We start from the raw sequence: 144,179 nt of genomic DNA, 5'->3' as shown, positions 1-144,179 counted from the left end.
TTTCTATCACAATCCTGAAGTTTTCCTGTATTAATCATTCATGACATAAGCATGTCTGTTAGGGTATTTCCAGGAACTTTAATTAAAAAAGATATCAGGAGAATTGAGTGAATCTAGGAGGGTCCAATGTTGAAAAAAGTAAGCAAGAAAAATAAACAAAAAAAGCTAGGGTCATATCACTACAAGCTGTAAAAAGGAAAAAGGGAACATAGTATACCTAATAAAAGTTTAGGATTAATAGAATAAAGCCAAAATTGTACCCAATTGTTTATTCATATTATCCATGGATAAAAATAGATTGTTATAAGATACAAGGTCTTGTAAATAATGCTATGATCATATCTCTGGTCACATAGTGGAGGATCAAGAAGTAGGGACCCGTGTGTTCAGCTGAAAAAAAGAAAAATCCCAGCTTGGAGTACAGTGCAAAGGTGCAAGCTGAAAATGGATGACTGCTGCATTGCTGCTGCATTCAAAGGTGATCTTGAAAGACACTGAAGAGATCATAAACTGGATATCATGTTAGTTTCCTATTGCCAAAATTATTGCTCTGTTATGGCATGTTCAAGTGTTGTCCCAGGAATCCTTACTATGCTGCCAGAATCTGTTTTGGAGGCAAGGTGGCAGAATTGAGTTGAAGAACCAAAGACAACAGTTGCTGCTAAATATAAACCCGAGGCTTATATAACCATCATACAGAGTGGAGGCAACTGCTTAATTCCTTTCTGGGAAGCATGTGAAAGAATGTTTCTAACACAATGAGTCGAATTTGAATGTGTACTAGTCCACCTCAGAGTTGATAACTTTGAGAAAATGAGCTAATTTGTTTAGCTCTTACTTTCTCCTTTATGAAAGGAGAAAAGCATTCAACACTCAAGGGCTGCTATGAAGACAAGAATCAGAAAGCACCCCATGCAGAGAAAGTTTTTAACACGTGTTGGCCCCTCCTCTGCTTTCTGACTTTTTATATTGTCTATTTGTAACATACCTATTGTCTTAAAGCTGCCCTTCATATTCCATTTTAGCCTGATTTTTATCTGTGTAATTTTTTGGCCTAAGAAGGAGAATATACCCCATACTCTGTCCAATAACAAATGAACAGCTCTGTTTATAATCAAATTCTATAGTCCAGAAGACTTGCCAAATATTTAATCTATGATAATTTCAGAACAATGTGACAGGGTACATAAACCACAATTCAAAAATCAAAATAATTGTCTCAGACCTTTAATATTTTATCCAATATCCTCACGATGGTAAAGTTTTTAAAGTAACACTATTTTTGGAGTGTGGACACTAGTTTGTTCTCTCTAACATTTGTAACAAAAGCTTCATAATCAAACACTATATTATTTTCAACAATGAAATTTTTGTTATTTTTTATGAAATATGTGGTCATTTTCAACCAAAATTAGGAAAGCTACATTCTATCCCCAAAGCAAATCATCTGTGCAGACTGAAAACTCATACAAGAGAGGCCATTTAGTTTCTTGCTTCTTATAACAGACATAGACAACTGCAGAACAGCCAGGAAACAAATTTAAATTCTGTTCAGAATAGCAGGAGGTATTTTGGTTCTCAGCAGTATGTTACCACTTGTGGTTTCGTTAAGCACACAAGACAAGCCAGCTCAAGCCTGTGGATTTTTTGGGTGAATGGAAACAACTCCCCTTCTATCTTTGTTCTTGACTGGAATATGACACGTGAAAAGCTAGAAAATTCAGATAATTTTATCAGAATCAGGGAGAGTTTACCCTGGCACTTGAAGAGAAGAATCTATTTAAACAGTACTGCAGTGTCCATTTTCATATCAGCAGAAGACATATAATGATATTCAGATATGTAAGATTTGCTGGTTATGTTGCTTTCAGAGTGACATAAATACAGTATACTAGGTGAAGAGAAAAGAAATCATGGCTGTTATATTTTTTAAACTTGGCCGAAGAAATCGATGTGCGAGATCAAGAACTAGTGCCAATGGTATTAAAATTCTAGAGTGCAGGGAATTTGTGAATCTTGGATGAAAATTTATAGTTCTTCATAAATCTGAACTTTTCCAAGTCTATGACTGTGGAAAGGGTTTGCTCATCCAAATGCTATGGTCTATTTGCATTGGCCAACATGGCCACAAATGCTATTAAGTGGAGACTCAAGTGGAAAATGGAGGTATAATTGGTATGGAGATAAGAATAAAAATTTATTGAGCACCTAAGAGATGCCAAAACAATTTACATTCAATTGCATTAGAGTTAATGTTAATGATAGTCTCAAATAACTAGTAGAACTTGGAGAATCCAGAATCCTGTTAGGGAAAGGAATTATTTGCATTTTGGAGTCGGGGGTGTTGGCAGTCACAAAGTCCATTGAGTTCCTGATTATACTCAGTTTTGCATGACTTGCTGGTATGTAGTTTTTATTGTCATAGCTGTTATGTTTTGTGGTTGTTGTTGTTGTCATTTAATTCAAATCCTAAAGATTTTACCTTCTATCTCTCAGGCTGGATTTCTAGTGAGAAGATAAATATATTTAATATCTTCAGAAAATGCATTCCTTCTGACCTCACAGGAAGAATTTACTCTATCGGCCTCTGTAGAAGGAATGTTGCCCAATGTTTACCACTACAACTTTAAATAAAAATACTGAAGCATTTTTGTTGTAAGTGATTTCTTATATCAGAGTGGAAAAGACAATCCTAACTCTGGAAGGCGCATTTTTATGGGAAATTAAGATAATGTGTTCCAAGTGTGTTACATTTTTCTGTTGAGGTAAAATTCACATAACTTAAAATTTACAATTTTAACCATTTTAAAGTGTGTAATTCAATGGCTTTTAGTACATTCACAATGTTGTGCACCTATCACCACTATCTAATTTCATAAAATTTTCATCAACCCAAGAAGAAACTCCTCACCTAGAAACAGTTATTCCTCTTCATCCCTACCTCCAGCCACTGGCAACCACCAATTTGCTTTCTGTCTCTACTGATATGCTTTTCTTGAACATTTTCTGTAAATGGAATCATACAGTATGTGGTTTTTATGTCTGACTTCTTTCCTTAGCATAATGTTTCCAAGGTTCATCCATGTTGTAGCATGTATCAGTACTCCATTCCTTTTGATGGCAAGATAATATTCTAGCCATATGTGGTAAGTAAAGTCCATATGTTATTTATCCTTTCATCAGTTGACATTTGAGTTGTTTCTGCTTTTTGACTATTGTGAATAATGTTGCTATGAATATTTGTGCTAAAGTTTTTGTTTGAACACCTGTTTTCAATTTTCTTGGTTATATACCAAGGAAAGGGATTTCTGGGTCCTATGACAATTCTATGTTTTAATTTTTGAAGAACCACCAACCATTTTCCCACTGTGGCTGCATCTTTTTATATTCCCCACAACAATGCACAATTTGTAATGTTTGGATTATAGTTATCCTAGTGTGTATAACGTGGTATCTCATTGAGGTATTGGTATGCATTTTCTTAATGACTAAACATGTTTATGTCTTTTCAAGTCCTGATTAGCCATTTGTAAACTTTCTTTAAAGAAGTGCCTATATAAGTAAGCCTTCCTCATTTTTGTTGAATTTGTCTTTTGCTGTTGAGTTGTAAGAGTCCTTTATATATTCTGGATTTTAGACCCTTAACAGATATATGATTTGTAAATATTTTCTCCCATTCTCTATATTTTCTATGTATTTTCTCTCTAATGTCCTTTGATGCACAAAAGTTTTTAATTTTGATGAAGCCCAATTTATGTTTTTCTTGGTTGAATATGCTTTTTGATATTTAAGAAACCATTGCCTAATCCAAAGTAATGAATGTTTACACCTAGGTTTCTTTCTAAGTGTTTTATAGTTTTAACTCTGTATATCAGTTGTTGATCCATTTTGAATTAATTTTTACACATGGTGTGAGGTAGGGGTCCAATCCCATTCTTTTGCATGTTTTTATCCAGTTGTTCCAGCACAGTGGGTTGAGGAGATTATTCTTTCCCCCATTGAATGGTCTTGGCATCCTTGTTGAAAATTAATTGGCCATAGATGCTTAGTTTTATTTTTGGACTCTAATTCTATTCCACTGACCTATATGTCTATTTTTATGCCACTACCATGCTGTACTGATTCCTGTACCTCCATAGTAAGTTTCGAAATAAAAAATTATGAACCCTCCAAGAATTTTCTTCTCTTTCAAGATCTATTGCAATCCCATATAAATTTTAGGATTGGCTTGTCCATCTCTGCAAAAAAAAAAAAAAAAAAAAAACTGTTTGAATTTTGGTATGGATTGCATTGACTCTTTAGTCATTTTGCAGAGTATTTCCATTTTAACAATTCTAAGTATTCCTATCTATAAATGTAGGTTATTTTTTCATTTACCAAGGTCTTCTTTAATATTTTTCAACAATGTTTTTTAGTTTTTAATGTACAACTCTCCCACCTCCTTTGTTAAATTTATTCCTAATTATTTTATTCTTTCAATGCTGTTGTAAATGGAATTGTTTCCTTAATTTAATTTTTGGACTGTTCATTGTCAGTGTATAGAAATACAGTTGATTTCATGTGTTGATTTTGTATTCTACATTTTGCTGAATTCATTTGTAAGCTCTAATATTTGGGTGATTCTTTAGGATTTTCATGTCATCTGTGAACAAATATAATTTTGCTTCTTGCTTTTCAAAAGGATGGCTTTAATTTCATTTCTTGCCAACAGTAAAACAGACAACAAAAACAAGAAATATACCCAATTGTGTATAAAAATTTAAATATGATAATGGTGGCAACTCAAATGAGTAAAGTAAAGATGGATATTTATAATAAGTGGTTTTGGGATATATGGATAGCCAGTTGAAAGAAGATATAATTTAATGTTATATCATGATGAATTCCAAATGTACCAGAGATGTACATGTAAGACACGAAATCACAAGAAAACCAAATAAAAGCATCAGTGACTTCCGCTGTAATAGGGGATGGGGAAAACTCTCTTATGATTCAAAATCCAGAAGTAATAGCTATAAAGATTGATACATTTGAATTCATAAAAGAAATGTATTTTTTTGGCAAAAACACCAAAAGAAAATTCAAAACAAAAATGGTATATTGGGAATAATATTCACAACTTTCATTGCAAACAAAATATTAAAATATATACATAAATAGATCTTCAAAAGAAGTTATAATACTTTAGAAAATAAGAATGATATCTAGACAATTCACAACAGAATGAACACAAATGGCACACAACCATTTAATTAAACACTAATTAAAACCGTACTATGACACCATTTCTCCTCTGAAAGATAGGCAAAACATTCAAAAATTTGATGGAATACTCTATAGATGATTTGTATACAAATAGGCATTCTTGTACATTGCTGGTGGAAATCCACTTTTATTCAGGAAAATTTGGCAGGATCTAGCAACATTACATATACATTTACCTAACTCAGACCCAGAGATCTTATTTATAGAAACAGAAAGCATTGAAAAGCAGAATAATTAACAAAGTCTTCTGGAATCTTGGTAAAAGAACCATGAAAGAATAAGAACTGCAATGAATTTAAATGCATCAAATAATTTAACATCCATGTGTTCATAATGCATTTTTTAAAAAGGATAAAGAAAATCTTATTGATCACTTTTTGATTGGAGAGCAACTGACATGGTTTGTTTGGGAGAGTTTAAACCTGATATGTTTAATAACACCCCCTTTCACTCTTAAATGTATACTGGTTTAGATGATAAATGGCATGGTCACCCTAACTTTGGAGGATTTTAGAAACCAACTCTATTTTGTAAACTGCCAAATAGAGGAAAATTAGCATTATCTTTTCTATACAAAATGCATCCCAAGATAACCAACAGTTGATGAGAATTTTCTTTATATAGAAATATACCAGAAAAAAATGAGAAAAGATAATGTTATATATTACATTACCACCATTATATTGCCATGATTTTTATTATATTACTACCATTTTTGAACCACCAATGAAATAATATATCTAGGTAATAAACATAATTAACTAGAATGTTACTGAAAAAGAACCATACAAATACATTGCAAGGAAAGAAAACTGAGAGACAGTGAGAGAGGAAACCGTTAAAAAAAAAAAAATGAAGGACAAGTAAAGACTTTATCAGAAAAACAAAAACTAAGGGAATGTATTGCCAGCAGATTTGATCCACAAGAAACACTTTGAAAAGTTCTTCAGAAACAAGGAAATTGTAGAAGTCAGAATCTCAGATCTACATAAAGAGAGAACATTGGGAAAGAATAATAAAAATAAGGTTAAATAAAATCCTTCATTTTCTTACTCTTAATTGTTCTGATAGATAACTATTTGTTCAAAGTAATAATAGTAACAATGTGTTGGATGATTATAGCACATGGGTAAGTGAAATGAATGATAGCAATGCTATAAGGGATAGGAGAGAGGAAGTGAAGTGGTACAGTGGTATAGGGTTATGTCTAAGTAGATTTAGATGAGCTGTAAATTGCAAACTTTACAGCAAGCACTAAAAAATTTTAAAAAGAAGAATAAATATCATAAAAGATCAATAAAATAGACAGGCTGACCAAGAAAGAAAGTGAGATGACATAATTACTAATATCAGAAATGAAAGAGAAGCCATCACTACTGATCCCATGGACATGAAAAGGTTAATAAAACACATTATGAGCAACTCTATGCTCATAAATTTGGTAATTTAGATGAATGGACAAATTCCTTGAAAGACACAAACTACCAAAAGTCACACAGGAATAAGTAAATAATCTGAATATATATATGAAATTGAATCAATAATTAATAACCTTTATTTTAATTTTCATGAAGAATATGAGTTTATTTGGAAATAAAGTTATTATAGATGGAATTCAACAAGTTAAAATGAGGTCATACTGGAATAAGGTAGGCTCCTAATCCAATGACTCATTTCCATATAAAAAGGGGAAAGGAGATAGAGATAGACACAGAGAGAAAAGATGGTCAGTGTAACAATGGAGGCAGGGACGGAGATATGCCAAAGGTCAAGGAAGGCCCAGAAATGCTGGTCACCACCGGAAGGCTGGAGAAAGGCATGGGCTATATTCTTCCCTACAGACTTCTGAAGGAGCATGCTCTTTCCAACACTTCGATTTTGGACCTTAAGCCTGCAGAACTGTGAGACAATACATTTCTGTTGTTTTGAGCCATCCAATTTGTGACACTCGGTTACGGTAGCTCTAGAAGTTTTTGATACTAAGAGTGAGAAGGTGTTGTAACAAAAACCTGAAAAATTTGGTGTGGCTTTGGAGTTAGGTAATAGAAAGAGGCTGGAAGAATTTTGAGGTGTCTGACAGAAAAACCTAGATTTCCTTGAAGATAATATAGATGCTATTCTGATGAGGCCTTAGAGAAAAAAGAATGTGTTATTGGAAACTGTAGGAAGGGAGACTCTTGTTGTATAGATGTAAAATTGTATTCTGATGTCAGGTGAAAGAAAGAATTTGTCAGTAATGGTTAGCTGAAGAGATTTCCAAGCAAAGTGTGTAAAGGGGTAGCCTGGTTTCTCCTTCCTGCTTGTAGCAAAAAGTGAGCTGAAAGAGGTAAATTAAGGACTGAACCGTTAATCAAATAGAAACCTGCACATGATGATTTGAAAAATTCTCAACCTATCCAGATACTGTGCTCTGGAGACAAGGCCAGGGGTATGGCTGGACAGTCATTTATGAAAGAGTTTAGGTATGTGACTTGTGAATTTGATCAATCATCTCAGCAGATGTGGTAACAATGAAAGATCTGTGGCTGACTCTTGTTTCCTGGTTTGGACTACTGTGAATTGCACAGGAGACTGACAAGATTTTGAGGATTTTATACTAACGGAAACACTGCCAGACAGACTAGACTGAAAGGGACTGAGATGGGATGAAATGAAGGAAGAATGATTGTAAGGATACAGAGTCCTAGGCCACAGGGACTTCTGGCTGTGAGTGCAAGGCTACTGCCTTAGTATTCAGAGATGCCAGGGCCGCTACATGGGAGGCACAGAAAACAGAGCACTGAGCTACAGAAAATTACTCTTAGGCCTTGAAATCTAGTGGTGTTTGCTCTGTTGAGTTTCTTACTTGCCTGGGACCTGGGATCTTTTTATTTTTCTTCCAATTTCTCCCTTATGGAATGGGAATATCTATTCTACATCTGACCCACAATATATGTTGAAATCAGGTAATTCATTTTCTAGGTTTTATGCGTTCACAGATAGAGAGAAATTTTGTTCTAAGGTGGACCATACCTCTACATGATTTAGATGAGATTTTAGACTTAGAGTTGGTTTATGGCTTTTGGGATGTTGGGATGGGGTGAATGTGTTGTTGGGATGGGGTGAATGTGAATTAGTTGTCAGATTGCAAACTATTATGAATTGAACTGTGTACCCCCAAAAGATATGTTGAAGTCCTAATCCTCAGTACCTCTGACTGTGTCCTTGTTTGGAAATAAGGTCATTATGGATGGAATTAGGCAAGTTAAAATGAAGTAATACTGGAGTAGAATGGGCTCTTAATCTGGTGTCCTTATAAGAAGAGAAGATGGTCATGTGATGATGGAGACTGAGATTGAGCTATGAAACATCAAAGGAATGCCAAGGATTGCTGACCACCACCAGACATCAGAGAAAGGAATGGAACATATTCTTACCTACAGATTATCAGAGGGAACAAGGCCCTTCCAACACTTTACTTTTGGGGTTCTATTGTTTTAAGCCATTTAGTTTGTGCTACTTTGTTATGGCAACCCTGGGAAACAGAGGCAACTTCCAAAAAAGAAAGCATGAGGCCCAGATGGTTTCACTGCTGAATTCCACCAAACATTTAGGGATAAAATGAGATCAATTATCTACAACCACTACAGAAAAAGAAGCAGAGGAAAATTCCCTAACTCATCCTAAAAGGTCAGCATTACCTCCACATCAAAACCAGATAAAGACATTACAAGAAGGAGAAACTACAGACCAATATCGCTCATGGACAAAGATGCAAAAATCCTTAACAAAATATTAACAAATTGAATCCAACAGTGTATAAACAGAATTATATATAATGAATAAGCAGGGGTGTATTAGTCAAGACTCTTTCAACATTTAAATATCAATTAATGTAATCCATTACAACAATAGGCCAAAGGAGAAAAATCATATAATCATATCAATAGAGGCAAAAAAGAATTTAACAAAATCCAACATCCATTCATCATAAAACTTGCAGCAAACTCAGAATGGAGAGGAATTTCACAACCTGATAAAGAGTGTCTTCAAAAAAAAATCCTATAGCTAATATCTACTTAATGGTGAGAAAGTGGTTGTGCCCTTCATAAATTCAGGAACTAGGTAAGGATAGCCCCTCTTACCACTCCTATTCAACATTGTATGGAAAGTACTACCTAGTGCAATAAGACCAGAAAAGGAAATAAAAGAAATTCAGATTGGGAAGGAAGAAATAAAGTTCTCTTTGTAAATTATCCGATTGTCTGTACAGAAAGTTGTCAGGGGTACTGAAACAGTACCCTGGATATGATGTGATGAGGATGACATTTTACCTCGGTCTTCTACTCTAAGACCCATAATTCCAGTCTAGTCATGAAAAAAAAAGTTAGACAAATTCTAGTGGAGGACCATCCCAAAAAACACCTGACCAGTACTCCTCAAAACTGCTAAGGTAGGAAAGAAAAGAAAAGAGAAAAAAGAAAAGGAAAAAGAAAAGAGAAAAGATGCAAAGAGTGAAGCCTTGTGGTTGCCACGGGTCCTGAGAGGAGGGGGAAGGAGGAATAAAATAAATGAAACAGGTGGTATTTTGAGAGTAATGAAGTGTTCTACCTGATCTTGCAATGATGGATACAGGCCATGTCACGTTTCATCGAAATTTATAAAGGTGTATGGTCCAAAATGTAAACCATAATGTAAACCATTGACCATGGTTGGTAGCTATGTTTCAATATTCGTACATTAGTTGTAACAAATGTACCATTCACATATAAAATGTTATTAATATGGGAAGGGGGAAAAAGGGGAGGATGTTGGGTATATGGGAGTCTCCTGTATTCTGTACATGACTTTGCTGTGACCTAAAACTTCTTTGAAGACAAAATGAAAAAAATAAGACACTGGGGGAATGGAAGAAAATGTCACTGTACATATAGGACAACAACCCTTATAGTGATGAAAGGCAAAATGTCAAAAAAAATTTTTTTAATATTTTTCATTATTTTTTATGATCCCAATTTAAAAAATTGTATTTATTTTAATAATTTTGTATTTTATTTCTTTTTTAAAAACTATTATTATTATTTCATTTTCTTATTAATTGTATTAATATTTGGCTATTTTATTGGCTTCATTTTTTAAGAAGTTTTGAATCATAGAGGGGTTACAACTGTAGCAAAGGGGGATCATTTGCATTGGGGGTCAGTGATGGGGAATACAAGGGAGGAGGTTCACCTGGGTATACATATAAGGCATATAAATGTGTTCAAAAGCTCATGGGACATTGTCACTGTGGGTGGAGATTCACGCAATAACAAAAGAATCTTGAATTCCCATCTAGGGAACTCTGCCACATTCTCCAATGGAATAGCAAGACTCCCCCAAGTATAGAGGCAATGGCACATGAAGGAGGATGGTACATTGATGGGCCCTTGATATTGATGTCTGTGCTTATGAACTTTTACTCTTGAAATTGAAACTTAGCCTAGTATTACATGGTGCCTAAGAGCTACCTTCTGAGTGCCTCCTTGTTGCACAAACATGGCCTCTAAGCCAAACTCAGCATATAAATGCAATAACTCTCCCCCACCACCACCACCCTATGTGGAATATGACCACCAGGAATGAGCCTCCCTGGAACCAAAGGATTACTCTCAAGCACTAACTAGCAATGCAACTGGAAAAAGACCTTGACCAAAAAGGGGAAAAGGTAAAGACAAATGAGTTTATATGGCTAAGAGACTTCAAAGTGAGTTGGGAGTTCATTCAAAGGTTACACTTATGCACGTTTGAGCAGGATCTCATTGACTGCCAAATTAGGCATTACCCCACATAGTGGGGTTCCTGAGGGCTCTGGAGACACCCAGGCACTATGGTCAGGACAGATAGCTCAGGAGTTTGGTGCCTGGCCAGTGGGCCCTACTTTGAAGTTTGTGCTCATGGGTGTGGCAAAGTTGGACTCAGTTGTGATTTCCCTACACGTGTTCCTTCTATTTGAACCAATAGTTGGTGCCAGAGTTGGTATGTCCAAGAGACTTGAATCTTTGGGCTGTCCATGTGCCAGCTGGGCCCTGAGCCTCAGCAGAGTTGCAACACCTACTCTCCAGTTCATTGAACTCACTAAGGACAATTGATAAGGAAGTGATGATGGACAACCACCATGTCAAGGAACTGAGAGAGTCTACAACTGCAAGAAAGAGAGTCCCATCCATCGCTCATACGGGACTGGAGACCCCTGTCAATTAGAGGTGGAGTGGGCATCACCATCCAAGAATCCTCAGGATTGGGGAATGAACTATGGACTAGAGTGGACTTACTGGTATTCTAATATAGACTTATTGTGATTCTAGCAATAGAAGAAATTATATTGTTGATGTGGAGGCAGTGGTCACTGGAGGTTCTGAGGTCAGGGAAAAGGAAAACAGGTATAATACGGGGCATTTTCAGGACTTGGGAATTGTCTCGAATGAAATTGCAATGACAGATACAGGCCATTGTATGTCTAGCCATAACCTACAGAATTGTGTGGGAGAGTGTAAAATACAATGTAAACTCTAATCCATGCTTAGTAGCAATGCCCCAAAATTTGTTCATCAACTGCAATGAATGCACCACACTAATGAAGAATGTTGTTAATGTGGGAAATGTGGGTGGTGTGGGGAGTAGGGCATATGGGAATCCCCTATATTTTTTATGTAACATTTATGTAATCTAAATATGTTTTTGAAAATATGTTAAAAAGAAAAGAATAAAGAAAAAAAGTTGAGAAACTCACATCCAAGAGGCACCTAAGGTGATGTGACAAGTAAATGTAATGTGGTATCCTGGTTGGGATCCTGGAAAAGAAAAAGTTACTAGGTAAATACCAAGGAAATCTCAATGGAGTATGGACTTTAATAATAAAATAATTTACTAATGTACTAGTGTAAAATATTTACAATATAGGAATTCTCTGGACTATCAACTCATTTTTTTTTATTGTAAATCTAAAACTTGTAAAAATTAAAGACTATTAGTTAAAAATAAGTAAAAGATGTTCAAGAAACATGTCAATAATTACAGTGTATGTACTTGTTATGGCCCCAGATTCAAATAAACCAACTGTAAATAGGCATTTGTGGGAATATTGGAAATGGGAACACTGACTAAATATGTCTATAATCAGGCATCACTCTTTTTCCTTGGCTGTGATAATGTTATTATGATTATGGGTAAAGATCAATCTATATCTTTCAGGAATGCACACTGATATATTTTAAGTTAAAATGATAGGATGCTTGGAGCTTGCCTCAAAATAATCTAGGAGATGAGACAAGTTTCCCTAGGACTTGATAATGTTGAAACTGAGTGATGACTGCATGGAAGTTCATTATACTATTTCTTACTTGTTATATACTTAAATTTTTCTATTAATAGTTTCAAAAATTAAGGTTTGTATTAGAGAGCTATCCTGAGTAAATGAATGATTCTCACTGACAGTAAAATATATTATTTCTTCTACTGAATTCATTGTTTCTACAATTGTTTAAGAGGGCTTTAAGGGAAGCAGACTTGGCCCAATGGATAGTGCGTCTACCTACCACATGGGAGGTCCGCGGTTCAAATCCCGGGCCTCCTTGACCCGTGTGGAGCTGGCCCATGCGCAGTGCTGATGCGTGCAAGGAGTGCCCTGCCACGCAGGGGTGTCCCCCGCGTAGGGATTCCCACGCACAAGGAGTGCACCCGATAAGGAGAGCCGCCCAGTGCAAAAGAAAGTTCAGCCTGCCCAGGAGTGGCATCACACACACGGAGAGCTGACACAAGATGATGCAACGAAAAGAAACACAGATTCCCGATGCCACTGATAAGGATAGAAGTGATCACAGAAGAACACGCAGCAAAATGGACACAGAGAGCAGACAACTGGTGGGGGAGGAGAGAGAAATAAATTAAAAAATAAATCTTTAAAAAAAAGAAGGCTTTAAATTATGATAATGAAACTCTGTTGTGTTCAGAAAACCATAATGAAGAAAAAAACTGAAACCATTTTTTTTAGTTTAACAAAAATTTTTGCACTCCATATCATTTGGTGATTTGGGTTCAGTTAGCTCGTTGGTTACTTATGGTAAAATAATTTCCATTCAATTTTCTCCCCTTAGCAGATCAACACTAATCAAAGTATATTTGGAGATATTTGGAATAAAATATAAATATTTTTTGTATCACTTGCTCAACTAACTCTTCATATTTCAAGCAAAAAATGATTTATATGCTTAGTCTTAAATTAATGGATCTAAAAATTTCAAAAGTACGGATTTCAGAAATTAATCTTAGCTGCTTTTATTGTCAATTTAATGTTTATGTTTCTTCAACTCAAAAATTATTCTGTATCATAAAGCTTATAATCATTTAATTAAATATTCATCAGTGAAATGGCATGCAACATATTTTATTATTATTTCTACTGAAGGAATACCTCAAAAATTAGCTCAGATTTTGATTACTCAAAGTTTTAAAACTCACCTCAGGAAATTATAATTTTGACTGAGCATCCTGCATTCCCAATACATAATTTCAGTAACCAAAGCTCTATTCCTGTCAAGGCCTATCTGATACTGCCCAAGAGGTTTTATTTTTATTGCCAAATAAAGGCACTTAACCACACAAAGAAACATGCATTTCTTTAGCTATGTCTGATTAACAAGCAAAGCTTTAGATCAGGAGAGCCTTAATATAAAAAATATTCCAGTTGAGTGTAGACCTCTGGCTAAATGTAATGAAAGCAAGTGGTACTAGCATTTGGACTTTGGGAATTATGGGAAGATATTTATAATGAAACTTATTAGAATTGCCACACACACATTTCAGTTCATTCAGAACTGGTTTTCCTGAGGACTCTGGGAGCCTATGTGCTTATATTTATGGCTTATAAAGCCAACCAAATTAACAGCAGCCTATTGAGTTTCCTAATGTCCCTGGAAGGCAGTGATGTTGGCTGTCACTATTGACTTCCTTCCTGCACTAAACCAACCTCCCATTTCCTTTCAGAGTGAACAGTTTTCTAAAATAAAATCACTTTGCCTTTGTTTTAAAAGCTACTAGCTATTTTTTTTGCTTAGAACTGCTTATGACCACCAGGAGGCAGACAATTACTGATTATTTATAAATATTTATAGAGACAGATTACATATATTTATATTTTTCATTTGAGATATATTAAAGGCTGGTTTAATTATTGTTAAATAACTTGGTTTTCCCATCTGATTGAGAAATGTATCTTGTTTAACATGGATATATTCATTCAAGGAAAATTATAGTAAATATTTCATTAGTCAGAATTCTTGGAATATCGAATTTGCTGTAGGTTAACAGGAAAATGCTTTTTACTTTATTACTGCTGTGAAAAACTTTTAATGTTAGCTTTCCTGATTGACTATAGAGATTGTTAAGTATCATTATCCTGTATATGCTAGTTGAGATTATAAGGGTTTCAGGACTTTTTTTTCAATCAGCAAGAAATACATCTTGAGTATGAATTAATAATATGTGTGGGTTATATTAACCATATGATTACTACCCTATGCATGGAGTACATTCTTATTTAAATACAGCTTTCATGATATATCTAACTAGTAGAAAAGGAGCTTCTCAGGGTGGAAGCTAGAGCTGAGACAGAGTCTATACATGAAAATGGAGAATTTTCTGGATAATGTCTCATCTCCTTTTAGAGAATCTCATGAGTAATGGGAGGGCCTGGATATCACGTGGTGAAGTTAATCAGATTAAAATAAGAAATTTTCCCTTGGTTAGCCAATGGTTCTGTACTCTCTCTGTCTCCCTTCAGCCTCCTGGGTTTTCAGTAGATTATTCTGCTTAGTTTTACTAAGGGGAACCAAAAGAATGGGCTTTTATCTCACTAGAATCTGAAGACTAAAAAGAAGCAATGCCCAGAGGTGTCAGTTAGGAGACAGCAGAGGAAATCAATTTCATCAAATCACCAAGTCTCTCTAAAACCCCTCTCTGTCCTTTTAGTGCCAATCCCTGAAGGCTTTGTCTTTCATTTCATTAAGAAAACCTATGTTCCCTTATTGCACTGTCCTCTTTACTGGCTTGTGGAAATAGTTGTATTGACTCTATGATAGTTCTGAAGTAGTTTCTCTCTCCTCCTCTCTTCTCCTCCCCTCCCCTCTCCTCCCCTCCCCTCCCCTCTCCTCTCCTTCTCTCAATTAAAAGAGTGAATATAATTTTTCTCCTCCTTAAAATTTCTTCCCCTAAAATAGACTAGAAGAAAGTCTCAGATGAATTTAAATATTTGGTTTACTGTGCTCCCAACTAAGCCAAGTTTCACTTGTCTGTTACACAGGTCGAGAATCACATCTGCAGCTAAATCGTTGTATATTCAGCAACCCAAAAGTGCCTGGCAAATAGAAGGAACTTACTCATATTTGTTCAGTAAATGAATAAGACCTTTGTGCTGTTGGGTGCTACTACTTATTGAAAGATGAAAGCCATTTGAGGAGAGGGGGCAAGATGGCGGCTGAGTGAACATCCCTGTTAGGGTCTTCTGCAGGGAATCGGCTGGGCGGCGTTGGAGACTCTTTGGGACCGGATTGTTTCGGGATTTTTGCTGGTCCGGAGGTGTCTGGACATCGATTTGGAGGGAAGGTAACAGAGAGGATCCGTCTGTGAAATATACACGGAGATCCCAGCTACCTGTAGAGGATTCCCTCCTTGGGTAGGTGGAGACGAGGCACCTAGCCCCGCTCGGTGGGGCTGAGCCAGGCCGGGCCGCAGCGGCGGACGCCGGAGCCGGGCCGGGCTGCGCCGGCGGCGAGCGGGGCCGGGCAGGGCCGAGCCGGGCTGAGCCGGGCCGCAGCAGCGTGCGGAGCCGGGCGGGGCCGGTCCAGGCCGCGGCGGCGGGCGGCGGACGCTGGAGCCGGGCCTGGGCCACTGTAGCGAGCGGAGCCGGGCGTAGCCGGGCCGGGCCGCGGCGGCGTACGGAACCGGGCGGGGCCGGTCCAGGACGCGGCAGCGAGAGGCGGACGCCGGAGCCGGGCCCGGCCGCTGTAGCGAGTGGAGCCGGGCGTAGCCGGGCCGGGCCGCGGCGGCATACGGAGCCGGGCGGGGCCGGTGCAGGCCGCGGCGGCGAGAGGTGGACGCCGGAGCTGGGCCGGGCCGCTGTAGCGAGTGGAGCCAGGCGGAGCCGGGTCAGGCCGCGGCGGCGGGAGGTGGACGCGGGAGCCGGCTGGGCCGCTGTAGCGAGCGGAGCCAGGCCAGGCCGCGGCGGCGTAAGGAGCCGGGCAGAGCCGGTCCAGGCCTCCACGGCGGGCAGCGGCGGGCGGAGCTGGGCCTGCGGAGGGGTTTCTGTTCTTTGTTTTTTGGTTTTTTTTTTAATTTATTTTATTTAATTTTTTTTTTTTTTTTTTTTTTGAGCATCTGCAGTACTGGGGAGTTCGTGGGCCCTGGGTGGCCTATTGGGGGTTTGTGGGAAGGGAGGTGCTTGCAGACCCATTTGGGCAGACAGACGGGGGGTTTTAGGGCAAAGCGGGGGGAAGTTGTTGTTTTAGATAGTGTTGCAATTGTGACACGTGTATACCTGTATCTCTCTTCCCCCTATCCGTTCCCCACCGTTTGCCCATACTCTTTTTCTTTCTTCCTCTCTTCTTGTCTTTCTTTTTTTCTTTATTATAATTAGTTTTTTTTTTTTTCAGTTTTCTCTTTCCCTCTTGTCCCTCATCTTCCACTCATTTTATTTTAATTCAAGTATACAATAGGTGCTACAGGGAACACCTCACATTTGCTGGGTTTTCCCATCCTCCACTGCCTCATTTCTGTGTGAACTGATTTAGGCTACCTACACTATCCCCTTTCCCCTGCATCTTGATATCCACTATCATCTACTGTCTCTCCTATATTCCACCCCCCACCTCCCGTTCTTTGATCCACAAAGTGTCTAACTCTTAATTTCTAATACCTTTGTTCTGTTTTCTGTCTGTTATCCACTCTTGAAACTCCTACCTTTCTTTTCTTTTTCCCTCTCTCATGAAAACAATAGCTTTGTAGTTCATACCATATTCCTCCCATATTCAGTCATCTACTTCATAAAAGGTACTCTACCTACAGCTATAACTCTATACAATCTACATGAATCTAACCTCCATCCTCCCAAATCTCATATTCTTGCTTTGTTAACATACATCACCAATACTACTTTACACTTTTCCCTTGCTTACACAATTGCCTTTCCCCAACACTAATACTTTCCACTAAAGTGAACTTAACCAACAACAAGTAACTAGAATAAGAAGAAAAAAGTGACAAAGAGAAGAGATAACACCTATGCAAAAATAACAACTAATTAACCTCCAAGAGCAGACAAAGAAGCTAAGGAACTGATTAAATTCGTCAAAATAAAGAGATGACCAGAAAGCAACAAAAATCTACAAACCAAACCAATAATCAGGAAAACATGGCTGAATCCAATCAACAAACCAATAATCACGAAGGGGAGCAAAACTTGGCACAAGCAATGAAAGATCTCAGAACATTTATCACCGACAAATTTGATGCAGTAATGAAAGAGGTTAACAACATGAAGACATCACTTGGAGGGGAAATTGCAGACATATGCAAAAACATAACAGATATGATGGGAATGAACACCACAGTTCAAGAAATCAAAAATACACTTGCAGCAAATATCAGCAGACTAGAAGAGACAGAGCAGAGAATTAGTGATGTGGAAGACAGTACATCAGAAATCAAACAGATAGTAGAAGGGGTCAATAAGAAGATAGAAAAAATCCAATTCGGATTTAGGGACCTGAATGACAATGCAAAATGCTCAAACATACGTATTATAGGCATTCCAGAAGGTGAAGAGAAGGGAAAGGGGTCAGAAGGAGTGTTGCAGGAAATAATGGCTGAAAACTTCCCAAATCTACTGAAAGAGACAGATGTACATATCCAAGAAGCAAAGCGCACTCCACAAATCATAAACCCCAACAGGCCCACCCCAAGACATATACTTGTCAAATTATCCAATGCTCAAGACAAAGAGAAAATCCTAAAAGCAGCAAGAGAAAAGAAAACCATCACATACAAGGGAAGCTCAATTAGATTAATTGCTGATTTCTCTTCTGAAACCATGGAGGCAAGAAGACAGTGGTATGATATAGTCAAGGTACTAAAGGAAAAAAATTTCCAACCAAGAATACTCTATCCAGCTAAACTAGCATTCAAACATGATGGAGAGTTCAAAATATTCGCAGACAAACAGAAACTGTAAGAGTATACCAACAAGAAACCTCCCCTTCAAGAAATTCTAAAGGGAGTTCTGCAGGAAGAAAGGAAAAAACAGGAAAGGCAAAGTTGGAGGAGAGTATAAGACCAACAACAACAACAAAAAAGACAAAAAAAAATATACAAACAAAATATGACAAACACAAATCCAATCAAAATATGGCTAACACAAATAATTCCTTGATAGTAATAACACTGAATGTCAACGGATTAAACTCACCTATCAAAAGATTCAGACTGGGACATTGGATAAGGAAATATGACCCATCCATATGCTGCCTACAAGAGACACATCTTAGACCCAGAGACGCATGGAGATTGAAAGTGAATGGCTGGAAAACAATCATACAAGCTAACAATAACCAAAAAAAGGCAGGAGTAGCTATATTAATATCAGACAAAATAGACTTTAAATGTGAAACAATTGTGAGAGACAAAGAAGGATACTACATTTTAGTCCAAGGGAAAATCTGTCAAGAAGATCGAACAATCATAAATATCTATGCCCCTAACAAGGGTGCCTCTAAATACGTCAGGCAAACGCTGGAAAAACTAAGTGAAAGAATAGATACATCTACAATTATAGTGGGGGATTTTAATACACCACTATCAACTCTGGACAGAACATCTCAAAAGAGAATCACCAAAGAAACAAAACATCTGAATAGTATATTAGAGGAGCTCGATCTAATAGACATATATAGATCGCTACACCCAAACACAGCAGGATATACATTTTTCTCAAGCGCACATGGATCATTTTCCAAGATAGATCATATGCTAGGCCACAAAGAAAGGCTGAACGAATTCAGAAAGATTGAAATCATACAAAACATTATCTCTGACCACAGTGGAGTCAAGCTGGAGATTTGCAAGGGAAAGAAGCCCAGATTTCACACCACGATTTGGAAATTAAACAACACACTCTTAGAAAAACAGTGGGTCAAAGAGGAAATCTCAAAAGAAATCAATGACTACCTTGAAACAAATGATAATGATAACACAACATACCAAAATTTATGGGATGCAGCAAAAGCAGTACTGAGAGGGAAGTTTATAGCCATAAATTCATATATCAAAAAAGAAGAAAGAGCAAAAATTGAAGAACTAACTGCACATTTGAAGGAATTAGAAAAACAACAACAAAGTAACCCAACAGGAAGAAGAAGGAAGGAAATAACAAAGATAAGAGCAGAACTAAACGAAATAGAAAATAAGAAAGCACTTGAACAGATAAACAAGACCAAGAGCTGGTTTTTTGAGAAGATTAACAAAATTGACAAACCTTTAGCAACACTAACAAAGAAAAAAAGAGAGAAGATGCAAATACACAAAATAAGAAATGAGAAAGGCGATATCACCACTGACCCCACAGAAATAAAGACTATCATAAGAGGATATTTTGAAAAACTATATTCCAACAAAAATGACAATCTGGAGGAAATGGACAAATTCCTAGAAACACATAAGCAGCCCATATTGACAAAAGAAGAAATTGATGATCTTAACAAACCAATCACAAGCAGAGAGATAGAATCAGTTATTAAAAATCTCCCAACTAAGAAGAGCCCAGGGCCAGATGGCTTCACAGGTGAATTCTACAAAACATTCCGGAAAGAACTGACACCAATCCTGCTGAAACTATTCCAAAACATCAAAACAGAAAGAACATTACCCAACTCCTTCTATGATGCCAACATTACCCTAGTACCAAAGCCAAACAAAGACATCACAAGAAAGGAAAATTACAGACCAATTTCTCTAATGAACCTAGACGCAAAAATACTTAACAAAATACTCGCTAATCGTATTCAACAACACATTAAACGTATTATACACCACGACCAAGTGGGATTCATCCCAGGTATGCAAGGATGGTTCAACATAAGAAAATCAATCAACGTAATACACCATATAAACAGATTGAAGGAAAAAAATCACATGATTATATCTATTGATGCAGAAAAAGCATTTGACAAAATACAGCACCCTTTCTTGATAAAAACACTCCAAAAGATTGGAATACAAGGGAATTTTTTGAACATGATAAAGAGTATATATGAAAAACCTAAAGCCAATATTGTTTACAATGGAGAAATCCTAGACTCCTTCCCTCTAAACTCAGGAACAAGACAAGGATGCCCACTGTCTCCGCTCCTATTTAACATTGTCTTAGAAGTACTTGCTCGAGCACTGAGGCAAGAACCAGAAATAAAAGTCATTCAAATTGGAAAGGAAGAAGTCAAAATTTCATTATTTGCAGATGACATGATCCTATACATAGAAAACCCTGAGAGACCTACAACAAAGCTTCTAGAACTCATAAATGAGTTTAGTAAAGTCGCAGGTTATAAGATCGATGCGCAAAAATCAGTAGCATTTCTGTACACCAATAATGAGCAAGATCAGGAGGAAATCAAGAAACAAATACCATTCACAATAGTAAATAAAAAAATCAAATACTTAGGAATAAATTTAACTAAAGAGGTAAAGAACTTATACACCGAGAACTATACAAGATTGTTCAAGGAAATCAAAGAAGACCTAAATAAATGGAAGACTATTCCTTGTTCATGGATAGGAAGACTGAACATTATTAAGATGTCTATCCTACCAAAACTGATCTACACATTCAATGCAATCCCAATAAAAATCAACGCAGCCTTCTTTAAGGAACTAGAAAAACTAACTATGAAATTTATTTGGAAAGGAAAGAGACCCCGAATAGCCAAAGACATACTGAAAAAGAAAAACGAAATTGGAGGAATCACACTACCTGACTTCAAAACATACTATAAAGCTACGGTGGTGAAAACAGCATGGTATTGGCATAAGGAGAGACACATAGACCAATGGAATCGAATTGAAAACTCTGATATAGAACCTCACATATACAACCACATAATATTCGATAAAGCCACCAAACCCTCTCAACTGGGAGAGAGTGGCCTATTCAACAAATGGTGTCTGGAGAACTGGATAGCCATATGTAGAAGAATGAAAGAGGATTACCATCTCACACCTTATACAAAGATCAACTCAAGATGGATCAAAGACCTAAATATAAGAGCCAAGACCATAAAAACCTTAGAAAGCAGTGTAGGGAAACATCTATAGGACCTTGTAATAGGAAATGGATTTATGAATATCTCACCAAAAGCATAAGCAGCAAAAGAACTAATAGATAAATGGGACTTCCTCAAAATTAAAGCCTTCTGCACCTCAAAGGAGTTTGCCAAGAAAGTAAAAAGGGAGCCCACACAGTGGGAGAAAATATTTGGCAATCATATATCTGATAAGAAACTTATAACTTGCATATATAAAGAACTCCTATATCTTGAAAATAAAAAGATAAACAACCCATTTAAAAAATGGGAAAAAGACTTAAACAGACCCTTCTCTGAAGAAGAAATACAAATGGCAAGAAAGCACATGAAAAAATGTTCCAAATCTCTAGCTATCAGGGAAATGCAAATCAAAACTACAATGAGATACCATCTTACACCCATAAGATTGGCAGCTATGAAAAAAACAGAAGAATACAAGTGCTGGAGAGGATGTGAAGGAAGGGGAACACTCATCCACTGCTGGTGGGAATGCAGAAGGATCCAACCATTCTGGAGGACAGTATGGCGGTTTCTCAAAAAACTAGCCATAGATTTGCCATATGACCCAGCAATACCACTGCTGGGTATATACCCAGCAGAACTGAAAACAAGGACACAAACCGATATATGTACACCAATGTTCATAGCAGCATTGTTCACTATCGCCAAAAGTTGGAATCAACCCAAATGCCCATCAACAGATAAGTGGATCAATAAAATGTGGTATATACACACAATGGAATACTACTCGGCTGTAAGAACAAACACACTACAAACACATGTGATAACATGGATGAATCTTGAGAACCTTATGTTGAGTGAAGCAACCCAGACATTGAAGGACAAATACTACATGACCTCAATGATATGAAATAAACAAGCTGCCCTAGATAGCAAGAGACTGAACGATAGGCTTACAGGAAATCGGAGGGTGGAGGAAGGATATGAGCCGATGTCTGCAGGGGTGGAATTTAAGACGAGATGGTGGTAAGTATGAACACAAAGAAGAGATAAAAGGGGGGCAAGGGGTTGCCTTTGGTTGGGGCTTTGCGGGTTTGAGGGTGGCTGGGGAGGGACGGATGGGTAACGTTGCCCAAAAGTGGGGGGAGGGAGGGGTAGCATATGAACACAGGAGAGGGTCAGGTGTTGGTGGAGAGTAAAATGCCGAGAAAATCATATCAAAATATAATAAAGAGGGTTACCTGTTTAGAATGCTCGGAGGGGAGGGTCTGATGCAGGACGGGCTCCTGGGGAATGTCTAAATGCTCATTCTGCCAGAGTGGGTGACACCATGGGGTAGAAACCCAAGTAGTGAGAGTGGGGGTGGACCCACATCCTGGGGAGGACTAATGCCATCAAATAGAGGGAACTGTATCCCTCGAGAGAAAGGGTGGCTCCCAGGGCATTGGGGCAGTTGAGCAAGTTAGGCCCTGAACACTATTCCATCTATCTCTGGAAGTGGCTCCTCAGGAAAAGGAGGTTGGCTGTCACTGTGGGCACCAAGGTGGAAGGGAAAATGGACGTTAAATGTGTGGAACCAAAGTAAATGGGGGGTAAGAGAGGAGTTTCTTGAGAGTACACAAGGATGGATATAAAACATGTAATATTACACCATAACATATAGGAGATGACAGACTGATAATGTAAACCATAATGTAAAACATAGGATAACTAAAAATGTAAAGAACTGTGTATCCTAAAGTATGCACCATAATGTAAGCACAGATGTTACCTTGTTAGAAAGCTAATGTCTCAGACTCTGTACATCACTTTAAGTAAATATGATATGAATAGGGCGTAAGAGTATCACTGTGGAAGGGAAAAGGTTTTCTGGTGGATGTGTGGGAGTGCTGTATATTATATATATACATTGCTGTGGTCTAGGACTCCTGTGAAGAAAAGCTGAATAATTAGGGGGGGGTGAAAAAAAAAAAAAAAGAAAAAGATAGGATGTGGAATTTTTTCAAGTCAACATTCTTTATCTAAGTTCTTTATCTAACTTTATCCAAGTTCTTTATCTATCCTTTAAACCCATCGCTATATGCCATTCCCTAGTAAGGGACCATGACATTATATTGGGCTTCAAATTTCGGGGAGTTCTGGATCACAGAGTGTTTCAACAATGGCAATGGAGGGATACTGGTATGGGATACCAATGACAGGTGATATATGGCTGACAGGGAGCTGTACAGAACATATGTCCAGGGTGCATGGTAATGTTTGGATATACTCATAGTGGCAACAATTAAAAACCACAGCAGGGGGGGTATTGGGTTCCTGGCCAGTGGTGCTCTGTCGAGGTCCCTAGGGGAGCAGTGACAGTCTCCCAGGTACAGCGGCGGGGACCGGGAGGGAGTGAGGGTTCAACAGTGAGCCCCTGATGCTAATGACTATGCTTGTGAGCTGATAAACCTAAAATAAGAATAAGGCCTAGAGCAACATTGTGCCTGGGAATTTCCTCCTGTCAGCCTTCATGTTACTCAAATGTGGCCAGTCTCGAAGCCAAACTCAGCATGTAAATGCAATGCCTTCCCCCCAGCGTGGGATATGACACCCAGGGATGAGCCTCCCTGGCAACGAGGGACCACTATCAACTACCAACTGATGATGCAACTGGAAAATGACCTTATACGGAAGGTTCAATGCGGATCAGCAGAATATCCACGTCTACATAAAATACCATGACTTTAAAATGCTGTTTGACCTAAAGTAAGGGGGAAATGAAAAGGAGAAATGAGTTTATATGGCTACGAGTTTCTAAAAAAGAGTCTGGAGGCTGGCAGAAGGATTGCCCTCATGCACAACTGAGCAGAGTCAGAGAGACAGATAAAGCAGATACAACCCCCAGATATTGGTTCCTTTGAGGGCTAAAGAGACCCATGGGAGTTAAGGTCATGGCCGATGGGGTTAACTACCAGGGCAGATGGCCCCTCTTTGGAAATGGTGTTTATGTGTGATGAATCTGGACTCAGATGGGATCTCCCTTCATAAGACTTTCATGCTAATGTGCTGGAGGTGCAGTTAATGTTGGGGTTTAAGATATATTTAGGGGATTTGAATCTCTGGACTGACAATGTGATAGCCAGGTCCTGAGCCTCAACAGACTCCAGCACCTACAATCTGATCTGTTTGACTTACCACACTCAGCTAAGATGGAGTTGAAGAAGGACAATCACCACACCATGGAGCCTAGAGTGATTACAACTGAAAATGGGAGGATTGCATCCAGCATCTATGTGGAATCTGAGCCTCCTCTTGACATAGAGGTGCAATGGACACAACCAATCCAATGTCCACATAGAAGAGGTGGCATTGGATTGGGAAAAGTGGACATGGTGGACGATGGGTATGGGGAAAGGCAGGAAGAGATGAGAGGTGGAGGCGTCTTTGGGACATTGAGCTGCCCTGGATGGTGCTTCAGAGGTAATCACCGGACATTGTAAATCCTCACAGGGCCCACTGGATGGAATGGAGGAGAGTATGGGCCATGATGTGAACCATTGTCTATGAGGTGCAGAGGTGCCCAAAGATGTACTTACCAAATCCAATGGATGTGTCATGATGATGGGAACGAGTGTTGTTGGGGGGGGAGGGGGGGTGGGGGGGGTTGAATTGGACCTCACGTATATATTTTTAATATAATATTATTACAAAGTCAATAAAAAAAAAAGCCATTTGAGTATGTTCTTGAAGTTATTTAAGATTACTGTCTATACATCTTATTTAACAAACACACAATAACAATAATTGTAATAATTAGTTTATTTATGCTATGGGCCAGGCACTGTTCTCAGGGCTTTACATGTAGTAACTAATCCCAAACTTTTAACATTCTTTTTAGCTACTGGAGCCCTAAATGAAAACTCAGCATTCCTAAGAGAGGATGTCATTAGTTCCTTTTATGGATGCAAATAGAAGTAGAGTGGTTAAGTAAATTGTCAAAGTCACACATTTAGTTAGTATGGACTCCGGGTTCTGTTCTACTAAAATTAGTCCCTCATACATAAATTTTTCAAGTCTTCCCTAAAGTTGTCAATCATTTAGAGTTCTACTGAATGGACAGACAAAAAATCAAGCTGTCCTTCAGTTATTTGATGAAATTCTGCCTTCTAATGATCACAGATGGTGGTATTGGGGACTCTCTGCCAACTCTCTCATATTGATGGGTTGCTCAGTGAAAATCTATAAATGGTAAAGACTGAAAACTTGGTCATGTTGCCAGTGGTATTTACACATTGCTTCTTTCCCACTTCCCCTTTTGCCCTCCTGCTTCCTCCATCTGTTGGGTTTTTTTCCATACCTCCCACATATTTTAGGTTGAACTATATCTTAGAAGCTTAGGTATGGGGCTGCTTTCTTTTTCTTTTTTATTCTTTCTCCAACATAAAGTTAGGTAGTGTCTGAAGAGAGTGCAGAAAAATACTAGGCAGAGGGATGGGGGGGAGGAAGTTGGGGGTGGGGAGATGGAGAATGGAGAATACGAGAATGGGTATGGGATTCCTAAGGAGTATAAGAATCATGAAGAGATAAAATGGAGGAATCTAGTGGTATGTGAGTAGGAGGAGAGGGATGTGGAGAGACAATGTAAGTGAGGAAGCTCAAGCGGAGAAGGGCAGAATGATGCAGGTGGACTGAGTAGGATGGCGTCAAGGAGAAAGACAGCTGTGCCAGGATATTGTCAGATTGAACCATGAAGGGAGAGAACAGATGGCCATATTTTCCTTTTTCCAACTGTAAATGCTGTCTTTACAAAGTCAGACTCATTCAAAATATTCTTGTATGGGCTGGAAGTACAACAATGAACTGTTCTGAGAGTGGGGGTGGTGGGTGGGGGTGGAAAACACTGTGAAGCATTTGTAATTCCCACAAATGACAGGCCGAACATTGCTGGGTATTTAATACATCTAGAAGCTGTTTGTTGAGGACTTGCAGCATGGGCCTTCAGGATTAAATTCACTTTTTGGTTTGCTCAGTTTGGATGGCATTAAGAAATGTCTTAATTAATTTATTAATTTTCTATTTAATTTTCTATTTAATAATAAATTTTCTATTTAATAATAAATTCTATTTATTTTCTAATTAATGAGGAAATACATACTGAATGAAGACACCACTTTGAATTATATTAGAAATTACTTGAAGGTGGGGAAGTTAAATGACCAACAGAAAGAATAAATGCTGTTTTCAAAGAATCGAATTTATAGGGCTGGAGGATCTGTGTGACAATGAATAGGGGCATTAACTACCATGGAAAAGGAGATACGCCTGAGGATTTAAGTTGAAATCTTTTTAGGATATTAAATTCAGTTTACTGGCTTCACAAGTTTGCCATCCACTTGATCTCTTGAGAAGGAGAGAGGAGAGAGGTGAACCTCACTTGAGTATGTTCAGGAAAGGGAGGAGCTACTAAGGGCTGAATAGAGATGGAGCCAGCTTGGTGGTCTAAGGCTGAATGGAGATGGGGAAAGCTGGGTGGTCCAGCACTGAATGAACATTGGACCTTCATGGCCCCAGGTGATGAATGGCTTGAAGAATTTGTGCTGTCTTGTGGTGAGATCCTCTAGAAGATGGGTGGGTTGATGTGTGGCTTATTATTTTGGAGGTTATGGCTTGATTTGAGAAACCTGTCAAAAGGGCAACGTGCAATGAATATTCAAGTATGAGGTGACTGTTCTGGGCTGAACTCCAAGGTCTGCTCTGGAAAGAAAGATGAGGATTCACCATTTTGCCAGTCTAAAGGGATGTAGCCCTTTGCAGGGGGTGGAGTCCAGATGGGAGCATGACAGGGTCTTCTAAGGTGCTGGGATATTATGATTTTTTTACTTGTATCCTGATTATATCTGGATTTATTTACCTTACATTTGTATACTTTTAAATTATTATACTTCAATAAAAAATTAAAAAATGACTGGTGCCTATAACTCACCCTAGAATAAAATAAAAATCTGTGGACGGGGGTTTACTTGATAATCACTGAGAAAGAGCTACATACCTGTATGTGCTCTCAATCTCTCTCTCTCTCTCTCTCTCACACACACACACACACACACACACACACACACACACACATCAAAAGCAATTCTTTTCTCTGCTTAATCCTTAGAAAGCAGAATATGGTATAGTTTTCTGCTGCCTAATATGGCAGCTAAAGCACTTGAAATGTATGATAGCTAGTTCAAATTGAGATGTGGCTATGGTTGTAAAACGGATACAGGACTTCAAGGAACTAGTATAAAAATGTATATTAACTTAATTTTTATATCTATTACCTATGAAATGCAAGAAATGGATATATTGGGTTATTTTATCTCTTTCTTTTTGTTTTTTAATTTTTAATTTTGAACTACTTTCAAACATATAGAACAGTTACCAAAGTAAAACCACATACAGAGAACTCCAACATAACCCGCCCCAGATACCCAGATCCACCAATGATAGCATTTTGTCACATTTGTTGTATCATCTTGTCTATCTATCTATCTTCCTATCTATAAATCATCTGTCTATCATCTCTGTATCAATTAATTTTCTGAACTATTGAGTATAGGTTGTATACATCGTGCTCCTTGAAAACTTAATATGCCATGTATGTTTCCTAAGAACAAAGGTAATCCATAAGGTAACCCTTATGTGACCACTTTAAGTCAATTATCAATTTAACATTGATGTAAAACTTACAGTATACATTCTAATTTTTCATGTGTCCTAATGATGTCCTTTTGAGCCTTTTCTCCTCCTTTGCTAGATCCCATCCATGATAATGTATTTTATTTAAATGTCATAAATATAACATTTCCCAGTTTAATCACTCCCAAACATACCATTCAATGGTATTAATCATATTCACAATATTATGGCACATAATATCTGCCTCTTATGGCCTGGCATTCTCCAATTTTCTTTTTTGTAGTTACCACAGGGTTTAAACTTAACATGCCTAATCTATAACAATCTCCTTTGCTTTGATACCAACTTAACTTCAATAGTACACACAAACTGTATTCCTATAACCCTCCTTTCTCCCATCTTTACATAGGTCTTGTCACAAATTACATGCTTACACATTATGAGTCCCAAGCCACTGGTTTATCAGTACTTTCATGCATTTGCCTGTTAGGTCCTGTAGGAAGTAAAAAAGTAGAGTTACAAACCAAAAATACAATAGTTCTGACATTTATATTTACCCATGTCATTACCCTTACTGAACATGGGTAATGATATGCTGCTTCAAAATATTGCCTATTGTTATTTCCTTTCAACCTGCAGAATTCTCTAGCTTCTCTTGGAGGGTTGGTCTAGTGGTGACAAACACCCTCAGTTTTTGTTATCTGAGAATGTCTTAACCTTTCCCTCATTTTTTTTTTTTGGCAAGTAACCTAATTTTGAGTCTAATGCTTTTTAAAATTTTTATTATTTATTTATTTATCACCCCCTTTGCTGCTTGCTTGCTGTCTGCTCTCTGTGTCCATTCGCTGCACGTTCTTCTGTGTCTGCTTGCCTCCCTTTATTGTGTCATCTTGCTGTTCCACCTCTCCGTGGGTGCTGGCCATCAGCTCTCTGTGGGCATGGGCCAGCTTGCCTTCACAAGGAGGCCCTGGGAAGTGAACCCTGGGCCTCCCATATGGTAGATGGGAGCACAATCATACCAGCAGAGAGATTGGGCCAGATATACATTCTCCCAGTATGTGCACAAGGGTTACACTGATCAGCTCAGTACAGAGACATGGGATCCATACTGGGAGAACAGGAGGGTGCCACCCTGAATTGATAAGGAATGGGGGTGGGGCCAGCAAGGGCACCCTTAAATTTTACTGCTTTTTTCCCTCTACAGCTTTTAAAAAGGCTTTTTCTTGATTAGTGCTTGTCCTGTTACTGGAGACATTTAACTCTTTTCTGGAGCTTTGGGAAAGATGTTTCTGCTAGTTTCTGCTGGTTATTCAAGACTTCCATGGGGCACAGAGCCCTGAAGTATCTCATTTCTTGATTGGGTTGGGGGCGGGGTAAGCTTTCTCTATATTTTTTAATGTGGCTCCTAGAAAATATAAAGTTGTATTTTTGGCTGATATTATAGTTCTGGTGGGCCACTCTAGTGTAGGTGAAAGAGCATGGGAATTGTCATCAGAGAAGGTAGACTTAGGTTTCAATCCTGGCTTAGTAACACAAAACCTGCATGACCTTGAACAAGCCACTTAAACTCTTTGAGCCTTAGGTTACTCATTTATTTTATAAGGAAATAATTAACCTCATATTGCAGAGTAATTATAAGTAATAGAGGTAATATAATGAAGCATCTCATACATGTTCTGAACAAGATAGTTATTCTTTTTCTGAGAAGGAAAGGAATCTTTTACACCTCTTTTATGGTCACGTATAAGAAGATTTTTCTCTTATACTTGCATCACATATTGCCAGCAGAGAAGTATGGTACGTTTAAAAACAGAGGAGCGTGTCAGGGCATGAGTAGAAAGCAAGGATAAAGGACAGCAGCAGCTGCAGTGCCAGATGGAATCCTGTCTGTGCCTCCTTGTTTTCATTTTTGCTTCTTCTTTTTCCTCCAAAGTCTCTTTGGCTTTTTGGCTGCCGCATTCTTAAACTTGGAATTTTTTGTGTGTACTTCCACCTCAAACCTTTAACCTACCTTTAAACTTTTAACCCTTGGTTCCAGAATTCTTCCATTTCTATGTCACGCTCTGTGGATATAGTTCCCATCTGTGGCTCAGGGTCTTTGTCCATGGGACATGCCCTGATGTCCACATGCTTTTTCTTGACTTATCTCTTGGTGCTGGCCTACTAGCCACCGCTGAACTACGTCAGGCACCCCCTTGGGTCCTGAGTGCCTGGCATCGTCTTCTGGGCCCTCCAGGTCCTCCTTCTTAGTGTCTCAGATTTCTCATCCTCCACCCAGCTCAGTGTTTCTCCTCAGACTTAGCAGACTCTGTAGAATGCCTAATAATATCTCTTTCTTCAGTGAAGTAAATATTTCAAGGAATAATTCCAAAGCATTCTTCTCCATGATATTTCTTGTTGTGTGACATTTTCTCCTCATAATCTACATGGAACGTTCCATATTCATCTATTATATTTCATTATATTTAGACATTTATTGTAAATACGTATTTACTTGTCTTACTATTTCTAGTAAATGCATATACTTTACTTTACTAAACTCAGGGTTTCACATGACCGTTTTTGTAGAGTTACTTTTTTAAAAGTCTCATCTAAAACCCAGAAATAATTTAAAAGGAATCCCAATATTTATTTATTTCTCTTTAAAAATATTTAAGAAGGTCTAATTCCCAACTTACAAAAATGCTTTTCTTAGCCTTCCCAATTCGCTTTCACTTTATCTCTTCATTGAAGCCTCTTATTGTCAAACTCTCCAAACATTTTTCAGAAACCCTAGTTTCCTTGCTTTTCTTATCTTTCTTCTAATTCTTAGCTCTTTATTAAGCAAGTTGACATAAACATGTTAGTTTTTTAATTTTTTTGGTCTTCTTCAATCATTCGATTTTTCCTAACAAAGAACAATCCTGACCTTGAGATTTTTCATGTAAGAGTCTTATTTTTCCTCTTCTTAACTCTAATCTATACAGACCTATTTTCTCAATTCTGTGTTACAAAAGGCCTGGGAATCAGTTGGCCCAAAAGTATATTATCAGGGGAGCAGACGTGGCTCAAGGGAGGTCCCTGGTTTGGTTCCTAATGCTGCGTAAAATGAACAAACAAACAAATACAAACAACAAGCAAACAAGCAAAAGAACCAACTCATGGGAGCTGATGTGGTTCAGTGGTTGAATGCCGGCTTCTCACATACAAGGTCCTGGGTTTGTTATCCAGCCCCAGTACCTCAAAAAACAAAACAATACAAAAGCAAAACAAAACAAAACAAAAAAACCCACAACGGCAACAAAAAAGAAGAGTAAATTATCGTTAGAGAGGAGAATTGAGTGAGAAACTCCTTATCATGAAGGGTGGAGTGTTGGTAGGGGGAAGGCCGAGAAAATTGAAGGAAAAAAATACGGTCCACATCATGTTTCAGTTTCTATTCGTGAAGGATTTTGAGGTCTTCTATTTTACCCTTATTGCACCTAAAAGAGAGAGTTAAACTTACTTAATACTCAATAAATATTTCCTAAATAAATTGGATGATTTACTGGATTTTATTAAGGACCATCTGGGAGGGCAGATTCTGTTGAAGGTGTCATTGCTCAGCAGCAGCTATTTTTGCATAAATTTTGCCCTTAGAACTCATAGTTATGCATTGTTTTAAGAATTTCAAAGACCATGCGGAATAATAGAAAACTTAAAAATTCAACAGGACAGTCCTAAAAGTCACAGCATCTGATTCAAGTGAAATGCGTATGATGAATCATGGCAGCCAAAGTGAAAATGTGTTTTGTTAGGATTTACCTACACAAGTACCTTGGCCATTCTTAATTTTTTAGTGTCATAGTTAGAAAGTACACAATTCTTCTTTTAGATGTTTGATGTCCAGTGTTAATTTGTTTGCTAGGTTTTTTTTTTTCCTGTCTGAATAAGTTTCCAAAAGCTACATTATTCAGAAAAAGACTTTAAGATTCCATACAGATATTGGTGTCCTCTTTCTTAAAACATAAAAATGTGTTTTTTTGCCTCTTTTATTTTTCCCTTTTGTTCTATGAATTCCTGCCCTTAAAGTTCATTATTATTCTTACCAGACCTTTCATTTCTTTAGGCTCTTAAAGTACGTTAGATTATATTTCTGTGGAGCACATTCCTGGAATAAAAGTGCAACCTGTAACAGTGTAGCCTGTAAAAGCCTCCCTGGAGATTGTCCTCTCTCACTGTGTTGCTCAGGAGAGGAGAATGAAATACAGTCTCCTTTTGGAATAATCTCAATTCCAGGAAACTGAAAGGGAGTCTTGTTATAAAATGCTAAAAAATATCTTTACTTGAGTAATAATTAGCTGGATGGCTTACCCTGACCTCATCATTTATTTATATATTTTTCTATTGTATACATACGTCTTATCTTTGTAAGTTACACTAAATCTTTATGTGTTTGTGTGCATGTGTGTTCTCACACAACATACAGTTTGAAATATAAATTTTAAAATACTTTATTGCATAAACTAGAAAAAACTTTTGAAAGAAAGAAAGTTTTTAGTTTTCATACTACAATATAGTGCAGCTCTCACTATTTTTAACCATCAACTTTATCTCTGAATTGCATTATTCCCTAATGGATCTTAGAGCAAATGTTGACTCTTAACTATATTGTGAGCTTCAGAAGGGCAGATAGCATTCACTTGGAAATATTTATTGAGCATCGAACTGACAATGAAAATATAAAAATTTAAAAAGTTAGCATCCTGGCCCCAAAGGAGCTCTTATTTTAGTTGAAGAGATACGCACGTAAGCAAATGTAAGCATACTAAAATGAAATGTTCGCAGACAACAGGATTAGTGGAGAAAGAAGTATGGGGCAACTAATTTCCTTAGGTGGAACTTGGGTATGTAAAAGCAAGTCAAAAAAGAATCTGAAGGAAGAGGTGCAATGCAGCATAGTTTGAAAAGAGCAAGAATTTGTCACAAGCATGAAGAACATTTAAGGAAGACAAAAAATGCTAACATGGAGCAAGGAGTTGCATAACAAACTGTGCTGCTTGTACAAAGTTTTGTTTGATTCGATTTAAGCATTTTTTAAATTAGGGGATTGGAATGATCAGATTTGTGTATTAGAAAATTACCTCTAATGGCAAAATGGACAGTACAAGTCCCAGAATGGAAGCAAGTCTTGGACAGGCCACAGCATTATGTTAGGTAAGAGACAATTTAAAAGATTGAAGTACAGACAAAAAGAAGTGGGCGGTTTCAAGGAACAGTTACGAATTTGAACTGATTCATTGAAAAACAAATTGGGGGAAAAGGGAAGAGCCAAAAGAACTGTAAGAATTATGGTTTAAGTTTCCCAGAAAACCAATAGTATCATTATATCAGATTTGTAAGATATAAGGAAAGGTAAGTTTGGGAATGGGGTTACATACTGAGTTTAGCTTTGGAATGTTGAATGATAGGGTGCTTTTGGGAAATCCATATTGGTCTACTAATAGGCATTTGGAAGTATAAGCCAGGTGGTCAGGAGTGTCCTCTGGGCTGGAGATGAAGATATGAGACTCATGGTGGTAAACATGGTATTTGATGGTGTGGGAGTGGAAGAGGTCATCCAGAGAATGGGATCAGAGAAAAGAAATAAGGTTGGAATCCCAGGGATCCACAGTATTTAATGGAAATTAGAGAAGGAGGAACTAGTCCATGAGAGTGAGGTGTCAGAAAGAAAGAAAAAAAAAAAAACCTGAAAAAAAGAAAAAAGGAAGACACATGAGGCATTTAAAAAATGATTCCATGGTGAGCGGGGAGCAGGGTTAAATAAACAAAAGCTATCTATTATACTTATCAAATGATATATTCATTTAGACCTGATGCAGAGAGGTGTAGTGGGACTGAGTACAAAGAAGTTGTGCATTTTTGTTCGTACAAGGCTGCTCTTGAGAACTAGTGACTCCATTGGCAGTCATCTCAGAGTAAAATAGAACATGAAACTCTACAACAGCACAAGATTATCTAGTCCATCTCTGCATGTTCAGCCTCCAGATTAGCACCTACACATGTGGCAAATATGCCTATGAAGAAATGAGCATTATAGCATCTGAGAATGTAGCAAACAAGCATTAAGGGAGATTGTGCCTGAAGGACATGGACACATCATGGAACTGGAGATTCTCGAGGAGAAAATTGACTTTTACTTCGGATTTGTAGATTCCATTCTTAACAGAACTTTATTAAAAGGTGCTATCCTGGCATGCTAATACTAATTAAAATTATAAAACATTAAATATTATTTTGATGATGTTTGACTTATCTGAACCATCATCACTTTTAATTTTCATATTGGCCAAAGCTTCAGTGACAACTATCGGGAGTCCAGGAGCTACTAGCGATGCCACTGGTAACTATATTGAGAAAGGTCTAATCAGAAGTCAAATTGCAAAAGGATGAGAATAAGGAGGAGCAGAAGCATGAAAGCGGAGCACAGATTACTATTTTGAAATATTTAAATCGTGAAGGAAAGAGGGGAATTTGAGCATGCTTATGGAAAAGGGGAAAGTCAGTGAAGAGGGAAGGATAATTAATAGACCTCCTTTTGAGGTCACAAAAGAATGATTAAAAATCTCCAGGAAAGGAAAAAATCTTGGACATGAAATGGGAAATGTTCTCTGTCCCCAAGGGCATGAAAAAAAGAAAGCCATGTAGCACTTATGTCAAACTGAGATTGCAAACAATGCATTAGCCATGTTATAAATGTTTTATAATCATTTAGCATTTCTGAGACAGGTAGAGAGCAAGAGATGGGTTTGATTGCTTTTGACAGGGTAAGGGAGGCAGAATTACAAGAAAGTAAAGAAGTTGTAGCACTGAGGAGAAAGATTAACAATACTCTGGAGTAGGAGGACTGCTGAGGAAACATGTGTCTGGATATGGTCAGAAAGTAGATGTGGGGTAAATTTAAGTTAGCAGGTTAGTCAGATAGTTTTGTTAATTTTGACTTTAAATGAGAGATAATGCCCTCCAAATCTCCCAATCTTGGACTAGACAGAAGCCAAAAATATACAAGAAGAGCCGCTAGAGGCAAATGCGAACTTGTTTCACTGGCCAGGGTTTTGTCCCAGATCCCCACCTAGTGTTTTACTTTGTGCTCTGAGTAAGTTGAATTTAAATATCTACACCCTCTTCTGCCCCTTAGGCTAAGACCTGCCTGGACTCAGGCTGAGTACCTTTCTATACCTATTTTCTTTGGAGCCGCACTGTAGTTTCTCTTTGCTTTTTACCTCCTGCATGTGATAAAAGAAAGCAACATCAAAAAAAAAAAAAAAAAAGAAATTAAAACTTCTTTTTTCCTCTACCCCGAAATGTTATCGTAAATGGAGTGGAATCATTTGTGTCTTTGAGGACTGCCTTGTGTTTTGACTCATTTTGAAGCTCTGAAGTGGAGTGAGCAGAGTGGGTGCACCAGAAAGCCTTGAGCTTCTTCTGGACTTGGGTTCTCAGGTTGGAGGATATGGGAGGTAAAGAAGATATTAAAGTCACGTGGGGAATTTTTTCAGTGCATGCGTATTGTGGAGGAGGGGCCGTTGTAACAGTTCCAGGGAATTCTGATCTACACCTTTCCTTCTGACAGAAATCACTGCTGTGCAGACGAGCAGGCATGAACCACAGATGTGCCACTGGAGTTTAAGATCTGGGAGGCAAGATGGTTTTTGTAGTCCATAAAGTTCAAGATGTGACCTACTCAGGAATACTGGTGAAAATTAACTGGAATGAAGGCCAGGAAAGAGTGAGGCTGAAATGCTGGGTGCCCACAACACCGGGTGGCTGAGGCTTCGGATTCCTCCTTTATCATCCAGAGCACTTTCTCTAGTGCTGAGTACATGGTGTGTGTTCAATAAATACTCTTAATAGACTGTGTACATTTCAGAAAAATCTGTTACTTTTAATATCAATTATGTGAGCATGCAACATTGCTAAATACAAGAGTCATACAAGCTCACAAATGACCTCAGAGACTGCCACACTTTTAATTAAACAATGATTGAGGGCCTACTAAGGCATAAGTCATAAATCCTTTTCTGTTTTCATGTGATAACTGAGGCATTTTTCTCTCCATTATTTTTATTTATTTATTTATTTTTAGGAGGTACCAGGGATTGAACCTGGGACTTTATACACGGGGAGCAGGCCTCAACCACTGACTAAACTTACTCCCCATTTCTCCTTATTATTATACGTTTCACTCAGAAATTTAACTACCCCCCCTCCCCAGTTACATTTCTTTACTCAATAAGGCTTCTCTGAAGAGAAATGGAGACATTGTTCATCCTGTAAAATGGTATATTGCCTGGTAGGGCAGGTACAGTGTGCAGCTCTGGGATTATTGCCTGAAAACTGGAGGCTGAATTATCTGTAATCTGTTAGGAAACATTATAAGGATTTATGATATGCTGGCATAGGAGGCTTATGATTGATAAAAGGGTATAAATTTGACAAGTTCCCACTTGTTGCACACGAGTCAAAACACTGAAAGCTTCAGGTTTCTAGTAAGAAAAAAAAATTGAGTAGCATGGAACATAAAATAACCAAAGCATGCTAAGATTATATAGACTAACTGCCAGAAAAAATATCTTCTTGGAAGTGTACGACAAAAACACAAAAAATGAATCATAATTTAATTTCTAAAACAAAAAAGTGCATTTTCTGTGATCTAATCCTATCTCTATCAATTCCCATCTAGGTGACCTTAAGCAAGACAATTCCCCTTTGGGGACTCAGTTTCCTTCTCTAAAGTCTGAAGACTGGATCAGTTCATCTCCTAAATCCCTTCCAACTAAACATATTCTATAATTGCCTTTAATGTTGTTGTCCTAAGCACAGTAGAAAGATCCTCAGAGACAAACAAGGGTTCAAATCTTAATTTCATCACTTACTAGATTTTTAAGCTTGGTAAAAGTTATTCCTTATTGAACTCCAATCTCCTGGCCTGTGAAATGGCATAGTGATACCTCTTTAATAGAATTGTTTGAGGCTTAAATGGAAGTATATGAGTATATGTGCTGTGAAGTCATTAGCATAATGCCCATTGGTTAATAGACCTTGGATACCTTAGTTTCCTACCCTTTCTTTGTCTTCCTAAATATCCAGATCCATGTGCAGTACTGAGTTACAAATTAGGGAAATTTTATTTGGAAGGTATTGTTCACTTTTTCAGAGCAAAATTTTTAGAATGTGGAAATTTTGGAAAGTGTATTTTTTATCTTCTCAGTTTTGGAAAGGGGCTTGCATAAAACAGACAAAGTAGCAGTAGGAGGTCAAACTAAATCAAAAGCTCCATATGACTTTGCAATTTAGCACTATTATATACGCAAAAACAAGCATGGCACCACATGCATTAATATTATATCATTTAGGAATATGAAACTTCAAATATTCTCAGCACTGGTCCTAAACTTTACAAAATCACACGAGATCAGTTTGGAATTCCACAACTTTAAGAATGAGGACAGTTTTACCTAGATTCACAAGAAAGCTATGAGGATTTTGAAAAATCGATGATATGCTTTACATCGACTACCAAAAATAGTCTAAAATAGCCCCATGCAACTCTTTTCACACTGGTGACATAAACATTAGTAGATGAAATTTTTGAATTTTAACTGGACATTTTGGCCCATAATGGGTCAGATAGAAGGAAGTACTCTAAACGGTTATCTTCCCTTTTCCTACTCTGAAAGACTCACACTGTTCTTAGTGAGGGTTTTTTCTAGTAGTATCTGATTGAGGACAAATGAGACCCATGCTCTTATCCCAGTCAGTGGGAATATCACTCATCTTTCATCCTGTCTGAGACTACAAAGTGGGGCTGAGTTCCTGGTAGGTCCACAAAGATGACCTGTTGAAATGCTGCTCTACTTACTTCATCTGGGACTGTTTCTAAGACTTCAAGGTCTTCCTGTCATCTGATGTTTGTCCAGTCATTCATGAACTATTGGTGAATTACTGGTTCCTTATTTATTACCACTGACAAATGATGTCATAATACTGACCAGAGGGATTACACAACTCACAAAAAATGTCCATATAATAAGTACCATGATGTCGAAACACAGCAGAGGCCATCAACAGTATTACGGAAGGTTTTGTCAGCTTCTAATGATGATTATTATTGTATCAGAATGCAGTTCACACTAATTATTAGTAAAAGTTTACAAACATTAAAAAGTGCATAATAACATTTGGATCTGATAGGGCTGAAAAAAGACATGAAAAACACAATACAAGGGCTTTAGTTTTGTGATTGGTGTCCACATGATTGCAAGGAGATCATTTTTTCCATCTTTTGCAGCATTGGGGAGGTAAGCTGTCCTCTTCAAATTTAAATAATAGCACAGAGTATTGTGAGAAATTTGATTCCATAAGTACAAAGCATTTTCAGTTCTTAATACAGACCTTAGCTTCTTTTTTCCACATTCCTATTCCCCTAAAATTCTTATGATTAAAATGAAAATATTAGTTGGAGAAAGCTCTCTGCTTAGGAATAAAACAAAATTGACAGGTTGAATTCCAGTCTGTGCAGACATCAAACAGACTGAATTCAGATAATAGTCACATTCATGGATATTTCTTAATGCCTGTATAAGAAAGCAAAGGGTCTTGATAAATTTGTCAGACTTAATCAGTTCGCCAAGATAGAGGGATTGAGGGGAAGGATTGAGTTAAAAAAAGTGTGTTCTATCTTGTGTACACCACCACAGTATGGAAAAGGAAAAAAAAGGCAGCCCTTCGAAAAATGAGTGGTATAAAAATTCACAGTAACATACATCATTTTTGTTTTTCATAAGCAATTAAAGAAGGGGGCAGTGCTGAGCATCTATACTGTACAATACAAAACAGTGTAAAGAACACAAGCAGTAACACATGGATACACAACTCTAAAAACAGTGCTTTCTGGATGGTTCTTTTACTGGGTGAATACTTGAGCCAGAGATCTTCAAACTCTGGCATTCAATCAACCCTTTGCGATTAGACACAATTAAATCCTCTGACATTGTGAGGGGCCAGAGCTACAGGAAGAATCATCATCTAGTGTCGGTGCTACTCTCTACAAGCATTTCATCATATGATCAAGTGAAAGGATCCATACAAAAATGACGTCCAAACACAAGCCACATGATTTTCAACCATTGCTAATGACAGAGGTAGAGAAAAGTCTGTCTGCAGCCACAGCCTCTGCCCCCATTTTTAACATGATAATGAGCAGGTGTCTGCAATGCAGCACAGCCATTTTCTTTTTCCCCTTTTCACTCATGGAAACAAATGCATTCCGGCTAGGCCTGGAGATTTGAGACACTGTCAGGTGTTGTCGAAGGTCAGAGTGGGGCGTTAGCTTTCGGATTTTGCTGTTTCCCCCTGGGCTTCCCCACTTTGTTCTGTCGAATTTCGCTGCGCATCTTCCTCACTTTCTGTAAGAGCCAGTGAAAAAACAAAAAAGACAAAAATAAAAATTATTGCTTTTATTTACTGACTTTTGGTTTATCATATCATATTGGAAACATGAGAAATACTCAAGAAGTCTGAAATCCTTGAAGATGCATATATATATATATATATATATATATATATACACTCTTGGTAAGCAGACCAACCTCAGGGACCATAGCTTAAATGTTTCAAGGGCTGATAAATAATCCTGGTTCTGTAAACTAGGAACAGTATGGCCCTCAAACAAAATAATAATTGGATTTTTAGAGTAGTTAGTGATCATCTATGCTTTTGATCAACGACTAGGAAATCTTACAGTCAAGTCATGCCACTTAAATAGCGTTTCACAGGTTGCAATCTAGCTGTCTGTTGGTAGAAACCAGAAATGGGGTGCAAGTTTAGTTATTTTTAGTATCTGACTGTCTTATTTTATGAAATATTAAAAATTGCATTTTCCATGATTTATATAGCACTTAATGATAAAACCCAGCTGATTTCTCAGGGCATTATTAGTTTGAATTACAAGCAAGAGTGGAAAATGAAAGGACATTTGTTCTTGTCCATTGGTCAGCCATTGGTTGGGTGGTTAGGATGGTCTCTGGCCTGACCTTAGAGAACATTTGCACAATTCCAATAAAACCATCCTTATAACTGCACCATCAGCAACAAACTCAGCAACATAGCAACACTGAAACTGAGCAAAGCTTTCACTCCACGTAAGGTCAATAAATGAGTATAAGCTGTAGGTAATCCTTGACTCAAAGATTCAATTATCTGCATGTGTTACTTCACTACTAGGCAATCAGTATGGCTTGGTGGACAAAATAAATGGGGAGTTGCAATGATACAAGTTATATTGATATATGCTAAGAGTTTGTTATCATAATTGAAATGGATGGAGGTAAGTGGGCTGGTCCATTCTTTCAATTGTAATGTTGAAAGGCAGTTTCTCTTTTACTCTTAAGAAGTACACACAAAACAGCTCCCATATTCCAATGATATTAAATCTTTATGGAAATTAATAGCAATTCCACCAATAAAAATCTTATTCTGTTCTTAAGGATTTCTAAGGTATGAATAGGCATTACATATCATTTTCATACACTACTTTTATTATTAGAGTAATGAACAGGCTCTCTCAAGATACACAGATAGTGAGTATCAGAGATGAGTAGATTAGCATGCAACAAAAAAGTGATAAATGGGAGATGCTCTTGGTAACCAAAGGAATGAAGTCAAATGAGGGCAGATGTGAGAAAGAATTTTTAAGGATGAAAGTGACTGCATAAATACAAGATGAGAAACTCGACTCCCATGGGGCTTGGGACTTTCTAGGTATCTGGGGACACTCCTCAGGTCTTAGCACAACTGACAGCACAGAGCTGTCATTACGTTCTCCTTTGTGTTAACAAAGGGATAGCAAAGTTGTTATGAGATAATACAAGATAGAAACATTAAGGAATTAAAATGGACATCCCTCACAATTTTTAGTCAATGATGTTTAATTTGCCATCATATAGTTGTCATTTTTTTATAGTTTGTTTTCAAAAAAAAAAAAAAGAAACACAGATTCCCGTGCCGCTGTCAACAACAGAAGCAGACAAAGAAGACGACGCAGCAAAGACACAGAGAACAGACAACAGGGGCGGGGGTGAGGGGGGGTGGGGGGGAAGGGGAGATAAATAATTAAATCTTTAAAAAAAAGTTTTCATACTGTGCAAGTGTTACTTTTAGCTCTTTCCTTAGAATAATAAGTAAAGTCAGTACTGTTTATACTTTGCCTAGTTTTTGACTTTATGATTTGATAGAGAAACAAGAATTTTGCAAGACCTAGAAAAATGCAATTAACATGCATAAATGGAAAAGGAGCCATCGGTAAGCATAAAGATATTGGAATTATTTTGTCAAAACAAAATTCATTAATAATTTAATACATTATTTTGTATAAGAAAGGGTTTGGGGCCAAAAATTCTCAATTTCAGTGAAAATAGAAATTAAATTGTACTACGGATAAAAACATCCTAATAAGGGTAGTTAAACCTAATGCATTCTGGAGATTATGTAAAATATCATATCATGTAAAAAATGTAAATCTTATGAACAAAAGAAACAGATTCTCAAAGACACTACAGAAAATAGCATCTTTATCCACTCTGTGCCACCAATTTGATTAATTCCCTTTCACCTTTCTCAGAACTGTTTTGAGAAGTAACTCCTGGTTATAACAGAGAAAAACATGAAACTCAAATATGCATGTCTATTTTTTTCCCGATGATGCTATTAAAGTTTTAGTATCAATCAGAATTTTAAAAGATCAATCCGTAACCCACTTGCCTTTCCCCACTGAATAAAATGCTATCCCTTCCTGTGTTGAGGTAATGTTGCTGCGCTGTTTTATTAAAGGATTAGTCCTAGACCCTCATCTTGCTGTAGGCTGTTTACAACTCTACTAGGTATTTTCAAAGGTTGGCTTTCATGCCATAGTTCTACTCGGTGAAATGCTGCAAATTATTCCATGTTCATATGGAGATGTGTGTCAAATGACTTCTTACCTGTCTTGTTGATATCAAGACCTGCTAATTTCAAGGCTAATTCATTGCTGTTTCCACTTGCAGAGGAGACCAGGATATCATGTATAGCATTTCTTCTACCTGTTCTTCCTGAAGCAATAAAATCTGCATATGTAGTTTCCACATCAGTCATTGCTAACAAATATCCACATAGCAGGGACTACAAAAGAGACAAAAATGAACAGGTAAATGTAATGTCGGTCTAAGTAAATATTAGAAAGACACTTGAAAAATTGAATGTGAAGTCATTATTTTGTTTACATGTCCACAAAGCAAGTAGTGCTTTGATGCTTGTCCTAAGTGTTTTGATCAAGGGTCAGGAAACTTTTTCTGTGAAGGGCCAGATAATAAATATTTTAGACCTTGCAGGCCATATGCCCTCTACCCCAACTACTGCTATTTCTGTGGCTATAGTGCAAAAACAGTCTCAGACAAGAAGTTAAATGATTAAGGTGATGTTCCAATAAAACTTTATTTACAAAAACAGGCAGAGGGCTATATGGCCCACATGCCATAGTTTGTTGACAACTGGTTAAGATAATAAAGTTCTCCTTCTCTGGCACCATTTTCATCAGTCTAATGCCAGAGAGGAGATCTTAAGATCAGTAACATACCAAGATGGAGGTCAAGTGGGAGTGATCCATTCTAGAGGTAAGCAGCGAGTGCGTTATCATTAGGGAGCCTACAAACAATGATTAGATCGACCAGGATCCAGTTAGCTTTTTATTACCATGATGCATCGGCAATTCTAAGCAATGTCAGTGATTAAGAACTGGTCCCAGTCCAGGACGACACCTCCCTTGTGCCTACCTTGGTATGCTATGCTAGAAAGGAATAACAATTTCTCTTGACTGAATTTTTGAAATAAAATCAAAAGTAATTGTTTAAATTTACATAAAAGCCAGTGAAGGTGAGTATTCCCATACAAATTTAGAATTGTACATAATTAAAATCTTAAACCAATTTTCAAGGGAAAAATATGAATTATGTGTATTAACAAAAGGCCATGAAATACAAATGTTTATATTCTTCCTCTATGTTTAAATTCACAGCTTTCCCTGAAAAGACAGATGAATACTAAGATTTGAAATCGTGATATTTCTGTAGGGTTAATTCATTTAAACAGAACTTTAAAATAAAAACATTTTCATTTAAAGTATTTCTAATCATTCCAATTGCATTTTATTATAGTTTAAAATTAAAAACTCATACCAATTTGAAAGGGGGTCTTTTCAAAATACAAGAACTATGGAAGAAGGTAGATTGGTGGAGTCAACACATCACCATGGATGTACACAGTGGCACTTGGAAATTACAGAAGTACATTCCTTTAAGCTTAGTCCCAATCATCTCCCAAAGCACATTGAGGAGGGAACTGTTAATTTCATCTAGAGATTTTCATATTCTCTTTTGTTCAAGGGAAAAAAGGGAGGTATAGCATAATACACATTTTGAAATAGGAAATATATGTATATTGCATGCTTCACTGCGACTATATTTTGGGTAACACCGATGTCCTTTTACATGACTATATCTATCTTTTTTTTTTTTTCTGGGTATACATTTTGATAGTTGTTAACATTTTATTTAAAATTTCAACTTCTTTTCAGAAGACCCTGGTTTTTGTTCTTGACCTACAATGAGTCATGGACTGAGATGGAATATCACTTGACCTCTTTGTCTTCCATTGTCTAAGAATTGAGACAGCTGGAGAACATGATCATTAATGAACTTCCAGAGAAGATGTAGAAACAATGATAACTCAAAATCACCTAATCTCCAAACTCTTGAATTTTCAAATTCCCTCCCCTGGCCATTAACAACCAATCTGCCTCTTCCTCTTTCTCCTAATACATCTATTCTTGACACTGATCCTGCCTTTAATTCTTTTTTTTTTCCTGTTTCATGTTAATTTTATTTTTAAAAATTTATTTATTTTTATTGTCTTTTTAAAAAAATATACATACATCATGCAAAATGTTACATTAAAAAAAATAAGAGGTTCCCATATATCCCACTCCCCACCCCCCAATTCCTCCCACATCAACAACCACTTTCATCAGTGTGGTACATTCACTGCATTTGATGAATAGATTTTGGAGCACTAGCTGGATCAGTTGCCCAATATTCATGCAGCGTCTTCCTGGCATCAAGAAGTCCCTTACATCTTGTGTCCTCTGTCTTCCTAAGTCTCAACACTGGGAAAAACACCACAGGGTACTTTCTCTGATCTCACTGCTGGATAGCTAATTGTTACCTGAAAAAGTTACAAAACTGTGCCAACTGGCTCAGGTAGAAATTTTTTTACTCTATTATTAGTATACACTTGGACTTGCTCATAAATTCTTTTGTTCACCTCTAGTTGACACTTTGCATGCTGTTCTTTGAGGTAAGTATTCCAAACCAGTCCCAGTTCACAGACCCAGGCACCTAACCATTGCCTTCAGAGATGACTTTGCACCTTCCTTTTCTGAGAAGATGCAGCACATCTGCTGTCATTTCACTTAAAACTTCTTCCACTGCTAAACACCATTTCTCTCCATTACTCTCACTCTTTCTTCTCTGAATGAATTGGCCCTTTTCTTTTTAAGGCATGTTATTGATTCTATTTCCTTCTAGCTCCATCCATCATTTTTTCTCTTAAGCTTTTTCCTCTGGATTTCTCCCTTAAGTTTACAAGCATTTTCAAGTCTTCCTTAAAAAAATGAACCAACCATCCAAACAAAATCCTTTCCTCATCCTTCATACATCTTTGTGATACTAGTTCTTTCCCTCATAAAACTTCCCAAAGGGGTTTAGCTATTTTAATTTTCTCTACTTGCCTTGAAGTAAACTTTGAAAAATTTTTATAGTATGTTTTATGAAGACTACTTTTTAAAATAGATCACTGATATATAACTGCTTAAAGTTAAGGTTTCCCTTGAGTGTCCATCCTGCTGAATTTTCCCACAGCACTTGACACTGCCAGTTACATTCTCCTTGAAACTGTCCCTTAGCATATGTAACAAGTTATAGAGGTAAGATTATTGGCTTTGGAATCAGACCTATCCAGACCTGCCACTCACTATATATCATTTCTCTGAACTCGGGTTGATCATCTATAAATTGTGATAAATATACCTAGGACTTAAGGTTGCTCTGAGAATTTACTGAGATTATGTATGTTAAAAAGTCTTACATGAATTGACAAATGGAGGTTAGGTGCTGAATAAAAACTAGGTATCCCTTTCTCAGCATCCATGAAATCTCATTATACAGGCTCCAATTCTTTTTGGCCTTTGTGCTCTTCAGATTTTTCTTCCTGGGTCACCTGTTTAAATATGGGCACTTTCTGTCAGAATTCAGGATCAGTCCTTGACTCTCTCTTCTTCCTGACTTGCATACCTCAAATGCCATGGCTTCTGAGTCCTCACCTATGAGTAACTTCTTAGTTTGAATCTGCAGTTTAGACAGATCTCCCAGCCTTCTCAAGTGTATGGTCAACTGCCTGCTGAAAAGGTGTTTCCAACTGGCTTTGCACAAGCATTTCATATCCAATAAAACAAAATAAGATTGCAACAAAACACACCAACAGAGAAAATTGGCCTCATCATCATGGCTGAAACCCAACCTGCTCATCTTTCAAATCTCCTTTCCAGAAACTGACATACCATGCCAGAGCATATTTTTATTATTTCTCTCCCTTAAACTCCATGTCCAATCATTTGCCAGGTCATATTATTTTTTATTTGATGTCACTTAACAATTATTCTCACTAAAAGAGGAAAAACTCTCACCAGGACAATTGCTGAGTATTTCCATTCTCTAGGTTTCTCCTTGTCTCAGTGTGTCCCAAATGCTGCCACCAGAATGTGTCAACTTTTGACCTTTGTCAAAGTCTTCAAAGCCTACCCTACTGTCTATAAAACACAATCTGAATTAGTCAGCATTTCATTTAAGGCCTTCAACAATCTGAAAAGAACCCACTTTTGCTGCTTTCACTTCAATCAATTGCTCTCATGATTTCCCAATGTAAATCATGTAGCAGAATAATGCATAATAGTTTCCCTGAATTTCTCTGCTGTGCATTTGCATGAACCTGTTACTCTGCTTAGAATGCCTTTCCCCAACAACTTTGCTTGCTAAAATGGTTTTAGTCCTCAAAATTCAGCCCTATGCCATCTTCACTTTGACCTCTTTCCCTGATCACTTCAGCCAGCACTCCCACAGACCTTTTTTTAAAAATTTATTTTATTTATTTCTCTCCCCTCCCACCCCCCCCATTGTCTGCTCTCTGTGTCCATTCACTGTGTGTTCTTCTGTATCTGCTTGCATTCTTGTCAGCTGGCACTGGGAATCTGTGTCTCTTTTTCTTGCGTCAACTCTCTGTGTGAGCGGTGCCACTCCTGCGCGGGCTGTGCTTTTTTCGTGCCGGGCGGCTCTCCTTGAAGGGTGCACTCCTTGTGCATGAGGCACCCCTGCGTGGCATGGCACTCCTTGCATGTGGCAGCACTGCGTGTGGGCCTGCTCACCACATGGGCCAGCAGGCCCTGGAAATCGAACCCTAGATCCTCCACATGGTAGGTGGACGCTCTATCAGTTGAGCTACATCTGCTTTCCTCCCAGAGACCTTTACCTGTGTCTTTGTTGTGCATTTAAATTCAAACTAGCATTACAGTGGTCTTTTTGTTTCAATCAATTGTAGCTCTGGTAGACAAGATGTGCATTTTGTTTTATGTTTCAATTACATGGAATTCTTAGCAAATTAGTGCTAAATAATTTTAGCAGAGAAATTCCCTGCTTCTTGGTTATACTAAATTTCCAAATCCTAAAAATTCATTTATTCCACTTCACAAGTTTTCACAGGTGAAGAATTTGAGGACCTGGCAGTCTTCACACGGTTAATTATGTGCCTGGAACTTAAGGTCTGCAAATTGCTAGCACACTTTTTCCACTAAACAAGGTTGCCTGTACAGGAGTAAGTTAGGGTTTGCATAAAACTTTTGACCTTGGGAATAATTCAACGTTATTAGTTATAAAGGCATTTTCATTACCTTCTCCACTACCATCAACTGACATAGTATTTGTTTCCTGTGTGACTTTAAAGGTTTAGTTTTGGATATGCATATCAATCTAGAAAACATATCTCATAAATGCTTAAGGGGAGGAGGAGTTACAGGAATCAGTCGACATTGTTATTATCTTTCACTCTCAGTCTTCTCATAGATTTTTAAAAATTTATTTATTTCTCTCCCCTCCCCCCACCCCAGTTGTCTGTCTCTGTGTCTGTTTGCTGCATATTCTTCTTTGTCTGTTTCTGTTGTTGTCAGCGGCACGGGAATCTGGGTTTCTTTTTGTTGTGTCAACTCTCCATGTGTGCAGCGCCATTCCTAGACAGGCTGCACTTTCTTTCGCTCTGGGCAGCTCTCCTTCCGGGGTGCACTCCTTGCGCATGGGGCTCCCCTACGTGGGGGACACCCCTGCATGGCATGGCACTCCTCGTGCATATCAGCACTGCGCATGGGTCAGCTCCACACAGGTCAAGGAGGCCCGGGGTTTGAACCGTGGCCCTTCCATTTGGTAGACGGACACCCTAACCACTGGGCCAAGTCCACTTCCCTTCTTATAGAATTTTAAAACATGTTTTTAACACACACATTCACACAAATCTGATAACAATGCTATGAATTATGTAAAAATATCCTCGTTTGTTCAGATGAAGAAAATACAGCTCAGAGATGATAAGTGACAGATAAAATATACACTACACAGAACCACGATTTAAACCCAGGGGTGTGGGTTTTGTGTAAAGGGCATCACATTTTGCACAAAAGTTCCTCATTCTTTACCATTGTCATTTTTATATGCAGACTGTCATATTAATACATGTGAATGAGGAGAATATATCTAGTTCACTTTGCTGCTAATAGTTTTAAGGAGATTTGAGATACCAAGAAAGAGGAAAAGAAAAGTGATGACATTTTCCATGAGAGAATATGAATTAAAAGATGGTATCCATTGTGTTATCATTGCTATATTGGGGAAGGTTAAAGAATCCTGGTGGCAATTCTACTAATAAAAGAAGAGCCAGTAATTTAGTTTGAATTTTCACTTAGTGCACCAAGTAATGAGCACATGGAGGAAGAAACAGTGGTATGAAAGGTATGCTGTACTCATGGAAGCTTCAAAATGTTTATGTCAAGCTTTCATTTGGATCCAGTGAAAGACAGTAACAATAATTGTGAGAACTTATTCATGGTTACTTCACCTCTTAAATTTTTATGAAATATATTTGTAAACATTGTTGTGCATGTATAATTCCAAGCCTTTAAAGTAACAGAAATGGAATATTGGATGTTGAATTATGGTAGCCATTAAAATTGTTGTTGTTATTATTATCAAAGTAATATTTCTCTTCTTATGGCTTCTCGCTCTAGAAAATAGGTTTCTTTTCCAGTATGAAGAAAAATAACTGACAAATGGCATGTAATGACTATGCAAATAAAGGAACAAACACAACTACATTTTGTAATAAATTATATAGATGCGATGAATGCTATATTTTTATCCCTTTCTCTACGACTAGTCAATTTAGTAAGTTACTTTTAGGCATCCCAAAATAGTTATTTCTTCATTTCATGGCAGCTATGCCACTTTTCTTCCAGTTAAGCTTGATTTAGTGATACAACTACCAGAGGCCTAGAAATATTTTTTACAACAAATATGCCACTTTATAGATGACTCATACTTTTGCTTTGAAATTGTGGGGATATTGTTACCAAATGACTATATCTGACAATATTCCCCTACCCAAATGACAAAAATCCAAAAAAGTCAAATAAATATCAGAAGCCGATAGAGGTTTAGTAGAATAGCAAATAACACATGTCCTGATCTTATTAAAAGAAGACAATTGGAAAAAAACCTGAAAACTTTACCTAACGTAGACTTTGGTTCTTCATTAGGTCCCTGTTTATGTTGCTATAATTAGAATTTTCTAGTCATGATAAAATGGTAATATTGAATAAAGACAAAGTAATATGATGCTATTTTTCATGTATAGTTAACACAAAAAAATGAATTATACTCCTATTCAAAATCTGATGGGAGAGGAAAAAGATTTTATTATTTAATCCTAACCTATATAAAGTTAGATCAATATTTAAAGCATAAATCTCTAAAAATTGACATCTAAAAATTCAATAAAATTTTACAAATATGAATAAGCTTGTTCTTCCTTTTTCCCCTTCTTAAAAAAAAGCCCCACTTAATCACTCTTTTACAAAAGAAGTATTAAATTGATGCTGAGAACATTATCTATAATTGATTTTTTTGTATAATTAATTTTTGAACTTAGATTCATGTTTCCTGTTGCACGTTCTCCTTTTTATGCCCTTTACCTTTTCTAAAACCATACACACAAATTATTTGAAAAAACAAGCCAGAAAGTTTTACTCTACTAGAATTTACAGATACAGACAGATTTTATCGGCTAGGAAAAATATGTACTTACGTCTCCTACATTAAACAGATTGAACAGTTCCACCTAGATGTATCCTGGAAGAAGTTGGGCCTATGAAGCTGCTAAAATGATTTTTATAGTGACACTGAGTCATGAGCCAAATGGTGACTAAATAACATGCTAATTTTACTCCTGTAAATGGGGACACATGGAATGAGACTTGCAGACTTGGAAGGGAAGAATGGAGAGAATGTCATCAGCCTGCACTGAAGACTTCTCTCTAACATAAATGGTATGATTTAAGTTTTAAAAGAAAATTCTTTCTATCACACTATTCCAAATGTAATTATATAACTCCTCAATTGTTACTTTATGAAATTATATAAAATGTGTTAAAAGTCTTTGAGTAATTTACTAGGTGTTTAGTGCTTGGTAGACATCGGTGTTTCTCAAGGTTTTTGGTCTCATAAATCCTTCACATTCTCAAAAGTTTTTGAGAACCCCGATGAGCTTTTGTTGATGTGGGTTATATTTGGCAACACTTCCCATAAGTGAAATTAAAACTTAAAAAATGTTTGATATTTATTAATTCATTTAAAATACCAATAATAAACTGACGACTTATTTACATAAACAATGTACTTTTTCATGAAAATGAAATGTATTTTCCAAGCCAAAAAAAGTGAGAAAATGGCATTGTTTTACATTTTTGCAAATCTCTGGCTTAATTTTGCAAATGTCTAGTTTAATGGAAGACATTTCATTTCTCATATCTGCTGTGCATTCAATATGTTCAATATGTTGTTTTAGTTGAAGTGCATGAAGAAAATCTGGCCTCACATGGATTTTACAGTTAAAAAATGGGGAATTTTCATTGATTTTTAGATAATTGTGGAAATTTTTTTGCCATGTGAAATATAAAACTATATCAATATGCTTTATATATGATTTCATTAAAATCCATTTTAATAGCATACATTGGTCATTTGTAAAATATCGGTTCACTGGGTTGTACAAATCTTCCAAATGGTAACATATTTCAACATACAATATCATATTTGTTAACTATGACCCTATCTCATCACTAAAGTCTTTAAATATTGGATAGCTGCCAAGTTCACGGGGCAGATAAATTTTTGAAAATTTTAATTTGTTTGAAAGCCCAAATTTTATCATTGTCAACAAGCACTACAGCGTTTTTCCCTTAAAGTGACAGTTTCACTTTATTTTTGAGAAAAATCTTCCAAATGCCCAAGATTGAAAACCTTGAGATGCCTGTCTGTTGTTCTTTTAAATAAAAATGGTGCTCCATAAAAAAAGTGGCTAGTTCAGCTCTCAGACGGAACAGCTGCACAAGTGCTTTTCCTTGAGGCAATCATCATGTACTTTGGCACAGTAGAAGCGCTTTATCTGAGTTCCCATTTTATCACATGGAATATTAAAGAGACATGCACTCAAGGGGCGAGCTTTAATGATAGGAATATTCTTTTTACTGCTTCATCAAGCACATTCTTAGGTAAGTCTAGCCTTTAAAAATAATAGGTGTGAGTGTGCGGTGGTGAAGAACACACGGACTACTTGTGCAATTTGGTGCCAACAACTCGATTAAGGTTAAGGCACGAGCAGTTTGACCCACCATTGTTTTGCATCACCAGTGTGAATGTCAACCGAGTGAAAACAGGAAACAGCATCTGAGTATTGCTATAAAAATTATTTTGAACTGCAAGCATCTCAGAACAGATTGAAACGGTCTTGGGGACACCCAGGATTCTGGGAACCACATTTTGAGAACTGTTGATTTACAAATTAATAGAAAGCTATATAAACATTATAGCAAAACATAATACTATAAACATTATAATATAGAAGGGAACCCTTTTGGGAGAATTTGTTAAGTTTTGATTCCTAAAGTATACTGGAAATATTAGCTGATCTCTTTCCATGCAAATTACTATCCATCTTTTTCTCTTTTCTTTTTCCGTGTAAGGATACTACAAATATATATATTTAATTGAGGCTCAAAAACATTGTGATAGTTTATTTCTTAAAACAAACAAACAAACATAGACTCATAAATCAGAGGTCTTCCAGCTAAGTCTCATGAGCTCAGAGCAGAGGTCTAGACCCTAATTGAACCGCTTTTCCCTTTTCCTTGAATTCGGCTATCTCCCAGACACAATCTGGAGTAAATGACAACAAAGAGGAAATTAAGAAACCACAGACTGAGTAACAGCAACAAATTAATTTGAAAAATGCCACAAAATCTACTTGGTTAATGTATAATTATAAAGCCTGCACGAGACCATGACACCAAATACCTTAGAGTAATATTTGGTATACTGGGGACCCATATTGCAATTTGGAAGAGTTTGGATAATATTGTATCAAAACGTGTTTTTTTTAAAAATTCCATATACTGAACTGTGTCATAGACAGATGTTATGTCCTACCAAACCCTCTTTTTAATTCTAAATCTGAGGCATCAGGTTTTATATTGCAAAACACTTCTAGATTAAATTTTGTCCAAAACAGGAAAAAACTGGACTGTCCTTTGGTGGTTTTCATGATACATTTTTGACTGATACTGTGAGAGATGATATTCCAACCACCTTGGGTAGGGGGGTTGTTCTTCAACCCCTGATTTTCTGTGGATAATATAAAGCAATCAAATTCAAAAAGGTCTGAATACTTGGCAATAATGATTATTCCTCTCAAGCCTTTCCATGTTCATCAGTTTATCTCTGATCCCCAGATGGCATGATAATTGTCACCCTTATGTCTTGTTTCATGTTGCTATGTAAATATATTTTCTGAGTTGGGCACATTTTCACACTCTTTTTATAAATTCATGACCTGGCCAATTTTATCATTAATTATTTTCTTATTTCTTCTCTGAAATTTTCTTGAGTCAGATTTAAATTCCTTTTCAATTTCCACAATTTTTAGTAAAAACTTTAAAATGAGACATCTAATCCTGCAAATGTTTATAAAATCAGAAGCACAGGCTATCTTCCTTTAGGAAATGACTTCACTATCTAATTGGGCAACGACAGTGACCTCAAGCCACTACGAAATCTGCTGACTCCTTTACCATTCCCAACAATAGCAATTTCTTTCTCTTTTTGTTTTGTTTTGCTTAATCTTATTTTTATCTTATTTTTTTTTTTCACTATCCTAAACCTTGCCCAACAATTTTATGGAAAAGATCAAGGCCATCCTACATAAATGTCCTCAAGTCCCCTCTCCTTATCCTCCCATCAAGAAGTTGTCCATCTCTTCATTCAAGAGTGCCTTTGTTCAGTCTTACTCCCTGACTGGTGCTCTTGATACCTTATTCTCCCTCTTTTTTTCTGGAGTCTCTGCTTTCCCTAGCTACTTCTCCAATGCCTGTAATTGCTAACATCTCCTCTATTATGAAATACTTCATCCTTTAATTCTGCATGCTTCCTAAGCCACTTGACTCTTTTTTCTTTCATTTATCCCTAAATTTACAGGAAAAGAGGTGGGTACAAACTTTTCCTCCTTCCTCTCCTATTTTATTTTTAATTCCTTTGCAACTTGTCTTACATCTCTATCAGTTCACAATAATTGTTTTCTCAAAGAAAAATCATTTCATTATAGATGTATCATCAAATTTAACAGTCTTTTCACAATAGCCACCCATATCAAATTGCAAATAGCATTTTACATTGTTAAACCTTTCTTCATGAAACATTCTTCTCACCTAACTAATATAGAGACTGTACCTTGGTTTCCCCATAATCTTCTTGTACTTCTTGCTTTTTTGCTCACTTAGGCCCCTACCGTAAATTCTCTTTTACTGTTCATGCTCTGTTTAGTAACATTATTTACCCCAATAGTTTTAACTGCCATCTATATATTGAAGACATTCAAACACTACAATTTTTAGGCCAGATTTTTTTCTGAGCTTTGAGAATTTTTACTGCCAATTGGATATTATACCATGGATGTCCTTAAAAACTCGAATTCAGTAAGGTTCATAATGGTATCGCTTGTCCCTGCATCTCTACTTCCACCCCCAAAACTATTCATTTACCTTATTATTTTAGTTTATGTTATGGCCATTCTCACAGTCACCTATGCTGAGATCTCAGAATTGTCTTCAATTACTCCATCTCACTAATTCTTCTCATCCAATCAGTTATCAAACTTCATCGTTTTAATTCCATCCATTCAACATCCATTAAATATTCTTCTTTCCTATTCTTATTCTGGGTTCTACCTTCAACATCTTTCTTGATTATTGCAATTCTACGCTAACTACTCAAGTGAACCTATACCTATTCTTCTTCAATTTATCCTTTACACTATCACTTTATAAAACCTAAGTAATACTAAAAAATATTCAGTGGCTCCTTAAGAACCCAGAAAATAGAGTTTAAAATTTTTGCATGGTCCTTTATAGTTTGGAGCCAACCTATTTTACTAAACTCTGTATCCACCATATTTCTCTATTTTTCACATGCATACTAAGGTGCAGTTGTAGTCTGTATCACTGTATTATCCCTGGTGTTCTTCCATTGGTTTCTCATGCTGTTTTTAAAAACTCTTCTCTCCAATCAATGACAAGAAAAGTTCTAAACTTTCAAGCCCCGCTTATAAGCCATACATACCCTTAGAGCCAGGAAAAAAGAATGACTTCATTATAGTGTTTATTTAATTCTGCAGTATGTGAGAATTAATTATTTTCATCTTGCTCTACCCCCTATATTATATTTTCCTTGAGATTCAGGTCTTTGATTTTTTAATCTCTCACAGTGTTTGGCAAAGAATTTGGTTATGTTATTCTTACATCTACAAAATGTGTGTTTTAGATTTGTTCTGATCATCTAACTCAAGATTCTTATTGGTTAAGCAATTTTGTCAAGGTTATACAATTGTCAGTGATGAAACTAGGCTAAGAAAGCATATTTTCTTATTCAGTTCATTTTCTTTCCTAGTAAAAGAGATTTCCTCAATTTGAGGAGATGAACTGTACTTATTTACACTACTGCATATCTTCAATTGTAACAAAGGAGTTTTTAAAAATAACAAGAGCAACAGAAAGCACTCTAGAATTCCTAGTACTCCATCCTGTTATTGAGGGCTCCCTCTTTTGAAGTTTTCATCAAATACATCATATTCATCAAATATGACTAAGATAGCAAATTAATGCACAGAATAATTTGTTCTGTCCTCTTGTTAGGGCTTTTTACATCACTTATTTAATATTTCAAAGCATTTATAAATCATTTATCAGCTAATCTTTGCTACACCCCTACTGGGACAGTCAATTAGCTGAAGGAATACTGCTGGTAGGCAAGTGACAAGTAATTTTACTTGCATATTACAAATGAAGAAACTAAAGTAGAGAGAGGTTAATCAACTTGACCAATGTCTCACTCAGTCAGTGGCAATACTGACGTCAGAATGGGGATCTGGGTTCATTCACATCAAAATCATAAAAGCATTAAGAAACTGGATTGGTAGTGTATTTGTGACATAATAATAAGTTCTTTGTTTTATCTAGTCCTTTTCTGACTTTGTATGAGTTTAAGGATGAAAGATACCTTTAAAATCTATACTTTTCATTAAATTAAACCTTATTTTATATGTCAGATATTTAGCTCTTGAATTAATGTCAGAATACTGACACATTTCTTCTCAGAATAACTCAAATATTAATTTTTCTTTCTTTATAGTCACAATGAAGACTCAGTAGCTTATTTTTAAACAATGACCACAGTAATAACAAAACAGTGTTTACCAGTGCTTTAACAATAAGAAAGACATCAAATGTGTGCCAGATACAACACTAAACAGTTTACGTGAATTACATAAGCTAAATTTCTCAACAACCTTAATAAATAGGCATTCTTATTGTCTCAATTTTAAAGTTAAAATAAGAATTTAGAGACCTTAAATTATGAAATTAGTAGATGACTTAACCACTTACCCTTTCCCAACATTTGTTTTGGGACATACTATAGGTATTTCATTTTCTGCCAGTGGTTTTCCATCAATATTTCTTTTTTGCCTAAGTAAGCAGTTCACAGACTGTTTTTAAACATGACTCTTCAGGGTGATATTTTGTTGCCATCTCATAAAACCTGGCTTTTTAATATTATCATCTGATACATAAAAAATCAATTGGCACTACCGTCTCCTTCTTGATTTCTCTATTTGTTCTATAAACACTTCCTAATCCAACTCCCTCATGTCTGGTCTAATGGACCAGAGGATGGTCCTCATATTCAAATCTCTCCCTGGTAGGGATGCTGAGGCTTTTGACAGTAATGCACTCTTGCTAGATTTCTGTGAAATTGAAAAGAACCTACAAAATATTTGACAACCGAAATTTCCAAAACTCTGCACAATTGAGATAAATTGGAAATCGAAAAAAAAAAAACTGCACAATTGAGATAAAACACGTTTTATATCATTATCGCTCCTCAACTGCAATCCCACTCAGGTCTCAGATAGTTAGTTGTCTGTAAATCATATTAAATATGTGATTTGGATATATTTTAATTTATTAAGTTGTATTGTGAAATGTCTAAAAGTAAATTGCCCAAGACTGAGGAAGATTTAAAAATGGCCCTGCTTACAATGAACTAATTAATAGTGGACTCTTATTTTGTACAAAAGTCATATGTTTAATTGCACATTAAAAAAATCTTCTAACAGTATATATTTCTTGAAGTCCTGTCAGCAAATAACTATTTTGACAAAATGAAAAAACATAAGTCCTCTGTCTTACACATGTATGACTATCAAATTTTTCAAATCTAATTCTAAAGAAAATGCTGCATGATTTTTAATTGTTTGCCACATGATTAACACTGTCGTGATGTAAGAATTAGCCAATTCACTTACATTACAAAATTACAAATATACAAAACAGTTTTTGCGCAAGTTATAACTTAAGGCTGAACTCTCATATTAACTGAAGAGATTGGTTGAAAAATATGAAAAAAATATGATTACAGTTTCAAATCTTTATGTATTATTAATTAAGGTAGAGGAATAAAGTCTCATGAAAGAAGAGTAAGCCAAACATGCTACAAATAAAATGAAGGGCTTGCTACAATTGATTTTTCTGAACATTTGAAGCACAGTTTGAATGCTAAGTTGTTGTCAAAACCAATACAAATATTTTCATTTTATCAATTCAGGTGGCAGAGGTTTTGCAAAACGCTACCTCCTAGGGTCTGTCAGTATTTATAAGAAGTAAATTTTAAACACTTGCGGTTCCTAGATATAACTTCATAATTAACTCAGGTAAGATTATATGCCACATAGGATGTTATGTGCAGCCTATTGTCCTTTTCTCAAACAGAAAGGTAATGTAAATTTGCAATCCTTAGATTGTGGAGCCTGAGAACTCTTGAAATTAAATACAAAGTAATCATTGCAGACAGGAGAAAAACTAGACTGGCTTTAGGGACTCTGTTCAGTCTTAGCCCTTTGCTAACAATTTTTTTACAATTTAAAAAGGGAGAGGGACTAACTGGTTGCTTAGCTACTAACTTTATTACCACAATTACAAAATACTATTCCCATAGGTAGCAGAGTGCATAGCAGAATTAGGCAGACTGTATTTCCTTCCTTATAAAGAAGTAGTTTTGTTAATTTCTTTTTAAAAAGTCATTAAGTATAAAATGGAATTACCAAACCATTTTAGAGTTAGATGGAATTACAAGGAAGATAACAGACCACATCAGCTTTAACATTAGAGTTTATTAAAGTTGATGCTTAAATATCTGCATTAATGGAATACTATAGAAGTTGAATCGTCTAAAACCGTTAAGTCCACATGTCTTCTATTTGGTATTGGAATGCGCTTTGGTCTGACCTTTGGACATGGGTTTGTTATTGCAGAAATTCTTGTGAAAACATGACTTAAAAGGAACTACAAGCCTGCCCAACATTCTTAAGTCCGTTAGTAGCCTTAAGTCTAGCCTACACTTTGACCCCAACTGCTAAAAGAGGTTAGCACTTCACTTACATGCAAAGCACCAGTCTAAGAAAACCACCTCCTTATGTTGACAGGTTTCATCTGAACTAAGTGAGGGAACAACTTAAAGAATAAATAAGATGTAGGGAAACACAAAGCTTGCTCTCAAAAAGGTCTTAAAAACAGCAAAACTTGCTATGACTAATCAAGTACACAGCACAGAATAAATTCAATAAGAGAAAGGATACAAAAACTTCTGTGAATTTGGACATTGTAAATCCACCCAGGGCCCACTGGATGGAATGGGGGAGAGTATGGGCCATCATGTGGACCATTGACCATGAGGTGCAGAGATGCCCAGAGATGTACTTACCAAATGCAATGGATGTGTCATGATGATGGGAGTGAATGTGGCTGGGGGGGGGAGTGGTGGGGTGGGGGTGATGGGGTTGAATGGGACCTCATATATATTTTTTTAATGTAATATTTTTACAAGATCAATTAAAAAAAAAGATACTATGAAAAAAAAATAAAGGTATTTTAGGCACAAAGGTTAAAAAAAAACTCTGTGACTGCATTCCCTTTTTTGGAAAAATATTTCATAAATTTCCATATTTTTATTGTATGTTTTCAAAGAGTATTAAATAATCAGTACTCCCATTTGACACATGGATAAAAAGAATATGATCTTACTTATAATTATCACCTATCCCATTCCTGCAGAAAATAGTGTACATACACAGTATGAAAGAGCCACGTTAAATTGTGAGAACTAAAATAGATGCCATTTTATTTTTAAATTTTTTTCTCTCTCCTCCCCCGCCCCCCCATTGTCTGCTGTGTCCATTCACTGTGTGTTCTTCTGTGACCACTTCTATCCACTGGGCCAAGTCTGCTTCCTACTAGATGTCATTTTAAATTTAGAACTCAGAAGAAAAAACTGTAAGTCAAAGAACAAAAGTGTTTCCCCTTGTGAAAGTACTCTGAGTGGCTAACCTCTTGAAAATTTGTGTGTAAAATATTTTACTCATTGTATTTAACTTTTCTACATATACTTTTTGATGTGAAATACATTAATGTAGCTGCTATCAGCGATGTTAAAAATCTGATATAAAAAAATGAAGTTTTGACACAGAAGATACATGCAATAATAGAGAGATGTCATTTTAATGCCAGCACTAGGCTAAAATCCTTCTTTAGTTCACTCTCCTATAGTATACCACCAGGCATTCAACTTCTTTTCAATCTTTCATAAAATTAGACCTTTTACTCATTTAAAGAGACATATTTACAATAATTAGTGCAAATTATTCCATTCTCATACATTACTTATTTACCTTTGTGGATATAAACTGGCGATTCAAAATTTTGTAAAAACATAGGATTATGAAAATACTGGTAATATCAGTTTGGAATTTAAAAGCTTACATTTTCTTTTTTTTTTTTTTAAAGATTTATTTATTTATTTCTCTCCCCTCCCCACCCTACCCCCCACCCTAGTTGTCTGTTCTCTGTGTCTATTTGCTGCATCTTCTTTGTCCGCTTCTGTTGTCAGAGGCACGGGAATCTGTTTCTTTTTGTTGTGTCACCATCTTGTGTCAGCTCTCCGTGTGTGCGGCACCATTCCTGAGCAGGCTGCACTTTCTTTCGCGCTGGGCGGCTCTCCTTACAGGGCACATTCCTTGTGGCAGGGCACTCCTTGCACACATCAGCACTGCACATGGGCCAGCTGCACACGAGTCAAGGAGGCCTGGGGTTTGAACCGCGGACCTCCCATGTGGTAGACGGACGCCCTAACCACTGGGCCAAGTCCGCCGCCAAAGCTTACATTTTCTAAACTCTGGAAATTTTAAATTTCGGCAGTAAACATAATTGTTATAGAACTTCACTTGAAATGTCACAACATTTCAATAAAAATTATTTCACACAAATGTAGAAAATACTATGTATCATTTTATAACAATCTTTACCTCTAACTCCTAATCTAAAACGTATCTGAAAAACAAATTAAAATATCCCTTTTCCAAAATATTATTTCAGCCATTGTTGTTCTGCAGCAATAATTCAGGTCCCAACCTGAGAACTAAGAATGTGATAAGAAAATGCCAGGGGCTCTACCCATCTTGAACTGAAGATACTTAAGCTTCTTTTCCAAATCCAAGAAAGTACCCTGAAATCAACAGTGGTACCACATGTTAAAATCTGAAATCTTAAGTCTCAAATCTCTGCTCTAATTATTTTATAAAAGTACTGTTGCACATTTACTATTGTTAAAATATTTGAAACTTGTAGAATTCTCTGCATACAGGGTTTAAACCTATTCAGTACAAAACTTTCTCACTTCCAGCAAAAAATGTTCCTAATGAAACAAGAGGAGGCATATCCACAAAGGTCTGAAGCTGAAGAATAAATTACTTCTTTTGTTCATAGACTATTACAAAACAAGATAAAAAGCTCACCATTTGAAGGAAAAAGGCCTTCACCAATATGCTTTAGGGACATGAGCACATTTCTTTTTAGACTGTGGGAATTTGATGTTAAGGGGAAAAAAAAATCAACGCAAACCTAAATCACAAGTTCAATCTTACTTTTAAAAATGAAGCTAAAAGAAACAAGCATATACCAAGCTTAACTGGTTCCTTAATATTTCAACATAGTTGTTACATTGTGCCATTTCACCACAGAAATAGTCATTAAATTCTAGGGCAGAGAAGAGGGGTGATATCAGCTAAAAAAGCAAGCATACGTTTATGCTTCTGGCGTACTTGGCCCAGTGGATAGGGCATCCGTCTACCACATTGGAGGTCTGCGGTTCAAACCCCGGGCCTCCTTGACCCGTGTGCAGCTGGCCCATGCGCAGCTGATGCGCGCAAGGAGTGCCCTGCCCCGCAGGGGTGTCCCCTGTGTAGGGGAGCCACACACGCAAGAAGTGCACCCCGTAAGGAGAGCTGCCCAGAGCGAAAGAAAGTGCAGCCTGCCCAGGAATGGCGCCGCACACACGGAGAGCTGACAAAAGAAGACGCAACAAAAAGGAGACACAGATTCCCGGTGCCGCTGACAACAGAAGCTGACAAAGAGCACGCAGCGAATGGACACAGAGAACAGACAACGGGGGCGGGGGCGGGAAGGGGAGAGAAATTAAACAGAAAAAAAAGGAGATTAAAAAAAAATGTTTATGCTTCTGAATCTTCCTTCCTCCTTCTCCCATATAACTCTCTTCTGCCTAGCTACTACTAAGGACAACATTTTGCCCTTTACTACGGGCTTGGTTTGGTCTACTGGAATCAACTATCAGCCACTTTTGTTCTACTAAGTCTTTTTTTTTTTTAACATATCAATGTTTTGCTACATATTAATAAAGCATAAATCCATCCAAAATGTACAATCAATGGTAGTTGCTATAATCACATAGTTGTGCTTTCATCACTTCAGCCATTTTTAGAGCATTTTCATTATTCCAATAATAATAATAATAAACAATAAACAAACCAAAAATACCTCGTCACCTCAATCTCTCTATGCTTCCCCTGTTATACATAGCTGCTATTGTTTCTGTCTCTCTAGGTTATATGTACTTATATTTTGTAAAAATAGTCATATATTCAATATCAGAATATTCATATTTTACATGAGATTTCACTGTTATTCAGTCCCATGTTTGTTTTTAGCTTTCCTTCCAGCAATATACATAACCTTAGACTTACCTTTTCAATGACTATCATACCCATATAACAGCTCTTCTAGTTACAAACACTATTATGTGCTTTACCATGTCTATTCATTTCTAAGCAACTTTTTTACCAATTCTGCACAGATCAACTCTCATGTTTCCATTCTCTACCCTCCTTCTATTTTCTGGTGGTCTATATTCTAATTATTAACTCTATGAGTTTACACAATATATTTAGTTCATAATAGCACAATCATATAATATTTGTCCTTTTGTATTTAGCTTACTTATTTCAACATAATATCCTCGGGTTCATCTATGTTGTCATTTGCGTCATGACTTCATTTCCTCTTACTGCTGCATAATATTCCATCAAGTGTATATATCATAATTTGTTTATCCACTCATCAGTTGATGGAAACCTGGGTTGCTTCCAACTTTTGTCAATTGTAAATAATGCCACTATAAACATCAGTGTGCAGAGGTCTCCTGGTGTCACTGCTCCCAGTTCTTCTAGGTATATACCTAGTAATGGTAGTGCTGGGTCCCATGGCAAGTCTATATTCAACTTCCTTAGGAGCTGCCAAACAGTCCTCCACAGTGGCTGTACCATTCTACATTTCCACTAACAGTGAATATGCATTCCTATCTCTCCACATCCTCTCCAACACTTAACAGTTTTCTGACTTTTTAATAGTGGCCAGTCTAATAAGTGTGAAATGATATCTCATTGTAGTTTTGATTTGCACTTTCCTAATCACTCATGATGTTGAATATTTTTTATGTGTTTCTTTGCCATCTGTAGTCCTTTTGATGATTATATTTTCAAGTCTTTTTTTTTTTTTTAAAGATTTATTTATTTATTTAATTTCCCCCCCTCCCCTGGTTGTCTGTTCTTGGTGTCTATTTGTTGCGTCTTGTTTCTTTGTCTGCTTTTGTTTCTTTGTCCGCTTCTGTTGTCGTCAGTGGCACAGGAAGTGTGGGCGGCGCCATTCCTGGGCAGGCTGCACTTTCTTTTCACGCTGGGCGGCTTTCCTCACGGGCGCACTCCTTGCGCGTGGGGCTCCCCCACGTGGGGGACACCCTTGCGTGGCACAGCACTCCTTGTGCGCATCAGCACTGCGCATGGCCAGCTCCACACAGGTCGAGGAGGCCCGGGGTTTGAACCGCGGACCTCCCATATGGTAGACGGACGCCCCAACCACTGGGCCAAAGTCCGTTTCCCATATTTTCAAGTCTTTTGACCATTTTTTAATCAGGTAGTTAGTCTTTTTATTGCTGAGTTGCATGATCTGTTTATACATAATGGATTTTAAACCCTTATTGGATATATGACTGCCAAAATTTTTCTCTCATTAAGTTGTCTGCTTTTTCACCCTTTGACAAAGTCCTGTGAGGTGCAAAAGGGTTGGGTTCTGAGGAGGTCCCATTTATCTATTTTTTCTTCTGTTGCTCATGCTTTGGGTATAAGGTTTAAGAAACGACCACCTACTACAAGATATTGAAGATGTTTTCCTACATTTTCTTCTAGGAGTTTTATGGTTGTTGCTTTTATATTTAGGACCTTGATCCATTTTGCATTGCTTTTGTATAAGGTGTGACATAGGGGTCCTATGTCTTTCTTTTGAATATAGCTATTCAATTCTCCTAGCACCATTTGTTAAATAGACTGTTCGGGCCCAGCTGGGAGGGCTTAACAGCCTTGTCAAAAATCACGTGACTGTATATGAGAGGGTTTATTTCTGAGTTCTCGATTTGGTTCCATTTGTCAGTCTGTCTGTCTTTAAGCCAGTACCATGCTGTTTATTTTTTTTACCACTGTAGCTAAGTAACATGCTTTAAAATAAGAAAGTGAAAGTCCTCCAACTTGGCTCTTTTTAAAGACATTTTGGCTACTGGGAACCCCTTACCCTTCCAAGCAAATTTAAGAATTGGTTTTTCCATTTCTGCAAAATAGGCTGTTGGGATTTTTATTGGGATTGCACTGAATCTGTAAATCAGTTTTGGTAGAACTGACATCTTAATGATATTTAGTCTTCCAATCCATGAACACGGACTGTCCTTCCATTCATTTAAGACTTCTTCAGTTTCTTTTAGCAACACTTTTTAGTTTTCTTAATAGAGGTCCTTTATGTCCTTGGTTAAGTTTATTATTAAATATTTGGTTCTTTTAGTTGCAATTGTAAATGGAAATTTTTTTCTGATTTTCTTCTCAGACTGCACATCAGTAGTGTATAGAAATGCTATTGATTTTTGTGAATTAATCTTATATCTTACCACTTTGCTGAACAGGTCTATTAGTTCTAGTAGCTTTTTAGATAGTGGATTTTTCAGATAGAGGATCATATCATCAGTGAATAGTGTGAGTTTCACTTCTTCCTTTCCCATTTGGGTGCCTTTTATTTCTTTATCTAGCCTAATTGCTCTAGCTAGAACTTCTAGCACAATATTAAATAACAGTGGTGACAGTGAGCATCTTTGTCTTGTTCCTGATCTCAGAGGTTCAGTCTCACCATTAGTACAAAGCTAGCTATAGGCTTCTATGCACTTTACCATATTGAGAAAGCTTCCTTCTATTCTTATCTTTTGGAGTGTTTTTTATAAAGAATGGGTGTTTTATTTTGTCAAATGCTTTTCTGCATCAATCAAAAAGATCATGTGATTTTCATTTTCAATTTATCAATTAGGTTTCTTACACTGACTGATTTCTTGTGTTTAACTGCCCTTGTCTTGCATACCTGGACTAAAACCCACTTGATCATGGTGTATAATTTTTTTTTAATGTGCTTTTGGATTCTGTTTGCAAGTATTTTGTTGAGGACTTTTCCATTTATATTCTTTCAAAATATTGGCCTGTAAATTTCTTTTTTCATAGAATCTTTATCAAGTTTTGGTTTTAGGGTGATGTTGGCTTCATAGAATGAGTTTGGTAGCATTCTTTCCTGTGCAACTTTTTGGAATGGCTTCAGCAAGATTGGTATTAGATCATCTTGAATGATTCATACAATTCACCTGTGAAGCCATCTGGTCCCGGAACTTTCATCTTTCAGAGGTTTTTGTAGACTGTTTCAATCTCTTCATTTGCTGAGGTCTTCTATTTCTTCTAGGGTCAGTGTAGGTAGTTCATGTGTTTCCAGGAATTTGTCCATCTAGTCTATATTGTCTAGTTTTTGGCATACAGTTGTTCACAGTATTCTTTTATGATCTCTCTTATTTCTGTGGGGTCAGTGATATTGTCTCCCTTCTCATTTATGATTTTATTTTCATCTTCTCAAAGAGCCAATTTTTATTTTGTTGATTCTCTCTATTGATTATTTGTTCTTGATTTCATTTATTTCTGCTCTGATATTTACTATATCTTTCCATTGGGTTGGTTTTAGATTAGTTTGCTGTTCTTTTGCTAGTTCCATTTTATGTCCATTATTGATTTCCAGCTTCAATCCATTATGATCAGAGAAACTGTTTTGTATAATTTCTATCTTTTAAAATTTATTTAGTCTTCTCTTGTAACCCAACTTATGATCTAACCTGGAGAAGGATCCATGAGTGCTTAAAAAGAATGCATATCCTGCTGTTTGGGGGTGCAATGTTCTATAGATATGTTAGGTTTAGTTCATATTATTCAAATTCTCTGTTTCTTTATTTATCCTCTGTCCAGATGTTCTAGTCAATACTGAGAGTGGTATATTGAAGTCTCCAACTATTATTTTAGAGACATCTATTTCTCCCTTCAGTTTTGCCAGTGTGTACCTCATGTATCTTGGGACACTCAGGTTAGGTGCACATATATTTATTATAGATACCTATTCTTGGTGAATTGTCCCTTTTATAAATATATAATGATCTTCCTCATACCTTGTAACAGTTTTGCATTTAAAATCTATTTTAGAGGAGTGGATGTGGCTCAAGTTGTTGAGCACATGTACCCCACATGGGAGGTCCGAGGTTCAGTCCCAGTGCCTCCTTAAAACAAACAAACAAAAAAGCCAACCAACCAACCAACAAATAAACCAACCCAGGGAAGCTGATGTGGCTTATTGGTTGAGCGCTAGCTTCCCACATATGAGGTCTGGGGTTCAATCTCCAGCCCCAGTACCACACACACTCACACACATACACACATACACTAAAATAAAAATCTATTTTGTCCACTATTAGTATCACTACTCTAGTTCTTTTTTTATTACTGTTTGCATGGAATATCTTTTTCCAACCTTTCACTTTTAACCTAGCTGTGCCTGGTTAAGTCAGTCTCTTGTAGACAGTATATAGATGACTCATATTTTTTTTTACCCATTTATCAATTATGTCTTTTGGTTGGCGAGTTCAAGCCATTAACATTCAATGGTATTACTGTAAAGGCATTACTTACTTCATCCATTTTATACTTATCTTACTATTGTTTTTTCTTTTACCCTTTAATTTACCCTTCTTAAAAATATTCATATCTACACTCTTCTCCAAGTCTCTCACTTTTGTTTTTTCCTTTCAGGCTGCAGCACTCCCTTTAGTATCTCTTGTAATTCCAGTCTTTTGATAACATAGTCTATCAGTTTCTATTTGTCTGTGAAGACTTTGAACTCACCCTCATTTTTGAAGGACAGTTTTGCCAGATAGACTCTTGGCTGGCAGTTTGTCTCTTTCAGTAGCTTAAATACATCATATCACTTTCTTCTTGCCATCATAGTTTCAGATGAAAGGTCGGCAATTAACCTTATCAAGGTTCCTTTGTATGTGACGTGTTGTTTTTTTCTTGCTGCTTTCAGAAACCTCTTCATCTCTGAGAGGTAGGTGAGTAGGTATCTTGGGGTAGGATTTATTCTGTCTGGGGTGCATTGTCCTTCTTGGATATTGATATTTATGTCTTTGATAAGGGTTAGGAAGTTTTTGGTTATTATTTCCTCAAATAGTCTTTCTGCCTCTTTTCCATTCTGATAATGCATATGTTTGTGTGTTTTGCATAGTCATTCAATTCCCTGAGACCATGTTCCATTTTTCCCATTCTCTTCTCTTTTTTTCCTCCCATCTTTTCCATTTCATATGTTCTGTCTTTGAAATCACTAATTCTATCTTCAAGCAATTTGAATCTGCTCTTATTTGCCTCTAATATATGTTTAATCCCATCCATCAAGTCTTTTATTACCATAAACTCTGTTACTTTTTTTTCAGGTTTCAAATTGTTCTTTATGCTCGCTCAGTGTCTTCTTAATATCCCTTTTATCTTTAGTCATATTTTTTCAATTCTTTGAATTGATTTAGGAGAGTTGTGTGATTATCATTGATTAGTTGTCTTAAATCCTGTATCTCTTCAGGATGTTTGGTTTGTTCCTTTGACTAGACCATCTCTTCCTGTTTACTAAAATGGCTTGTAATTTTTTCTGATGTCTAGGCATCGAAATATCTTGGTGAATTATTTCTGATGGCCAATCTCTCTCTTGCCTATTTTTCCCCACAGCCCTTCTTTGATATTTGGTTCAATTTATTCTAAGTCTTTAAGTTTTCACAGCTTAAGTTATCAAAATTGGGCCAGGAATTTACTAATTGGGGGTCAGATTTATTTCATGAGTTCAGGTTAAGAGAGACCTAAAAGCAGTTTTTCTCTGTGCAATTTCCAGACTGGTCAGCAGATGGCTTTTATCAGTTCACCTTTCCATGGGGGTATTTCTTTCCATTCCCACTTTCTTATGTTTTGGTCTAGCCAAGATCAAAGTGGGTTGTGCTGCTCTGAATTCACCCAACTCCCCCTCCCTTTCCCTTCATAATAGCTGAAATGGAGGAAGACATCTGTTCCCCTCTCAGTTGGCTGCATGAGCCAGGGGTTTTATCCAGGTTTAATATCTTGGAGGTGTTGGATGGGAGCCCTTCCCAGATCCAGTGGGTGTTAGAAAACACATTTGTCCTTTTGGGTTCTTTATCTCGCTGTCCTTCACTCTCCTGTGAGTTGTGGAACACTATCCTCATCTGTTGACTCCCAAAGTAGATCCCTTGGACAGCTTTTTGCCTTCTCCAAAGGCATGTAAACCTGTTATAGATGGGACCTTTTGATTATATTCAGTTAAGTGACCTTCCTTTTGATGAGATCACTTCAGTAGGGCATGACCCAGGATGGGTCTTAGTCCTCTTATTGGAATTCTTTATAAATGGAGGAATAAAAAGCTACAGACACAGCAAAAAGCTGCTGAGATGGAGAGAAAACCCAAGAAACTGAAAGAGATGTCCTGTGGCCAGAGGCTGGAATCAACGGAGCACAAAGCCATCGAAAGAGGTCCCTGAGAGGCTTAAGATATTGCCCACAGAGAGCAAGAAGCTGAAAGCAATGCAGCCTGGAGGAGATGGTGGGGGATGGCAGAGCCACCATTGTGCATTGCCTTGTGGCAAGAGTTCAGGATTGTCAACAGCCATCCAGGGAGACGGCTTTGCCGGATGCCTTGATTTGGACATTTTTCTCAGCCTCAGAATTGTAAGCTTTTAAGTTAGCAAATTCCATTGTAAAAGGCAAGTCATTTCTGGTATATTGTATTGGCAGCCTTTAGCAAACTGAAATAATTTTCTTTAATCTAATTCTTTTCTGTTTCTCTGAAACCCTATGATCTAGTTTACCATGCAAAGCTATCTTTCTTGCTAGTCTAGCAGAACCACAAATCTTCTACTCCTCATTGTTTGATTCAAATATATAGCAGACTGTTGACAGGTTACACTCACTTTTCTCTCCTCATGTCCAAAGCACAAATCCAAAAAGCCACCTATTTTCCTGATTTTAACATACATAACTATACTGGGTAAAGGGAATGTGAGACTTGTAACTTGTGTCTGTGAATAAAATAACTTGAAACAGTTACAAGTGACCAATAAATGTGGTTCTGACATATGAAAGGTGGTATGTTGGTCTGGGCAACCAAAATCTGGTGCATTCCTTCATAAACATCTGGATTGCCATCTGATTTCAGCTCTTTTGAATGAAGGCATTGAACAATAACTGATGAAGAATAGATTTTTGTATCTCCTCCAGATTCTCCAAATGGATTTGTACCACTGCCTCCTTGGCCAGAAGCTTTCATCAGGCCACACTCATCTTCATGTGTATGGGTAACAAGGGCATCGAAAGAGAGGGCAGCCAAATTTATGGACACAGATTCTAAGGATCCTGAACATCTGGTTCATGTTGCTGGTGGCTGAAATTGTCCTGTTGACCATAGGCTCTCATTGGAATAATGGAGAAGGAGTGACAGCTTCCAGAGCTGGTTGATTTACTCATGCAGGAATTCCCTCAGGATTTTCACTTAAAAATATATTTGCTTAGATATGTCATTTATTGTAAAGATCCACTCTTCATGATATTTTTTTACTCTTTGCTTGCAAAATTTAAGACTTTATTCTATCAAAAGAGGTGATCTGAACACTAATGAAAGAAGTTGTTGATGTGGGAAAGGTGGGGGTATGGGGTGTGTGGCATATGGGAATCCCCTATATTTTTTTAATGTAGCATTTTGTGTGATCTACGTGTCATTTAAAGACTAATAAAAATATATTAAAAGAAAAAAGAGGTGATCCGAAACCAGTTTATAGCCATCATTTAACAGTTGTCTATGTCCATAGCCAGGCCTCCCACTATGTCTCCTGCATGAAGTTAAACTATCTGTCCCAGGTAGACAACACCAAGCCTGTTTCCTAGTGTTAAGGCATCTGGCCTTTCAAGTTAAGTTTGGCGGGTTCTGGGTCAGGCACATGGCCAGCATGGCAGGGGAGGGTTACTGATGCACGGCATCAGGGGTGGGATGATATGCAGGATAGGGCGCACGTGGGGCATGCCTCTATGGAATATGAAAGTGTTCATCTTGTCATAGTGTGTTATCTCAGTGGGTGGAGACCCTAAACAAGAAAATATTAAATCCCCAACCTGGGGAGACCTGCTATGTTCTCAAATAGAGGGGCAAGAATATCTTGAGAACATCGGCAGTGCCTAACAAAAGAAAACACACCGATATATCAAGCTCTCAATATTATTGCAAGTAATTATGAACCTTATTCTTCAAATAACTGAAACTTAGTGGTTACCACAGGTTTGAGGGGAAGAGTAGAGAAGAACAGAATAGATGGAACATAGGGTATTTTCAGGACATTGGAATTGTTCTGCATGATCTTGCAATGATGGATACAGGCCATTTTAAATTTTGCCAAAACCTGTAAGAGTGAATGGACAAAATGTAAACCATAATGTAAACCACTGACCATAATTAGGCGATGGGTTGATATTTGTACTTTAATTGTAACAAATGTACCATACACATGTAAAATGTTATTAATAGGGGAGAGTGAGGGTGGGAAGGGTTTGGATATATGAGAACCTCCTATATTTTCTATGTGACATTTCTGTAACCTAAACCTTCTCTGAAGATAAAGTAGGGGAGCAGATGTGGCTCAAGCAGTTGAGTGCCTGCTTCCCACATGGACGGCCCGGTTTTGGTGCCTTCTAAAAAACAAACAAACAAAACAAAATGAAACAAAACAAAAACAAGCCAAACTAATGAAAAAAACCAACTAAGGGAAGCCAATGTGGCTCAGTGGTTGAGTACTGGCTTCCCACATATAAGGTTTCAGGTTCAATCCCTGGCCCCAGTAACTAAAAAATAGTAATAAAAAAAATAAAAATAAGGCAAAAAAAAAAAAAAAAAAGGACACTGGGAGAACACATGGAAGAAATTGTTAATGTACATAATAGATAACAGATTTTTCAGTGATGCAAGATAAAATAAAAACTTTTTTATTATTTTATTTTTATTTTTCATTTGATATTTTAAATTATTCTTATGTTGTTTTCTTATTTTTATTTATTTATTTATTTTACTTTGTTTTTTGGGAAATTTTAGATCACTGAAAGGTCACAACTGTGGCAGGGGAAAATGACTGGTGCAGGGTGTTGATGATGGTGGGATGTGTGGGGAGGGGTGCGCCTGGGGAACGCCTCTATGGCTTATGAATATGTTCAAGTGGTCATGGAGCATTGTCTAGGTGGGTGGAGTCCCACATAACAACTGAAAGAATATTGAATTCCCATCCTGGGAAGTCCTGCTAAATTCTCTAATAGAGCAGCAAGAATCCCCCAAGTATACGGGTAGTGCCTAGTGAAGGAGGACAGACCATTATACCAGGTCCTCGATATTGATGGTTGTACTTACGAACGTTTTTTAGTGAAATTAAAACTTAGCTTAATATTATATATTGCTTAAGAGTTACCTCCTGAAAGCCTCTATGTTGCTCAAATGTGGCCTCTCTCTAAGCCAAACTCAGCATATAAATGCACTGCCTTCCCCTGCTGCCTGGGACATGACTCCTGGGGTTGAGCCTTTCTGGCACCAAGGGATTATTACCAAGCACCAACTAGCAATGCATCTGGAAAAAGACATTGACCAAAGGGGGAAATATTAAATACAAATGGGTTTTTATGGCTGAGAGACTTCAAAGGGAGTTGGGAGGTTAATCCAGAGGTTACACTTTCCATTTATCAGCAGGATCTCATTGCCACAGTAAACAGTGCCTCAAGGGGGTGCTCCTGAAGGCTACAGAGACATCTAGACTCTGTAGGCAAGGCAATCTCAGGAATTCAGCACCCTGTTAATGGGCCTTACTTTGGAATATATGCTCCCCAATGTAATAGAGTGAAGACTCATTTATAATTTCCCTATATATGGTCCTTCTGCTCCTTTTATTTGAACCTATAATTAATACTATACTTGTTAAATATATGACCCAGAGACGTAAATCTTTGGTCTGCTCATATGCCTGTTGAGCTCTGAATCTCAACAAAGTTGTAACACCTACTGAACAGTACATTGGATTTGCTCAGGACAACTAACAAAATGATGATGATGGACAATGCCCATTCTAGGAAGCAGAGAGTGTCTGCAACTGCAGGTAATACAGTTCCATCCATTTGCCCCATGGGATCTAAGCACCCTCTCAGTCAGAGACAGAGTTGGCATCACGATCCCAAAATCCTCAAGATTGAGGAATGAACAAACATAAGGGTGGAATGCAACTATGAACTAAAGTAGATTTATTATTATTCTAGCAATGGAAGAACTTGTATCACTGATATAAAGGCAGTTGCCACCAGAGGTTCTGAGGGGAGGGAGAGAGAAGAATAGGTGCAACATGGGGGGCATTTATGGGACACTGGAATTGTCCTGCAGGACATTGCAATGATGGATACAGGCCATTACACATTTTGACAAAACATAAAATTCTGTGGGCAAAGTGTAAACTATAATGTAAACTATAGTCCCTGGCTAGTACAATACATCAATATGTGTTTATCAATTGTAACAAATGTACCACCCTAATGAAAGATGTTGTTAATGTGGGAAAGTGTGGGAGGGGGAGGGTGTGGTGTATATGTGAATCCCCTATATTTTTAATACAATAATTTTGTAATCTAAAGCTTCTTTAAAAATAAAAATATATATATTAATTTTAAAAAAGAGGTGATCTGAAAACAGTACCTCCTGTCTTCACAGTCTATAGCCATCATTGAACAGTTGTCTATGTCCATGGCCAGGCCTCCCTCCATGTCTCCTACATGAAGTAAAACTATCTGTCCCAGGTAGACAACACCAAGCCTGTTTCCTAGCATTAAGGAAGTTAAGTTAATTGAGTTAAGTTTCAATTAAGCAGAAATTTGGTGGGGACTGGATCAGACACAAATAATGGGTCAACAGCCACTCATAAATCTTCTATTTTCTGCTACATGGTCCCTACATCACTGTCCATTTCCCTGCGGTCATTTTGTACACTCGTTCCAATATTAAACATTCTTCCAGTTCATTGAGAATTTTTGAACCCATATAAAAGAAACTTATCTGAGCTTATCCAAGTAACAGTTCTAATAATGCTATTTTCTTCTTTTACTGAAGAGGATTTAATGCACAAAAAATAATGCATCATGGTCTGATGTTTTTTTCTGTAAGTACATACATCTTCTGTTACTTCATACTTCGCCTTGTTATTTTCTCTCTGTTTCGACAATTGGCTATACTGTTAATGGCAGCATCATGATCATGACCATTATCAGCAATTTGAAAGAATTCCTTTAATGTCAATATTTCTTTCAGATCTCTTTCAACTGGAAAATGGAGAACATCAGGGCATCAGCAAAATGAGTTGAGAGTACCCCAGGACAAGAGCTGACCTCATTTCTAACTTTTGAAAACTGTGCAAAGTAGAGCTTACAACTACATCATCACTACTCAGTGGAAAACACTGTTTTTCATATTCTTTTAGAAGTTTTAGAGTCAGGTGTGTTGCTGCATTCTGGGCATCATAAATCTGATGTATGGTTTGACTCAATTGGTTCATATAATTGGAAATAGCTGCAGCATCTTCTTAAAAATATAACCAGTAAAGACCTTGTCTGTAGGTTGTCCTCCAGCGTCTCCTCTATGGGCAGTGACTTGATCTCTGGCATGGTGGAGAGAGGGTGGCAGCAGGTGCCTTTAGCCTGTCTGCTGAGCCTTCAGCAGTGGACATTCATAGGCAGCCTGAGGCAGAGAGGCTGGCTAGGAGCAAAAGAGAGCTGAACATTGGAGAGAGCATCTGGTATAGGAGAACCAGTATTTAGTATCTGATTAAATGGGAAGGATGAGGGAAAGGATTTGAAGATGAGAATTCTGGAATTGTTTCCAGATTTCTAACTTGGATAAATAAGAAGTTAGCTTTATTTGGTGAATGCAAAAGGAACAGCAACATTAAAATTCTACGAATGGCACATTAACATATCACTTACTATATTTAAATTTAATTCTGCAATCTTTTCTTTCTGAATGAGTGAAAATGCACTGATTAAACACACACATTCATACACATGTTAATATCTGCATTTCTATCACCAAGTATTTTCTGCATGATGTCTAAATATCTATTCTAATTGAAATAGTGCTTAAACACTTCAATATGCCTCTTTTCAGCCAAAAGAAAAACAGTTGCTATGACTATGCTTCAACATGTTTCAAATATATGTATAATCACTGCCAATTTATCTGTGTTGCAGATGCTAGTTTCCTATACAATATTTGGTATCTTCCTTATCTAATGAAAATGCTATTGCTTGGTAATATAATTAATGTTTTTCATCATTATTATATGGCTTATTTTTGGAATCATTGATTAATCTTTTTATTGATGGAATGTTCTCTAACACAATATTTAATATTATTCTTTTCTGACAGCAGTAGATGTTATTTTAAAGATAGTCCATACATTCGGTTTAAGTGGGACCTTCAGATCATTTCCAAGACTTTCTTAGGTTAGTAGGGTATGTTTCAGAGAGGAGAAATGCTGAAAAGAGTGGCACTGTGAATTAAACAAAACAAATTTAAATATAATTAGCAAAGTATTAATTCAGCCATTAAGAAATATATCAATATATAAAATACATAATGGATTTATATCTCAGTAGACAGTTTCAAAATGAGATAATACAGTGAATAAAATACCTTACATATGAATTAAAAAATGTGATAAAATTATGACATTAATAAAATAAATTTTTATAAGCTAAGACTATAAATAATAACTGTATTTATGTTGGCCAAGAGAAAAGACAAGCTAATATCTGAAAAAGCTTATGATTTATCAAAATCTTTTTTTGTCAATATTTATCACTTCTGTAATTTACTATTAATAGTGGGAAATTGTCACTATTCCATTAAAAGAGCCATTCAAGAAACCATTTAAAATGCTAAATATTGCTTCTGAACATTAAAAATAACCTACCTGATGAAGATATTACAATAAATTGAGAGTTTAAAAGAGCTCAAAAATAGACATTTCATTGACTGCAGTATAAATTATTCAAGGTATTCTTTTTTTAAAATTTATTTTATTTATTTCTCCCCCCTCCTCCCATTGTCTGCTCCTGTGTCCATTCGCTGTGTGTTCTTCTGTGTCTGCTTGCATTCTTGGTGGTACCACGAATCTGTGTCTCTTTTTGTTGTGTCATCTTGCTGCATCAGCTCTCTGTGTGTGTGGCACTGCTCCTAGGCGGGTTGCACTTTTTTCTTGAGGGGCGGCTCTCCTTGCCCGTGGGGCTCCTGTACACAAAGAATCCCTATGCGGCACGGCACTCCTTGCGTGCGGCAGCACTGCACTTGGGCCAGGAGGCCCTGTGTTCGACCTTGGACCTCCTGTATGGTAGGTGGATGCTCTATCAGTTGAGCCACATCTTCTTCCCAGAGTGTTCTTATTTCTCTAATTTGCTGGTCAAATTTCAGAAAATTTGCCTTGTATTTATTGTGGAGGCAAAATTAAGCAGTGAATGAATTCAAATTTCTTGGATTCATTACCTGGTTGAAAAAAATTGGATTTCTATTGTATTTACATAATTAGAAGAGTTATATTTCAGCATTATGAATGTATAATGTCTTTACTAATCTCTGTAATGTTTTTGGTTAATCTAACTGATTTGAGCAATAATTAGAAGACCTCATGCTTCTACTGCCTTCTAGGCTTTCATTTTGGACATAACAATTAATTTATACCACTTATTAATACTTTTAAAGCTCAGTCAAAGACCACAAAAGTACTAAGAACAAACACTAGGCAAAGAACTTAGAATAAATCCAGTCTTAGAGTTGAAAGTAGAGCCATGCTTGGTTATATTCCCATTTATAGAGTTTCATCTAAAGAGGCTTTCAACTTGGCTTTATGTATAAATTATCTGGGGTGACTTTTACACTTATGCTTGGCTCCACAATCAAATCAGATTCTTGACTACATGGTAATACTAAATTTCAGATATGAGGATTAATTTCATTTGTGGTATTAACAACAAAAGGCTAAATGGGAAGTGGACGTGGCTCAACTGACTGTCTACCATATAGAGGATCCAGGGTTCTATACCCAGGGCCTCCTGACCCATGTGGTGAGCTGGCTCATGTGCAGTGCTGCCACATGCAAGAAGTGCCATGCCACACAGGGGCGCCCTGTGCAGCCCATCCAGGAGTGGAGCTGCACACATGGAGAACTGACGCAGCAAGAAGACACAACAAAAAAGAGATGCAGTTTCCCATTGCTGCCTGATAATGCAAGCAGACGCAGAAGAACACACAGCAAATGGACACAGAGAGCAGAGAATTGGGGGGAAGGGAAGAGAAATAGATAAAAAATAATCTTAAAAAAAAAAAAAAGGTGAAAGGCAGCAGGCTTCTGGTGTCACCAAGATACTAGAGTGAGATGTTCCAGGATTCCATCCCCACACAGAAGTTTGAAATAATAAACAAAAATAGGAATAACCATCTTTCTCAGAGCTCCAGTGCACTGCAGTGCAGAATCAAGCATTGCAGTACAGAATCAATGAAAAAGCAACTTAAACACAGTAGGAAAAACACATGGCTACCATTGTACCAGCCCTTTCCCAGCTCAGTGCAGAGCTGGCCATGTTCCCAGTGTGGGACCCTGCTAGTCCTGGTTACAGAGAGAAGAGTAACCTTCATGCATATACTAGTTTCATGCATATACCGATACCTGTATCAGTTCATCTGGTGGTAGCTGGCAGGACTAACCAGGACACTTGTCACAGCCTTGTGATTCAAGAACTTGGCCAGCATGCAGAAGCAGCCTGCAGACTGCTAATATTTGATTAGAAAACAATCAAATTGCAGCTGTCTGGGGCAAAGGATTACTAGCTTTCAGACATACAATATACCGTCTAGGAAGTAGAGGAAATACTATTGCTTAGGGCAAAGGGGGGCATTTGGATCTATGTAAATGGGGGAATTCTTAAAGTTATGTAAACCCATACCCAGGACAAGACATATGCTCAGACAAGACCAGGAGGACCATATGCATTTGTCATGGATTATTTTCTATGATGGTGAATCTCTGAAGGAGAGCACTCACACAGGCCAATTTGCAAAGACTGGGAAAGATATTTCTCCCTTCCTCCCTTCCTGCCTTCCCTCTGCCTCCTGGTACTCAAGGACATCGCAGTCATAACACTAGCTGGATACAAGTTTAAGGAACAGGCACCTCAATGACTAAATTCTAGAGTTAACACATTAAAATATTAAAATGCTTAAAAGTTCCCTAATTTAATGAAAGAAATGAACATACACATCTAAGAAGTTCAAGAGCTACAAATGGGATACACTCAAAGAGACCAACACTGAGACACATAATCGAACTATAAAATGCCAGTCAGAAAGAATCCAGAAAGCTGCAAGAGAGAAGAAACATGTCATGCACAAGGGAGCCTCAATAAAATTAAAGGCTGAGTGCTCTTCAGAAACCAAGAAGAAGGTAAGAAGGCAGTGGATGACATATTTAAAAGTTCAGAGAAAAAAAAAGGCCAACTAAGAGTCTATGTCTGGCAAAACTTCTTTTAAAAATGAGAGGGAAATTAAGAAATTCCCAAATAAACAAAAGTTGAGGGAGTTCATCACCAATATATGTGCCCTATGAGAAATGCTAAAGAGAGTTCTCAGTTTGAAAGGAAAGGACACTAGATAGTACACTGTAGGCATATGAAGAAATAGAGATTGCTGATAAAGGTAATTACATGACTAAATATACATGCTCATACTACTATATTTTTGGTTTGTAACTCCATTTTTTGCTTCATACAGGAACCATACTGCAAATACATTAAAAGTAATGGGAAATCTATGAGTTTTGTAAAACGCATGCAATTTGCGACAAGAAAAACATAAAGTTAAGAGGATGGAAAGGGATAGGAATATAGTTTTGTGTGCTACTGATTTTAAGTTGGTATCAAATCAAACAAAATAATAATTTTCAATAGAGGAAAAATACTGGATCATCATATACACAAATCATTTTCTACATGAATTAACGATTTAAATATAAAACAAAAACACATAAGAACATTTGGAATAAAATTTGGGATGATATTTTTATAACATTAAGTTAGGTAATGATATTTTAAGCAAGACAAAGAGGCAATAACCTAAAAAAATTTTGATTTCTTTTTAACTTGGGACCTCATATGTGGGAAGCTGGTGCTCAACCACTGAGCCACTTTGGCTTCCCTGAGTTATTTTTTCATTTGTTTTGCTTGTTGTTTGTTTTTTGTTTTTTCAGGAGTCACCGGGAACTGAACCCTGGACCTCCCATGTGGGAGGTAGGAGCTCAACCTTTGAGTCACATCTGCTCCTACCTTTGATTTTAAAACAAAGAGCTGCTATTTATCATAAGACACTATCAAAAAAGTGAGAAGACAAATCATAACCTGAGGGAAGTTATTTGTATGACATATAGTTGATAACATATTAAAAATCTGCCTATATTTAAGAACAATAAGAAAAAATCAATAAATAATATAAACAATAGAAAAATGGACAAAAAGGATTCTCTGGCATTTCACAGAACAGGAAACCTGGGAGACCATTAAACCAATGAAATGGTGCTCAAACTATTGGTATTTAGAGAAATGGAAATTAATATCACATACGATTTTAAACTAACCAGATTGGTAAATCTAACTGGTGAGAATGTAGAAGAGCAATAGACGGAAAATTGATTTGTTAATCTTGGAAAATATTTTGGCATTATCGTTTAAAGTTGAACATTTGAATTCCCAATGACCCAGCAAATATTCTCTTAGTCATATATGTTAAAATAAATCTTGCACATAGGTACCAGGAGACACTAACATAAATGTTGTGGCAACATTGTTTATAATAGGTCCAAAATAATTCCACTTATCATCAATAGGATAATAAATGTATTTTCTTGTATTTACACAATGCAATATTTATGTGATAAAAATATACCAACACTATCTACAACAAAATGATGAAGTAAAAACATGTTAAGAGAAAAAAGCAAGGGGATAAGACTACATAAAGTCTGATGTCAATTTTTTAAAAATCCAAAAATAAGAAAAATCACACATACATTTCACACCAATATTTATCGCAGCATTATTCACAATTGCCAAAAAGATGGAAGCAACTCAAGTGTCCATCAACTGATGAATGAATAAACAAAATGTGGTATATACTCAGAATGGAATATTATTCAGCCACAGAAAGGATGAAGTTCTGATGCAACAACCTGGATGAACCTTGAAGACATCAGGTTGTATGAACTAAGACAGGCACAAAAGGACAATTATTCTATGATTTCACTGACATGAAATAATTAGAATAAGCAAACTCATGTAGTTGGACTATAGTATATAGGTTACCAGAGGATGAGGTAGAATTAGGAAATAGAGAGGTAAGGCTTAAAATGTACAGAGTTTTTATTTGGGATAATGGATCAGTTTTGGTAATGTATGGTGGTGATGGTAGCACAACATTGTGAAAGTAATTAACAGCACTCTATTATGTATTTGAATAAAAGGGGAAATTTTAGGTTGTGTTCTATGTTATTAAATAAATTTTTTAAAAATCCATGGAACTGCACAACACAAACAGTGACCCCTAAGTTAAACCATAGATATAGACAATTGTACAATTATAAAAATGTGCTTTCATCAATTGGAACAAATATTCCACACCAATGAGACATTTTAATTTAGGGTGGTACATGGGAATCCTGTATTTTATGTAAGATTATTCTGTAGCCAACAACTTCTCTAATTTAAAAAAAATCACACACATAGTGAACAACATAAACATTAAGTGAATCATTAATATAACAAAAGCAAGATCAGAGTTACTTTTTTGGTGAAGATAGGAAGGTGAAATCAGGACAAAACAGCAGTTTTGGGTCTAGTTCTTAGTTTGGGTAGTAAGTTTGCAAGAGCTTATTTTATGATTATGTATTACCACTTATATATATTTACATATACTCTTTTATATGTGTCCAAGTCTACATAACATTTTACAAATCAAAATCCTCCAGATACCAATGATAATCCTTAGACATTAATTATAGAAAGAGGGTCCACTTGCTGCACATATACACACACACACACATAAATAAACTTATAAATCTTTTGTGATCAGAAACCTTCAGCTCTGAAATTCTTCCTCAAATGAGGACTTATGGAGGAGTAAACATTCTCCTATGAGATTCTTCATATTTAAAGATTTTTTTATAGATGTCCCATGATGAAGCCCCCATTTGGGGGCATCCCTGTCTAGGTGATAACCCTTCCTTTGGCTGTTCAGACATTCAAAACACACCTGACAGGGGTAGAGCAGTTGACTGCAAATCAACAGTTCCCCAGTTCATATCTGGATGCCCACTACAAAAACAAAAAACCACACACACACACTCACACACACACAAAGCACTACGAAAGCACCATTTCCTGCTCGCAGGATAATCTAGGAAAAGCGAGGAGTGAGGCAGGCAATTGCATCCATCCATACATATATGCTTACATAGGCACCAAAGATACACAGCTAATTCCCTACTTAGCAACTCAGAATTGTTTTTAATAAATACAGCTAAATATCAATATCACACATTATAAAAGGAAAAAAATAATAAAATATGAATAGATTTCTTTACTAGAAATATATTCTAGGGTGTTATTTTGGATCATTACTTCACCTTCATTACTGCGAGAGCATGTGTGTGTTTTGTTTTGGTGGTAACTGCATTATGCTAAATATTCCATTTCTTTCTTTAATGACATGGCTTTTGTTCTCCCTTGGGAGTACAGGAGATAGCAGCTGCAGGCTGCAGAGAAACAGCTGCTGCAGCCCTAACTATGGCTATAATACCTGCAGAAAAAGTAGAAATAACAATTTTAGCAGCCAGCATTTCTGAAATTACCCTTAACTGCGCCATTATGAAAATGCTCTAAAAACATGTTTTGCAAATAATATGGCACAGTCATTTTTACCAGGGTGATTTTCTACCCATATTCAAGTAATTTAACAGTAAGTCTAATGTAGGTACAATGCCTAAATGTAATGGATTATATGTAAATGATTAAAAATCTGTCCCATGACTAAATAAAGTCTGTCAGCTACATCAGTTGCCTGAGAGCAAGGCTTCATTTCATGGATTCTTCTGCCATAGACACTGGCAAGTTTGGGATCTGTGTCTGTCTTATAAATGTCCTTAGAATCACAGGAACTCATTCATTAATTTGACAAACTTTATTGCTTATATACTATGTGCCAGGTACAGCCGTGGGCCTGAGAATACTGAAGTCAACATGCGTGGCAACACAAGAACAAACACCTTTTTTATCATATTATTTTTTCCCATTTATTCATTTATTCAATATATGTCTTCATATTGAGTACCACTGTGTGTCAAGTTCTGTGCTAAACACTGGGTAATTAACTGCAGATGAGACCAAAGCATCTGATTTTGATATAACTATTGTCTTTTTCTTGCTATATAATGGAGTGTCTTCATTATTCCCTTTTCTCCATATTTTTATCTCAAATTGGGGCAAAAAATAAAATGGTCACTGGGGTCCTGTCATACATAGGTAAATGAAACCAAAGGCCTCTTGAACACATCCCTTTCTCTTTCATCCTAATTCCTTATGTACATTCATTTCTCATTGTGTCAAGCCAAGTCAGCCTAGATGTGTTCCAACAAGAAACAAGCTAATTTCCTTAAACCACTTTAAGTACTTAATGCTGTCATGGCCCTTAATTCTGATAACTGGTAGAGAACCATAGACATAATCTATGAAAATGATTCGTCTTAGGAGAAAATATCAAAACCGTGAATTTGCTGCTTCACATGCCTAACCACAGGGATTACACCACAGGCACTGAGCATCACTAAGTGTACTTGGTAACAGTGAGCTAAAAATGGGAAAAAAACATCATACTGTTGTTGTATTCTTTTCTCTCCAAGGTATTCTCTGACAAACACCACAACCTCCAAGGGAGTTGTGAAGTTTCCTACTAGAGTAGTTGATATTAGATATCCACCTTTTTGCAGAGAGTCATATCATATCCAACGATCGGTACCCGAAATGCAAGACGGTTTGATGTGTGAGATAAAGTGTTCCTACCTGATTGGAAAGCTCTTATCCTTAATGCATTGGCTCTTCTGGATTTTCTCCCTTGGATGAGACCTTCAAACTTCTACAGGAAATCACTCCTTTAGGGAAACCAGGCCTTCTCAGAAACTCAGGAAACTGAAATGGAGACAGATAAGGGAAGGGAAATTGTATGTACATATAGCTTTCACTTTAAGTTTGAAGTAAATGTTCAAACATAAGTTTCCCAGACAGTGCAGTAACTTAAAGAAATTCATGGTTAGTAAGTTTGAGTATTTAAAAAGTGAACAATTTATGGCAGGGGTATAGGTTGTACTCCAGGCCATCAGGTCAAGCAAAGACTTCAAAAGAGGCCCGGTTACACTTTCTAAACCAAGACAAAAAGTGAGAACAAGAAAAGAAAGCATTTCTAGATCTTTTTCTATAAAATTCATTTCTTTTCTTCAGTCTTCACCTAAATAAGATCTTCAGGAAATTATTAATTTGCCTACATTTTTATTTATTCATAAAATAAACCTAAGACCTTGCAGAAGGATATGACACAGACTTTAATGTATAATATCCACTGCTTGCACAGTGAATTTTTATCTTTCTCTCTGTGTGTATGTGTGTATAGCTCTTTTGGTGCTGGATGATGGGACTAGAATACATCTGGTGATAGCTAGTGATTCAGAGAGACAGATATTAAGATAAAGGAAAAGGCAACAGCCACTGAAGCAATAAGGTTCTGAGGCTGTGAGTCTAAAATCATAACAACAGGTTCCTGAGTAGCTAAGGGAGCAGGTTTTTAAAATCGTTGTCACACCTGCTGCAGAGCATCTGCCCATAAATTCCACACTATTATTAATGGCAAGGAAATGGCAGTGATCTCTCTTTTCTACCAACTGCTGGCAATTCTCACATAAATTATTTTCCTTTGAGATAATGTTCTTTCCCATTTGTTTGCAAACATCAAAATCTAGGAGTCACATATGTGACTTGGTACCTGCACCCATGAAGGCCCTCCAAGAAGCAATGGATTGTTAGCAGGGTGGAAATAGTGTTCTGGGTAGATTGAGTTTACCCAGAAAAAGACCCTGAGACAAGAATTTGAATGTAAATCATTTATCTGAGATGTGGTGCCAGGAAACTCAGGAATAGAGTAGAGAAGCGAGACAGGGAATGGAAGGAAGCCGGTAGAGGTGCCTTACTAATAGATTGCTCTTGGGGAACTGAGGTTCAGTCTTGCAGAGAGTTCAGTGAGACTCAGAGAACATGCCTCAGAGTTATCCCAACCAAGGGGTGAGGAAGTTGAAATATTTATCTTCCAACTCCCATCTGCCATTGGCGGAGAGCTACTCCCAGACACTTCCGGCCTGCCCTCACATAGATAATTGCAGGTGGTAGAATGATTTTATCAGTATGTCCTGGAACGATGAGTGCTGGGGAGACGCGGGTGGGGCACTGACAGCATCTCCTGTAGCAGTGATGGATTATTAATGATTGGCTTGCAAGCCCAAATGGATAACCTTAAGCTATTGCGTTAATGGCTTTATTCTGAGGAATTTAAGCACTGATGCATCAGTATTAATTCCCTCTTTAAACAAAGTGTAAGATCCTAAATTCTTAATCTCCTGGAAAAATTGTGGATATCTTTGACAGAGTTCTAGTAAAAAAAAAAAAAAGCAAAACTACTAAGATTTCATGAATGATTCATTCATTCATTTACTCCATATTTACCAAACACCTAATATATGCCAGGAATAAAATTAGGCACCAGTGATACCATTGTTAAAGTCATTATCTTACCATCTAGTATTTAATCTATTGGGATAACCCAATAAGTAATTGTATAATTAGAGTACAAACCATTACAAAGTGCAATGGGAAGACACAGGCAGGACTTTAATTTATGCTGTGGGGCAATGATATTAGGAACAGTAGCAGGACTTCCTGTAGAAGGCAATGTCAGTAATGGATAGGTAATGTGAAAGAAGGATGCATGTTTTTGGCAGACAAAAAAGCTAATTCATGGTGGCAAGAAAAAGAATGGCTGAGGAACAAAACAGAAAGGAGTTTCATATAAAACTGGTATAGAGAATATTCTTAGGGTATAAATAAAGAGGATAAAGGAGAATGTGGTAGCAGCCAGATCACAAATATATAAGATAAGGATGTGAGATTTTACCCTAAGGAATACTGGAAGTTATTGAAAGATTTTAACAGGAAAGTTGAACATAGGAGAGAAAAAGAAAAGTTGGTTTAACATGATCAGGAGTTTTTGTTTGTTTTAACTTTGTTTCTGTTTGTTTGTGTCAATTTAAGAAAAGTCACTCTTTTTGGAAAAGGGTGGTGGCAAGCCTAGATACAAAAAAGTCAGTTAGTAGTCCATTAATGTAAGTCAAACAAGAAAAGAGATAACAGAATTCGTGACTGACAGTTTCCAAGGTCCACAGTAAATCTGCCTTCCTCTTTCCACCTTTCAGAGTTTTCCTATGCTTGTTTGTCGAGTTACCAACAGGATTTACATTTTAAGTGGGAGGGCCTGGGAAGAATGAACCTGCTCCAATGTGGAAGTTTATTAATTTTTAAAAAGTCCTGTTGACTGTAAACTGAAGTTTGACAATGTACGCCATGACTTTTCAGAATTATTCTGCTAGAAAATGTGGCTTCTCAGTTAAAAGTGTTCAAATGGCAAGCGGATGTGGCTCAAGGGATAAGGCCTCTGCCCACCATATGGGAGGACCTAGTTCAATATCTGGGGCCTGCTGAAAAAGAAAACATGCCTGCGTGGTGAACCAGTGCCCGCGTGGCGAGCTGAACACCCACATGAGTGCCCAAGGGTGAGCCAGTGTCTGCGTGGTGAGCTGAGTGCCCACACAGTAAGCTGAGTGCCTGCGCAAAGTTGAGTCATGCAGCAAGATGATGACGCAACAAAAAGAGAGACGAAGGGGAGGGTCAAGGTGAAGCGGAGGGTCAAGGTGAAGCGCAGCAGAGACCAGGAACTGAGGTGGCGCAAGTGATAGGGAACCTCTCTCCACATCAGAGGTCCCCAGGATAGAATCCCATTGAATCCTAGAGGAGAAAAAGGAGAAGAGAAGACAAAAAGAGAAATAGATACAGAAGATCACACAGTGAACCAACACAGAGAGCAAAAACAGCAGGGCAGGGGAGGAGGAGGAGAAAAAAAAAAGTGTTACAAACTGATATTTGCTCTATTAGAAACTAGGTGTTATCTGGAGTTGAAATTTACAGATCAAGAAGGGAAGGAGGCTAGAATGACCCATGTGGTAATGGATTAGAGTTGGGGAAATCATTATGAACTTGCATTTAGCTTACTATAGATACAAGTGGTTATATATAAAATTATCTATAGATATGTATATACACATATATCTCCTTGCTCAGTGAGCAAAGAGGGCTTAGAAGCAATGAATCACCTCTAGCAACAAACACACCTAGTGCTCAGATCTTGATTTCTAATACCATTCTCCAAAAATAGGGACCAGAGGTCCTTGGAGAAATGACTGATTATAGGAGTGAGGCAGGAAATATACAAGATGCCCCTTGACCATGGTGTAGCTCCAGAAATAAAGTGCTAAAAATAAAAATAAAAACAACATATAGATGAGGGTAGGTCAAAGGGGCAAATGAATCAATTGAAATAGCCCACAATGGTCAAAGTCGGAAAAATTTGAGCAAGAAAATAAATAAGGTAGTATTGGACTATAACTCAAAATATAAAATAATTATCCATGAGCTCATACTATATAATGACTGAATAAATAAATAAATGGGAGAGACAAACTTACGTTAGCCATGTGATTAAGGTAGATAAGGTAGATATCTATAGTAATGCATCATTTATTTTTAATATTACGTAACAAAATGACACTTTACTTGTATGGTCTGTCTTCATCTCCACAACACATAATGCCAGTCTAAACATGAAGAAATTGCAGTGTCTTTGGAATCAAAGTGGGTCAAGATTTAGTCATAGAGAATTCCTCAAGCTCTCACAGTTTCAAACATCAGACAAATTCCAGCAAAGGGCCTACAAAACACCTCACCAGTGCTCCTCAAAATTGTTAAGGACATCAAAAACGGAAAGACCAAGAAACTGTCACAACCAAGAGGAATGTAAGGGGACATGATAGCTAAATGTAATGGGGCATCCTGGGTAGGACTCTGAAACAGAAAAAGGGAATTAGGCAAAAACTAAGGAAATCTAGCTAAATTATGGATTTTAGTTACTAATAATGTATCAATATTGGTTTATTAATTGAAACAAATGTAACATAAGGAAAATTGGGTATGGAGTACATGGAAAATCTCTTATCATCTTCTCAATTTTTCTGTAAAACTAAAAGTTTTCTAAAAAAGAAAATCTATTAAAATGTTTTATTTTATGATTATATGCCTATATTAATGAATATAAATCTGTTTCACCTTCATTGATATTGATATTGAAGGAAAAAACAAAATAACTGAATGTACTGGTAACTCCAATTCAAGAAACAATAATTCTTGGGATCACCTTTTTGGAAGAACTTGCTTAATAAATCAAAGCAAACTGTCTATAAATGCTGCATTTATTTTCAGTGTTTCATCTTTTATGTGACTAATGTGTACCATGGGCATGATTTGACATTAGTGGGCAGAGATGATCATAAATCTTGACTGTAGGCAATGTCTAATGTATGATGAAATATTAATGAAAGATACAGTAGTAACTTGAGCTAACGCATTTCATATTTCATAATTATATATTGCTCTTTCTTCCCAGAACACTCACTAGAAAATTATACCATCAAATAGCATGATCCTCAATAGAAACTGGAGGCTCAGTTTGTTGGCAACTGTGGTTGCCATCGATATTGGCACATGTTACTTTTACATATACCTTCCATGGCAAAATCTAATCTCAGGAGAAATCTTTGACACATAGGTGTCTAAAAGCCATATGATTTATAGCTTTATATTTAGATCACAAATATTTTATTCAGAGGCAAAGAATGCAGAAAAGGCCATTTTTCCATTTCTTTCTCTGCCTTTTGCTACTAAAAGGTCATTCCCTATATAACATTTTATCAGCTAACTCATAAATTTTCTACAAATTTAGACTATGCAACTTAATGCAATTGCAGGTCCACTTTCTATCTTGAATATGGCTAATCCCATATATATTTTTTTTTTTTGGTGACAAATGTGGAAATCATCAGGAACTTACGTGCTTAATTTCTAAAAATCTGAAAATAGTTTATTCAACACATTCTTCCTTCATGTTTTCCAAAATGGAGCAACTCTTCCTAGATGGCCTTGGGCATATGTTAACTGGTAATTTTTCTCCATGGACCCTTTTCTTATCTGTTCTACCCTATCATATTTGCTCTACTTTCTTAAAGAGTAGCATTAAATCATTTATTCATGCATTCATATATTTATTTTCTTATTAAATAAACAACCTTTATTGAACACCTATGGCAAGGCAAACACAAAAAACAACACTAATCTGTGCTGCACTGTAAAGTAATAAGCCCAATTAAAATCTTTTCTTATAACAGGTGTTACTCAAAGGAATACTGCATTTCATTATAAAGACTCAAAAACTCAGAGATACCAAGGCCTAACAATAAATTAATACAAATACTAACTATATAGAGAGTGCCTGCTTTGTCCTCAAAATAACCCCAATGTGAAATTGGAATTCTCATTTTACAGATAAAAATACAAGGCTTAAAGATATTAAGTTAGTTGACTAAGGTAAAATGGTCCAAAATGGCAGAACTGGAATTAGAACCTTAACCTTTCTGGTACACTGTTCTTTTAACTACAATATGTATGTTAATGTGTATATGTGGGTGTGTGTGAGGGGGACGATGTTGGGGGGAACAAATAGTGAATTTATGAGAAATAATTCAGGAGCTTGAAACTATGCAAATAATTGTTACTCACAGGACTGAATTAAGGATCTCTCAGTTTTTAATTAAAAGATCAAAGGCTTCCAGAAGATGAGTCGAAATTTTACACTTATATAAGATCCTTATACTAATAGTCCAAATAATAATCCCATAACTGAATAATTCTTAAAATACTGTGTGCGTTCATATCAGCACAGTTTCATAACATGGATATTAGAGAGCTTGAGAAATTGGCAGATAAACTTGCAGATTCATTTGCTATCATTTTTGTGAAGGGCAAGATAAATGAATAAAAATAAGAAAAGTGGAACAGAAGGGCTAGTAGCAATTTTAGATAGTTTGCATAATCTCCATACCAAAAAAGACAGCAGAGAACAACTAAAACAAAAGAACTTTTGAAATGATTTTTTTTAAAACACTAAAAAGTACATATGGTCTTTTGTACAAAGTAAGTTAGAGGTATGAAGAACTGTCAAATCTAATTTTCTCTTATAATAGAACCTTTGACTTTAATGAAAGTATGTGTAATGATGTAATATTAGAAAGGGGGCAGAAAATGCCTTTAATTTTCTTCTTCAAAGAAAAATTATTTTAAAAATATATAGATTAAGGACTATTTGGAAACAGAGAAAAATCTCTATTACCTTTACACAGCTTTTAAATATTTGTTTATTTTTAGTCGATATTGATATGGTTACATAGTTGTCAGAAGGTAGGTGCAATTTTGAAAACATTTTTCTTCATTAAGCATTATTCTATTTTGCTGCATACTTTGTAATTAAGAATTTTAATGAATGCCTAATTTTCAGTAAGTGGATGTAATTTACTTTACTAAACCATTTTTCCTATTGTTGACAATTAAAGGTGTTTCCAAATTTTTTGTTATTACAAATGTCATGAGAATGAATACCTTATTAATGTAATAATTTTCTAATTAGATTCATTGGCGTTCCAGAATTAGAATTAATATATATAAAAAACTATGAACATTTTTATCTTGGTAGATATTGCCAAATTACTTTTCAGAAGATCAAAATCAATTTAGATTGCAAAGAACTTTATCACTATATATCACCTTTGATATATATCAGTTATATCAACATATAATATGATAAAATTTTTATTTTGCTAAATTAATAAGCTGTTCCATTGCTCTGAATTGTTTGCTAACTATTGAGATTGAACATAAGATATATAATACTCATTTTATTTTCTCTTGATTGTTTTTCTTCACTCTTTTTTGACTCTTCATAACTTATGCCACACATGGTTGGAGAAAAATCATGTGACAGGGAAAACTGGCATTGCAATAAACTGCCAACATTAAACTGTGCTTTCAAGTTTGGAAATATTGCTCTGATTGTCTAGTAAGTTCGTTGCCATTCTTCTTAAGGACCATTTAAAACAAACAAACAAACACCTTCCCCACTCCCTTCAAATTTCCTAAGATACGCTCTACTTTCTTGGCTGTTGCCTGATTAGTTACCTCATATCTTTACATTAAGAAAATAGAAGCCAGTAAATGGCCCACTATCAAATCCATTAACTCATTAGCATCTATGCTGGCTTTTCATTTCCTTTTATTATAAGCATTAAAGCTACAGGTCATTTGCACCATACATGGCGGGTATTCCATTTTCTTACTTCAAGAACTTCACAATACTGCATTCTTGTCAACCCTCCTCCCCTCTGTGGATTATTCCCATGAAAATTCAAATTCATTCCACATTAGTAACTCCTACATGAAACAAATGACAACATATATACATAAAGATCAAAATCCTTCCTTGACTGTCACTTATCTTCTTTATATAATCCATAGTTGAGCTTCTGACTTTTCATTAATGCTCTAATTTATTTCCATTTGGCTTTCCTCACCCTAATGCCTTTGTCCATTGCCCTGAAATTTCCCCTGTGAAGGCCACCAGTGACCTTCATGTCACCACCTATTTCTATATCACCTCATATTTTTAGGCTCTTTCCTTCTTTAAAAAAGTATATATATATATATATTTGTTTTTATGCTTCTATGTTTTTACACCTTTGTAATCTTCTTCATTAACTTTTTCTGGCCCCCTCCTTTAATCTGCTTTCTAAATATTCCATTAGTCTCATTTACTTTCAATGGAATATACAACTATATGGAAGATTACTTTTAATATTTAATTTTCATAATAATTATAATAGAACTAGTAGTTAACAGTCCTATAATGTTTACCATATGCCAGGCACTATTCTAAGATGTTTTTATGCATGATTTTTTGATCCTTCTTATAAACATATAAAACGGTCTTGTTACTAACTCCGTGTAACAAATGAGAAAATTGAGGCTCTGAAAGGTTAAGTATAATTAACTCAGCATGTGGTGGATTGAATTGTGTACGCGTTTGGACATGTTCTTGGTCTTGGTCCACTTCTGGTGAGCATGGATCCATTGTAAAGAGGACCTTTTGAAGACGTCCGTTAAGGTGTGACCTAACTGAACCAGGTAGGGCTTTAATCTGTATTACTCGAGTCCTTTATGAGTAGAACAAATTTCATACTTAGAGAGGGAAAGGCATGAGAGGAAGCTGGAAATCAAGGGGAACCCAGAGGAGAAGGAGGACATTGCCATGTGCATCGCCATGTGACAGAAAAGCCAAGGACCAAGGATCTCTGGAAGCCAGGCCCAGGACACCAGTGAGAAAGCACTGCCTTACTGATGCCTCGATTTCGTACTTCTCCTAGCATTGAAACTATGAACCAATATCCCCTATTTTAGCAACCAAGAAACTAAGGCACAAGGTCACACAAGTAGTAATTGGTGATGCCCTTAGCTGAGTTAATGCTGGAATTTTAGAGTAGACAAGTTAATGCCTCACAGAATTTGACTTTAAGTTAAGCAAACTTTAATTACTTGTAAAGCACCAGAAAGCAATAATAGCATTTTGTACTGAATGTGAACTACTAAGCATATGACTTAGTTTTTACATATGACTGATTCATATTGAGTGAAATGACTTCTCATTACTCCATTCTTTCTTTAAGAGAAATAGTCTTGTCCTAGTGTTTTCATTCATTCACATCTTCACTCATTTATTCAAGACACATTTTCTGAGCACCCACCATACCCCAGTCTCTGTGGAAAGCCTTGGAAGATCCAGTGAACAATAAGCACGAAGTCCTTGCTCTTAAGCATATGTCCCAGGGATGGAGGGAGGGTAAACATGTAAACAGATTTTATATGATGAAAGAAATAACAGGATGGGAAAGCACTAAGTAGGCAGTCATGGTGGCATGCGAACGGAAACCTAACTGATCAGAGAGAAACTGGTCAGAAGGGTCAGCAAATGCAAAACCCTGAGAGCAACAAACTTGCTGCACTTCAAGACCTGAAGAAGGCAGATGTGCCTGGAAACCTGAGAAGGTTGGAGAGGGAATGTAGGGAAGTGCTCAGAGGTCATGGTGCTTCTAAGCCTTGGTAAGTAGCTTATGTTTTATTCTCTTTGTAGTAGATTGCCTGTAGAAGTTTTTCAAGCAGGTTTCATTTGATTTGTGATTTTTTAAAGATTACTTTGTTGAGTCTCCTCAAAAACAAAATAACTAGGTCTTTATAGAGAATAGATGGAACTATAACTTTTTAAAAGCCCAAAGAGCTTATAAGTAAGTGGTCTTACTAATTGTCACCATTAGTCTCAATTAGGCTGCATTAATACAAGCTTGGTGACTCTGCGGCCTGGGACATATTATATCAGGGAAGCCCAACTATTTTCAAACTAGCATAATGTTCTAAATTCTCACATTTGTTTAGGGTTCAGAAATATTGTTTTATTACTGGGGGCTGGATGAAGAATTTCAGGGAGGAAATGAGGGCATGATGACTGGCTTCTGTTTGTTCTCTCTTTCCAGGAAGGAAGGCACCGGGCTTAGCTATTGATGCTTGGCTTAGACTTCAGACCTAATTCAATACAATAAATATCTGCTTAACAATTACTATGTGTTAGTCACTGTGTTCCAACTGGAGATTCAAAGGGTATCCCCAGGATACAAAACGATGCTACATCAATAAAAAGAACAGCTATTACTAATAAAAGCCAAGCACTGTGCTATTGCTTAACATGCATTTCATTTACACATTAATCCTACGAAGTAGGTACATTTATTATTCCATTTTCCAGTTGAAAAATTTAATGCCTTTATAGGGTTTAAGATAGTTTTAAGCTAGTCAGGGGTGTAAGCAGGATTTATATTCAGAACTGATATTAGCACCAACTCTCTTAACTGGTATGCTTGACTGACTGCATGAATGCTATTTGAGAAGTTCAAAACTATACACGTATGTGTACAACTGACCCTATGATTGACTGACCAAATTGACTACTTGGAAATGCTGAGTTTACATGAGCGGAACTAAGACTGGAGAAGCTTGCGAGGAGATGGAAGGTGACTAAAACACCTCGTCTGTAGTAAGGGACCTTAGGAAGAGGACAAAGAACTAGCTCAAGACAATGGGGTAGGCTAACTGCAAGACACTGAGAAGAAAGAAACAGTTTTTTAAAAATCTTCTTTTAATAATTGTATCTACTTCCCAATATCAGAAAGAAATCAAGGTATAATGGACAATTAGTGGTCCTTGGAGTCAGGCACATCTTTGCTTAAATCCTATTATATGTAGAAAAATAGTACTATGTCAGCACATAGGGGTAGTTAAATAAGCTTTCATTTTTCTTTAGATTTAAAGCAAGATCAATTTTAGATATGTACAATTTAGGAATGTCTTCAGAGAAAAATATTTAAAGTTCACTATATCAGAGGAAAACAATTCTACAAAAGATCTACCAGAAGAAGCAAGTCTAACCACTGCATTTAGTGAGATATGTAGCAATTTACCACTCCTCATGTCATTTATACATTCTTCTGGAAGAACGTCCATATATTTCATTGATTGCAAAGAGATAAATATCCATACTGATGCAATAGAAAGCTTCACTTTGGAATCGGATCAGCTTAGGTTGTACTTCCTACTACAGTCAGGCAATGTTCTTAATCTTCCTAAGCTTGTTTCCTATCTGCAAATGGGAATAACAGTAGTATCTATCACAGAGCAATGTAGTATAGTAAATGACACCTATAACATGCTGTATAGCGATCCAGAGTTTTAGAATATGTTGAGCAAATGTCAAGTGATCTGCAAACGATCTGCTTTCTTGCAGTGAATGCAACCTCTTCTTACGTTCTTCACAATTTTTCTTAGTCAGTGGTCTGAATACCAAAGCAATGTTTAGTCAAAATTGATTCTTAGCTGTCGTGGACAAGTCCAAAAAACTGGAGGGTGGGTGTAAGCCACAACTCTGCTGAGATTTGGGGCTCAACAAGTATATGAACAGACCAAAGATTTAAGTCTCTGGGTATATATATAATGGGTATAGTGCTAATTGTAAGTTCAAATAAAAGGGGTAGAAGAATGATGGACAACCCCCATCCCAAAAAACAAGGAGTATCTACAGCTATAAGCAAAAGAGTTCCACCCATCTGCCCCATAAGATCTAAGTCCCCTTGCAATCTGAAACAGAGTGGGCCTCACCATCCCAGAATCCTCAATATTGAAGATTGAACAAACATAAGGGCAGAATACAACCATGGACCAAAGTAGACTTATCATTATTTGTTCATTAAGTGTAACAAATGTTCCACAATAATGTAAGATGTTATTAATAAGGGAAAATGTGGAAGAGGGGTGGGGTATAATGGATTCCCATATACTTTCAATGTAACTTTTACACAATCTAAAACTTCTCTAGAAATAAAGTTTATTATATGGGAAAAAGAGAATTGTGAAAAAAAAGTTAAAACACACAAAAAATATTGTAGCATAGCCAAGAGAAAAATCAGTCAGTCATCAGAGCAGACTCAGATAATAGAGATAATGGAATAAATGAAAAATGACATAAAAATAGCTATTGTAAATATGTTCTATTTGTTCAAGTACGTAGAGTAAAAGAAAAACTGAAGATTTAATAGAGAACCAATAAGAACTTCTAAGAGTCCAAATTAAAAAATTCTATATTTGAAACAAAATATTCACTGATTGGATTAACACCAGAATGGAACCCTCAGGAGAAAAAATCAATGAACTTGAAGAGTTAGCAATAGAATCTATTCAAAATTAAATAAAGAACGAAAAAGTCTGAAAAATTAAGGTCTTTAGTTAGTTGGGGTAGAACAGTAAACAATCTAACAAAAATGTAATTGGATTCCCAGAAAATGGAGAAGGGAAAAACAGAAAAATGATTTGGTGAAGTTATGGTCAAAACTTTTCTGGAAGTAAGTAGATTTGGTTCAACTGATAGAGCATCTGCCTACACACAGGAGGTCCAGGGTTCAAACCCAGGACCCATGTGGTGAACTGGCTCACATGCAGTGCTGATGCGCGCAAGGAGTCCCATGCCACTCAGGGGTGTCCCCCGTGTAGGGGAGCCCCACCTGCAAGGAGTGTACCCCTCAAGGAGAGCTGCCCCATGCAAAAAAATGGCAGCCTGCCCAGGAGTGGCGCCGCACACACAGAGAGCGACGCAGCAAGATGATGCAACAGAAAAGAGACACAGATTCCCAGTGCTGCTGACAAGAATGCCAGCGGACAAAGAAGAAGGTACAGTGAATGGACACAGAGAGCAGACAAGAGGGGTCGTGGAGGGTAAGGGGAGAGAGAAATAAATAAAAAATAAATCTTAAAAAAAAAAAAAATTTTTCTGGAGACATAAAGCTCAACAATCAGTAGCATAAACATATCCAAAAACCACAGTAAGGATCATCAAAATCAAAATTTTAACAATCAATGATACAAAGAAAATTCATAATGGCAACTAAAGGAGGGGGAAATTATGTAAAACGAACAAAGATAAAATTTACAGATTTCTTGTGGGAAAAAATAAAAATGATTCTTGATCCTTCACAGTCCATCTGCTTTTCTACTTTATTCTTGGTGAATCTAGTCGATATTAGCAATATTTATCACTTTAGATACTACTGTTTACATGTTTAAGACAGTTCGATGTGAGATAAATCATTACTCAAAGGAACAAGCTAAAATGGCTTTGTCAAAGATTTTAATGATACACACACACGTTTTCATCAGAATAGACTACCAAAGAGGAAAGCAATGATTGAAGATGTGGCCAAATAAAACATTTCTTTTTGTGCAAATGCTTTTGTCATTTGTTCTGGTGGGAAAAAACAAAACCTCACAGTTTATAGCTGGTCTAATTTGCATGTTTATAATTGGTTTAAAAGGAACTGTTACACAAACTCTGAATGATAAATCAGGTTTTCTTGAATGAACAATGTAAATTTACAAATGTTTTTCCTCAAAGTGCCAAAAGGAAGCACTCTTTGTCTGTACAAGTCCCTAGACTCTGTTCTAGTTTAAAGCTTAAGTCTAAAATGCAAATATAATCAGTATCCCTGACGTGGCAATCAGGAAATGATTCCTGTTTCAGCTATTTTAACAAAAGGCAGCAAACACAATAAAGAAATTGAAAAGCCAAAATGATGTCAAATGTGAAAGCTGAGCATATAGAATTATAAATTACCTTTCGGAATTAATTATACTATTCCTCCTAAAACATTTGAGTCATTTATTTTTATTTAAATGGTAAACACAGAAGTTGGGTCATATAGGTCATTCTATTGACCCTAAAATACTACCAAAAATTTCTGTGTAATACTATGTGATTTATCCCAGATCTGAAAGACAACTTAAGATCAGTCATTTCAACACAAAGTTGTGATCAAATACAAAGAAAGGAAGAGATACCAGTTTAATTTTCCACAAACTGCAAGAAGAAGCTGCCCCTAGGTTTTCATGGTTACTCCACTTTTTGGGTTACCAAAGTCCACAGTTCTTAAGCAGAATTACGCTCCCACTGGCCCTTTCCCCCTCCTATGAATAGCTGTCAGTCTCCCCCTCCTATGAATAGCTGTCTTCTCTCCTTAAACTCCTGATGAAAGTTCAACCATCAGCCCAGGAACTCCTTTCCCAGTTTCAGGGCTTTTGCTTGAGCACACTTACAAAACCTACTTCCTAGGGTAGGTAGTAGACAGCTCAAAACAAAAGAATGCCTGCAAGTGCTTAGTGCTCAGCTCCAATACAACCTGAACATCCAGAAAGTGGGAACGCACCTTTTACTATCTACTCACAAACAACTGAAAGCAATGGGTGAAAAATCTCTAATTCCCACCAGCTTCTTCTGCTTGATATCAGGGCAATTCTTTACTAGATTATGAAATAATAACAACTTAATGTTCAAATATAAATGTTATCAATGTAAAATCTGGAAATATGTGGAGCCTATAAACTTTCTTTTTAAATTTAGTATTATCACATTATAAATTCTAGAGTAAAAATTTAGGAGAAATGTAAAATTCATGGAAAGTACATTAATTTTCTCAAAGCTCAAAAAATTAAAAGAAATTGCTGACTATGTTTTGAGCATATAGATACTGGTTCAGGTATTGTTTCTTGATTCTAGGTTTCTTTCTTAAATCTGTGTTCTTTGTCCCCAAGTGAGGTAATGGAAATAAATGAACATTTATTGATTATCTGCAGTGAGAGGCAGTTTAGGGCATAGAATTAGAGGCGTTCAAGACTGGGACATACCTGGGTTTGAATCCCAGCTCTGCCCCTTACTTGGGTCTCTACATTCCTCAGTTTCCTTACTCTTAATTGGAAATAGATCATTTCAGGAATATTGTGAGGATTATAAATGGTTAAAATGGTGTTTGGATTCAGAAGAGGCACTCAGTGTCTTATTTATTGTAAAATATTAGATAATTTGGTTTAGGTTTGGGAATCTGATAACAGAATTTTGCATGTAATTCCTGGGTTTTGCTAACATAAAGCTAATCAAAGTCTTTAGTTGGCACAAAAGACCTAGAAAAATTGTTACAGTGCAAAGAATTGCAGTTTTCTTGAAAAGAGATTACATTCCTGAAGAAGGCAAGCAACATTTTAATCTGGTCAAAATTTGAGTATTCCTATGTGCTTTCATAATAGTGTCTCTACCAGGTCTTGGTTTGCCTGGGATTGAAGTTCCTGAGCTGACTGTCCCCATCACAGGCTTAAAACACTGCCTAGTAATCAAGGGCAACTGACTATTGAAGAGCCTCTCACATGTCTGGGAAATGGGTAAATGACTATGTTAATACCATTTTACAAGAGCATTGTGAGGATTAAGTAAGAGTACATAAATAAACCACCTAGCACCTGACTGACAAATAATAAATCTTTCAGCTCTTTCCTCTCTCTTTTCCCCTCTTTCTTTGCTCATTTCCTTCCCTTCTCTGAGTTTCCTTTTTGGTTCACATCCCACAATGTTGAAGTCATTGCCGTGCTTTCACTCAGATAATCTCCTGTAGCTTCTAGCATAATAAATAAAGTCAAAGAGATTATTGAGGTAACCAGGGCTTTTATTACTTCTTTTTGATAGCCCAATTTGGCCAAAATGGTTATCATTTGACCAGCCTTTACTACGTGCTATTTCATTGTCCACGGGCACAAATTAGATGTGTATGCTTAAATATTAAGTCCCCAGGAAATTATCTGTGGTGCCTTTTGGGGTTCTATTTACATAATATGGTTTTCCTAAAACTAAAGACTATTCTATTATCATTCCTACCCCTCCTCTGTTTAGTATTCTCAAAATTTTGCTTCTAATTAATGTTTAACACTGGTCAGCATTGCATTCATTATTCTTTGCTCTTTCCTTGATTATAACGTATATCACCTGATTCTAAGTTAGTGGGTTGGACTTTGAGAAATTGTATCTCAATATGAAGAAAGTCAGAGAGGAAAAAAAGGATGAGCTGGGTAAGAGATTTCCATATAAATTAGTGGAAGCTTTGGCAGTAACAAAGCTAGTGAAATTGTAGTCAATTAATTTGTACGCAAGAAAATTTATGTGATGTGTTGCCACTAATTGGCCAAGGAAAGTCAATTAGGCTCACAAACAACTGAAAGCAATGGGTGGAAAAATCTCTTGTTCCTGCCAGCTTCTTCTGCTTGATATCAGGGCAATTCTTTAATAGTTTATGAAATAATAACAATTTAATGTTCAAATATAAATGTCATCAATGTAAGATCTGGAACTATGTGGAGCCTATAAACTTCCTTTTTAAATTTAGTATTATCACATCATAAATTCCAGAGTGAAAATTTAGGAGAAAATAATTTTCTCAAAGCTCAAAAAATTAAAAGAAATTGCTATGTTTTGACTTTCCTTTGTAGGATATTAGCCTTGATCTTTGTTTTTTTTAAAAGACCTACTGTACTGTAGAGAAAGCCTCTATTTATATTCATAATCATCAGTCAAGTCAGGAAGCTAACGGTTAGAAACAGTAAGTTCTTTTTTCCTCATTTCCTAGTGGTGAGTAACAGAGAATCTGATATTTTAAAATACACTTTTGTTAAAAATGATAATTATTGATGGAATGTTAGAAAACTAACTTACCAATTTTTATGAAAAATTACCGAGTACTAAATAAGTCCTACGTACTTTTCACTTTTGCACAAAACAGGGAAGGCTTCTTTTGCTGTCTGCTTCTGTTAAACGAAATGTACCCACACTTAGAAATCATTTTCAAAGCAAGTGTTCTTTGATTCACTGAAAAAAACATACTGAACATTAACATCAGTTTGTTTTCATTTTCATAACTCCTAATTATAAAGTCATTAAATTTATGCCTTTTTCATGCTTTCATTTTAACTTGTATATGAGACAAAGAAAGCAATTGTACTTTCTATCATATTTTATTTTTCCTCAATTACTGCCAAAAAGCTTGATATAGTATTATCTGTTCATGCCTTCTCAGAACAAACTTGCCTAGCAGTACCTTGTGAGTCCTTTCAAGGAAATCGTCTTGATTGATTCATCCCTCAAGTTTGACCCAGTTTAGCAATCAAATGGTGTTTAAGTTTATAGTTTCTTCTCAGTGCATTAATATCTTTAACAGGTTTAAATGTCTTTTCCTAGATGACAGAAATGACTTCTATACAAACACACATGGCCACATACGTACATTATCTTTATATACACCTTCCTTTGTAATTCTACACAGAAGTTCCCCTGTCATTCACTAACACGGAAGCAACTTCATCCAACTCATCTTGGTTGACTAGTTTGGATTTAGGGAACAAAGGGCAATTTCAGTGTTCTCTTTAGTAAAGCTGCATCCTATTTATGAACTAAGAAGAAACGATTTTTGTTTTTGTTTTCTGAGTTTTGAGACTTCTGTACAATTACTTTCATCCAACTCTATGGCCTGGAAACTAGTCTCATGACAGAAGGGAGCAGAAAATGTCTAATGCCCAAACATTTCTCTCCCAGCTATTGAGGCGTGACAGTCTGCCGTCATCCCTGTAGCTCAGAAATTCATCCCTTGAGCTCAAATATTTCTTCCCCACTAAAATTCAAATACTTTAGTCTTAGTCATTTTTACCTCAGCCTTAATGATCTGAAAGCAAATTTTGATCGTGTGGAGGAAGAAGGAGAAGTTGGAGACAGAGGTTTCTGCAGAGGTAACAGAGAGGATAAATTAATAAATAGAGTCAAATGGGAAAGGAACTCAAAGTCAAGCTTGAGGAAACTTAAGCAATCATCACAGTTTTGCCTACGGTATATCCTAATTAGAAAAGCATGTTCTGAAGGCAATTGCTATTCCTCTATAAAAGTTTATCTACTAGTACTCCTGCGTATTACAAAATGTAATATGATTCAAAAAGTGCACGGAATGCACAAATTTCTGTCGGGCTCAGTCACTCACTATTTTGCAGCCTACCCATTTTGAGCATCACAAATCAGACGCAGAAATTGGATTCTTGCTTTTTTTAAACTTCTTGTTCCCCAACCTGAAACATTTTTTAAAAATCTAGACTCAGTAGAGACCACAAAAACACAGTAAAGTCATTCGTTGAAAAGAATTTAATATTTACTATTGCAATACATTATATACAATTTATTGACCATTTCTCCTAGGTATTGTATTTGTGTTCCATAATCTAAAATTTATATTACTGTAACTACAATATGATTATAGTACCAACTATAAAAACATATACTACGATGTTGATGAAATCCTTAGCTGCAAAAACTTCTCTCTTAGGTCTTTGTTTTTAAATCAGTGGCATCTACATTCTCCAGCAGGTTACTTTTCATTCTCAAACATCTTGAGAAACTTCTAATAGGCTCCTTCGTTGAATCACAGATAAAATATGAATGAAAAGAAAACTCTCATTTCTATTTATAATTTCTTAAATTTCAACTCAAAGTGCAATGCCTTCTTCAGTGATATCTTAGCTTGCTCTCTTCCTAAGCCTCCTTGCTTCTTAGGTCACTATTAAGTTCCTGGAATTAAGTATCTATGGCTCTCTTCCAATGTGTTCTTTCTTAAATCCTTTAGATTCATTGGTAGGGGAAGTGGTATTTTGGTGGGAAGATTAGACATCTTCCTCAGTACTCAGCTGTCTGAAGTTTAGGGGTATATCTCAGGTTGCAAAAGTCAAAAATTTAGTCTGGCATCAAATGCTGAGTTTAAAAAACACTTTTTCACTTCCTTGCAATTTAAATGTTTACAGCAATTTCTCCCTGTGTTAAAAAGCAGCATATAGAACACAGTGTGGGCATGGCATGATTCTGCTTCTGTGACTTACGATCTTTGACTTGTTGCTTCCAACATCTTTATAAATACACCATTTACCAATTGCTGGGAGACAGGTTTATTGATTACTACCAGTTTCCAGCAGTCCAATCACTTGGAGGCATCTCTTGAAGCTTCTTCTTTTCTACATCTTTAAGTATTACTCCCCCTTCTCTGTGTTCTGCAACCTTTTTAAATTTAAAATTGTAAATTTGTTGGTGGACTTGTTGTTTCCAAGATTTTATTACTGATCATGTCTTAACTGTTTAAGGGTCACTTTTTGGCAACTTTATAAAACTTCTCCAGAAAAAAGAAAACAAAAGTGCTCATCTACCTCTCTTTTAAAGACTGCAAAAAGCAGGTTGTTTTAACAACAAAATGCTAGGATAGAGAGGGCTGCAACATATTGCATCTGTACCTGCATCATGATTTCAACTCCCAGAGAATAAAAACCAGCAACATACAAATACCCTGATTATTTTATCTCATAATCTGTAATAAATGCTTCACGATGGTGTGGTGTGTTGGTGAAGGGGGTTTGTATGAGAGTTGTACACACGTACATGATTGTTTTTTAAGTTCACAACTTCTGTAATAAAAACATATTATTAAAAATCAGCAATATATAATCAGAGGAAGAAAATTTTTTTTAAAAAGTGAAATTATTCTGCCTGAAGCATGAACAATATTGGTGAACAGTTTTACTCCTTCTAATAGTGGCCAACTATTCCATAAAACAGCCAACTCTTCCATTAGAAAGAAAGAATGGCAGTACTCAGAGTTGATGGACATGGATTTTGCACGTATTAGGCCTCAAAAGGATCTTGGAGATCTCGTTTCATAGATGAGGAATATGAGATCTAGAATATTTAAGTGATTTGTCCAAGTCAGAGACAGGACTGGAGTTTTCTGCCTCCCTACCCAAAACCCTGCACTAATTCTTTGGCTAAGATTTTTAAAAATATTTGTGCCCATATGTAATAGATTTATTTTCACTGTTATTAAGAGGAACAAATCAGTGCTTTTCCTCAAGAGTTTATAGATATTGTAGTATAGAATCAGCCTGTTCTGTCAAAATAGAAAAAAAAAGTCAATTTAGTACTCTCAAAGAAAAAGTGCTTTGCAAGGATTTTTATGGGAAATGGGAAATAGATAGAAAGACAATGTGTTCCAACCCAACTCCTGAGGGCATGAGCTGGTGCAGCTGTGAGACCAAAGAACACACCTGATACTGAGTTAGGCATAAGATTTTTTGGGATTTATGGACAGGAGAGGCTCTTGGATGGTGGTGGTTCCGAGAATGAAGATAATACTCTGCAGAGAGAGGAAAATGAGGGGTGATTAAAGGGGTTTCAGAACAAGGACATTCCACAGGGCATGAGAACAGAGTTCCTGCAGGGTCACGCGACCCGTACGCTTGGGGTCTGGCAATGTTTTCAATAGGTTTGTAGGAAGGATGTCTACCAAGGACGTTTACTGCTTTGGGAAGATCACAGTTCACAATACTATCTATGCATTCTCTCCCCTCCAGGAAGGGTCGTTAACCTTTAACTTAGGTCACACAGGCAGCTACTGCTGAGGATTTGGTGGCGGCCCTGGCTCCCCACAAATGTGCGTGTATTTATAGTTATATGCTGTTCAAATTGAAAAGATAAGCATACAATTTTTGAGTGTTTTTGATCGTCTAATCATAAATTAATATGATGACATGAAAGTAGAACTATTTTAATTAATCAAATATAATTGTAGTATTTATTCATTTATAAAAAATCATTATTTCAAGATTCACTTATTTATTTACTTACAACCCCCGCCCCCCTCCGCTGTTGTTTGCTCTCTGTCTGCTCTCTGTGTTTGTTGTATGCTCTGGTCAGCTCATCTTTTTAGGAGGCTCTGGGCATTGAACCCAGGACCTCCCAGGTGGGAGGGAAGTGCCCAATCGCTTGAGCCACCTCCACTCCCTGCTTGTTGTATCTCTCATTGTGTTTCCTTGTTTGTGCCTCCTCATTGCATCATCTTGTTGCGTCAGCCCATCATATCAGCTTGCTACCTTGCTCTTCTTCTTTAGGATGCACTAGGAACAGAACCCGGGACCTCCCATGTGGTAAGCTGGTGCCCAACTGCTTGAGCCATATCCACTTCCCTATAAAAAATTATTTTGAAACAACAAAAGAAAAACTAGTACTGATCACTTTTCTGACAATACACAATTACTCAAAATTAACTAGTACTGGGGGGGTGCAGGGAGCCATACCTCTGTGACTTGTCTCACCTGAGTACACGGGGGAAGGTGCAGAGCATTTGCCATTATTACAAAAGGAATTTTAATTTTTAATCTTTAGTTTGATTTAAACGTTGCTTTCAGTAGGATGCTGACGGCTTTGCAGAAAGGGCTCTGGAGAGACGGTCATAGCAGCACACACCTGTGGCTCGTCTGTGGCTCTGGAAGCTCCAGGTGTCCAATACTGCTTCAGCAAATACATTCTTTAGGCCTTTCTGTGGGAGTGCAGAACCTTTCAGCCTAGGTACAGGTCACAGGCCAGCTTTCCAGCAGTCTCCCGAGGGATAGGCATCTGTTTGTTCTTGGTAAGTTTCTCAATAGTAGAGGGGTCACCTCTGAGACAATTTGGGCCGCAACAAGTAAGACAAGAGTCTTTGGAAAGTGGTGACTTACTTCAGGTACCCGCTTTTCTTTCACATTTTCAAATGGGGGTGGAGTGACCAGTGGGAAACAGACTAGAAATATATCTGATCGTGGATAAGTCAGCAGTCCTGATCTGTTATAAACCTCTTGCCCTGCAGTATCAAAAATTCTGAAGAGTATAAGGCTCTCCACCAATTAAAACCAGGCCTGAATCGTTGTCAAAAATAGTCAGCATATATATTCAGAAGGAAATTTGTTGTGTAGGATTATCAGGAAGCACATTTTACCAGTAGTTCCATCAATTACCTACAGTGACAAAACTGTTTTGTATCCTCATTAAATCTTTCAAGTTCAATGTTGACCTCAGCTTCAGTGGGGTAAGGACAGCACTTTCACGTATATTGCAGGTACTTTTATCAATCTCTACAGTTTTAAAGATAACAAATGGAGCAGCATAGCGATGCCACTATGAATTTTTGAGCTAACTCTGATAAACCCTTTTAAGTGTCCTAGATTATAAAAAGATGACGTATGTACCATTGTTATATCTATTTTATATATATCTATATATATAAAAAGACGAAGTATGTACCATTGTTACATCTATTTTATGAAAATTAGTTTATGTTTAGCGTTAACAAAATTCTGTGCCATAAAAAAACAATTCTTAGGTTAAAGAACTCATTCTTCCTAAATATTTAGTTAAAAGAATCTACCTTTTTAGGTTTAGATCACTGTTCTCCATTGTTTACGCATGTTCCTATTAAGGGTGACTGATTCTGTTGCTGGGCAACCTTGCAATCTTGTTGGAACATGATTATGAAACTAATAATTATTTCAATATGCCTGTTAGGATATGGTCTTGTTAAGAATATTCTGAATCTTTTGTCTATGAGGCTGTACAGGATTCTTCACTTAAACTCCAATTTCTGTCAGAATATAAGTGATAGAATGGTGTTTTCTAGAAGAGTTGGGGGAACACCAACAGTGCACGAGGGAAGCAATAGGATTTACTTCTTCCCAGTGCTTTTTCTGGAACTGTAAAACTAGTCAGATGACAAGTCAAGGAATTTCCAACAAAGAATTTCAAAAAATGTGAGGAAAAAATACACAGTCCATTGTTTAACCAGATTATTTTTTTCCTCCTACTCATCCTGAATTCTAAAGAAAAATTATCACTCTATATTAGTTTTGAAAACGTACTTTCCATTTGAACCTGGCATAGGTGTTTGAATTTTACGAGACTTCCAGATTAAAGTAAAAATTAAAATTCTCTCTACACTGCTTGATCTTCTCCCAAACCTCTCCTCAATTCAGACCATGGTATCCTCCTTTAAACAGTTTGGTTAGCCAAATAAGACTGCAACCAGTTTAATATTTCCTGTCCAGATAAATAGGGATGTGTAAGGGGACTGTCGGCACCTCTCTTACACATAATAGGAGTTAGCAAGTAGCATTCTCATTGCACATCTGGAAAAACAAAACTTTGACATTTAAAGAATCATTTTCCTTGATGATGGAATCGAAGAAACAAAGAGATATTTCATTACTAAAGAATCACAGAATATGTCCTAAGTACAAGAGAAGAGATCCACTAAAGCCAGACTCATGTCCATTCACTCCAATTTTGCACACTGATGATGCTACCAAGAAACGGGTTTTGGAATGTACCCCAAAATGTCACCTGTTTTGTTTGAGAACCTTCCTTGGTTATGCATGTTTAGATAAATATAATTTTGTATTGATTCTATTTAAAATTTCGGGGTGATCCACTGTTAGGGATATCATCTAATATGCAAAATTCTAAATTCTAATTATTTTTCCCATTCTTAAAATTAAACTCTTACAATTTAGGTTGATGGCAACCAGGTTTAATGGCTTCATGACTTGAGGCCCCATAGTGAGGATTTAAATCTTAGTTCCACTGTTTTGCAGCCATATAGCCACTCTGTCAGTTTTCTCAGTTTTAAAGTGGGGATTGCAATGCATTCTTCATAAATTGAGGATTAGCACAGCATGTACCATATATATTGCACCTTAAACATGAGCCCCTTTCCACCTATACCAGGTGTGGCTTACTGCTAGTTTTCTAGGATTTACTGGAAATGTTCATACCTTCCAGGAATACATGATTTCTGGTCACAGTCCCTCACAACCTGCATTTTACCAAACTAAAAGCTCTTAATTCCTTTGCCATCCACACAATTTTATTTGCTATCTCAACAATTCTTCTCTGATTTTTAAAAATTCACTTTATTTTAACATGCATAATTGAGTAACTATGAGGTGAGGGGCATTATAGTAGGTGCTGAGGTTACAAATGTGAACAAATTCCTGTCCTCCTGAAGAGTAGTAAACAGAAAGAAAAAAAATTACAATGTGGGCAGATAAATTCTGTGATATTGCAAGCCTGCTCCACTAATGCAATATATAACTGGATTATCTAAATCACATTAAGAAGGATGAGAGATTTCAGGGAAGCTTCCTGACCTCTGAGGCTCTTCTATTGCATTTGCAAACACAGAGCTGTATCTGTGTTCCAGGTTTGGATGCATCAGCTTTTGCCAGAGGGGAAGGCATACTCTGTTTCTTTGCCCAGTATCCTATTCGCTGGTTCCTAGAATTTTGTCCAACTTTGTAACTGCTTATGGAAATGAGCATACAATGCTGACATCTAGACGAAACAATTTACAATAGCTCCAAAACTCTTTCATCAGCAATAAATGAAACCTCAGAGTTCATCATCTTCTAATTGTCACTAGAATCATTTTTCCCAAATTAATGCACAGAAAAGGGTCTTTGCTTCAAAAAGATGGTGAATAGGCTAAAGTATTCACCTTTTCTTGTACCTTTCTGCTCATTCTCTTGGTATTCAATGATCTGAAGGGTTTAGAATGATAATCATACTTGGGAGCAATTCACCATGTTCATCATTTATCTATTACTCAGAACACTCTGCTGTGACTCTCCATGAAGCTCGCTACAGAATCACCTCAGGCACCCAGCATCACGGGTGATCTGAATTGAGAGAGGATTTCAGGTATGTGAAGATGTTACCCACACAAGGTTGAAAGAGGTTGTTGATGCGGGAGGAGTGGGGTGAGGGGGGGGTGGGGGGTATATGGGAACCTCTTATATTTTTTGAATGTAACATTTAAAAAATAAAGAGAAAAAAAGATGTTACCCTAAACTTTGAATTCTGATAATTAATGTAAACTTACCAAATCAATCATAATAAATTACAAATTATCTTCAAGAAGAACTATATAGTAATTTTTTCTAAAGGTTGCTGTGGAAGTTAAGCTTAAACATGAGTTCAGTTCTAAGGTGAAAAAAAAACATTTCCTCTATTTTGAAACTTTTTTTTTTTAGATTTTGAAATTTATGAAACCAGAATTTATCTTTTGAGATGTAAATTTCCTGTACTGGTTTTTTTTTCTATCAAAAAAAAACAGCTATTAAGTTGAGAGCAACTATAACGCACCTTAGAATTAAGGAAATACAAGAGAATGACTTGAATTACTTCCTTTTGCTACTGAAATTTATATACAAACCAGTGTATTAATGCAATCTTCCTCAGATAACTTTTTAAAAAGATAACAGTCTTTTAATTCTTGTTTGGGAACAAACCTATATTGGAGTAAACAAATGATGATTAAGGTTGGTGCGTTACTTTTTTTTTTTTTTCTTTTTGAGGTACTGGGACTGGGGATTGAACCTGGGACCTCATATGCAGGAAGCCAGCACAAAACCACATTGGCTCCCTGAGTTGGTTTTTCCTCATTTGTTTGCTTGTTGTTTGTTTTTTTTTGTTTTGTTTTTAGGAGGCACCAGGAAGTGAACCTGGGAAGCAGGCGCTCAATGCTTGAGCCATATCTGCTCCCTGGTGTGTTAATTTTAAGTAGCTAAGACATAGTAGCAATATGGCTTTAATATAAAAACGTGCTCCCTTTTCAATTCTATCAGAGACCCCTATAACTAGGTTATAGTCATGTATTTGCCCATTATATGAGACTTAGAATATGCTTTACCATTTCAAATGAGTTAAGTGTGAAGTTTTATAATTACATCTTTGCTTTACTCATATAATGTGGAGGCAGAGTCTTTGGTCAGAAACATATCCCCTGCATTCTAACAATATCAGCATTGGAAATGAAATACTATTTTAATATATATTTAACATGAAATTATAGGACAGACTTTCAGCAAAAGAAGGGAGTTGCACATATTTAGCTCTTATTGGCAAGCATGTTTCTTCCCAGTAATTACCTAGTCTGTATATACAGATTACAGTTTGGTGCTCTTCAGGAAATCCAGCTTTCCTTGATATTTAATTCTTTGTTCTCATAAAATACTTTGCAAACACATAGCTATTAGCTCTTTATGAAGTGGATGTATATATCAAAATTCTCTACAAGCCCCTTAACCAAGACATCAGGTAACTTGCCCAGAAACCAAAACAAATGAGTTTAAGAGCTAAGTGTGCAAAAAGCCTGTAACACACTAGATTCCAGGAAGCTGCAGCAAACTTTATATCACTTAGCAAGCTCATTTTGGATCTTTGTGTTGACATTCTTTAATTGACAAATAGTTAAAAGCATGCTCTAATTGCAATTACATTATGAGAACATGACAGGACATGCCATAGTGATATAGGTAACGAAAAAAATCATATATCCCAATTGTTTTCTATTGAAGAAAGAATCTAAACTCCACAATGAAGTTTTTAATAAATAATCATGATAAATATAAGCAAGTTCTTAAAATTTCAGAAAAAGCATTAAAAATAACTCATTCCCTAATTGTTTTTTGTTCAAACTCCTTGGTGAATGATGGACTGTGATTAACAGTACATATATGAGAATGTTCTCTCATGAACTATAACACATGTACAACACTAATAAATGGTGTATTAGTTTGCCAAAGACTGCTTATGTAAAAATATCAGAAATGGGCTAGTTTTTATAAAGGGGATTTATTTGGGGTAAAAGTTTACAATTCTGAGTCTATGAAATGTCCAAATCACGGCACCATCAGAGATGCTTTCTCAACAAAGTCAGCTACTGGTGATCCTAGCATCCTGCTACACGGTGAGGCAAGATGGCAATCTTGTCTGTGGATCTTTCTGTGCTTTCTCCTTGAGCTTAGCTGTGGACAATCAGGCATCTCTCCCTGGGCTTCTCTCCTTGAGCCTCTTGGGGCTTCTTCGTCTTCCTGCAGCCACAGGCAAAGCTGGGTCCATTCTCTCTCTCTCTCTCCTTTCTCCTTTCTCTCAAATGGCAGGATCGAAACGGAAGCTTTGTTCTCTGTGTGTTCTCAGTTTATGTAAGACCAGCAAGAGGAGGATGCCAACCTGAGCTATGCCTCACTTAAGTAGTCCTATCAAAAGTGATCTGATCAAATGATCTAATCAAAGTCCCTTAACTGGGAAGTGGATTTGGCTCAAGGCATAGAGCATCTGCCTACCACATGGGAGGTCCAGGGTAAAAACCCAGGACCTCCTGACCCGTGTGGAGCTGGCCCATGCGCAGTGCTGATCTGCTCAAGGAGTGCCGTGCCACGCAGGGGCGTCCCCCGCGTAGGGCAGCCCCACGTGCAAGGAGTGCGCCCCGTAAGGAGAGCCGCCCAACGCGAAAAAGGTAAAGCCTGCCCAGGGGTGGCGCCGCACACACGGAGAGCTGACGCAGCAAGATGACAGGACAAAGAGATACAGATTCCCGATGCCACTGACAAGAATACAAGTGTACACAGAAGGACACAGAGCAAACGGACACAGAGAGCAAACAACTGGAGGGGGGGAGGGGAGAGAAATAAATTGTAAAAATAAATGTTAAAAAATATATATACATGACTTTACAAAAAAAAAAAAAAAAAAAAACAAAGTCCCTTAAGTGAGTCTAATCAAAAGGCCCCATCTCCATTGTGTTTACAGGCACAGGAATGGGTTAGCTTAACATAATTTTCTGGGGTTCACGAAGACAAACCAGGACACATGTTAATAATAGGACGGTTTGTGGGAAAAATATACAAATATGAGCTATGGACTATAGACAGCAGTAATATTATGACAATGTTCTTTCATCATTTGCAACAAATGTGGTGCAACATTTGCACCACAATGTAAGGTGGTGGTGGGGCGATGTATGGGAATCCTGTATAGTATGCATGATTGCTCTTTAAAATTTTGAAATAAAAAATAATTTAAAAATCACTCACATATCCCCTATTTGTTTTTTGTTGAAGAATCTAAATTCCATTATGAAGTTATTATTTATGATATATATGCGCAAGTTGTTAACTTTAAGAAAGAGCATTAAACATTATACCTATAAAGTTTAATCACTCTTAAATGAGATACAATTTTAGAAATAAAAAGTTGTTACTATAACTTTTTAGAAACTTTAGTTATTTCATAGCTATTTATCTCAATGTACTTGCAAAATAAGGAGTTTTTTAAAAAGTTATATCTTAAGCAATAGCCTTTATTTTTAGATTGGTTTTAGGTTTACAGAAAAAATGCACAGAAATTGAAGTGTTTGTATACTTCCCCCCTCCTATTGTGGAGATATTTTATTGATATTTTATTTAGTCCTAGAATTTTGGAAATTAATGGACCAAATAAAGGTTATTTCTTCTGGTTCATATTGTGCATGTGAAAATCCAGAAGTTAATTAAGTTGCGCAAGGTATAGTGCTGATCATTGGGTTATTGAAACTACCCCCATTCTATCATCACATTTTAAATCCATTTGAATTATCTGCAGAACTTTGTCAGGAGGTTTACTAATGCTTGAAGGCGCAGAATTTTTACCATCAGGCTGATTTGTAAAAGAGTAACAAAGGCAGCATGATATAAATTAAATTAGCATAAGCAACATCCTAACTAGTCCATTTCAAGCAGTTTCTTAGTTGAATTTCAAGGTTATTAATTACTCAACTTATCCTATGACATTAAATTTAGAAAGCCTCCAAGTAGTAGCAAGTTTTCATATGACTTGAATGACTAAGACCACCATTAAGAGGGAGGTTGTTGGGGGTGGGGGTGGGGGGTGTAAATAAATAAATAAATCTTTAAAAAAAGAGGGAGGTGGTTTTTTTTTTTCACAGAATGAGTTCAGAACACTAATATTTTCCTTAATTTCTTGAAACATTAGGTGCTTAACGTATATATTATTATAGAGGAATCATGTTTTCCAATGTAAAATGTCTTCTGTGTGCAATATTTAACAATTTATTTCAATTCTTTTCTTTTTTTCTGACTCACAACTTCAGCAAGAGTAATGTATTGACTAACCAGAAAGTAAGTCCTTCAAAGACTACCTTTTAACCTATCAGCGCAGTCTTTTATATGGAGTGGCAGCTCCATAACTGTCGAATAAATGAGTGAACAGACCTGATTCACACACGCTGTCATAAAGCCTGAATTCTTCTTTAAGAATCTGAAGTTTAATTTTGTGGTTAGATGATTAAAAAGGAATGGAATGTCAATACTCCCGGTTTGATTTATAACATGGCTTCTGTCCTTGGTAGCTAGTTAAAAAGAATAGTAGTTTCAGAAAACAATAGACACACATTAAATGGATTAGAAGAACAGGGATATTTGTGGTTTATGTTGAATTGGTGTCAGAGCTGAGTGAACAAGGAGTTACTTCTAACAAGAGTCAGGTGTCAATTATAAAGATGAGGTCACTGGAGGATTGTCTGAACTACACTGGCTTCAAATTAGGTCTCATACTTCATTTAAATTTGGCTCATTTCTTAATGCCTCTTATTGCAGTAATAGGTGATTCGACTTTTTCTTTTTAATGTAAAATACAAATTTACCAAGTTGACTAAGAATGAAACAAAAACTGGAGATAAAATTTGTATGTGGAATGAGACGTATCACCCTTTGGGGGTATTGCTGTTGATGATAAACCCAGGTTAATATGTATTTACCTCTAACTGAAAAATAATGCTAATTAGAATTTTCTCATTACATGTAATTACTGACAGTCTCTTTCTTTTCACCCATAGACTCTATATCTAGGGTGCTTATTTATACAAGATACCAAAGTTGTCACCACGGGAGTATGTCAGCGAAGAAGCAGCTTTTCCAAGTGAACTAAAAGAAACCATTCATGTCTTTAGCATGGCTGCAAAATTAAGTTTTAAGACATTAGTTGATGTGTTGGACAAAGGCATGGGGATCATTCAAAATTCAGGAAAACTGCACTGCCGAAGGAGAACTAACATATGGCCTATGGTCTGGGCAAGATTTTGCAAACTATAGCAAACCTGGGCTCTAAAATAATCTAAGGGGCATTTTCCATCTAAGCTCAAACAGAATGGGATTAAATACACAAATCCTGGCAAGAAATTTAGAGACTGGAAAGATTCATCACACAGATGGCAATTCAACTTAGCAAATGAGGCAATAGGACTGATGGAATATGCCCTTTCCAAGGAAGAAGTCACAATAATTTCTGTTGATGCTATCTATATTTTTACAGGCCTATTTCTAGGAGAGCATATATAGTATCTCAGAATTCTGAAAAAACGAGATTGAATCTTCATAAAGAATCAGAAAAATTTCTCTTGACAAGAAGAACTGAGCTCTTTTGTTCATCTTAACATCGACTACTATGATTTATAGAATTAATGTATTTTTAATAAATAATTGTATTATTAATATGCAATTATTAGATGTAAGAAAGATAGCCTGCATTTTACCAGCATTATATCAATAAAAGCTAATCAGTCCAAAAAACATGCTAACCTCTGATCTTATAGTTACACCAAGTTTATCCCAATTTTCCAGGAAAACCCTTTATTAAACTTCTTATACCTAATTCTTCACTGTTCATAAATATTTCAACACTATTAGTCATCTCCATTAAAAAAAATTCAAGTGGTGCTTTTTCTATGAAATCTTTGGTGGTTGCTATGCCAATGGTATTTCTATTTCAGCCCACATTCATATTCTTCAGCTCTTACCCAAAGTAACCTGGGTCTGTTTGCTAGGTATTGCCTACTAAGATTCTCAAAGATACTCAACATTTTCTCCAAAGATTAGGATTAGAAAAATAATAACATTATTAAATTCTGAACTTTAAAAAAAATAATTTCTATTCTGACCACACTAACATCATTGTTTTCATTTTGCTTAATCCCTTCAAGTGTTTATTTTCTTTAACAAGATGCATATTTTTTACATGGTCATAATTACAGCAAACATACAGTTTTGCTTTATTCTTCCACTCTTTTGAATAGTAAAAGTCTACCACTTTGGTTGAGGTATGGGCAAAACAATACAAAAGCAACATCTTGATTTATTTCACTTTAGTACATATGATACGGCCAGAACATCAAAAACATTTATGAAATAATAGGGAGGGGAATAACTGGGAAACACAAAATATGAGAAATGTACAAACAGTTTGGTACACAAAGGACTAATTCTACACAGAATGGTTTTAGTCAGGGGCCCATGGACCTTTAGGATGGACTTCTGAATATCTCTTAGCCTTGTGAAGCAATATGGAAGGTGTGCAGTTGTATAGTTCATGCATACTTGCTTGAAGGATAGGATCGCATCACTTCAATAGCCAGGAGAGACATCTTGCAATGGTCTTTCAATGAGAGTCAAAGGCAAAAGGATGGAATAATTCAGCAGGAGCCATAGTACAAGTGATCTAAACAATTTGGTCCAAATATACAACCCTCTAGGTTACATTATTCCAGAGTAAATTTTAGAATATGTGGAACCAGCATTCTCAGCCTAGTGTTCAAGACACTTAGGTGTTCAGAGAACCCTTTAAAGTTACATTGAAAATTGCATGCCCATGTAGGTGCGTTTGTACATTTTCTGAGAAGACACTAAAAGGTTAATAAGTATTACTTCCTTTTAATTCTTCCTCTTGCCAATTCTGTGCTGGATTTCCCCATTCCTGAGAGAGGTGGGAAGTTTCTAAACCCACATCTTGGGCATCAGGTAGTGGTGACTGTCCTTCCCTGAATGAACAGCACATGACTCTGCATCGCAAAGTGTCCTCAAGCAAAGCAGCTGGTCACCTAGTTAGGGACATCATCCCTCACTGCTGTTATTGCTGTATTTAAGGAAATGCAGCAAACAGACAGAGACAGGAGTAACGAGATAAGAGACTACTGTTGAAGTTGAGATGAAAAACAACAGGGTCTAAATGATGGTGTTGGCAGTGGAAATACTGAAAATGAAATGGACACGAGGAACATCTTGGTATTTGGTGCAAACAACAGCATTTTTTACACAGTTGTCATTGTGTTTGGAAAACAAATGCAAAAAACAGTCATTATTTGTGAGAGAAAAAATGAACCAAATAGTCAATCAGTGCCTGGCATTTAGTAGAGATAATAATAAATGTTGGAAAGAGCCAGATACTATTTTAGTATTAATCATTGCAGAACAAACAGTAATTAGACTTTTATATTAATGATGTTCAAATACTTTAATTTCTGATTGCCTCACACAAGTTATTCAGTCCTGACTTTTGGTGCTGTGGAGTAATAAAAGTTTGAATTTTGAGGTCTGGATGTTAAATAGAGTCAGACATAGATGATGAGTGATGAAACCACCATGAATGATGAGAGCTTGGTGAGCTGTGGATAACCTTTCTAAGAAGCATATAAATGGACTCCAATTCTGAGGTAAACAGGAGTGGCATGAACAAAAGAGGAGCTGGCATTGCTTCCTAACATTAAATTTCAGACTAGATGTGCAGTGATGGTAGCAAAATTAAAAACAGAAAGCAGCATACACATTAGGAATGGACTGGCTCTTACATTAGACAAAGAGAAGGCTAAATTTCTCTTGGAAATGGTGGGGGGAGCTATATGGAAATATCCAGATTTTATTTGAGCTGAAGAAGTCAGAAAATGTTATGGCTAAAGAATATTTTATAGTTAGGAGTTAGGAGTGTGGAAGCTGGAGTTAAAGTCATTAAACTCTAGTTTTGCCACTCATTACCATTTAGTTGGTACTTCACAAAGATTTGGCAAAAATTTGGATTTTTGTATACTTACGTATCTTCTTTTTGATACAGAAAATTATAAAATTATCCATTAAAAGAAAGTATTATGGGGAGCAGATGTGGCTCAAGTGGTTGAGTGCCTGCTTCCCACATATGAGGTCCTGGACACACTCCTTGGCCCCAGTGCCACAATTAATTAATTAATAAAGTGATATTCCTTCTCATAATGGTCTGTATTTTAAAGGAAAAAAATCTATGAAAAAATAAACTAAATTATTCACTAAAGTTCCTGAAATAATCAGAATGTCTGAATGAAAAGGAAATTATGTTTTGCCAAATTTCAGTAAGGATGTGTTGTTGTTGAATTCAATGGTTAGAGAAATAGAAATGTTAAATGGGAATATTTTTCAGTCAGACTTTTCCTTCTGGCTGACAAGGTCGTTGCTGTAAATCAGGGAACCGATACCTACTGCTTATTTCCCTCAAACAGGGGCAAACTCCTTTGTAGAGAGTTTGCTTCCTGGTTAAAAGCATGAGTTTTGGGGTTGAACCCTTTGAATCTGAATTGTAGACCTGCCACTTGCTAATTGTGCAACGTTTGACAATTTACTTACCTTCTCTAAATTTCTGTACCTTTATTTGTAAAATGTGGATAATACTTGTGTTAAATGCTATTAATAAACAGTGATTGTTACATGTATTAGGTGTTGAACAGATGGTGACTAAGAACATGACTTGTCTATTGGAGGAGTTGGGATAGTGGGTCCTTATGGTAAATGGAATCATAGGGGAAGTCCAGGGATGTTGAGGTCGTGCTAAACTGGATTAGAATAAATTTTCAAATAAATAAATAAATTTTCAAGGAAGTTAGCAACTGAAAGGGTTTTTGTTTTTCTCAGGAAAAGAGTTGTATTTAATAGGAAAAGAGTAGGGTTTGAAAACTGGTAGCTCCGAAGAGCTTTATTTCTTTGCTTTTAATGCAATTTAAATTCTTCTAGGAAGGGCATAACCCCCCTAGGTTGCCACAACCAATCCCTTCCTTTTGCCTTTGAAAGCCTGTTCGAAGTGTCTTATGCACCCAAACAGAAGTAACTCAATCTCACCATCCAAAAGAAATGTGACTGTATTTCTGGATATTTGTATGATTTTTCTTTTGAGAAGTTCATAAGAGCATCTCAGAGAGAGTCCTCATCCTCTCTGACACTTGCTGGGGTAGCGGTGGGGTGGAGGACTGGGGGAGTTGGGAGGCGAGCAGAATTCTCAGAGGCAGTACAAGTTACTGGTACATTCAGGATTCTCTATTATTTCTAATTTTCCTTCTAGCATCAAAGATCTCAAAAGAAGTGATTTATACCCTTCCCTTGCCTTGTTCATTCACTTCATATACCTCCCACAATCAAGCTTCTGTTTCACAAGTTTTTGTACATTTTCTTCTCTGAAGCTGTAATTGCATAATGAAGTGATCCTGCATGGATTCTCTTTCTTCTTGACCCCTTTGAACCATTGAACAGTTAAATATTTTTGTTCCTGCTATTGCATGACAATATACTTATCAGTTACTAATCAGATACTTTTCAATTCCCAAGAAATCTGAGGAGCAAAGTTGAATTAGATCTTTTATGAATTAATCAGACAAGTTCTTATTTACTTGTCCTTTGCCAGAGCTGTTATGGGTTGGCTTAAACAAGCATTCATCATCTTACGGTTTTGAAAGCTAAAAGTCTAAAATCAAGATGTTGGCAAGGCTATGCTTTCTCCTAGGATCAGTGTCATTCTGGTGATAGCTTTCTGGCAATCCTGTCACATGGCCTCTCTCTCTCTCTCTCTCTCTCCCTCTGTCCCTCTGTTCTTCCTCTTTCTCTTTCTCTTTTTGGCTTCTCTTTATCAGGCCTTGAGATCTTGAGCTGGGAGAATGCTGCGGTGTTGGAAGCACCGCAAGGAGAGTGATGTTCTTGGTATGGAGAGAGCGAGATGAGTAATGGATATATATATTCATAGAGATCAGAGAGGTGGTGGTGGTGGAGGAGGTGCAGATTAGATACAGCTTTTAAGAGAATCTCATTAAGATTTTGTTCCCTTGTGGTTCTGAGAGGTCTGAGACAGAGCCATGGAAATTTATAGCCTTTGGGGAGTAAAGAGACAGGTATTCGATTTTTATTTTTTAGCAAAACAAATAGCCTTAAAAGTCTAAAAGCTTCATTGGAAAGAGAATTTGCTAACTTTCTTTAAGTTTCCTTTACCATGTCCAACTAGTAGATGCATAAGATCATAGAATTTTCCATGTAGGGAAAACCCCAACAGGAAGAAGGAGGTTATAAATTAGAAGATTAAAAGAAACTGAACCTTCTTATTTTGGGAAATTTAAGGAAGAAAAGGATTGACACGGGCAGAAGGGGGGAGGGCGGGGGGAGAAGAAAAAGGAAATGGCCTGTAAATCTCCCCAACTGGTTCCCAAGACACAGTTCCATCTAGATCTATTTCAGAAGTCCATCTTATCTGGACTGGTAATATCAGACTCTGAAGCTTCACTTAACAAAACCTTTCCGATTTAGGAATCAGAGGAGTTGCCAGAATTGCAGGAAAAATTATGTGTATGTGTGTGTTTTCCAGTAGCTTAGTGGATAGTAGCCCAGATCAGTTATAGATTTAATAAAAATACATTTTCCCTTTATACATTAGAGTTCTATTTTGTGTCCCTGTTACACTAGCTAGACACATAAATATTTCTGGAAAAATATATGTAAAGCATGGGATCGACAGAAATTCTTTATGCTTTCCCAAAGTTCAAAAAATTTTGAAACACAGCATTAAATTAATCTTCCTTAAAGATATTTCTCATTCAGTTGCTTCTTTTACCTTTCTTGGGATGTTTTCCTGTTTCAGAATTAGATGCAGTTGTCACCATATCCTCAGGCCATAATAGTCTCTGCAAGTTTTCAGAATATAGGTCAAATTCATAAGCAAGGAAAATAACAAAAAACTGGACTGTCTGCCTCATCAGATTCCTCTTACTTCTTTTCCTTTCAAGCAATTTATCTTCCCTACCTTCAAGGTCTCTAACCAGAGAACAGATGGGTTCCCAGCAGTATTTTAAGAGCCTTTCAAGGTCCCTAACTTATTTCACAGAATGTAGTTATCATGTTTTTGTTGTCATTATTTTTGTTTGGCATTGCCTTTTCCTCTATAACGAATGTTGGGTGATGAACAGGTATCACTTGCCAATCATACTTATTACATGTTTGAAATAGAAAAGGACACTCTTATTTTTAAATATGAATAGCAAATTTTTTTATGAAGCTAAAAATACACCACAAAGTTTACCTTACCAATCTACTGGGATTTTGTTTGTTTGGTCATTTATTTGTTTTGTTTTGATTTGATTTTTAATAACAAAGAGCAGAATTTTACCATCACTATATTGAAGTGAAGAAAAACTGGAGCAGAAGAAGGTTAAATGATTCATCTGTGCCTCAGAGTAAGATGGTTAGGAGCGTTCTACCAGATATCCCAGGTCAAATACTCATTCACAAGTGGGCCATTTACTTTAAAACGACCCCTGGTAGGCAAGGATTATCTTCCCAACAATTTAGGCATTAGCAAAATCAGAGGTGGATTTAACTCTCCATAGATCTCCTATTCCTTTCCCCAAATCTTTGTACTTGAGCACTGGTTCTGGAAGTGTGGATCCCAGACCAGCAGAGAAAGCATTTCCTGGGAACTTTTTGAAATGCACATTCTAAGGCACTACCCACACCCATAGAATCAGACACTTTTTGTGTTGACAAGCATTCCAGGTGATTCTGATGCATACTAAAGCTTGAGAACCACTGCTTCCCTTCAGTCAAGGAGAGAATCAGAAAGAGAAGAAAAAAAAAAAAAATGCCCAGAGAGTATGCTGCAGAGTACATTTCAATAGCTTTTAATACTGGGTGTTTAGTGTGGGTAATTTACAAATGATTGGAAGTGATCACAAATCAAAACACATAGTTCCTTTAAGGACTCTTTAGAAGAAATCAGTCTTATGTCAAGGCAGCTCTCCTCTACCCAGAGTCTCGCTTGAGACGTCATTTCCTCATAGGGACAATTAATAGCAACTCAACATACTTTCTGTCCCAAAACAAGCTAGCAAAGGCAGTTTCTTATTTTCTTAATCTTATGGCAGTAGATAGCCCACACCTACCATCATTGCTGTTCACTGGTGATTTCTTGGCAGGTGACGTTTAAGTGCCTTGGCTATGTCCAACGAAAGTCAAAGATTGCAGAAGAAAAAAAATTCATTCTTTTGGTTCCCATTGGGCTTTATTTGGTGGATCACTCATTGACTTCTATCATTACATTTCAAGAATAATGATGTTCATCAAAGGCAAATCCCAAATAATGTTCTGGTGCTTTCCTTGATTGAACCTGATTTTTAAAAAATCATTTGACCCAATCTACACTTAAATATGATATGAAGGCTACTTGCTCCCTATAACCTTTGGTTGCCTAGGATAGATGCAGATTTGGGTCTCCAGGACAGCCATGTCTGTGCCTCAGTCATCTTTGACCCCCTGGTGGCCAGCACAGTCTCTAGCTCAGCATGGCATTTGCTCAGTGACCATTTCTTGAATGTATGGTATGTGAAGTAATAAAGATACTTTTTGAGTCAGAGAGATCTTGTGATAGAACAGGAGGAGAAAAAGCAGTTAAAAAAACAACTAACTAAATTCTTAAAACCTAGCATTGAAGACCAAATGCTGATAAAAAACTTGACCAGGTCTTCTGTCATTGATGTTACAATACCAGCCTCTAATAAGCAAATCAAAGGGTTTCAGAATTAGAACGTGAGTATGCTTTTGAGCTGTGCTATGCTTTCACCTGTTTTCTCCTTATGGCAAATCTTAGATTCCCAAAATCAAGAGGTAATAAACCAGTTTTTTCACTTAAATCCACTTTTGGAGGCAGTATTAAAACTGATGTGCAAATGTTAGAACTTTCATCAACTAAAGACTCTAATTTCCAAAATGAAATTAGTTTCTCAAAAGATAATCACAAAGCACCCTGTCAATAATAAATAAGGGACTATAGAGTTGGATAATTAGTGCCAGTGATTTTTTGGCTTGGTAAGATTTTTCTATCCCCCAAATGCCAAACATGCATATTACTGAGGTTTTATTTATCAATAATTTCTGTATACCTTTTCTATTTGAATTTTAATATTAAGTACTCTTTCTTAACAATCTTGTTTGAAAATTAGAATGTGTATTGTTTACCACTCCATTTTGTCCAACACTCTACCCCCAGCACATAAAACAGCATCTAGTACTTAATAAACACTAAATAAAATTTTTAAATTGTCTTCATAAAAGTCCATAACTTCCCTACCTTTAAATACGTAAAGAAAGAAATAAGTTCCAAGTCCCTAAGAACATGTGAAAAACTGATTGTAAATCTTAACCACCAGCACAAATGATATCTTTTGATGAAAATGATATGGTACACATCTGAGATACGGAATTAATTCTGGATAACTCTGAATTCAGAATGGTAAAAGCTTACTTGAAGCATGTTACCATTTTCTGAGCATGCACGTAAAGAATGAAGTTGAGGAAAGAGCATAAAATATTTGCTAGGCCCCAAATGGCACTTGACTCATCTACATGGAACCAGAGGGTAGAAAACAGAAAATAGTCAATTGATTCTGCTGGATTAAGCCCAATCCTGTTGCAAGGAAAGAAGAAAGAAAAGACTGAGTTTCAGGATTCACCAAGACTCCTCATTCACCTCACCTACTCTCATAAGACCAGGCAGTGGGCAAGAAAGAATGTGGGAACCATTTCTGTGTACCTTTGAATATACAGTGACCCTACATAATAGGAAAATGTGGCTCAGTGAATGTTCAGTTAAATCTGACCAATCAGAATAATTTCTGTTCTATGGGTGGAGTAGCTATAATGGAATTGGATGGAGGTGGGCTTGGGGTAAAAAGAGGGTATTTCCCTTCTGCTACAAAATCTAAATTTTCTTAAATTTGCCTAAGATTTGTCTAACTTAAAACCTTAATAAAAATTGTGGACTTTTTTCAAAAAAAAAAAAAAAGGTAGGCATTAAAATTAAGTAAGTTGGGAGAGTTCAGGGTGAAAAAATACATAATAATTTTAAGAAAAAAATAGAGTTAAAAATTACCAGGTTTTTTTTTTGTTCCAATAAGAGATTGTTACAGCATTGTAATTATGGTTATAATTAAATAGAAATCCACATGCTGTTGCCATCTGATCATATTACCAGAGCCTTCTCTTGATTCAATTTAAAAGTATTCTACTGAAGTCTCTACAAGATCTGAAACTTCATTATAAATTGTAGAACACAATACCAACAAGCTGGCAGAACCATGGCCTTCTCATTCTCTCCTTTGCTGCTCTCTTTTCTTTCCCAGTTCCCTCCTTCCCTCTCTTCGTCCTAGTCTTTCCACAACGCAAGTAAACAGATCTATAACAAATCCCTATATTCATTAACAGAATGCCTGGCTTTAAAGCCGTCTCTGTGCCTCACTAGCTGCGTGACTGTGGCAACTTAAGCATTCTATGCCTCATTTTGCCCATCTGTAAAACAGGTAAAAATTGTGTCTAGCTTTCAGGATTGTTATGACGGGGGATTCATTTGGTTTTACAACAGTATTTAACACAGGATAAAAACAATATGTATTATTTTTGCTTCTTCGAATGTGTAAAACCATTCTTTATTTGTATCCATAGTCTCAAAATCTAATAGCAGTGTGAACAGCTGATTAGCTAGAGGAAAAAAAAACACTATTAATCATTCCTGTGATTTTTAACTGAAGACCCAAATCACCATTTCTTCGCATTATCTCATTGGTAAACAATCTAAAACCATAAGATTATTTTTGAGCAGCCTCTTAAGATATGAAATGAAGGGAAATAGGAAATAGTAGAAAATAAACCTTCTGATTTTGTTAATCCCAAGTGAAAGGTAAAATGAATAGTGAAATGCGAAAACTCTGCAGAAAAGTCATACAGAAAGAACCTCAAGTACTTACAGCACACCTAAAATTCAACTGACAGCAAATGACTAATGCTTAAATCAAAAGCCCTTCACTAAAATTGAAAACGTAAATGCTTTCTTTTTCTTGCTTTCTTGTAGGAGGTGAAAGAGAACTCAGTAGGTGTCAGACTATTTTTAAAAGCAGGTTATAGTGGTGATATTTCAGAAGCATGAAAAGCTAAGGCAGATCTCATAAATGGCCTGTTTTAAATAATTTTATACTTAGAAATTTAGGAGAAATGCATAAAATTGTTCAATGCCAGAATAGGGGAAATTTTTCTATGAATTGTAGTTATTACTTTTTAAAATGATAGATTATATTACCATATGTTGTGATTAGATTGCAAATTATTTTAACAACATTCCAATATTGAGCAAAAATTAGCACTTACATTCTATCTGGGATATGGTGAAAAAACCGACTATATTTTTACTAACCCTAGGAACCTGTTTAACAGGTCCATCTCTTTGGATTGATAACTAAAATCCTTATAGATTTTCCTGGCTCAGGCTCCCGTGAGATCTATAGGTGAATTTGTAACGAACAGCAGATCCAGGGCAAGGCCCATTGTTATGCTCTCGTCTCAAACATGTTCACGTCTTACAGCATGGAGGAAAGCACTTGACTGCCCATCCCATGAAACATGAAATTTGGCAGTGCACTTAATGTGTACGCTGCCAAACTGGGTGAATGACTGACTGGCACAAACTTCAATTTCCTCCCTTCATAATGAGGATAATCTCTGCCCTAATTACTTTGGAGAGTTGGGGTGGCCAAACAGGAGAATATAAGTGCCCTGAGTTTATTGTTATTATAGGCATTATTATGTGGTAACAAAAGAACTTGTAATGTTGATGCAAAGACAGTGGTTACCAAAGGTTCAGAGGGGAGGGGAAGGGATAATTAGGTGGAACACAGGAGATTTTTAGGGCATTGGGATTGTTCAGTATGACACTGCAATGATGGATACATGATATTATACACTTGTCAAAGCCTATAAACCTGTACAGCGCAAAGTGTAAACCATAAACTCTAGACCTTGATTAGTAGCAATACTTCAATTTGGTTCATCAATTATAACAAATGTATCTCACTAACGGAAGATGTGAATAGGGGAAAATGTGTACGTGAGTGGGATGGTGTTAGATGGGAATCCCCTATACTTTCGATGTAACTTTTCTGTAATCTAAAACTTCTCTAAAAATAAAGTTTAGAATGAATTTTTTAAAAGAACTCTAAGAATATCATCGTGCTTTTTAAATAAAATATATCATTGTTATTTTCAACAAGAAGGGAAACTTCCCTTCCTGTAATATACTCAATAGTTTCAGGACACACCTAGATATTTCAGAAATCTATATGAAAATTAAACATTTTAGCAATGTTTAGATATTAAAGAACACACCCCAATTTGCACATTTCTTCTGGAAGAGTTCTTAAAGTAATTGTTGGAGAAAATACTGCGCTTACTGGGACATAGAGATTGAAATGACTATAGACAAAGAAAGATTTATTGAGCTCTCCTATCGGAGAGGGTTTGAAGAACAGACTTCAGCCTGCCCTTGGAAGGGGGGATTTGGATTTAAACAGAACTTTCTTAGGCAGGGAAATGATAGTTGGTAGGAGGGGGTTGAGGGTCCAAATGAAGTACAGGGACCAATAGGAAGCCTTAGAGATGAAAATTTTCCCTGATAGTGACTGGAAGATAGTGGGTAGGGAGTTATGGTTTCTTGGAATGCTGCAGGAGCAGATGTTTCTTTGCTCTGTAGGAATTTTATCTCCCTCTGATATATAGGTAGAGAAGGTTTCCATTTTTTTTTTTACTCCCATCTCTATTTGGTTTCTTTATTTAACCCTTGGGGAAACACCATGCCCTTGGACAAGTAGGCTTATGGGGGATGGGGTTAGCTTTTTTCCTAATGTATATCAGGGGAAACTGAGCTATAGCTTGTTAATCATTGCAAACCTCTAACAGTAGTATATACGTATCTAATGAATTTGGAAATACAGAATGAGATGAAGTAAAAACCACCCTGATTCTCTACTTCTTGAGTTAACCTGTGATAATTACTTTTACTTATTTTTCCCTCTTTGGGTTTTTTTCCCCCTATCTGTATGTGATATTTGAAACTGATGGGAATATGCTTTAATATTCAATAGCTGGCTTTTTCCACTTAACATTTCTCAAACAAAGGTAGCTTTTATTTAGTAGCTCCTATACTATTTTTTACTCTAAGTATCATATTACACTTAATAATAAAGGCAACACCTGTGTATTATCATGTAAATGAATATAATGAAGTTCAGCATAGGTAACCTAAGTAAATATATCAGAAATCCATGTGCTTTAGAGGCTATCCCCATGTTTTCCCGAGTGTTTACTTGAAATGTTTCACAAACTATTCCCATACTTACATTTCACTGAAGAACAAGTAAAATGTTTAGTATTTTAAAATAAAAATGTTAAAAGACTGTGCCATTTGAAAGTCAAAATAAAAGCTCTAGAAAAGTTCCTTTTACTTATTTATGGGCCTAATTTACTATTTTGCTCTGCTTCCTAAAGATATAATCAAGCATTTGGTAAAACAATTTGTATTACATCTGTCCTAGAGATGATATAAAGTAGGCTTAAAAATTGAAAAAAAGTACAGGCAGTTTGCTCATAGGAATGCATTTTTATTAACATATATCTTGAACAAGTATTTTAGCACTTTTCATTAAATTAAATGAACTAGGGAAACAGCCAAAGCAATTTTCGAAACCACTAATACAGCTAATATCTTTAGAGAAAAACATTACTTTATTCAATAAGCTAAAAAATAACCTTTTACCATTTAGAAAACAAAAAGGGTTCTGCAAAATCTTGGTCATTTCTGAAAATAGATTATATAAAAAAGAGCTGAAAAGAAAATTCTCAAAACAGAATACCTTGGTAAACATTATAAGTCCTCATGAAACCGAGATGATTTATTTGTCTTTAACACAAAACTTAGTATTTGTAGCTGTTTGATATTATTGATGGATTCCAAAAAGAAATATTGGATTACGTTTGTAAACTGATCTTTTCCTCTGGACATATTAGATTACATAGGATTCAGAGGTTCACTTGATTTAGAAATCAGGTAAAACCTCTTGTGCCAGTAGGACTCACAGATGAAAGACATGGCAAAGGACAGAGTTGGAGGTTTTTTGATGTTGGAGTTTTGATGGAGTTTGACACTGAAGCCTTAAGCTGGAGCCCCCGGAGGTAGGCTCACAGAGGAAACAAGAACAAGCCCCAGGAAGAGAGAAAGCGTGAGCCCAGGGAAAAGTAAGCCCTGAGAGAGAGCAGCCTTGAACCCAGAGAGAAGCAAGACCCTGGGAAGAGGAACCCAGGAAGCCTGAATGCTGGCAGATGTCGGCAGCCATCTTGCTCTAATATGTGGAAATAAGACTTCAGTGAGGGAAGAAACCTATGTTTTATGGCCTAGTATCTGTAAGCTCCTACTCCAAGTAAATACCCCTTCTAAAAGCCAGCAGGCTTCTGGTATTTTGCATCAGCAACCCTTTGGCTGACTAATACAGTATTCAAGAATCAAAAGTATTCTACTGAATTAAATGGCTCTAAGAATTCTATATAAAAGCAGTTAGGAGGTAATCTCTCAAAATTCATTTAGTCTCTACTTTCCATTTTCTTTCATTATATAACATCGAAATTACACTGGAAAGTGCTCTCACACATATCAATTTTCAAGCCCTATGAGGCAGCCAGAAGTGTAATAACATGACAATTAATCAATGAGTGATGCATCATGTGGTTTATAGACAAGGCTCAGGAATTATATCAGAAAGGTAAGAATCTTCTATTTGATGTGTGCATGAAGTGTGCTTATAGAAGAGAAACTTAAAATAACAAGCTTTGAAATTTAATCCAAACATCTGATTTGCCTTCATTCCAAACAGAATTCCAAGGGGAATTCTATTTTTATTTTATTTTATTTTTTATTTTAGGAGGAATTCTATTTTTAAGTAGAACTCTCAGTAATATATAGGTGAAGTTAAGACATTGGATAAAGTGTTGCCTCTCCCCCACCACACACACAACCAATGTCACTACATATCATGGTATACTAATTTTTATAATAAGGAGGGAATTTAAGAGTCATCATACATGAAATTTTTTGGATAACAAGAATTGTTTCTTTGTGTGTTTGTGTGACACCAGTATTACCTGGTATCATTTTTTTAAGGCCTATTTTTAAAATTTATTCCCCCCGCCCCACTTGTGGTTTTGTGCTCACTGTCTGCTCTCCGTGCCCATTCGCTGTGTGCTCTCTTTGTCTGCTCTCTGTGTTCATTTGCTGTGTGCTCTCTGTGTCTGCTTGGCTTCTCTTTTGGAGGCACTGAGAACTGAACCTGGGATCTCCAATGTGGGAGAGAGGTGCTCAGTTGCTTGAGCCACCTCAGTTCCCAGTTTTTGTTGTGTGCCTCACTGTTTTTCCTCTTTGTGTCTCCTTGTTGTGTCATCTTGTTGCATCAGCTCATCATGCCTGCCTGTCATGCTAACTTGCTGTCTTGCTCATCTCCCAGGACCTCCCATGGAGTAGCAGGAGCTCAATCACTTGAGCCACATCTGCTTCCCTCTGGTATCATTTTGTATAAATGTCCTTCAAGAATGACAATGTCTCAAAACTTAAGTTTGAGTGAGATGATAGTTATAAAAGTACCTTTATAGAAATATGTCACAGTTTAGGTTATATAAAAATCTAAATAAGTACTATAGAATTGTCTCCTACTGTGTAACCCTTAATAATTGGGTACAGGAATATGTTGGGGGATTGAATCATGTCCCCCACAAAAGGCATGTTCAAGACCCAACCCCCAGTCCTCCAGGTATGAACTCATTTGTAAACAGGACCTCTAAAGATGTTATTAAAGTTAAGGTGTGCCCTAACTGAATGAGAGTGGCCTTAATCCAATATGGCTGAAGTCCTTACAAGCAGAAGGCATCTGACACAAAAGGAAAAGCCTCAGGGAATAGCCAGAAGCTGGAAATCAATGCCAGAAGAGAAAGGAGAAGACAACACTTTGTCCATTGCCACATGATGGAAAAGCTAAGGATCAGGGATCATAGGCAGCGAGCCTCAGAATGTCACAGTCTTCAGGGAGAAAATGTCACCTTGCTGATACCTTGATTTTAGCCTCAAAACCATAAGCCAATAAATTCCTGTTGCTTAAGCCAACCCACTGTATGGTATTTGTATTAGCAGCCACGAAACCAAGAAAGCAAGTCATACAGAATGGTTGAACATTAATAGTCATCTGTCAATTATTTTATTAAGATCATATATATGTGGTACAATGAATTTGCAAAATTGAATTATAAAGTACATTGTATTGTTAAAGGCTTCCTGACTGGACATGATTAATCATATCACTTTTATTTATAAAGCATTCAAGTATACGCACACATATAAGTTCCCATGTCTTTAATATGAAAAAAAAAGTATTCCAGAATTAGTTGTAATAACATTACCTATATTATGCTTAGATCTCCTAATTGATATATCAACACTTTAATCATTTTTTAATCAGAGTTAATCAGATAAAAAGCAGGATGATATCCAGAAAAAAAAAAACACAGGAGGAAACCCACCAATGCAAGTCACCATATGTCCAAATAAGCCTTTGTATCAAAGTGTTATGAAAGTCATTTAAAATGAATCAGAACCAAAAATAAAAATATTTAATCAACAAATGTCTATTTTCAAAGTTCTGGTTAATAGTATACTATTAGGATAAGGGTTGTGAAAGAAGACTGAAGTACATGCCAGGCGGTGTTTGTTTTCAAACTCGAAAATATTAGCGTATTTTTGGTCTATGTCCTAACTTGGGGCTATGTAGCTGCTACTTTCATGCTTCCAGTTTCACTGTGAGAGGGCATTTCATTTATGTAAGTATAGAAAAAGAACTGGAATGCCCCATAATGAAAACAGTTTTCTTCCTTCCTTTCTCTACTGTCATTCCCCAAACACATAAACAATGAACAGAGCCAATGATTCATGAAAAGACAAGTCTCTATCTGAAACACTCTGTTCAAATCATAACCTTCCCAATTAGGATATCCTGAGGCACTGGAAGATTGTGGCACAAAGCATAGGTGTACAGGAGAATTTGTCATGCATTAGACAAGGTATTCCCCAAACAAGAAAAGCTGATAGAAGGTTGGAAAAAAATTATAGGTAAAAAACAATCTAATGAAATAGGTGCATTTCCTAAACCATACCACTATTCTCACATACGCTCAAACTGGCAGTGAAAAAACAAGCTTTCTTTGTAAAACTTAAGTCTGGAACCAAAGATTGTTTGAATAGTCTCCCAAGCACTTGACTGTTTATTTTAAATTAAACCTGACTTTAAAAATCCAAATACATGATGTAAAAGGAAACATGAATATATATATACACGTTAACACATAATTGGTTAAATATAAATATGTAATACATATAAAGCATATAAATGTATTTTATAATACATAAGTATATGAACCTATGTGCGTATATATTTAAAACATGTATTTTCCTTACTTTTGAACTCTTGTCTTAGAACCAGACTGTGCCCAAAATCTAAGTCTAAAACTTTTGGTGAACAGGTAAAGAATTCAGTAATCAAACAGAAATTAATAATACTGGCTTAGAAATTTAGGATAAACATACCCCTACACTTTATACTTTTTACTTGAAAAAGTAAAGTTATTCTATTCACAGGCTACACACACACAGAATCTACCAAATGCAATAAATTATTGCAAATTTGCTGGAATTACTGACTACCACAAAATTCTCACTTGTGAACTGTGATTTACATAATAAACATACGGTTCTAGGCAGTTTTTATACTTAATTCCTTCACTCAGAATGGCTCATATCAATACTAAAAAGCTGTATAAGAAAATTATGTAAAACTATGTGCTTTTCAAATCCAGCAAAAAAATGTGTGTACTAAAAATGCAGTTTTTATAGGCTGATGGGTGTTTCTGTACTAAAATTTTTATATAAAGTGAGGGTTTAATTTTTACTTCAGTTTAAAGGCCTTGCTACTGAGCAGATCTAATTAGTAGCACCTAATAAGGAACAAGGGCCTGAGTATTAAAATGCTTACAATGGTCTCTCTAAATCCTCTGGGCTTTGCTAGAATAGAAAGGCATTACAGATCAAAAAGAATCCTTTATTTATTATGTAAAATGGAGTTAAATGTTAATTTTCTTCTTTGAACAACTTGATATTGACTAACAGGAAACTTCTCCAGTAGTTACACATTTTGTTTTTAACTATTTGGGTATTAGCCAAAGACTTATCACTAATTAGCAGGATCTTCAAAGGCTTTTGTTAGAGGAAGTGAAAGTTAAAAGTTCTTTATAAATTAAAGCTGTCCTTTCCCAAGAACTTCTTCAACACTGCAACTGAAAAAAGAAAATGCCAACTGTTGCTCCTACGGAAGGAAGCGTTCACATTTTATAAAGGCACTTTGCTTCTGAAATCAACACGCTTATTCAACAACCTTGATAGCATTTCTGATAATGAGTCAGTGAAAAGAGTAAGTAGACAGATGGTACAATTCAGAAACAAAATAATATGCAGAATTAATTGCCGACTGACTTTTCCCAGGTCATCCAATCAACCAATTGCAGGGTTAAAAATAGAAGCCAAGTCTAATTATCATAGTCATGGCTAGATCAGAGCATGACAATCTTGCCTTGCAGGGACCTCAACCTCCCCAGCCACTACTGCCAATACCTTAAATAAGCCCACTTTCAGTAAGGTGCAGTTGTTTAAGGTACATGGGGAGAGGTAGAAAAAGTACCTCAAAAACACATGGGAAAATACGTGATAATGAGGTCTGGTTGAAAATTGCCATGAGAGTAAAAACACTGAACCTTGAAAACATTTGTTAACGCTCATTATGTTTGGGAAACTGCACTACATTATCTATGTGATCTTCTTTCATCTTCACAACAACCCTGTGATTTACATACTATTACAATCCTTGTTTTTCACAGATCAGAATATAACTTGCAAAGGTTAAATAACTTACCCTAAGTCACAAAGTTTAAATGGCAAGGTGAGAATCAAACTAGTTCTAAAGCCAAAGCTCAAATTCATTTCATGAAAGACGTGATTTTCACATAAATGAGAGTCAACACCAAAAAAGAAAAATGAAAAAATAGAGAAAGGGAAGAGGAGGTACAGTGATCAGCACTGTTTGAAGAGAATGTTTAGATCTACTTTTGAATTGATTTTAAAAATGGCCAAAGCAGTCCAAGAACTCTAAGAATAAAATTATCTATTTGATAAAAATATCTTTTTTCTCTCTTTATTATTTTTTAAATGTTACATTAAAAAAATATGAGGTCCCCATACACCCCCCCGCCCCCCCACTCCTTGCACATCAACAACCTCTTTCATCATCATGGCATATGCATTGCATTTGGTGAATACATTTTGGAGCACTGGTGCACCACATGGATAGTGGTTTACATTGTAGTTTACACTCTTCCCCAGTCCACCCAGTGGGCCATGGCAGGGACATAAAATGTCCAACATCTCTTCCTGCAGTACCATTTGAGAACTCAGTTGCTTTTCTTTCAAAGGGCTTAACAGATTCATACTGTAATGCCATTTTATTTCATTTTCCATTTAGTTTATGAAAATTTAAACATTTAAGTATTTTGCCTGAACAGATTAGTGATTTTTTTTCAGATGACCAAGATGTCAACTTTCATCTCCTTACTCAGTGGACTGCCTCTATTAAACTGATCAAAGTGTCAGCTGTAATTTGTGGTAAAACAGTGATTTCATGAAGCCCATGAAGATGTTACAGGTCCACTATGTCAACCTGCATGCTGATGGAACAGAAGTAGGTCAGATTTTCAAAATGACTGAGATTTGCTCTTTCTAATTTGTTTCTCATATGTTTTTCATTACAAATGAGATTGAAAAAAGAAATGGAGATAAAAGAACCATTGGTAAATATTATTAAAATCTTAAATTGCATTTTGAATTTTCTTCAAGTTCAAATCTGTTGTAGTTGAAGAAAGAAGGGTCGTATATTTTACTGTCCTGAGCAAATAAACTGGTTGAGTGTCTTAACTGCTTACCAGCTCTGTCTCTTTCTTTTAATTCTAATTTGTATCACCCTTAACTCCCACCTTACTGAAACCTAGGGGAGAAGAGAGTATGGTTTGGCAAGAAATAGGGGAAATGGCAATCCCATCACAATCCACCCCACCCCACCTACAAAAATAATCAGAGTTTGTGTAGCATACCATTTGTTTTGCATTAGAAGGGAAACTTTCAAAAATAAATGGGGGAAACGGATGTGGCTCAAGCAATTGGGCTCCCGTCTACTGTATGGGAGGTTGAGGACTTGATTCCCAGGGCCACCTGGTGAAGGCAAGCTGGCCCATGCAGCAAGCCCAAGCAGAGTACTGACCCAAGCAGAGTGCTGGCCCACATGGAGAGCTGGCACAGCAAAAGGACACAACAAAAAGAGACACAGAGGAGAGACATTAAGAGATGCAACAGACCAGGGAGTTGGGGTGCTACAAGAGATTGAGAACCTCTCTCACTCTCCAGAAGGTCCCAGGATTGGTTCCTGGTGTTGCCTAAACAGAAGACAAGCAGACACAGAAAAACAGACAGCAAATGGACACAGAGAGCAGAAAATGGGGGGTGGAGTGGGGTGGGGTAGAGGCAAGGAGAAATAAATAAATGAATGTTTTTAAAAAATGGTATTATTTAATTCAATTAGTCAACAAATATTTTGTAAATGCTTATAAGCGAGAAACAGTACTGACCACCAGATTTGTAGACATTTTTATGCCCTTGATATTTTACTGCTATAAACCAATACATTTTTTGTATGTTTACCACAGTCTGTATTACTGATAAGTCTCTGGAAATCTTAACATTACATGCTACTATCTCATGCCTTGCTTTACAATTCTGGGTTGTTTTCTAATATGCAGAAGATGAAAGAAGTGTAATTTATATTTTTCCTTTTATAGGATCACCAGCCATGTCCTTAGCTAACTTTTATCAATGGAGATTCAAAAGAGGTACATTTTTATTTATCTTAAAACCCTTCTGTACTGATCATAAAGTTAATTTACTAATAAATGTGGGTATGTCACATATAGTGAAGAATGTCAACCCATTTCATCTCAACTTAACCTACTGTAGGAAAGCACAAATTTGATGAAAGAGACTTTCCTAAGAACTACTGACTTCCTTGAAACTAGATGAGAGACCAACTTGGATGAATAATGATTTGTAACAATTTGTTTTTGAGGGTGGTGGGTAAAACAGTGCTAATACAGTCTGGTTGAAATGAGTATTTCTAAAAATGCATTATCTTTCTGTGAGCATAAGTTACAATCAGAAATGCATATATATATCCTTTTACTTTTCCAAAATTTTGATATATTATCATAGTTACTCTTTGGAAAATGATGATCCTTAAATCTGATTTGGATTTGGGTGTGTCTGACAGGTTATCTCAGTGGTTCTACTGAGTGACCACCAATTTAGATTCAATATTATTTCTGCAAGTTTTAGAAGGATTAAGTTTTGAAAATGGATAGAGGGCATCAATATCCTGGTTGTTTTTCCTTCCATCTCAATTATCAGAGAACCTGAGTGTGAATGATCATGGAGGGATATGTACAAAATGCTGGTACAGAAATTACTGACTTTTCAATGTTTATTTGATCAGTGAGCAATATACAACAGAAGGAATGTAACATGTTGTGTTACTGCTGGTACTGCAATGACCAAAAAACGTCTACTTCTACCCTTCAGTTCCCAAGGCACAGCAGCACATAATTAAAGAGAGCGTGGGTGTGTTATTGCTTATTCAGCCTGAGGTGAGAATGCTTATTTAAATCTGTTTTTCAAGAGGGTTTGCTCAGATGCAATAAAGACAAAGGAAAAAAACAGAAGAAAATCCCTCTTCTAGCTGTCCCTCCTGCCCAATCTCCCAAAGAAAAAGCATACTTTAAAATACTGTGGTGCTATTTCTAGGGTCTTCTATAAGACCGTTAAGTGTGTCTATTCATCTAAACAGATGGCCTTGCAGCCCTTTAGTTTTAAGCAGCATCTCAACAATCTGTTATAAGACATGTTGCTTCATTCTTACCCTTTTACCACGTTAATGTCTAATCCGAGTAGGCTTTTAGAACATGATGCAATCCCCAGCAAGCCCTCTGTTACCCCTCTCCTGGACAATGTAACTCAAGACAGTCTTCCGCTGAGAATGGTAGTTAAAAGTCTGGCCAATTCTGTTTATAGTTCGGATGTTCCAAATAATCTGTACTTTAACTTAAACTAGACACTTATCATTGGGCTTTATTCTCTTTCAGGATGAATTAAAAAGGATGCAATTAAGAGAACCTAGGAAAAAAATAACAATAAAAATAGATTAAAAAATCACAGTTATAATGCAGGTATATAAATTTGGACTAAAAATACACAAAATTTTAGATTAGGTTGGATACAAATGACCCATTGCTGGAATTAAAAAAAAAAAATACCTTTAGATGTTTCTCAATTTCTGCATTGTTGTTATAAGACTGATATCTGTGATGCAAAGTGTAATGTTCTTTTTTTTATTTTTAGGTACCGGGTATGGTACCCAGGACCTTGTATACAGGAAGCAGGTGCTCAAACCACTGAGCTACACCTTACTGTAATTTTCTGAATGACAAAATGTGTGACTGAGAGACTTGAAATCTTTCAATACATGTATTTATTATTTTTTCATCATGGATTATAACTGAAAAACAGTGAGAATATTTCCTTGATCAACTATATTAAATTATTTCAGTTACATTATTTGCATTCATGTTAAGATTTTAGAAATTGTTTCATAATACATAAATAATATCTGTTGAAGAGGGTTATGATTTTTATAATTAATATATGTATTTAAATTATAAATGTGTATCCTCTTTGACCCAGCAATATTATTCCTAGAATCCTTCCATCAATAGTAAAACACCAGGAGCGGGTGTAGCTCAAGTGACTGAGCACCTGTTTCACACATATGAGGTCCTGGGTTCAATTCCCCGTATCTCCGAAACAACAATAAAAAGTAAATGCACTAACATATAAAGACATACGTGGCATTAGGTCTATTCCCACATAGCTTGAAATCACAAAATGATTTGGAACTAAATAAATGTTTGTCAGTAGATTTTTTCCTCTCCCCTTTCCCGTCCCCCCACCCCCTCCAGTTGTCTGCTCTCTGTGTCCATTTGCTGTGTGTTCTTCTGTATCCACTTATATTCTTGTCAGTGGCACTGGGAATCTGTGTCTCTTTTTGCATCATCTTGCTGCATCAGCTCTCCGTGTGTGCGGCACCACTCCTGGGCAGGTTGCACTATTTTCTGCACTGGGCAGCTCTCCTTACGGGGTGTACGGGGTGCACTCTTGCGCGTGGGGCTCCCCTTCACGGGGGACACCCCTGTGTGGCACAGCACTCCTTGTGCGTATCAGCACTGCGGGTGGATCAGGTCATCACATGGGTCAGGAGGCCCTGGGTTTGAACCCTGGGCCTACCGTGTGGTAGGCAGACACTCTATCCATTGAGCCAAATCCGCTTCCCTCAATAGATTTTAATTGAATAAATTATGGTGCACAGTACATCTTATTAGGCATCTTTTAAAGATAATAAGGCACCATTATATCCTAGGTATTTTTAATATAGTAAGTAGAAAGATAATGTGCCTAAAGTGTTTTGCAACTAGAAATTATAATAAAAATCTACTATAAAATTAAGTACAAACATGTCTCATATTGAGCATATTATGAAATTTCCAGAAAATTTCACTTAATTTAGGAATTTAAAAGGTTATCATCATATTTTAGGTAAAAATAAAATATTTGGGAAATATAATGAGACCAACAGCTTAAGTTTTCTATTCTCTTGTGTTTTCTCTCTCCATTTCTACCTGTTACCTGTTTGTTTTCTCTAGGTTAATGCCATTCTTGTCACACTGTTCACTGAACAGTAGCATTAGCAGGAACCATGCTAGTACTGGCCCTCTTAAGTATCAGTTAAGGGTTTTAATGCCTTTTTATGCATTTAATATGATGATGTGTAGCTCTTTTAAGCTGGCAATTATTATAGAACCTAGGAGGGATGACCATAACCTGTCATTCATTCCTTAATTTGGAAAAGCCAATTATTTTACTGCAGACAGCACTACCCAAAAAGAAACTAACTTTGAGGCAGCTAGAATTCCATTCTAAGAGAATTGAATATATTTCAAAGTAGACAGTGCCACTCGACTGCTAGCAAAATTCTTCTACATATTTAAGAGTACAGTACTCTAAGTCTGAGAACTGTTTACTTTTGTAAGAATGGTTTTGACTAGAAAACCCTAAATAAATCACTTGGAATGTGTAACTTTCAGAGCTCCTTCTGGGATTCCTTTTCCATGAAACCAGATTCTCTAAATTGCTATTCTTGCTGGCACTTACTTCCTGGTGACCTCAGCTGCCTTTGTGCCAGTGGTGGATAGTTTTCATTTCTGGTCCTAACTCAGGGAAAACAATAGGAGGAGAGCCTATCAAGGCCAGAACTAGATGGACTAATAAAAAACACACAAGTTGTCTAAGTGAGCCCAGAGAAGCACCCATAGTTGAGTATGCAAAATTATACATGTGTATACTTGTGTACGTACTTGGGAAAGGATATCAAGCTACTGAATTATCAAAGGGATTTAATGCCCCAAAAGTTTAAGAAACACTGAAAAGATCACAAAACAATTTTTAAGTACCCTAATAGCTCTGACCTTATGTTTCTATAATGCTTTCCTTCACTCTGTTACACTTTAAAGAGCAGCATGGTAATGTGGTAGGTGTCTGCCATTTAGGTGGATCTCTGAGCCTCAGTCTCCTCAAGGTAAAATTAACATATAGTGGGAGGATCAAATTAGATTCCATTAACCAAAGTACACAGTAGAAGGTCTAGAAACAAGATAGGTGCTCATACATGTAAGGTCCCTTCTTCTGCTTAATCTTCTTTATCTTGAAAGCAGGTACAATGTCTTCTTCATTTAAGGGCATGTATGTTCACGATATCATTTGTGGAATACAATTATTTAAATGTATCCATACCATGTTTATTATTGTATGAAGCTATTTTAAAAACAAAATTGTTATTTGTACATACATTAAAAGCCTGACTTGGTTGCTGGAGAAGGATAGGTAGATATATACTTCTGGGAAATAATAACTCATTTATACACTAAAATCAAAGTGCTGAGCATTTTCTGTGCATATATGTGGTTAGGTACTTTGTTACGGGTTATAAATAATGCCAGGCTGTCATTCACAGATCTTGCTCTCAAGGCTTAGTTTAAAGGAGCATCTAAAGTCTGTTCACACCTAAGGAAAATCCAAGGTAGAAAGTGCTATGGAAATTTAGAGGAGAGAAAACACATCTAGTGTGGGCAGGAAGGTGGGTTTAAGTTGAAGGAAGGCTTCATGGAAGAGGCAGTGTCTGGTGTGTACAAGGTTTCAACATGTAGCATGATGTCAGAAAGGAGCAAATGAAGACATGTAGGCATGACAAACAGGAAATAAGGACCACTTGGCTTAGTTAGATCACGGGGTATTTTAAGGAGATGAGTGAGAAACTAGGTAAAGATGCAACACAGCTCCAGGGTGTATTCACCAAATGCAATGAATGTTCCTTACTGATGAAAGATGATATTGATGTGGGAGGATTGGGGGTGTGGGGAGTGGGGTATATGTTTTTTTTTTTTTTAATGTAATGTTTTGTGTGATCTATTTATCTTTAAAAAAAAAAGGGACAATTAAAAACGTTTAACAACAATACAAGGTATTGGCCTTAGGGTGAGGTATGAGAGTCCTGTATGATGTTCTATATGTTTGTTCTGTAAGTTCACAACTATTACTATACACTTATTGTTTATATATGTTTACATATGAGTGATATACTTCAATTGAAAAAAAAAAGAAAAAAAAAAAAGATGTAACACAGGGCCTGACACATAATTGGGGCCTAAGGAGAGTTTAATCACAAAAAGAGCATGTAAGAGAACTCAAAAAATAAAGATACACAAACAGGGTAAAATATAACAGAAAATCTGGCAATTAAAAGGTCATTGGGAACTATCAAAATAGCACTTTTGTTACCAATTCTCAGCGGAGGCAGTGGTTGAATACAATGACATATCTTCTTCAGGCTTATTATCCTACTTTTTTTTTTCCTTTTCTTTTCTATTTTTAAAAATCTCAAGCTGCTATTTCACTTTCAGCTAAATTGCAGCGGATGGCATTAACAGGCACCAAAGAATGTGTTTTTGTTATGAAAGGGCAACTTTGACTCCTAAATTCGTGCTCTCTAAAGTACTGATAACACTGATAGCTTGCCAGATTAAATGTTTTTTATATGCTTGTGAAACAATTCTATCTTGTCAAACTTAAAAAAGTACCTGCAGTTCACTTAGTATCTAATAGTGTATATCTTTCCATTTTTCATTTTTCCTCCATTTCTGAATACCAGTCCATTAATTTTATCTTTCTCTGGGAAACTTTTAAAGGAAAGGAAATAAAGCCATAAATCAGTTTCAGTTATAAGCTCATAAATATATTTCTTCTTTGGACTCTGAATTTAGAAACTCAGAAATTATTTAAACATAAAATTGTCCTAGTTCTAAAGTCCCTTAAATTTAATTATCTTCCTCAGTTGCATCAAATGAAAATGAAAATTTCCAATTTTCTTTCTTTCTTCTCCAACTCCAATCCCTAACTTTCGGGATTCAGCTCACCTGCAAAATCCCTGGCACGTATTATAGTAGTTTAGGTGGCATCAGGCCCTTGACCCTGGCCCTATTTCTTGCCAAAGAGTTGTTTCATCAAAACCCAACAGTAGAATCCATTCTATTTCTACTGATCATTAGGATTTTCTCATGTACTACTTTGTATAAGAAAGATGCCCCTTAACATTACAGAAACACTTTCTGTACTTCCTCTGAGACAGATGGCATTAATCCATTATTTCATCTACCTTGGGATAATTTTTAAAAATGAATGATTATATTAATATTCATCACCACATTCTTCAGAAGAATTACATATGGTTACATATTTTAAGATTTGGAAAGAAAGGTGGCAGAAGAGAAGGATTTATTGTTCTTGTTCTTTGTTTCCTCTTCTAGTTGGTATGCCTAAGAATCAAAACTCTAAAATCTTGAAAATTTAATATTTCAAATCCAAATTGAGCTCGACAAACAACAACCCACAACAAACAAACAAACAAAAGCCACCCTACCTCGTCCCTCTAGGATTTTCAAACTCCCAGAGGGATAGTTCCTGGAGCGAGCCACTTTGTAGTGAGCTTTGCCGACCCCTGGCACTCCCTCTGCCTTATATACTGAAGGTGAAGACAAAGAAAAATATTCAATTCTTCTCCTAAAATGCATCTTATAAAAAAAGGATTTGTAATATGCAAAGCAATAATACATAATAGAACTGATATGATTTTTCAGAACCAGTATCTTTGTCTAAAAGCAGTATTGAAAAAGGAAGGTAAGGAGAGGTGAATTTTTTAACTATAAGGACTGCCCCTTCTCGTTGATTTATGTTAACACTTGCTAAAATCAAGTTACATGACTGTTGAATCAGATTGTCTCTAATTTCAAGTTTAAAGATAACAGATCTCATTTTAGATAGAATACTGGCACACAGACACCCCACAGTCTGGCTTATTGCAACTGTTCTCTGTTGGTGAAGTGGCACATTTTGCAATTCCTATAACAGCCATCTTAACCATTTCACAGCATATTATTAAATGTACATCTCTAGGTGGCAAGAATAGGCACTTGAGCTCAGTAGCAAGGGGTTTGTGGGGAAATACTAGGACAAGTGGTAGGAACCAGTAAATGGGGAGACTGCCTTAAGGATGCTCAAACAACCTGAGGTTTAGTCTGGGCAGCTACATTAGCTTTCCAACTGCCTATGGGGAAAGCCTAGCTGGAAGCTCATTCGAGGCCACTGGGGAATCCTAGGCTAACACACTGCTTGCTTTTTGCGGGGAGGATTTGCACCAAATCCTAACAGCTAGGTGTCTCACAACTCAGCTTCAAGAAAAACTGGATAGACTGACATTCACGTTTCTGCTTCCACCTATCCCTATGCACACCGAGCAAAACATGTAGTTAGGGTCCCGACTCTCACACCGGTCTTTTCAACTCTTCTGGTAGCAACGGGGACTACAATGCAGGGAGTTTAGGAAACCATGTTGGCAGTGGGCTAAAAGCACGGGTTTTTCAAGCCACGGTATTAGGAGAAAGGACACAGGTAAGGGCATGGACGGAAACAAGCATAAAGCAACACCCTTGACAAAATCAGCCAGGGAATAGAAAGCGCGCGGATAGGAGTTCACTAGAGTTGGCCTTGGAATGATCACAGCATCCCCGAAAAAGATCAATGAAATGATTGACAGAGAAAACGGTAAATTAAAGAAGACGAGTCTACTGCTGCTCAACCCAGGCTGAACTCCAGGAGATAAGAGAAGTTTCTGCTCCAAAGAGAGACTTTTTGTAAAGGTTCAGTATTGAACCTGGTGCTTTGTGATCGTGGTGAGCACAGACCCAAGCTGGTAACTGGGAAGGGAGAGGACAGAGGACAGTAGGAGAGGGAAGACTGCTAATTACTCGCCCAGGCTGCTGCTCCAAAGCTAGAAAACATAACCACTTTGAAGAGCAGCTCAAATTATTTTACATGTTGAATCTTCATTGTCTAAGCAGGCTGGCTTTGAAATGGTCGATTATCTTTAAAAGACTATAGAGGCTGAACGCCTCCTTTGTTTGCCCAGGAACACCGCTCCTCCAGGCTCAGGCTCTGGGCTGATTAACATTTCATTCCAAGTTGCTGCTCCTTTTCCCGCTGCAGAATGCGGCAGGCTTATTCCCCTTCTTTCCTTCTGAATTGTAATTCCATTATTAACCCAGCGCAAAGCCCCGCGCGGCGTGGCCGGTGCTAATAATAGCCGGGCCGCTTACCTTCCCTGGACCGAGTCAGCGCATGTCCCCGGCGCCCGCCGCCGGAGGCCGCAGTCCGCCCCGCGCCGCGCGGGGCCGAGTGCGTGGTCAGTCGCCGCCGGCCCCCACCCACCTGCCGGCTGCAGCAGCTGCGCCCGCCGCCGCGCTCCGGCCGCATGAAGTCATCCCCGCCCCGGGCCGGATCACCACATTCCGCCCCGGCGGCGGGGGGGGAAAGGACCTTCCCGGCCGCGGGGAACGGCTCCTGGAAACTGCGCCTGATCACCTCCACCCCGCTGGGTTTCGGGTTTATTTTCTATAAATGCTTTTAGAGACGAAGCGTAGCCGGGTGGTGCACCAAGAGAAAAGACGCGGAGAGACTTCCTCTGCAGCGCGGCTTTCCTCCGAGCGCTCCCCTCTCCCGCGCGGTGGATGGACAGCTCCATGCGACTGTGGGGTTCCCGCCCTCTTCTTCTTCCTCATCAGTATTGTTCATTTCGTTGAATTTGAGAGCTGGGATTGTCACTTAAGATAAACATTCAAACACTCCGAAAATATTTAAAATCGGCGATCAGTGTTTCTAAGCCCCTGGTCGCACGCTCAACCTCCCCTTCTCCCCCAGCTGGCACACTCAAGTGCACGCACAGAGCCAGAGCGCTCACTACGGTGACGACGGGGGACCTCTGGTCCTCACCCTCTCGCCGACGTCATGGAAACGGGAAACTCCCAAAGGAGTGGAGAAGCGGGGCAGACCATTGAGAGCACTCACGGAAACAAAAGAAGGGTCACCCCAGATTTTTGCTGTTTAGTGTTGCACTGGTAGACAGATGTTCCCTCGAACCCTTTCCGCCCTTATCAGCCCTTATCGGTGGACTGCGCTGGTGACAACTATAGCATTTGGAATCCAGGAAGCAAAATCTGCATAATAGATGACTGCATAGGTTTTTTTCCCTAAAGGATCCGTCAGGATTTGGGATGAAATTAACCCTTTTTAAATTCCTCTTACCAATGAAATAAGCCTATGTATCGACCCTTCCCTTGCCCTTTTAAATCAGCATCACTTACTAAAAGGCTGTTTCTGTTTCCCTTTCTCTCCCTCCCCCCCCCCCCTCCCCCTTCTCAATCCAAACTAGAGAATAGATCTGGGATTTTCCTCTCTTTTCTGTGGCCCAGCAGCCGAGCAGGGATTTCTTCCCTGGTATTTGAGATATTTCTAATTGGTGAGGCTCCTGACCCTAGGGTTCTATGAGGGTGGAACTCCGTCCTTTAACTTGCCTTGTTTTTGGACTTGTCCTTTACTAGGTCCAGGCCAACTTTATCCTGCGGAGTTATTTCAACAAGGCAGTTGTACAAAACCTTTGCTCAATGAAATGTTCCCATCTCCCTGATTTCCAATTTCAAAATTTGAAGGTAGTGTAGCAAAAAGATATCCAAACAAAAATCAGAGTTCCTGACCCTAGAATGTATACTCTCTGAGAGTTGAAATAATTAATTCTTCTTTCCGAGTCTACTTAAATAAAATTGGGCCATTAATACAACCATAGAGAGTAAGGATTCTTAATCTTTATCTAAGAGGTGTATACACAGAATTCAGGGGTATGGAATTTGGATGGGAAAATTAGATCATTAATTTTACTAACCTCTAACTGAAACTTCCCATTTAGCATTTCCTTAAATTACAAATATAAGGAACAAACCACAATGCTGTGACTTAGTTACTAAAAAAAAAAAAAAAAAAGCACAGATGATTTGGTATCTCAAAATACTACTACTCTGATATTACAATCAAATCACCCAGTTTTGTTGGGGTTATTTAATAGACTTTAGAAATTTTTGATTTACAGGAAAATTGAGAAGATAGTACAGAGAGTTCCATAAAACCCACTTGTAGTTTCTCCTTAAATTAAAACCTTACATTAGTTTGGGGCATTGTTGTAATTAATGAAACAATACCAGTATATTATTATTATTAACTAAAGCCCATGTGTTAGAGAAAAACGGAGCTCCCTGGGACATGGAGACTGACATGATTGCAGGGAGGAAGTTTTCTGGGAAGCTCTCCCAATGGAGGGGAGAATAGACTTCAGCGCCACCCCCACCCCCACCCCCACCCCAAGGTATCATAGGGGTCTGATGAGAGACTTCTGCCAGTGCCTGAAGGTCTTGGAATGTGGGAGGGGTGGTGGGGCTGGGGTAAAGGCCCTTATCTGCCCTTTATCTGCTCCACTTTGTTTATTCTTGGGACTGGATGGGCTGCCTCCTAGCCCCTCATAGGCAGCTTGCTCAATGGATTGGAATGGGGTCACAGCCTTATGACCTGTTAATTACTGCAAACCTTGTTAGGGGGAAACTCTAACACTATGCTTTATTCAGATTTCCTTAGTTTTTACCTAATGTCCTTTTTTCAGATCCAGGATCCCAGTCAGGATACCACATTGCATTTAGTTGTCATAGCTCCTTCAGCTTTTCTTGGGGATGCCAGTTTCCATCACCTTTAAGAAGTAGTATTTGTCAGATTTTCCACTGTAAAGTTTCTTGTTGCTTAAATTGTTTCAACTCTGGCACCTGAGAGCGCTTTCAATTGGCCTCTTTGCTCCATTAATAAACTCATTATTGGGGGGGCGGTTAATTTTGTTTTGTTTTTATTGAACACATCCTTACTTTCTGGCATTGCAAGACAGTTCAGGATCATCTTGCAAATTTCCTGCCCAATTCTAGAATCAGCCATTTCTTTAGGTGTGTTCATTGCTTCTGAGATGTCATTCCTTTTATACTAATGCAGGAAATTCTTATTCATCTAATTACTTAACTCCAACTCTCTATTTTCTGTTGCTCTAGTCTTGCTATCCCTGACTCGCATTTGATTTCTGCATATCTTATATGATATATTTCTGACCTCATTAAAAGAGTAGATGCTTTGCCATAAAATTGTAATACTTGTGCAGGGCATGACTAATCAACCTAAAGCTAGCAGCCGCTCCCTAAAAAGGTGCTATTACTGTAGAAATCCTCTCCTACCCTTTTTAAAGTCAAAATTATGTAAAATAGTAGTCATCACTGTGCAGTAAGTGCTCAGTTCTTTCCTCTGAACTGAGTGTACAAAGAAATATGTACGGATATACTAACCCCTTTATATGTGCATATCTATAAATAATTTTGCATGTAACTACCTGCATCCATATTAAACAAAATATGAAGTCATACTGATGTCTCCAACTCTAATCCATCACCACATGGATCATTATTTATCTTTAAATTTCCATTCCACAGTGAGAAGCTTGGCTCCTCCCATTGATGTGGGCTATGGGTGGGAGGCTCTTTGTCTCTTAAGAGACAACCTAAACTATCTGTGACTTGGGTGTGGGATGATAAAAGGCTTCAGTCCCATGGCAAGGACTCCAGTCCCAGGAAACAGTTTAACAATGCAAGGTCTATAAACTTTTAATATTCAGGGGAAATGCAAACAAATTATGCTAAAAGCTTACCTAGAATACCTGAGGTCTAGCTAAAAGCTTACCTAAGATGTGGAAGATATATATGCTAATTCAAGCCTATTGAGAACTGAAACAGAAGGACCATTTGGCCTTTCCTCTCTGTATAAAAGGGACTCAAAAATCTTGTTCTGGGCTCCGGATTGAAACAGAAAGCTCCCGAGTCCGGCCGTCTGTCAATAAACCATTTTTCCTTCTCAAAATCATTCCTGAGTCCTGGCCTCTCTATATGCAAATAATTGAACCTCTCTCAAATTCTACAACACCATCTGCCATTCATTTACTTAATTGCTCAATTCTAGTATACGCGTATAAAGGCATCAGAATTGTCAACCCATACCTCCAGCATCACTACTTTTCAAATTATGATAACTAATTGTACTGCTACATCTTGTTACTTAATGAGTTTAAACCTGCATATTTCTCTATCACAATTTTGTTTTTTAAAATATTTTGATAACTGCATTTCAAAATACAGTATTTTCCTTTGCAATTTTGTATATTATATTTTTGCATTTAAAAGCATTATTTTGAGAGGAGTCCCATAGGCTTCTCCAGACTGCAAAAGGGGTCCATGGCATGAAGAAGGTTAGTATACCAACCATAGAGGATTATGATGAAGATAAAATAAATGATGTGAAATTGCCAAGTGCAGACATTAGGAGGGGCTCACACTTGAGAAGTGTTATTACCATTGCCTACTTGGGCAGATTTCCATCTCTTTTTAAGGTTCTCAATACCTTAGAAGTCACAACTTGCTAGGCCTTATGGCTAATAATTTATAATTAGCTGAAGGATTTGCTAGGTATCTGATGTTGGAGGTAATCATTCATGTAAAGTAAATGGGGGGAGGAAGTGGGAGAAGATGAGAAGGTGAATGGGAACCAGAAGACTCAGATGACTTGCAAGGTCAAGTGTTTTATTGTTGATCAGACTTGTGTTTGGATGTGCCCACTCTTCCTGACTTTGTCTCATTTTGGGAAAGGGGAGCACAGTGGCTATTTACATAGGCTAGTCCTAAAAGGAAAAAAGATGCTTGACCTCTTCTTTCAGCATGTCAGAGACAGTGGGGATGTAGATGTTAATAACTTGCACCAGTGCCAGGACTTGGTTTATTGTCCTCCCTGGTAAAGTTTCATTATGCGAAGCCTGACTCATGGAAGGCACAGACAGTTTCTAATAATAGAATAGGCTCTTTCATCTAACAAAGTACTCTTGCCAGTTGCTTTTATTCATAGAAGGGAATCAGTGTATTTATGATGCTGGGGAAAAGACAAAAATTAAAGGTGTTAAATGGCCCAGCAGGATTAACTGCTTCAGGAAACATGGCCAGAGGCATAGAAGTATGAAAGGAAAATGACATAGGAAATATATTATTTCAACATAGGAAATTTGAATGTCTTGGAAGTTAGCATAAACTGGTAAGCTAGAGAATTTAATGAGTATGGGGTAGGATGGGTAATAGATATCATGCTCTACCCTCTGGTTTATCTTTGGACCACATCTTCTAGGTCTGCAAAATTTCTTATTTAGAATGAAAGTTCAAATGTCCTCATGAAAATGTGGGTCTCAGCAAAGGAGGATCTGAAACTAGCCTCAGGACCCAGTGGCCTGAAATTGTTAGTATTATAATCATTCTTTCCGGTTATAGGAGTTCTTCCAAAAGGGGCTCATTTAAATGCAAATACACTGTGGAAAGGGTGACTGAGGGTGTGACTAGCAGGCATTAACAATTTAGCAGAGATTAGCTTCTCAGATTTAGTTTTGAGAGGAGTTGTCAGGGTGATTTGGTCCCAGCATCTACCATGCACTGACTGCCAGGTCACCTGCTCTTATCACTTCGTAGGGGTCTTCTCGAAACTGGAAACTTAGTCTACTAGGAAAGAATTAGACATTTAGTGCACAGTGATGGTTATTATTTTACATAATTTTGATTTAAGAAAAAGGGTAGGAGAGGATTTCTATAGTAAAGTATCTTTTGGAGGGTGGCTGCTAGCTTTAGTGTGATTATTCACACTTGCCCTACACAAGTCTTACAATTTTATGGCAAAATATCTACTCTTTTTAAAGAGATCAAAAACATATAAGATATGTACAAATCAAATATAAGTCAGGG

At 36.8% G+C, this 144,179-nt stretch overlaps 2 protein-coding genes across 3 annotated transcripts; both read right to left on the bottom strand.

The window, feature by feature from the left end:
• Window positions 1–36,134: 36,134 nt before the first annotated feature.
• PKIA (cAMP-dependent protein kinase inhibitor alpha) lies at window positions 36,135–138,737 on the bottom strand. Of its 2 annotated transcripts, XM_071207888.1 has the most exons (4): window positions 138,594–138,737; window positions 81,291–81,416; window positions 42,254–42,431; window positions 36,135–39,682 (listed from the first exon to the last, which is right to left on the bottom strand). In XM_071207888.1, exons 3-4 carry the CDS (start codon window positions 42,402–42,404, stop codon window positions 39,603–39,605), a joined length of 231 nt encoding a protein of 76 aa, XP_071063989.1. In that variant the 5' UTR covers window positions 42,405–42,431; window positions 81,291–81,416; window positions 138,594–138,737; the 3' UTR covers window positions 36,135–39,602. The 2 variants fall into 2 exon arrangements, with proteins under 2 accessions (XP_071063989.1, XP_071063988.1); XM_071207887.1 differs by lacking the exons at window positions 81,291–81,416; window positions 138,594–138,737 and adding an exon at window positions 49,764–49,850.
• LOC101421979 (DCC-interacting protein 13-alpha) lies at window positions 51,287–72,800 on the bottom strand. Its single transcript, XM_071207787.1, is given in 17 exon segments — window positions 51,287–51,503; window positions 60,786–60,992; window positions 62,267–62,304; window positions 67,887–68,098; window positions 68,101–68,223; window positions 68,226–68,542; window positions 68,544–68,623; window positions 68,626–68,682; window positions 68,684–68,736; window positions 71,831–71,914; window positions 71,917–72,147; window positions 72,150–72,267; window positions 72,269–72,372; window positions 72,375–72,458; window positions 72,461–72,550; window positions 72,553–72,718; window positions 72,720–72,800. Coding segments are annotated over 17 exon segments (2,262 nt in total).
• Window positions 138,738–144,179: the final 5,442 nt, after the last annotated feature.

The sequence above is a fragment of the Dasypus novemcinctus genome, chromosome 14 (genome assembly GCF_030445035.2).
Source record: "Dasypus novemcinctus isolate mDasNov1 chromosome 14, mDasNov1.1.hap2, whole genome shotgun sequence".
In the NCBI taxonomy this organism is placed as follows: Eukaryota; Metazoa; Chordata; class Mammalia; order Cingulata; family Dasypodidae; genus Dasypus; species Dasypus novemcinctus.
The sequence above is the reverse complement of the archived record's forward strand: the minus strand, read 5'-3'. Positions and strand labels throughout refer to the sequence as shown.

Coding starts and splice junctions, on each gene's coding strand:
- PKIA (XM_071207888.1), bottom strand. CDS start 42,404: ATGACTGATGTGGAAACTACATATGCAGATTTTATTGCTTCAGGAAGA. Junction 39,683..42,253: donor TCTTGATATCAACAAGACAG/GTAAGAAGTCAT, acceptor TGGCTCTTACAG/AAAGTGAGGAAGATGCGCAG.